Source organism: Candoia aspera, chromosome 1 (genome assembly GCF_035149785.1).
Source record: "Candoia aspera isolate rCanAsp1 chromosome 1, rCanAsp1.hap2, whole genome shotgun sequence".
Lineage (NCBI taxonomy): Eukaryota > Metazoa > Chordata > Lepidosauria > Squamata > Boidae > Candoia > Candoia aspera.
The window spans coordinates 184,378,220-184,522,398 of NC_086153.1; the positions used below are offsets into that span (position 1 = coordinate 184,378,220).

The 144,179-nt window shown below is 39.3% G+C and overlaps 1 protein-coding gene across 1 annotated transcript; it reads left to right on the forward strand.

Annotated features, from left to right (window-relative positions):
- The first annotated feature begins 2,966 nt into the window (after positions 1-2,966).
- On the forward strand, positions 2,967-82,796 carry LOC134507442 (calcitonin gene-related peptide type 1 receptor-like). Its single transcript, XM_063318089.1, has 13 exons — positions 2,967-3,281; positions 46,924-47,021; positions 49,958-50,120; positions 53,004-53,114; positions 56,299-56,411; positions 59,687-59,778; positions 61,670-61,796; positions 64,367-64,520; positions 70,970-71,030; positions 71,143-71,209; positions 75,276-75,494; positions 76,389-76,430; positions 80,004-82,796. The coding sequence occupies exons 2-13, from the start codon at positions 46,971-46,973 to the stop codon at positions 80,226-80,228; spliced, it is 1,425 nt and encodes a 474-aa protein (XP_063174159.1). The 5' UTR covers positions 2,967-3,281; positions 46,924-46,970; the 3' UTR covers positions 80,229-82,796.
- The last annotated feature ends 61,383 nt before the right edge of the window (positions 82,797-144,179 follow it).

A 144,179-nucleotide genomic window follows, 5' to 3' on the forward strand; every position in this document is an offset into this window, starting at 1 on the left:
CCCTTTTGGGGGGGAGATGGGTGGCAATAGAAATGTGAATAATAAATAAAAAAATAAATAAAAAAATACAGAACCACAAATTGATTGTGTAAGGAAAAAAAAACTGGGAAGTTCAACTGAGTCACTTACAGTTTCCTCAGCCTCTGTCCTTCAGATGTTCTGGGATTACATCTTCAAGAAATCCCACCCTATATAGCTCATCTTTAAACCAGTTTATTTCACTAAAAAAATCATCAAAACAATACAACCCTGAAGTAGTCAATCTGTGATCCTTGACATGTTGATGAATGTTAGGTCTCAGCCAGCACGAGTCATGGGGTGTTGTAACTCAGCAATACCCAAAGGGCCAATTGGCTTATTTCTGGTAAAGGTGGAACTTTCCAGTCACTGTTTTATTTGCAAAGACTTTGTTCAGATTCCTTAGACTAACCTTGGAGTTTGCTGACTTTGGGGATATCCCCTAGACTAGAGGACAAAATCAGGAGGAGTCTGGTAGCACCTTTTCAGACTAACATGACTGTGTAGCTCATGAAAGCTTATGCTTAAAAAAAGATGTTCAATAAAAGAAGCTATCAGAGTCCTTGTGATTTTTGGCTGCCTTAGACTGACATGACTCTCCTCCAACAGTGTCTGCTAGAGGACATGGATCAGAAAGAAGAGCAAGGGAGAATTAAGACCTGTATGGCAGATTGCTTCAGTTATTTGCAGGAAGCCTTGAAAAAAACCATTGCCAGCATGATTTGAATTAAAAGGAATTTTGCATATTTTCACAAAGATACTTCAGAACTAAAGCAGAAGCACAAGAATCCCAATCCTAGGGGCTTTCAGTTGCTGTTAGAAATAAGTACACACAATATGGTCTAGAAATTCCCTCAACTGTGAACTGTATCTTCTGTAAATAGGCCAGTGTTCAGCATGGACTAATTGGAATTCAACTTTGCATGCACCAGCTTTCCATACATATACCTCAATTGACCACTATGAGCAACAGATTAGGGACGACTAGATGATTAGATTGTATATTCATCTCTTGTGTTTACTACTTTCCTTGTCTTAATAGAATACACCTCCAGCTGCTTACATTGATATTCTAAGGGGTTCCAGCACTTCCTCTTTTTCTCAAAGTTCTCTTTCTCTTCTGTCTTTGATCTGTACTATTCAGGTTCTTCATTGACTCCCTTTTTGCAACTTTTTACAACTCTATCTAGTTGTAAACAGAATTAAGTAAGTTTCTTATCAACTTGTTGTTGCCTAATAAAGCTTATCTTTCTTTTCTTTCATGGAAGTACCATGTGTGTATGTATAAATATATATATTGTATATCCTCCACATATGTCATGCAAGAACTGCCATTTATATTTAGTGTTGCACAATAAAATATCTGAATCTTCCTTTCTATTTAAATTTGGTAATTTATATTCCCACCACATGATCACTTTGAAAGGTGAAGGGATGACCCAATACCTGGATTCTGATTTAAGCTGGAGTTATGATAGACTGCTAAGTTTGAAAACTGAGCTATAAAGGAGATAGGGAATTATAAAACCCTTTTACACAGAAAAAGAAATAGTCTACTTTAAGAAATGACATTATCATATTTCAGTTCATTACATGTGAGCTCAGTCCTGGGCTGAAAGCTTTATAATATTTCCTTCCTTCCTTCCTTCCTTCCTTCCTTCCATCCATCCATTATATGGCAATGTTAAAAATAATCATGTTTTACTTCAGGAACTTAATTGACTTGGGCTTTCAGCTGTAACTAAGGAAGCTGCTCAGGTGAGTAGGCAGAGCTGATGCCTCTCAGCCCCACTTGTCAAGATAAAAAGTCAACACTCACAGATTCCATCTTCCAACTGCTATGGGGGTGGTGGGGTGAATCCTTGTCATTTCATTTATTCTTTCTTCTCCTCTTTCTCCCAGTTCCTCAGTGTGTAATGTCCCAATGGAGAACTGTTAAAGGTCAAGCCTGGTTTGAAGAACCTTTGTAAACAACCAGAGGTACCAGTGGATTAGCTAGCTGTAATGGGGAGGGAAGGCAGTCTGCACATGATCAGAGGCAAGTGGGTTCAGACTGGATGTTGGATCAGGGGAATACTGCAGCTGAGTTAGAGGAAACCTTGGCAGACTATAGAGCGGGGTGGTTTGCATTGCCTTCCCCAGTCGCCACCTTCCCCAGCAAGCTACGTTTTACGCACCTTTTTGCTTTGTATTTATTAATGGGATTTATGAACTGCAGGCTTCAGCTAACAGGCATCATGTCAACATACAATGCAGGGCTTAAACAGTTGAGATTCAGGGTTCCTGCAGCTTTTTCTTCTTCCTTCTTCCTATACAGTACAGGAGAGTCTGGGATAGTTTTCAAAACTTTACATCTACAGTTTGGCTGGAGTACAAATCGGAATCTGGGTATCTCCAACACTCTAGAACAGGGACAGGGATAGTTTGGACTATGTCAACTTCAGATAGTTTGGATAATAACTCCTGCAGCCCTTTACCTTGTCCATTCAACCATCAAGAGCCAGTTGGGCTTGAGGTCCAGAGCCATGCTTTCCACCCCTCCATGCAGTGCTAACTTCCCTATGGCGCTTCTGCACCCTTGTCAAGGGAAAGGCTCAACATTCAAGTTTCTGGTTTCCAAACAGGAGGGCCTGTCCCAAGGGCCCTGCAACCAGGGGTCTACCAGCTGCTTGGCAGTTCGACTCCCCTCAGCCTCTACCAACAGGGCCACAAGGCAAGGGTTAATGGGAGTTGGACTCCAAAACATGCGTGAGGCGCCAGGAAGCCAACCTCCAAGATGAGAAAAGGGCAGGCAGGCTCCAAGCGCAGGCAGAAAGAGTCGCGTGGCTCGCCTCTGGAAAGGAGCGAAGCTCGCCCGGCCCGAGCGCGCGCGCTATTTGAGAAAGGACGAAATGTAATACCCGACACGGGCGGGGTCTCCCACTGATGTAACAGGAAGCGGGAATGTTTCCCTTCGGCTGCTGATAAGTTACAACCTCACAAGGCGTCTAAGCGCTCCTCGCGGCAGACGCAGCCGTCGTCCTTCTCGGTGGCAGCGCGCGGGCTCCCTTGAAGACGTCTGCTGACTGGATTGTACCTAGACATGTAGGGGCAGCTAGCGGGATCGCTGTTCTTATTTTTAATCATTTCCGCTCCTCCCTCGGTCTCTTCTCTTTTTTTACCTCATTTTTTGGGGTGGTTGTGGTTGGGACTCTTTCTTCCGAAACCGGGAAAAGCCAACTCAATTGATTCCCGATACTAAGCTCAGGAAGAAACAGCTTTCGGTGAGTAAAAAAAAAAAAAAAGGATGGTGAAAGATTATGAGGGGCGGAAGGAGAGAAATACGACCCTTCTAAAGTTGTTTGCGGGGGGTAAGGTTCGAAAAGTTGAGGAAGGAAATTTCGATCCAGGTTCTGTTTGTTGCTGTTCGCTTTTTAAGAAAAAGGTGGAAGGAGCGGTGGGGAGGTGAGGGGAGCGCCCCCTTTCCCAGTGCTGCTCGATAATTGCCTGCAACTATAAACGAGTGCTCCTCTGTGCGTGTTAGAAAGCCGATCCAAAGCGGGCTTCTTCAGCCGGGAGTTGCGTTTGACACATGCGTGTCATGCTTTGGCTGCCTGCGAAATTGTGAAAAGGGGCGAATCGAGTTTTACTCCAGACTCCAGGCATCTGGAACCCTACAGAATTTGGAAGCGTGAGAGGAGAAACGGTCTTCTGCATCAAATTCTGGGTCGGGTGTAGTAGGCATCTCTTTCTGAAAAAGAAAAGTCGACGGAAGAAGGGAGCGAGAATGAGCGAGCTGTGCGGTCTTTGTAGCTCGCCGCCCGCCCCCCAGCCCCGGCGTTTCAGGGGTTTCATCGCGGCGCGAGAGCTTTAGCAGTGAGGCCGGGCCCTTCGCCCCTCCAGTCCCAAAGGAGATGGAAAGTTGCGTGTGTGAAACTGTGAGCGAAATGTAAAACAGCACTAAGGTTACAGCTTCGTCTGAAGTCGGGCAAATCAGAAGTAAATCCCTTGGGGTTTGGGGGCGCTATTTCCAAAGAGCGCGCGGTTGTATTACTCGTCTGAGAAACATCTTTTAGATTCAGGGAGATTTATAGGATATGCAGCGGGAGTCAGGTTGGTGGTTCGCGAATAAAAGCAAAATCCGAGACTGGGTATAGGTCAGTACCTTTATTTGGACCCATCAGAATGACACAAAAATTGTGCACTTTTTTTTTTTTTAAACTATTCTTCAAACAGCAGGGCTTAGTTAATTCTTTTCTATCTATGAAGTACATGACCTAAGTTTTAGCCTTAGAGGCATGTTGTTGTTGTTGTTGTTTATTCCTTCAGTCACTTCCGACTCTTTGTGACTTCATGGACCAGCCCACGCCAGAGCTTCCTGTCGGTCGTCATCACCCCCAGCTCCCCAAGGGACGAGTCCGTCACCTCTAGAATATCATTCATCCACCTTGCCCTTGGTCGGCCCCTCTTCCTTTTGCCCTCCACTCTCCCTAGCATCAGCATCTTCTCCAGGCTGTCCTGTCTTCTCATTATGTGGCCAAAGTATTTCAGTTTTGCCTTTAATATCATTCCCTCAAGTGAGCAGTCTGGCTTTATTTCCTGGAGGATGGACTGGTTTGATCTTCTTGCAGTCCAAGGCACTCTCAGAATTTTCCTCCAACAAGGAAAAGGGGAATGTTACTTACCCCTTTACTGTTGTTAATATCTTCCCTGAGGATGAGCTGAGGAATACAAAAGCTTGCAAACTCTTTGGTGGCCTTTTGGCTGGTTGCGATGAAGGTAATACCATTCTATGGCCTTGATGCTTTTTTCTTGCTTGGAATCAGGCAGGATGCTTAAAGCAGAAACCTGCGGATTAATTTGGTTTTGCCCCATATTGCTGTTTCAAGTCTTTGAAGTAAAACTGTCCCATTGATTCCAGGTGAATATGATGAAGATGATAATTTTAGATGTATATAAGCCATTAGGCTTCTAAGCTATATAGTTTTAATCCTAAATACATTTATTTAAATGTATGCAAATTTCACACTGAATCTGCTTTTGATTAAGTATGATTGATCTTGTGATTAAGTATGATTGATCTTGTGATGTTGGCAGAGGGGGACTCACTATTAGGTCTTCTCTGATTCTGAGGTTGATAAATAGTATTGCTTATCTCTTGTATCTTCTATTTTAAAACGTGGCCATTATGAAAATGTGGATGGATAGAATATAATGGGTTGACCCAGAACAGCATTATCTAATCTAATCTAATCTAATCTAATCTAATCCCACCCCCATGCGTTAGGAAGGAGTGCCTACACGTGAATTGTATTACCATGACACTCAGCTTTGGTGCTTGATTTTCACTGTACAAAGCAGGAAGTGCGAAAGGATGATCATAAGTGATGAACTCTCCATAGCAAACATCCCCAAAAGATGAATACATGATGATAGGAGAATTAAGAAATGCCTACTGATTGCTGAAAGAAAATGCCAATATTGCAATAAATAAGAACGTAGCTCCTTAACTCTGTGAGTGTGGGATTTGCCTTTTATTTTGCCCATCTGAAACTATCCTTAAGTGCTTGGAGCACAGCTCTCCTTTATTTTGGATGTCTGGAAATTAGCGGAAGGCATTTCAAGGAATTCTTTACAAATAGGTGCTGGCTGAGAAACAGAATTATGTGCTTCAAAGAGACTGGCTTTTGCATATAGGAAACGCAAACCCTAAAGATAAAACTGATTATATAAAGCAGTGAAATTAAACAAATATGATTTAAGATTGCCTTCCATATCTGGTGCATTCCAGAGATGTCAGAGAATTGTGGTACTAGTAGTCCCAATATCTCTGGAGGGCATCAGGTTGAAAAAATCTGGTTTAAGGTTTGCACCTTTTAAGTATTTAATAACAATAAATGTTTATTTGAAACAACAGTAATTTAAAAAAATGGCACAAGATTAATTTTCAAGCAAGTACTTTACAGGTACTTTGGGAGTTTGGGGGATATTCTAGCCTAAAAGTTTGCAAGATGCTGAAGTAGACTTGGGTTTCTTGGAATATGAAATTGAAGGAGTATCTACTCCAGTGGTTAGAAATTGTGTTGTTTGTGAAAAGATCCCTTATATTATTTTTCAGTATTTAAATTTGCTTCTCTGATATTTTCATATGTCATTATTTTTGTCTTCTAAACAATTAAGGATTGAATAAAATATTTTGAGATGGATTAAGTAAAATTTGACTTTTCATTGACAAAATTAGATGGATTGTTGTTTATTCGTTTAGTCGCTTCCGACTCTTCATGGACCAGCCCACGCCAGAGCTTCCTGTCGGTTGTCAACACCCCCAGCTCCCCCAGGGACGAGTCCATCACCTCTAGAATATCATCCATCCATCTTGCCCTTGGTCGGCCCCTCTTCCTTTTGCCCTCCACTCTCCCTAGCATCAGCATCTTCTCCAGGGTGTCCTGTCTTCTCATTATGTGGCCAAAGTATTTCAGTTTTGCCTTTAATATCATTCCCTCAAGTGAGCAGTCTGGCTTTATTTCCTGGAGGATGGACTGGTTGGATCTTCTTGCAGTCCAAGGAACTCTCAGAATTTTCCTCCAAATTAGATGGATGCTGACTGGGATTAAGTCAAGAAAGCTGGATAATTGACCGCCCTCTGAATAAAATAATGTTCACAGATTTATAACTTCAAAGAAGAATGCCATTGGTCAATTAAATAACATTTAGTAGTGGTATAGTGTCATGTGGTAAAACTGTTTATTAGTTATAATGACAGTCCTCTTGTAAGGGAAACCAGTATTATTATTTTAACTCAGAAATGATGAGTAAAAGAGAAAGGCTGACAAGATGATGTAATTAGTTAGGCTTAAATCATAAGTCACCTTTTGCTTAAATTCCTCAATGATGTGAATATATAGTTCTGCTGACACTAGGGCACTTGTAACAGTCTGTAAGAGGGAATTGCAGAAAAAATAGATGTCTTCCTCTGAAAGTCTCTCTTCTGCCCAGTCATTTAAAGAGGCAGGAGCCCTGTTCTGTTTTTTATTCCATCCCATCCCATCCTTCATTAACACAAGAAGACAAGCTCTGTTGGATCACACCAAAAGCCTCTCTTACCCAACATCCTGTTTCCCATAGCGAACAACTTTTGAGGTGCCTGCAAAGCAGGGCACAGGAGCAATTCTCACATGCCACAGTAAAGCCTCAGAGATGGTTTTTAGCATCTCGTGGAAAAGACAGCAAATAGGAAAGCCAAAGATCAGAAAGCAAAGAAGAGTTCAAATGTGAGTTGTAGACACTTTTGCAAAAGTATCCGAGAGGAGTGCATCTTCAGCAGATGATTTTTTTTTAAATGCTCCATCTACCAAAATAAGGAAATTCAACAAGATTATTTGAAATTTCTCAGTTTGGTCAGTTTGTTTTGTTTGGAAGAGCTTTCAGTAAAAGTACTTTAGAAGATAGGGTGAAAAAATAAGCTTCTTTGATTTAGTCTATGAAAATAAAATTGTATAGTAGATCTATTGTTGATCATATTTAATAGAACTGGAACGTGTGAATTGACCTTTGGCCTAAATTGGAAGGGACTTGTTGAATCTAATCTGGTTAGAATTTTAAAACCATTCTTTTGGAATAAATAAATACTCAGTTTGTGGTTGTTTCTCTGAGTCCCTCAGCAATTTTGGAAAAATTATGATCCCTGTCTTTGTACAGAGAAGGTTTGGTATTTTTTTGGTTCTGAAGATCTAAAATTATGTCATAATTTGCAGTTGATGCATAATTATTATTACTTACTGTACCATGTGAAGGATTTCAGCAATTGTCAGTGAAATGTACCATCAGTTCTGTAAGCAGTATGCATAGTGTAATCTGCTGATACCTTAAATGCAAATCATCCCTATTCATCCAGAGATAATAAAAACAGCAAGATAACTGTCTAAGCACCTACTGATGTCAGCTGCATCATCATCAGGATTTGCATGGATTGCTACCTACTTTTTTCAGATGATATATGAATGACACATTAAAACCTGGACTGTTGGGCATGGTATGGGAGAGAGAGGTAAGTGTGGGAGCTACCTGGTCTGTTATAAATAACTGTACATCCATATGTCAGAACCTATCTGATCGCCTCAAAAATATCACTGTATAAAAACTTAAAAGCTCTTGCTTTTTGCATTGAACAACATAAATTGATAGCATGTACTTTATAAATGTATGGCCTTAATTAGTTTCATTTTCAATCTGGAAAAAATAGGATTGTCAGAGGGCATATTTTAAAAAATTAAAAAAACAACAGAACAGTTTAAAGAATTAAAAAAAACAAAAACAGATTGGAGTTGATAGCACTTGGCTTCTAAATCAACAGTGCTTGACATTTATACCATACTTTCAAGTCTCCAGACTTTTCACATGCATTGTCTAGCCACAATCTTTGCAGCTAGCTTGTAAATTTAATCAATATTATACTGTGGATGAGGAAGACTAAGAGATAGCAGTGAAATCATAACAGAAGTTGAATTGCTCTCTTAGCCATTGCACCACACCACCTATACTTCTCTCATCTTTGATATTCTCACTTGGTTCTCAACCATTCATTGACATTCATTTTAGACTTAGATCTATTGTATGTAGTTGCATATATTACATACATCTGAGGAAAAAAATCTGGATTTAGCCCACTCCATATCTTATCCCAATTTAGGCAACACTTTGCTTGTTCGTGCGTGTCTGTGTGCATGTGTGTGTGGGGGGGTTTCTATTGATTTTGTACTGTTGAAGGTTCTCCCTTCAGATAATTGATTTTACAGACACAGTTATTTTTCTTTCTGGTTTGAAAACTTGGAAACTACAGAAATGATTTGCTTTTTAAATAAAATGATTTACAATTGGAAATGATCTCTACCCATAGAATGATGCTTCTGTTTTATAAGTTTCTGCCTAAGTGGTATTCTTTTTTGAGTAAAACTTTCCCAGTGTATGTTGACACACACATTTTATTTTATTTTGTCTCTTTCTTTGTGTATGAGAGAGAGATGTAAATGCAGAATAAGTTTTGTGAGTGATTGATAAAAAATATATTCAGAAATTCAAAATAATTGACCACAAGAATGGTAACCAGAACTCTACCCTCATAATAGATTCATGCTCTTGATTTTCCTGATACAAGTTGCCAAATTATGTATTGATTTTAATATAAAATAAGCAACCTTATTGGCATGTATTGTAAGAGGGGAAAGAGAAGTATGTAGGTGAAAATATTTTTACTTGTGGACTAAAGAATCCTGTTTAAGTCTGTTTTTTCATTGGGATGTTTAATACAAAGATTCAGGTATGCACGCCTGTCTTTTACGCATTAAGTAAATCTTTTTTCTTGGCTGGATGTGCTAAAATGGAAATCAGAAAAGCTTGGACTTTTATTTCTATATATTTTTCTACAGAAAACTGGCAGTTTAATTATATAACGCACAAGTAACGTTACGGGGGCATATAGAATGCAAAAGATTCCACGGGATACTGCATTTACTACATTATCTTACTGCTTTCACTTAAATATAGTATGTTTAGTGTTTTGCATTTTAAGATAAATATTTTTCCTCATATTATATATCTCACAGATCAGGCTCAAACTATTAAATTTTAAGGACAAAAGTGAAGTTAGCACGGTTTTGTAAAATTCAGAACACAACAAATTTCATTTTAAAGAAATATAAACGTTAAAGACTTGCAAACAGTTTGAATGAAAAAGATGAGAATACATTCAACGGGAGCACTACTGGTGCTGTTTCTGCTACTACAACCACTAGCACCGCCGAACAGTTTTGAAAATCAAAAAATCTTTGACGTACAAATTAGTTACTGGAAATGTTGTCATGGGACAGTTTTCTTTGGAGCCATCAGATTACTGTTAATGGAAATATCCTGAGTTAAATCCTTTGTTTATCGCAGCCTTGGGAGAAGAAGTTAAGCAAATAGTTAATGCTGTGTTTAGTCCATTGTATAATAACGAGCTAGAGAGAAGGACAGAGTCATTTTCTCACTATCTGTTAAACTGAAGTATATAGATTATGCCTGCTAAATCCCACTGGTTTATGTCAGGGTGAAAGTTACAGGGAGCCTTGTGCGTTTTATGATAAATGACCTAGATCCCAGGAGCTGTGAAGCCAGTTCCATATGCCCAAAAGAGTTGTACTTTTGGTGAACCTTCCCCTTTCCTAAAGTAAACAGCTTTGGAAGCAGAGGAATTGGAAAAGTAGTTTTGTGCCTTTGTACAGGTATAATTTACTTATGCACACACACATATCCAGTTAGTTCTCAACAGCAGCCTAAACGTCCTTTTTAAACTTTTATTTCCATCTATCTTTCATAGAATAATAATGGATTAGATCCAGACTATAACAGCTGAACGTTCATTGAAGGAGTTAATAGGAGAAGACCCCTGGGATTTTCATCCCTTTGATTTCAGTGGGACCTGGATGCAACCATTGGAATCTGTATTCAGTTAACTAAAAATAACTTTTTTAAAAGTTCCAAGGAAAACTTTTCTAATGTAGAAAAAATATTGTTGAGCGGACAGCCTTTTGCTTACATTGAGATCCTATGAATGAAAATTCACATCTCTTAGGCTTTTTATCCATGGAATCCAGCAGGTGTCACTCTGGGGACTGGGTTTTAGCAACTTAAATGGTTTTGAAGATAAAATTTGTTGAAAAAATAAATTTACTTTATAATCCATTCTCTTAGAAACATTTTTAATGCCAGCTTCTCTCTCTTTCTATGCCTCTCTCTCTGTTCCCTCTTGGTATTATCAACTTTGTGATTTCTGGGGTAGTTTCTTGTAGATAGCAGTTGGCTACAGCTTAAATTGAAATAAATTACAATTTGTATTCATCTTCTCAAACTGGGTGGCTTCCAGGTGCCTTGGACTACAGTTACCTTCAGTACATGCTGACTATATTGGGGATGGGCATAACCAATGGCATAAGACTGGTTTAGATCTTTATCTGCGTTATAAAACAATGCTGCCATAGAATGCCCCATTATAAGAATGTGCTGCTGACATGCGTCAGCTACAGAGGAGTGTTCCGATGGTAATGAGAACATCATCAGATTGTCATTAGAAGGAAAATGCCTTGCCGGTAAGAGATTCAGTTGTGCATTAAAGGCATTATAAAAAGGTTTGTCTGAATGTCCAATGATGTCTGTAATCAAGTTTTTTGAAAGAGCATATCTATTTGCTTTCAGTAGATGTGTGTGTATGTGTGTGTGTGTGTGTGTGTTTCTGCATGCATGTGTGTTGAAACTATCTTAGGGGCTCTGTGGTGAACTGATCTATAATTATGCCCATGTGAGTTAACAGAAGTAGGTTTTCTACCTTGAGTTTTAGTTATTTTTATGTGAGTTACTGGTCTTGGTGGCTCTCTAGGATAATATGGCAAAGGAGATCCATCTGTATACTGCATAGACATGGTAGCTGATTTGTGCAGAAAAAGGAAGGGATCATACAACCTGCTGCTTATTAGGAGATAAAAGGTAAGCATATTCTTATAAACAAAATCTAGGCACAGCTTATGTAAATGTGATCATTACAAATTGGAAGTTATCCTTTCTAGTCCAAATAACCTCCATTTAATTTGTAGACAACTTCAAGGACTGGCTACATCACCAACTATGCATGCACTCTGTCTATAAGAACTATTCACATGTCTTTATTTCCTAAGAATGAAATTTGCCGGTCAGTCAGAACTTATGCAGCATATGACCAAAGTTGAATACAACTAAGTGCTGCTGTAAGCTAGCCTAAAAGTAGTGAAATGGCTTGGCAATTTATAGTACCCTGATATGATATTATTATTAGAATTTCTAACCAACCAGTCCCTGAACTGGAAAGAAGCAGTAAATGTAATTAATCAGTGCACACATCCAGAAGTTGCAACCTCAGGCTACATAAAACATCCCTGTTTCCTTTCTTTCCTATGTAAGTCCATCCTGTTCCTCTTTTATTTTGTTCCATTTCCTCTACACCAATGGTACAGAATTAGTCATTTTGGCACATTTAAAAAATGTGGCCAGGCAAACTTTTCAAACTATGTTCTATTTGTGGGGGGGGGGGCATTATGCTCAAACAAAGTACAGTGGTATTTTAGGAGGCAAACTCACTAAACAACTTTATGGTGAATAATACTGCTGAGACATTGTTGCTTAGGTACTGCCAAAGAAAAGTTATAAGTAATTATGCATTCCAAAAATGGTCTCTTTGGTAAGACAAGAAATGTGCAAAAGCTGAACACCTTTCTTCCCAGCTCAGTATGTCATATATTAGACCCAAACATTGTACTTAATCACAACATGGTAGAATTGGTTTAAGCTTCACATGTGGTGTAAACTTAGCTATTGTGATTTATAAACATGATTAGTAGAATGTATTAAGTAGCTTCATAAGCACATTTTCATAACACAGTCATAGTTTCCACTGTGTGAATCCACTGTTTCCCATTTTATGAAAGGTTAGAAACAATTTTTATTGGATTTTAGAACATGGCATGATCTTAAGGTAGGTCTTCAACCACAATTTGCTGTTCCTTTAAATACCGTTTTTTTTTTTTTCCTTTCTTATAGGAAACTATTTGGATAACTATGGTTATCCAAAAGTTTCTTGGTATGGTTGCAATGTACCTTAAAAGGAAGGGCAGACTGAGAGAGAGGCATGGTTGATTAAATCAAGAGTTTTACTGTAAACTGGGTCAGTATTAGGCCCAATGCCATTCTTAAGTTTTTTCTTTCTGAGCTGTATGGTTTTCTCAATTTTATATCCTACTCTTCGTCTCTGGGACAATATCCTTGAGCAACATAATTGCCCTTACGAGAAGTACTTAGGCTAACTTATGGTATCTAAGCATCTCAAGGATACCAAGTGAACAAGACTAAAATCCAGAATTCTCTGGCCCATGCCCAGGTACTAGATCATACCATCTAGCTCTATGACTAAAATTTGATTTGTATAGATTGTGTTTGCAAGACTATTCCCTGGATAATGAATAGGTTCTCCACAAAACTAAACGGCATATATCATATAAATATGGAGGCCTGTGAAAAGAATTATACAGACTCATGTTTAGTTCCTGAGTGAAGGCAAATGCAATAGAAAAGAAAAGGTCTTTACCCCAACTGTCTTCTTGCCTTGTATTGTGCAAATGAAACTGAACAATTATGCAGCGTGGTTAGAAAAAGAATTAAATTACCACAGTCAGCTTCATACATTTATTATATACTTAACTGATCATGAGCTCCATGAACTTGAAGTAGGGTGAATGGATGGTCAGAAAATCCCATTCAAGCCAGGTTTTGCTGCCTATCTGGCAGAACAGGTTTTCTTTTATTCTCACCTGAATATATAGAGGAGAAGAAAAATGGTACAAGGATATTTCAAGGTGACCCTATCACTCTGCAAATGCTGTAGCTGTTTAACTGTTTATCTGATTCTACCTTCTTTCTCTTCCTCAGTGACTCTGATGTAATTAGAGATGAAATACTGAATTGGGTGTACTACTTTTTAGTGTTCCCATCCCTCAGGACAGTTTTATTGTTTTGTTATAGTGGGTTAAATCAAGTTTTGCACTCAGATATTCACTGAATTAAGGGAACAGGTTGGCATTTTTGTTGATTTCCCTTTCCTACTGCAGCTTCCTGTGTCTTCTTAAAAGATACTCTGAGGGGTTGGAGTCTTCTAAAATAATTGTGGTGGGGAATGATGGTGGGGTATAGATGAAAGATCTCAATTTTCTTTTCCTTTCTTCTAATGGTCAGCTTTGGTAAGTCTGAAGGTTAGCTTTGTATGAAATGCATTGGAAAGTGCCATTTCCTTTTCATTCTCTCATGAATATTTATTATCAATGTCTATACAGATTTATAAACACAGAGAAGGTGAAATAAAAGACACAATAAGGAGAAATACCGCTTTGCTTTTATTGCAGTCTTTTCCCTTGGTCACATGGAAATGTTTGTATAAAATACAGAACAAAAATGAAAAGAAGATACTTGACATTCTCTCATGCTTTCTGGAAAGATGGAACCTGATCTACACCTGTAGAACAGTTTTGTTTAAAGACACAAAGATGGACGTGAATCTGCTGACACCCGAAGTTTCTCCTGGAGTCCTGTTACAACACATGGAAGGCTACATCTCAGAACGATTATATGGGTAGCAGCATAACTGTATTTTCAATGTTTGGCAAGCTTCTGCTATGGGTTGATGGGGAGGTCAGGGTTGGGGGAGGATACTTGTCTCTTGTGGAAGTGTAGCTGATGTTCTAAACTGATTCTGTCATTCCATCAGTTTGAAGCTTTCCACTTGAGGCCCCTTTTTCTGTTAAACTCTTTGACCTAAAACTTACCCCAACTCAAAAACATGTTATAACCAACCATGAAATGGGTTCTTCTTCGTGCTTAGGTAAACAGCTCAAAGAACTAGTGATGTTTCTCACTAGTGGTGTTGAAGATAAGAACAGCTGATAAACACAACATGGAAAGAAACAACCTGATCTTAGAACTAAATATCCTTAATTGTAATGCTTAAAAAATAGGACTGTTATTTTTAAGAGGCCTCAGAACCACATGCAGCATTGGGTCTCTGCTGAAGTTAAATAGGTACTGCTATTCAAGGCTGTGACAGCTGATGTGGAGTAGGCAGTGAAGGAAAGAGAGCTAAAGAAGACAACTCTGAGATGTTGAGGTAGAATATGGAGGAGAAGCTCATAGGATGTTAGAAATGTATGAAGCCCTCTCCAGCCAATCAAATTCCTCATCTGGAATTCAATTTGAGCTTCAGAAATCCCATAAGGAACAGGGAAAGCTAGGAAGGTGATCCTCTTAAGAGAAAGAAGAAAAGTTAAGCGGAGAAAGAAGGAGAAGTGCAAAGAAAGTGTTACGGGAACAATGTATAGTTTAGTTTAATTTCAGTTATTTTATTTTATTCTTTAAATGTGTATATTATTTTAGTCTCCATTTCTTAGAAAAGGCCAGCTGTTGCTAGGCTCCCAACTGAATAGAGGAACTACTGATGCTGAGGCATTTTTTTTTAAAGGTGGATTGGGATCAAAGTTAATCAAATACTGTACACTTTAGTCAATTGATTTACAATCTTATGAATCTTTACTTAGAAGAAAAATGAAAAGTAAGGATGTGCTTGGAAAGTAAATTCCACTGAATTTGTGTTTGTCTGTGTCGTCTGTGTAGCAACTTTATGAAAGATTAAAATTACAACAGTAAAAACTAATACAAATTGGGGAAAAAATAGAATAGAAAAAGAAGAGTAGAAGGTGCAGGAAAGAAAGAAAAATAGAAAAGAAAGAAAAAATATAGTAAAGAAAAAGAAAAGAAATATATAAAGAAATGACTTCCCCCTTCATCACAACAAGTATAAACAATTTTAGTAACTTATCACCTTCTCTTAAAATACAACAAATGATCTCTTCTTCCCGTATTCCATCTCTTATCTATAAACAAATCCATAAAGCCTCGTCATTTCAATCCTGATGTCAGCAGAAGTCCATTAAGGGTTACCAGAGATAACAACACATCTCTTTTAAGCTTGATCAAATAAACCAAACTTATATTCCTTTTATTTTTCGCAGTCTTGATCTTTAGTCCCTTCAAATAATGTCCTAGAACTTGATTTCTTTTCATTTTTATTTTGTCCCTTCTCAAAAAATTCTTCAAGGCTTTAGCAAGCCTCTTTTGTAAATCCAATATAGGAAAATTATCCAGGTCACTCTCTTGGTTTGTTATTTGTATATCTCTTTCAAGTATCAAGACATCAGCTGGTTTCTTTTGCATGTCCAGTGTAGCGACTTTTTCCATATCATTCTTGTAGCCCGGCATTTTTAAATCCACTTTCAGATCCGTCTCAGTCTTGTCTGGTAAAACTTGTTCCTCTTCCATAACATCTTTTAAACACAGTCTATCTATAGAGGCAGACACTCTTAAAATTAACTTCTGGGTCCATTGTTCAAAAGTATCCTTCAATATGTCCAGTGTTTAAAATATTTTGCTCCATTCTGTATTAGTAAGTCAAATTTAAGTATTCTTCTTCTTTAATTGTAATCTTTAGTTCCTTTTGGTTCCTTCTAGTGTCCGACTGTCAAAGTCCCATCCTTTCATTTTTTTTAAAAGAATTCAAAACAAAAGCATTTTCCCATGGGAAGGATTCTTATCATTAATTACAAAATCTTACTTCAAATCCATCTGGACCCTTAGTCCATTTGTAACTTTCCAAAATCGAAGTTCTAACCACCCTTTTGCTGCTTATTCACACACACACACACACACACACAAATTTAAGTTCTTAAACTTGTAGTTAAAACTTCCTTTCACTAAGGATTGAAGGAAACTTACCCGGTGCTGTCAAACGTGTTGATCCAAAGGTTCCTAATAGCTGAAAGCAGAAACAGTTTCCAAAAGTGATTTGAAGAAGTATGCAAACCCAGTGTCCTTTCAATGGAACTGACCACGGTTTGAGCAAGTTGGCTCTTCCCTCATCTCCCAGAGCTCTAAACCTGCTGGAGACTGCTGTTTTGCATTCTCCTCACAAGGAGCAACTGTCTCAAGCACTTGTGGGCGATCTCAAGTCCTCTCCTTGTCTGGAGAGGAACTAGAAAGAGTCGGTCTACTTGCCAGCTCTTCATTCTGCTGCAGTCAGCAGCTCCACTTTTTGCCAAGCCATCTTCAGTTTCTTTGCTGGAAGTCCCAGCGTTCTTATTTGTAATATTGTAGTTTTTATTTGAAAAATTGATAAATTCAGATGAGATTAACAGATCTATAGAAAATGTGGCAATCCTGCAAGCTTTGGGTCATTTTACTTTTTAACATTATTGTTTAAATTTAATTTGGGGGTTCCACATGCAGCTTGGGACTTGAAGACACTGTGTTGCTCACTGTAGTGGTCCACAACAGCTTTTAATAGCAATGTAACTTTAAAAGGAAAAGGTTGGGAATAGCTGGACTAAACTCCAAATTATTATATATGAGCTCAGATATTATAATTTGAAGAAAGAAATTTTTGGCTATATGTGTGTACCCAGAGATTTTTGGCCAGATAGTTACAATGGATGAGTTACAGGATTAGTGGCTGAAATCTTGCTATCTTAAAATTAAGCTGCTGTTAGTGTAGCATTCAATACTTCAAACATGGAATATTTTATTTAAAGGTTTGTTCTGAAAGTTGTTGAGTCAGTAAATTGGGTTCTTTCAAATCATTTTGGATGCATCTCATGCTTTGTTTTAATTATTTGGTGGTTCTTACAAGAGTAACAGTGATATCAAAACCTTTTTCTTATTGGGGTAGAAAAACTATGTGCAACCATGGTACTGTGAGTGGGCCTCAACACAGTGGAATTCCCCCATAAGATACATAATCATAGACAGCTAGCAAGCTGGGGAAAACACTAGACTAGATCCTACCTTCTATTATCTGTCTGCAGGCAATTGCTTTTGAAAAGTGAGACATTGAATTCTGTCATCTCCTGCCTTCCAATTGATGCAAATTGATGCAACTAGGAAGGACCATAGTTGTTGTGTTCTACTCCTAGCATATCTAGTTCACAGCAAAAAGGCTCACAATCGCTGAAGAACTGCTAACAGCTAATGTACTTTACTGAACTAGCTAGACCATTGATCTGATTCAGAATATCATGCCGTACAGTATATTCCTAATCTAGACTGTGGCTTACTATCTCAGTGAAAAATATGCTTCGATACTTCAGAAATGGTCTGTTTCACAGTGCTCTGGTATTATTCATAAGCCCTCACAAGTGGCTGGATATGTGAGGTTGTAAATTATGGTCTGGGAATTGAAAATGGCTCATTGGAATGCTAATTTCAACATCCTTCTTTGAAAAGCTACCATTTAGTCATTGAGTGATCTGAGGACATACAATATTGCAACTTTTCCCAGTCTTGGTGCCATCCAGATGTGTAAACCTCTGTTCCCAGAATCCTCAGCAATAAACTATGCTGGCTGAAAATCTATGGGAGTGGAAATCCCAGGCTGCAGCATTGTACAATTGCTGCTTTCTGTAGCCTGTGGCGTGCTGGCAGACCGTTTCATCAGCTGCAAAACTCTCCGTAGCTCCACCAGTTGTTGTTTTTTTTCTGTTATATGGGAGAAAGTACAAGAATTGACATGGTCTAAAAAAGTTCTTAAAATGATTAATATTATCTATTTTTGTTGTTTGAAAAAGCAAAAAAATAATCTGGGGAATGCCTACCATAATACGTGCTCATGCTTTTATTATACGTAGCAGAAGCGGGCAAGATTTTGCATTCCAAATATTGTTGGACAGCAGCTCCCATCATTCCTAGACTGCTGAAAGAATTGGTTTGACTACTTAGTAAATTGAATTATATTGAATTATATAGCACATGTTAAGTAAGCAGCAATCTGGGCTATATTTATTTGGGTAGAAAGATGACTAGCCCAAACCCATATTCTTAGCTCAGACACTGCTGCTTGTCGTTCCTACAGTGTGCAATGTTTCTTTCATACCTGTCATAATTGAACATTTTCCCAATCAATCAATGCATGTAATAGACCCACTGAACTTTTCTGTCCCTATATGATCTCTGTGGAGTCAATCTGATTGTGTTAGCCATTTGAAGAAAGCTTTGTACTTTCTTAGTATTCACTAGTTTCCTGTGTGTTCAGCATTGGATTAATAAAATGTCCTTTATACGGTAAATAATGTTGAGCTTTGTACCAGGATTTAGCAGTAAGTTTACAGAACTCTAAACATTTAACCTTGAAGTCAGCTCTCAGCTAGTTTTGGCAGCAGGGTCCCAGACATAATATGGCTAGATTAGAAACTTCATTGCAGACAAGGATGCAGCTACAACACATCAGTTGAGTGCCCACTGCATTGCAAAGAAATGAAGTACTTCATGCATCTATAATCCAGAAAATATATTCTAGGTTACTTCTTCCTGCCTTTCTGAATTAATGGATATTGGGCAGCTCCCCTGATGGCCTTGAGAGGCAACCAAAATACATAAAAGTTTTCTGTAGTCTGGAAATAAGCCTCAACCCTTACAAAAACCTAGCTGAAATCAAAGCTGCTTCTTACCATCTGTGCCCATAAACAGAGAAATGAAAATATGTTGGTTGCATGTTGCCCTTATTTAATTTTTATTTTTTATATATATATAATCCCTTTTTTTAGACCACAAATGGAAACAGCTACAAAAATGTCCTGGGAAAAGGCAGAAGCTGCACTCTCACTCTTTGTCTTGGTTTATTTATAGCTTGCTGATTATTAAAATGTGTAAAGTATCCAAAAATCTTACCAGAAAGGCCATTCTAATGAGATTCCCATCCTGATCACCCATAGGAAGTTGGAACAGCTTCTTAAACAACACAACAGCTGATTTACCTGAATGGAACAGGGCTACTGAATCATTCTGAATGTCTGTCCTTTGCCTCTTTCCAGCCTATCTATGCCTGACCTCCAATTTCATTTTCCACACAATCTGCACATTTGGAAGGAAACATCTTTGCATTTTCTTCACTCCTGGGCTTTTTACCCATCAACAAAGCATCCAATTTCCTTTTCCTTTCTCAGACCCATTTGATAAGATGACTAATCTTTTCCATATAGTGAAATGCACATTGAAGGACAATTAAGTGGATAGTTTTCATTTGTTTAGAGAGAACCAATGTATTAGGATAAAAGCTGTATGAATAAACACTTTTAAGAGTTGTCTAGTCTCAAAAATGTACATCCTCTTATGGCCTGATGAACACAGTTTTGCTAGAGAACTCCCAATAGTATGAGTGTTTGTCAATTGTTACATCTTCAGCAACTTGGTTGAATAATCAGGCTGGACAATAAAGGCTTCTGCTTTGGCACAGATTGCATTTGATTAACCACATCTTTGTTGTTGTTGTTTTCCAAACACAGCATGCTGTGATTAATCCGAACTAGGGTCAGCTTCACGCATGTTTACTTGAAATGGTGTATTCTGTGGCTGCCCTGTTTAAAGTAGCCATTGTTAAGATCTGGAGTTAAAAAGAGTGCATGAGCTGAGGGAAAGTCTTAACTAGTTCACATATATTTGGGTAGATGTCTGAATGTCTGATTAGTTCATTAATACATTTACAGTGTATTAATTTGCTTGGTCCCCTTGTGATATATCTCATTGCTGCACATGTTTCTGCCTTCTAGAAGCTGCTGTATAAGGCACCCAGGTAGTCCACTGAGTTTGGAATAACATTCTCTGAAATAATCTGCAACAACCGAGCATTTTTTTTAATTTCTTTTTCAGGCAAGTTGCCAAATGCAAATGGGTACAATATGCAGGGCATGTTCTTTACAGATTTTGGGCTTTGGGGTTGGCAGTGATGCAGAAATTATGTTGCTTTGTTTACTTGTTTTTGCTGTTATGTCAAGTGTTGAAGTGAATCCATTGCTATTGTGTCTCTGCTTGCTTCTAAGGCTGGTTGATAGGCAGGTACCTCAGACCCTAAAAAGTGTGCTTCATTGTTTACTTTCATTATTTGCTCTGGAGAGTTTGATTTCAAAAGAAAACTATCCTTGATCTCTCCCCCACCCCCAATACATCGGTATATTCAACATGGACTGCCATCCCACCTACTTTTGTGGCCCTAGGACAAAAAATGAAGGAGGAGGAAGCTTGCCTCAAGTTCCCATTGTTCCCATGTCGCTTGAAATATTTCGAATTTGTTCCATGATATTTAATTAAGATCTTCCCAAAAACTCTCTGCAGCTTCAGTTACTTTCCCCCAAATCTTATGTTTGGTTATTTCAATTTTCCCAGCGATGCTGCAATCTAGTATCAACAGGCATGGCAAGCTGTAGAGATGAACCCAGTCCTACGTCATTGTATTAAAGCAGCAAACAACGTTCATATTGGATTCCCTCCAGGTTAGTCTTGGAGGGGGCTGAGGGTAGCAATGAGTAAGGCCAGAACCAAAAACTGAATGGGAGAATCAGTATTCTCCTTCTCTGACATTCCCACTTCCTCTTTCTAACATGCTCTTCTCTCTTTCCTAGGAACAGATAACTGGCACCAACGTTCAGAATAGACATTTGCTTTTGAAATTATGCCAAGGGTTCCAAAGGTCACAAGTTACCCACCTCCATTCTGAGAGATCAGGAATGAGCTATAGGCTTGCTTATTTACCTTACATTTTTCTTCCTTGGTCTCATAGGCTTTCTCTATTACTGTTTCTAATGGTTACCCTCTACACTGGGCGGGCCATAGTCAGCATTAACTGCCAAGTAAAACAAATTCCTGAATCATGGTTTTGGATTCAGAGCAGCTCAGTTTGGGCAACATAGCAAGCTGTGTTCAAACCCATTTGGAAATCAAGGAAGAACTAGCTGTTTATGTTTATCTGTTAAAAAATGATATTTAATTATATATTTTTATTATCATTAGCCCCATTAAATGCTCTCGGGGTGAAAAGGTGGGATGTAATTTGTATGTAATACAAATAAACAAACATAAATTAAAATTGAAGATACAAATTGTATGTGTGAGAAAGAAGGTAGAAGTGGGGATAAAAAGCCCATGGCAAGTTTTAAATTCGAGTTGAACCATTCAGTATTAGTTCAATTTTGTGCATATTTGTTCCAAAACTGGACCAGTGTAGCTTTCTCTCAGATAAATATGCACAGAATTTTACATTACCAAAATACAATTTCTGTGTTTCTACTTTTTCAAAAGTTTAAAGCAGGTAGAGGATATAGATTGATGCCTTTTTATTGTGAGATACTTTGAAAACTTGTTCTTCCATTTTGCTGTCGATGTTCCTGCTTCTTAGGTTTTCCTTTGGATGGTTTTTAGGTTTTTAATTTAGTCTAGCTCCCTGGAGGTGATTAGCTGTTTTTAATATCCATTGTCCTAATTTCCTCTCTCCTTTCCTATATTGTGGACATTGCTGTCTCTTTTCATTCTTCAATGCAACAACAACAAAAATCAGATAATAAACTTTATTACAAATAATTATGTCAGTACCAACGCCTCAATTTTTTTCCCAATTATTCCACATCTTTAGCAGCACTCTAAATTAGAACCAAAAAGAACAGTGTGTTATGACTTACTCTTGATTTGCAGAAAAAAGCAGATAGGATATGTAGATATGGTTGAGGTTGCTATTATCATTGTGAGTCTTTTTCTTTTAAAACATTTATAATATTTTAAAATTATAATTATTTTTAAATTTTAAATAATATTTATAATATTTCCTGCCTTTCCCCAAGTAATTCAAGAGAATATATTTCAGCCTGTGGGGTAGATTAGCTTGAAAGCTGATCACAATCATAGTCACCCAGTGGGCTTTATGGCTGACTAAAGGTTTGAGCTTTGGTCTCCTGAGTCTTAATCCACAATAAAAAGAGACCAGAGCACTGTACTTACAACAGTTGGTGAAGAGAAGGGATTTCCTGTATCTGCTCCATCTCTTTCCCCACGACTGAGCTGATTATGTGCCATCAAGTTTATGTCAGCTCTTAGCGACCATATGCATAGATTTCCTCCAAGATGATCTGTCCCTAACCTGATCCATCAGGTCTTCCGATGGTGCACCCATCACCACTGCAACTGAGTCCATCCACCTTGCTGCTGGTCATCCTCCTCTTCTCTTTCCTTCCACCTTTCCCAGCTTTAGAGCCTTCTCCAGAGAGCTGGGTCTTCACATAATGTGTCTGAAGTAGGATTATCTGAGCCTGGTCCTTTGTGCCTCGAGTGAGAACTCTGGGTTGAGTTTTGTTGAATGTACAAGAGGCCTCTTTGCAGTTGGATGTGGTTGCCCTGTTTAATTCTTGTTTGACAATGATGCAGTCTATTATATCCTGATCCTAGGGAGAGTATCAGAAGATAGGACTCTTACATCTGAATGGTTCAGGCTTTAAGTCTGTCAACTCTGATTGTAGAAGCCAGTGAAATATGTAGACCATATTGATGATTTGTTATAAAATATCTGTTTTAAAAATGCATTCAATATGGAAATACTTATTTAAGTACCAGGCATATGAGTCTCTTCCTGTCCTGTTAATATGAGAACTGCTGAACTGAACACATGTTTTGGATTGTTTATTCTAGAAGATCTGAGCACAGGCTTGGAAGTGAGATCTTGATGAGAAAATAAAGTGAAACTGGAGGCAAAACTAAGATTCAGCTAAATTAAATCTTCTAAACTTAGCAGGACAATTTTCTTCTAAATATCACTTTTGGAAGATCCACCCTTAGCTAGGAATGGAAAAGAAATCTAGCATTATTTTGTACTAACAAGCTATGATCCACCAAAGCAAACCGCCATACCTCAAGCTGCAGTGTACAGAATCCATTATGTTCTGCTAGAAAAGTTTGTAGAAGTTAACATGCGTTCAGGAAAGCTTTGTAAAAAACAGGCAGAAGTGGCATAAACAGCTTTTGCTTCTGCAGTGATTTCCATTCACTGGCCCTGGAAAGATCTGTGCTAATTTCCTGTATCTTCATCCATATTATTTCCTTAATGGGAATCCAAACAGAGAGATCCGTCCATTTCCGGACATTGTTTGATATGTATTCATTCATAATCCATTTTGTCTCAGTTCCACATTCTGGTTGAATAATATCATATTCCATTTTTTTTAAATTTCAAAAACTGTTTTATCCTAAATTGTGAATTTATGGACATTTCGCATGTTTTTTTTTAAAACTGACTGCAAAATTTGAAAAAAAAAAGTTTTCTGATATTCATTTGAGTCTGGGAAGTACAGATTTCATCTTTTTGTATCAGACTATGGTAGAGATGAATTCCTCAAACATTCCTATTCGTGGGTAAACTAGGCAGAGAGGGAAAGGTATAATATTCCTTTCCCATAATGTGGATCTGCTAATTTAACTCAGCTTGAGCAGTTGCATTGCAATACGTCATTGGATTACAACACTGGATTATGAAGCCTACTGAGATAGAAGGCTCCCTGAATGACTCCAAGCTCATTAGTATCTTTCAGCCTAACCTACTACACGGGATTGTTGTGAAGCTAAAATGAGAGGGAGAGTTCTATTTATTCTGTGCACATCCTTAAGTTCCTAGAGTAAATATAGGATATAAATGAACGAATGAAAAATTACTAAGTAACTCATTAGTAAAATGAGGAAATTCATTGTCCATTTTGATTTTTGTGGTCCTTGTGATAGGGACTAGTCGAGGTTTTCCCTGTGCAGTGATGTGGAGATCATTGGGTTTACACTTCCCCAAATTCTGAACCTGTGTGAGGAGGAGAAGTTGAACTGGCAATCTTCCTTAGCAGGAGATTTCTTTAGGCAGTAGCGGGGAGTGTCATTATCATCTGGTTGAGAGAGAGAAGGGAGGGGGTACCTGGTATCATTATCTCTTTCCTCTAAACAAGTGATGGTAAATCCCCACATATAACTGTGCTAATAATTCCGATTATTCATGCAGGACTTCACCCAAAACTTGTTTCCATCCTCCTGAGGGCTGCTGTAAGACATTTGCTGCCTAAGGCAAAGGAAAGATGGTGCCCTCTTTCTGTTTTGCACATGGAAGCTAACTGAGCTAACAGTTCAAACTGACTTTTTCCACCACTGGTGATAGGCTTACACTCTCCAATATGCTCAAGACTGTGTGGAATAAGCAGCTGTGCACCAGTGGAAAGAAGTGGTATGGGAAGAGGGCCAAGAAAGATTCACAGCTTAAGGTTATGGCTTCACTTCCCGAATGGCAGGGCCTAGTCTTGATCTTGCTCAATTTTCATTCAAGAACATTGATTTGCTGGTTTGTTTATTTATAGGGTTTATAGGCTATTCCAGTCAACCAACTCTGAGGTACAAATACTGTTTAATTTAGAAAAATATTTATAACTCACCTTCTATAATCTTGATATCAATAGATTTTATACTCTAGTGGGTAATATGATTAAAAATCAAAATATATTCAAAATAGAGCTTCATTTTGTTATAGTTTTGTCTTAAGCAACATTTACACTTTTTTTAACTGAATAGATTTGTTGATGGAATTTCAGAGATCTGCATCTCTTCCAAATGCAGTACTATGATCTATTCTAAAAAAATCCCATAAATTTTAGTATCTGCAAAAAATCCCCATCATCATCATCATCATCATCATCATCATCATCATCATCATCATCATCACAGGATATAGCACAATGCTCTTGCCAAAACTCAATATTAGTCAAATTCAAGAGGTTTGTGATTCTTAGGTGTTTAATGAGGCCTAACTTGGTTCTAAATATTTTTTATGTTTTCATAATAGAAATTAACTCATCAGTCTTCATTTCAGCCTTCCTATTCATGAATGATCTGTATCAGAAAATATCCAAACATCTCAGATTTTAATTGGTTCTTATCACGGGTGCCTTGTACATAGCAGAGAAGATTTGGAACAGAACACCACACTACATGCATCATATAATATTTCCATGAAGTCACTCAAAAATGCATAACTTTTACCTGAATCTATCCACTTAGGTTTGTAATTCAGCAAACTGAATACAAATACTGTAGGATGAAAAGCCCACCCAAGCTTTTCACCCAGTGGCAAAACATCCCCCCATCTATTGGAGAGGCCCTGAATCTAAAAATAACCATACAGATGTAAGTAGCAGTAGCAGAAAAAGAGACTGGTACGTATGTAGCAGTTTCGGAATGAAAATAATGGGAGACTTGAACTCTTCCTTCAGAGTGAAATATCACCGTTACTTCTTATAAATTGTTGTCATGTGGGGGTGGGGTGGCAGCTTTTAGTGCTATTGCATAACCTTGCTTTCTGCAGTGAAATACATTGTTCAGGAATGCCAGTGCTTCAACCGTCACTTTTATTTCAGAAGTAAATACTGTTCAGCAAAGATCTCTTGCAATTGGGTTTCCTCTTCACACCGTCTGTCCCTTCTACTGCTTCACCTTTCACAAGGAAGCTTGTTAGTTTTTCTCAGTTGTCTTTCATAGGATACAGGAATTAGATTTCCTGTACTTCCCCCATTAAAAATTTCCAAAATAGTTTTGTTTCTCAGTTAGAGGAAGAAGAGGCAGGTAGGATATAAAGGCTTATCTCCAGTGTTAGGAGGACAATCCTTTCTTCAACTCTAGCAGAATAATTATTTCTATGGTCCTTGCACATTCCATGCCCTTATATTTCATCGGCTAGAAGAAGACAGAAGAAGGAAACTGATGGAGAATTATATGGGATTATCTCATCCTGACAACAGTCCTGTGAATTAAATTTAGAGGAGAAATGGCTTGCACAAACCAAATCAGTGAGCATTATGACTGAGCAAGAACCTAAACTATGTTTTCTAATTACAAATCCAGCCCTATAATTACATTTTAGGAGGGAAGGATTTCAATCAAGGTAATTTAAATCACAAGGGGGTAAATTGCTTCCCAATGGTAGAAAATGCAGACATACATATATGCATATGCACTAATTGTCTAATCTAACCACCAAAACCATGTCGGTTTATTACCAAATAAAACATTTCTGCTATCTGTGAAGGTACAATTTGGATAATTATATATCTTTCTTTTTTTAATTATTCTATTTGAGCACCCACCTCTGAAATTGTGACTTCAAATCAAAAACATAAGCCAACAAGGTAGAAACAACACAAAGGAAAATGTGACATAACCAAGGCCAACCCACAGTCTTCAGTTTCCAACCACCACCAATGGGCTCATCCAGCAACCTGACCCAATGCCTGGGGCAAAAACCAGGTCTTCAAAGCCTTACGGAAAACCAGCAGGGTTAGGGCAATCCAAATCTTGGGAGTATGTTGTTCCAGCGGGCTGGTACTGCAGCAGAGGAGGCACATCTCCTAGATCCTACTAGATGTCCGCTTTCATAGAAGGGGCCTTGATTGGATCTCATGGGATGGGTAGAGTGAAATGGAGATGTATGCTGCTCGATAAATGAGTGCATCTATGTAGCAGGGAATATTTACTATGCGACTTTGTGCCCGTGTTGAAAAACGTAATTTCATACTCTTTGCAAATCCCAATTCACTCTTCTTGTTGATATCCTAGGTGCATAAACTTACATTCCAATAAAGTTCCAGTGAGTTTGTGGATCAGTTATTTGTCCACTGTGACGTTTCATTAACTGGATGTTTCATTCTTACTGACAGGCAGGGTCAGTGTTGCAGTTTAGCAAGTTTGGGCACCTACCAAAGTCAGTACTTTTCTAGGAAAGTCTCACCACCAAGAACCTCCATCCGTGTTGTGTTCCTCTCAAATATGGTTGTTTGGCCAAATAACTGAAGGATGTGAGCAAGCAAAGGAAAGGGCAGCTGCGATCACTTGGTCTTTTACTAGTCCTGCCGTATGGGGGATCAGTGGGAATCGGTGCAAGGAGGGGATGACCCAATCAGGAAATGGTCCCTATTAAGGGCAACTTTGAAAAGGTGGACATAAATTCTGGAATAGGCACTGCTGACTGAGAAACAGGCATTTTCCCCCTCTATTCCACATCCCCCATCCCCACCCCTTGGCTTTACATGACCGTTGTAGCATAGTGCTACAGAAAGACACTAAGTAGATTGGACAATGCTAAGTGCCTTTGGCTGTGTTCCTCTGCCCTAACAATTGCTTTAATAGCCTGCAGCTGCTGGAAACCACTAGTTTAGAGTGCCAGTTCTATGCCAGATATCTTTTTAAATGTTGACATCCCTCCCAGTCATGTTACTTCAGCATTGTTGTTGGTCTTCAGCTGAAGACTTTTATAATAATATTTTTGGCTGATTTCACTGGCTTTACTTTTTTTTCTGTGTGTACAGCAGTGCCTTGGGGGGATCGTTCCATATTCTTCCTACATAAACATTTGGGTTGGGGGCAGGGGCATATGCACAGATAGGTTCTTCTGTATTTCTACGTTTTCAAACTTATTTTTAATGAGTACTATGAGGGCTTCCATTGCAAGACTTCTCATTTAACGAGTTACTTGGGCTGTAAAAGAAGTATGTAAGTAGGCTACCTGATCTGGGCTGTAAAAATCTGGACAACCACCCTACTACAGCAACAGAGGTGTACAGAAAATGCTAACTCTTTGCTACCATCTAGTTATATGAATTTTTGGTGCCAAAAACTGGTAGCCCTTGTAAAACAACAGAGATACTGTCACAGAAAGGAATATATTCTGTATTGTTGGGCACCTAATAAAGCTTTGGTACTGAAGTGCCTCCTTTGATCTGGCTCATTATGTGAATATTGAAACATTCTCAGATACAGTGTGAACACGGTCAGGTAAGCATTTGCAGTAAAGATTTCATAGTTCTTGCTTTCTTGACCACTGTAGCCCTGATGAAGCTGTATCTGTACACAATTAGAGCCCATGTATTTAGATAAAAATGTTCCACTATTGAAATGTTACTGCCTTTTTATACCCCAAGAGACATACAGTATATGAGCATTATAGTGTGGGGGAAAAAGAAAATACCCATTCAGTGGCACATCCATACGGCATTGATTGCTTAGCAGCTATAATGCATGGAACTGGTGAGGTGGGGATGAGAATTGTTATCAGCTGCCCCCCAAATATTAGTTAAGGTCAGAGGGGAAAACCTAGCATTTAAACTCTGGAACACAGACCTGTATAAAAGCCCTGACTTCTTTGCACTGCAGTGGGCTAATCAGCTTTTCTGCTTAAGACTTTATTCTTGACTGCTGTCAAGATTTCCACCTAGCCAAGTCACATCTGAGAGTCCTCAGCCACGTGAAGCCCTAGTACTGAATAAGGGGTTGAATATCTGGAAAGCTGTGATTTACTTTGAAGGTAAGTGTAAAGCCTGACTGCAGTGTCTACATCTGGATCGCCCTTGCTGGATGAGTCTGAGGATTTGCTGCACGGTTTAAAAAAACAAACAAACCTAGACCTAGACCTAGCAAATGCAATCTTAAAAACTGCAAATTTAATTTCTCTATTTTTAGTATTTTTCTTCCTCTCCTAGTGATTCCCTGCAAGGGGGTTGTTGCTGCCTATTTGGGGCATTTTCTTTAATTCACAGTTGAGCCTACATTTCTGCTGCTACCCCATCCAAACACTAACGAGGCCTAACCCTGGTTAGCTTCCAATTTCCCACAAAGTCACTTACATTATAATATGGAGCCTGGGCGGGATAGCCTGTCTGCAGTATTCCCCACCCCTGAACAGTGTGGGAGGGTTCCATGAAGACAATTGCGTGCTCCACATGGTGAGCTGTGGTATAAACGGTAACACAGTCAACTTTGCTACCTTCATAGATGCCTTTTTTCTTCCACATTCTTGTGCACATCTTTGATCAGAAAATAACGGGTGAATTTCATTCTTGCTGCTCTCCAGGCCCCTGCAGAGTCCATTCAGAGGTGTCATACAAATTTATTCCCATAGAAATCTGTAACAGATTTACAGTGCCATTGTAGATATGTATAAAGCAACTGTATTCCAAGGATGTTTTTAAAAGAGCGAATGAGACTATGGTTTTTTGAAACATAAATAATCATAAAATACTTGCATGTGGCTGGTCGTATTTGTAGGTGAAACAGAGAATGGTGAATTGGTCTAGTGGTTAAGGCAACGGGCTAGAAACCAGGAGACCGCAAGTTCTAGTCCTGCCTTAGGCATGAAAGCCGGCTGGGTGACCTTGGGCCAATCACCTTCTCTCAGTCCAACTCACCTCACAGGGTTGTTATTGTGGGGAAAATAGGAGGAAGGAGTGTTAGGTATGTTTGCTGCCTTGAGTTATTTATAAAAATAATAAAGGCGGGATAGAAAAATAAATAAATAAATACTCAGTTATATATCTCCATCCCAGGTGAAGTAAGTGATACAGTAGCTGCCCTCTCCAGGTGCCTGGGGCTGTGGGGGTCTGGATGGGGAACAACAGGCTTCAGCTGAACCCTGGTAAGATGGAGTGGCTGTGGGTTGATGGCTCCTCGGTATCTGGGAAGTTGTCATCTTTAGTTCTGGATGGGGTGGCACTGCCCCATTCAGAACCGGTGCGTAACTTGGGTGTCTTCCTGGACTCACGACTCCTGCTCAAAGAGGAGGCAAGGAGGGTCTTTGCACAACTTTGTGTTGTGCGCCAGTTACGCCCCTTCCTGGATCAAAAGGCCCTCCAAACAGTCACTCATGCCCTGGTCATCTCCCACATAGACTATTGCAATGCGCTGTACATGGGGCTACCCTTGAAGAGTATCCGGAAGCTTCAACTGGTCCAGAATGCGGCCGCGCGAGCAGTTATTGGTGCCCCAAGATCGGCACACATGACACCACTGCTGCGCAAGCTGCACTAGGTACCAGTTTGCTTCTGGGTCCAATTCAAGGTGTTGGTTATCACCTTTAAAGCCCTACATGGCATGGGACCAGGCTACCTGAGGGACGGCCTCATGCCCCTAACATCAACCTGTCCCACCCGGTCATGCAGAGAGGGCATGCTGCGAACCCCGCCGGTAAAGGAATTCCACCTGGTGGGGTCCAGGAGGCGGGCCTTCTCTGCAGTGCCACTCGCCCTCTGGAATATTCTGCCCCTGGAGGTGAGACAGGCCCATTTGCTCCCAGACTTCTGGAAGAACCTAAAAACCTGGTTATGCCACCTCGCTTCGTGTGAGAGGGGCACCAGTTCATCTTGGGGGTGGCTATTATAGATCTCTCCCCAACTAACAAGATCTGTGCTGCTGGGTTTTATATTTTATATTTATTTTATTTTTATAGAGTTATTTATATTGTAATTTATGTGTTTTAATTCTGACTGTAAACCGCCCAGAGTCCCCTTTTCGGGAGAGATGGGCGGTGATAGAAATTTGAAATATACATACATACATACATACATACATAAAAATAAAAATAAAAATAGAATTTATGTGTGTGTTTGGGTTCACCTCAAAGCAAAATAATGTCAAATTGAAGATGCAATATACACTATGATTTTCTTCACTACTTCTTGATGTTGTATTTGGTAACCTGCAGAAGGAATAATGGAAAGTACATACATACACACACACAAATGAATTTCCCTAAAACATTCTTCTTATATCATTGCGTTAGCTCATCAGGCAAAATCTCTTTCTCTAAAGGGTCTGTCTTTACTGACTAATAAGAGCAGATATTTTAAATAAACAGACCAGTCACACCATCCTTGAGTAATACTTGCATAAAAACAGAATTTCCCCTCACCTAACTACTATTGGTCTGACTGTTTGGAATTTTTAAAAAAATTACGTATCTACCTTAGAAATCAACCTTGTGATTTTCACAATGAAACAAGAACCAAACTTTAAGTGATGTTTGTTCACTCAGACAGAAATTATATATTAGGACCCCCATGAATATCATATCAAATATTAAAAATATGCCGAACTTCAGAAAACAAATTATTTGGATCCAGGAGTTACAAGGAAAGAATCAAGCAAATGATTTTGTCCAATCAGATCATCCCTATGGGGACACAACTACCCACATGCTTTCTGAAATTCAACCAACCAGTGGTTCTTAGAATTACAGCCAATTAAGAATGAATTGATTCTGACTTGGTGGCCATTATTGTATCTTGTGGTAATAAATATTATTGGCTGGTGCATGGGCATAATGTTTATTGCTGTGAAATTACTGTACATTTTCTCTAAGATAAAAGCTTCTAAATGTTATATCCACAGTTCTTTTTATCCTATTGCTTAGTCTAAGTGTCTCCCCTTCAGGCCAGAAAATGACAAATGGACCCCTCAATGATTCCTGGACTATAGCATAGGTACTCCGTTTTGAACTGTTTGCTCCTATCTATCTATTTATCCAAGTGCTTTGTTTTATTTTGAGTTTAATTTCCTCCCACAATGCCTCTGTAAGTTTCAAAGATTTCCTGTTCTCTAGACTTTCTAATGGAATATGTAGCAATTGTTCATACTCAGCTTTATCTTACTTCAATATTATTACTTTGCATAGTCAGGTAGAATGACAGGGTGGAGTAACTTTTAGAGGATATGGGAGGAGGTCCTGCCAACCTAGCAGTTCAAAAACATGCAAATGTGAGTAGATTAATAGGTACCGCTTCGGCAGGCAGGTAACAGTGTTCCGTGTAGTCATGCCGGCCACATGACCACGGAAGTGTCTACGGACAAACGCCGGCTCTTCGGCTTTGAAACGGAGATGAGCACCACCCCCTAGAGTCGGACACGACTGGACTTAATGTCAAGGGAAACCTTTACCTAGTCTGCTTATATGTAAGGGGAATGCTAATTGGACTTTACGTGCCAAGTCTTAGATGCATCAGACTTTCCCACAGCCACACCTTAAGTATGTGAGCTTGACCTAAATTCGTCACAGTGTTTTGTCCACTTTCCAAAGAACAAATGAAACTGGCAGTCTTACTTGTGAAGAAAACTCATGTATGCGTGCGTGCAAGTTTCTGCTACGAGTCCCTACATTTATTCATTGGCCAATTGCTCTTTTCCTGAACTGTCAGTTGAAGGAGGCATCTTCAAATTCTCTCCCAAATAAAGGGGGGTGCGGGGAGAGTGAAACAGTAGTACATCAGGAGTTTGAGCCTAGCTGTCTCTATTTATCCTGTTATTCAAATAGGCAACTTTCCACTAGCAACTTAAAGAGGTAGAGTTGGGGGGCAGCGGGGGGTGGTAATTCTAGTTCATAAATAGACACAAATACAGAGAATCAAAATAGAGATTTGTGTCTTCAGTAACTTTCTAGCAGTCTGGTAAATTGTGGGAGCCATCACAGTACATGGAGCCTTGGCAATAGTTTTTAGTTAATTAAGTTAATATACCTGTACAGAAATAGTTAAGAGATATTATTATTTAATGTAAAAAAATACTTCTTGATGTTTTAAGTTAGAATTAGTTACAAGTTTACCACCTTGATTCATTAGCTCTTTTTAAAATGGTATACAAAAATGATATTTGCAATACCAGGCTAGTTGAATATTAGAATTAGGGCTATTCATGATGCCATTTTGAAAGGGTAATTGAAATAGGAAAGTTTATGAGTCTGCAGTGAGATGTGTAAGCTCTATGTGATATTTATTTATTTACTTACTTACTTACTTACTTACTGGTGGGATTTTTTTATTTGCTGGTGATATTTATTTATTTACTGGTGATATTTATTTACCACCTCCAACCTCTGACCACTATTGGGATTGGCAACTCGGCTGTTAAGCATAGTGGTTGCAAAGTGAAACCATAGCTGTGCTTACGATCTTACTTCAGCTTTCCTTTGCTTTACAGACCTGCAAAGGTCATAAATATGAGGACTGGTTGCAAAGTTACGTCATAACTTGAACGGTCGCTAAACGAGGTACTCGCTAAACAAGGAGTACCTGTATGTTTAAACAGTTGCAACTGCAATAACAAAGGAGTCAAGAAAAACAGTTCTTTTCATACTATGCCTTAGTGCACAGGTTTACTCCATTCGATATGGATTGGAATAGATTAATTAAGTTAAAACCTCTGACAACATATGTTTTAAATCATAAACATCTTAAACCTGTATGATACTAGGTAACATCACCAAACAGGAACAGAAGGTGGAAGAGTACCAGTCCACCAAAGGCCTGGGTAAACTGATAGATCTTAAGCTGGCACCAAAAGTTTAAACAATTCAGCGTCATTCACATTGGAACAGGGAAAATGTTCTGCAAATGCAGCCTTCTCTTGGGTCTCCAGATAGTAAATCACTGGTAAATGCAGCCTTCTCAAGAGTACATTGCCAGTAGACTTCAGATGATAGGCAAATAGCTAAGGGTAGACAGGCCCTTGAAGCTACTCTACCATTTGTGAATAAAAGATGAAGATATTCTTGCCTACATTGACCTTTTGATGAAAGCTGATTAAAGTTTGCATTCCCCCATGCCTCCTCCCCCAGATATGGAAAGAGAGAGAGAGATTTAGAGCAGGGTTGCTATTGTTGCTTTTTTATCAGTGACTCTAATCCATGTGGGTAATTTATGAGGACACAGTGTTAATTTCATTACTTGCAAGCCCTGATTATGCTTTTGAGTACAATTAAGATAAATACAATATGATAATATTTAATCATTTCTTTCCACTTAGGCTTATATGAGAATCAGGTTGTTAACCTTGCTAACCAAAGTTAACAGTGTCAATGTTTTTGCCCAAGTTCTTCTGAATTCTTAATCACATTCATCACTTTGCTCTCATACTTCATTTTTACAGTTGCCTTACAATATTACTTTGGTTGTACCAGATCCTTTGCTGTTGCAGATCCTGGCATGTACATGTTCATGCATGCACACATATATATATTTTTTTATATATATATATATATATATATGCTGGTTCACCTCCGGGCCGGTCCCAGTCGGTGGTGATAGATGAGAGAGCCAACCCTCGACCTCCGCTGTGTGGGGTGCTGCAGGGTTCAGTTCTCTCTCCACATGTTTTCAACATCTACAAGAAACCGCCAGGTGAGATCATTTGTCACCATGGGATGAGGTACCATCAATACACTGATGATACTCAATTATGTATCTCCATCCCGGGTGAGGTAAGTGATGCGGTGACTGCCCTTTCTCAGTGCCTGGGAGCTGTAGGGGTCTGGATGGGGAAGAAAAGGCTTCAGCTGAACCCTGGTAAGATGGAGTGGCTGTGGGTTGATGGCTCCTCGGTATCCGGGAAGTCATCTTTAGTTCTGGATGGGGTGGCACTGCCCCATTCAGAACCAGTGCATAACTTGGGTGTCTTCCTGGACTCATGACTCCTGCTCAAAGAGCAGGTGGCAGTCGTGGCAAGGAGGATCTTTGCACAACTTCATGTTGTGTGCCGGTTATGCCATTTCCTGGATTGAGATGCCCTCCGGACAGTCACTCATGCCCTGGTCATCTTCCATATAGATTATTGCAATGCACTCTACATGCGGCTACCCTTCAAGAGTATCCAGAAGCTTCAGCTGGTCCAGAATGCAGCTGCACAGGAAGTGATGAGTGCCCCAAGATCAGCACATGTGATAACACTGCTGCGCGAGCTGCACTGGGTGCCAGTTTGCTTCCGGGTCCAATTCAAGGTGTTGGTTATGACCTTTAAAGCCCTTCATGGCATGGGACCAGTCTCATCCCCATAACATCAACCCTGTCCCGCCTGGTCATGTAGGGAGGGCATGCTATGGATCCCATTGGAAAGGGAGTTTCACTTGGCAGGGTCCAGGAGGCAAGCCTTCTCTGCAGTGGAACCTGCCCTCTGGAACATTCTGCCCCCCAAGGTGAGGCAGGCCCCTTCACTCCCAACCTTCCGGAAGTGTTTGAAGACCTGGTTCTGCCACCTCGCCTGGGATGGGAAGGGAAACAGCTCTTCCTGGGGTGTGGCTGGTGGCGTAGAGTTCTTCCTACCAAATGTAAGTTCTCCCACTTGGATTTTATATTTATTTATTATTTTAGTATTTTGGATGTTGACTTTATATGTTGAGGTTTTAAAGGGATAATTTTATTGTAAACTGCCCAGAGTCCCCCTCTTTGGGGGGAGATGGGTGGTAATAGAAATTTGAATAAATAATTATATATATATATATATATATATATATATCAGTTAATTTAGAATTTCTTGAGATTTCATTGTTTTCCACATTCAAGTGATTTTTCTTAAACAAGAAATCTAATTTCTGGTAATGGGAAAGGCCTTGTAAGCCTTCATAAAAACTTTGAGGCCAGTGATTAACTTCCATTTTGAATGCATGACCCTCTTGCTTTGAAATCTCTACAACAATGAATCAGCTTCTGGTAGTACACTTACCTCTTGTGATTTGATAAAACTAAAGTATCATGGCCATCTTGTTTGCAAAAACATTTGTTGAACTCTCCAGAAAATGAATTGATTCACATTTAGAGTTGGTATATTTAGATAGAAGTTCCTGTAGGAAGATAGATCACTTTTTCTAATTTTGTATTTTTATGTTTCCTCCTGAATTGTATTCTCCACTATGATTGTCTTTGGAATAATCAGTTTTATCTTCAAGTTACGTGTTATATTATTAAGAATGCATGTTACCTGACTTTGTTGCATCCAAATAAATGGAATCCACAGTGAAAGCCACTGTCTTCAAAATGGTAGGCATGATGGGGCAATTAAAACTCTACCCCTTTTTATGTGCATGAGGTATACATTAAAAGGGGGCAGATCTTTACCCAGCTGCACCCACCATTTTGAAGCCAGTGACCATCCCCCTCAAAGGAAACGTATGTTACTAAGTAGCATATTTTATGTATTTTATTTATTTATTTATTTGATATCTATAGCTGCCCATCTCAGCAAGTGACTCTTTATTTTGTGCTGGATCTCCTGGAGCCAGACAGTTTAATAGATTCATGCAAACAAAGTCCAGGTAGAACGAGTTACATGTCCTCTGGAGTTTGCAATTTTAGAGCAAGATTTACTGCATAGCTCAAAACTTATATTTTTTGAAGAAGCAGCAAAAACTGTAAGACCACAGTTTTATAACTAGACTGCTGTAAAACATGCCAAAGTATCAAACCCCCCATGATGTTTGCATATAAATTTTAATTGTGTTTCTGAAAAAGAAGCTATGTTTGAACCACCTACTTTCTTTTCCAGCAAAACCAGAGAATATTTTATTTAGTGGAATTAATGTGTTAGTTATACAGCTAGGCAGTTTTAACAATTCTCCTGAATTCTTTGCATGAGATGTCCTGATGATGGCAACTTTTTTTGCAAATTGACCCCTTTTTCATTCCCACAGTAATTCTGCCTAGTGATTCACATGTGTTGCCATTAGGAAAAGTGAATACTTGGGAAATGTGTTTTTGTACTGTTTGAAATCACTCAGGCATGACATTGCATTTCTTTTTTAACCAGTCTTTGTTTTAAATAGGTTGAAAAAAGTATTTGGCACCAGCTTATGCAGGAAAGAAAGTTATTTTAACTGTCTATTGAGGACATGTTTTTAAAACAGGAAAAAACACAGCCATGAGTTGATAATAGTTCACTGCAAAGGTTAGCACAACTCAAATGATTTTGCCATCTTTTGTAAGTAGAACGCAACATCCTACATGAATTCACAGTTCAGGAGCTGTAATGTGTAACAGGATAGATGTCTTTCTGTGAAATCCTGGTTCTACTTTAAAATACATTTTAACTTATTTCTTCTGTGTGAACTAAGGCTAAGAGGAAAAAAAAAACCAGGAAAACCATATTTAAGCTAAGATGGTCCTGTTTATCCATAACAAAATAAAAAGCATTCAGTGAGGACAACTAGAAGAATCCAAGAACTCTTTAGAAAAGAAGACCATATCCAGCAATTTTTGCCATATCGCTATATGCTTGAATATCTACACCAGAGCAATATTTTTATCAAATTTTATGACACATGCATAGACCTTTTTAATTTCATGGCCTTTCCTATTTCAGAAACTTAAGAGTCTTTGCTGACTCTCTTATAGTTCAGTACAAAGTTGCACAACCTGAAGGCGCAGAGTTGAACAGAACCTCCAATATTGCCACCAAATTGTAGTTCATAGAGTGTTCTTCTTGAGCAATGGTACTGTAGGGTTTTTTTTTTTTCATAAAACTTTATTAAATTTCAGCAAGGGATAAGATATACAAAAAAACAGAAAAAAAGAATTCAGAAGAAAGAATTCAGAAGAGAAGATCAGAAAGAAAGCAAAATTAAGAGTGCAGAAAAGAAAAAGAATAGCTTCTGACTTTCTTTTGTACAGATTCAAATATAAGATACATTAACCTCTTACTCTAAAATTAACTATAGATAGAATATTTCTATCATCATAAACAATTCTAATCATCAAATCCCAAAATTGAAGTTTCATTTCTTTCAGTTTCACACAAAAGGTCCAAAAGTGGTTCCCAAGTAAGAACATAGCTAGACAAAGTGCTTCCTTTAATCAAAGTAGTCAGTTTTGCCATCTCGGCCAATTCCATTAACTTCACCATCCATTCTTCCTCTGTAGGTATTTGTAAGTCTTTCCACCTCTGTGCATATAAAAGTCTTCATATATAAGAACAAAGTCCCATGTTTTCTTTCAGTTTGTTTATCCATCAAACCTAAAAGGAAAACCTCTGGTTTCAATTTTACATTTATTTTGAGAATTCTCTGAATTAAAGTACATATCTGATCCCAATATTTCTTAGCTTTAACTTAGCTTTTTACATGTCCACCAAAGATGATAAAAAGTACCTTCACGTTGATTACATTTCCAACATATATTTGACACTCCCTTATACATCTTTGACAATTTATCAGGTGTTAAATACCCAAGATACATTATCTTATAAAAATTGTCTTTCAGATTATAACTCAATGTAAATTTCAGTCCTTCACTTCACATATTCTCCCATTGATCAAGCATTATATTGTATCCAATTTTTTTTGCCCATTTAAACATACAGCCTTTAACATATTCATCTTCCTTATTCATTTTCAATAAAAGTTTATACATCTTGGCAATAACATGCTTGTCATTAGTATACAAATCCAATTCAAAATCAGTTTTCTCATTTATAAAATCAAAGTTCTTCTTATCCAATTTAAATCTTTCTGTCGACTGAACATAAGCAAACCATTGACAAGTATGACCTTCCATTTCCAGCTCTTCAAGCAATGGTACTGTAGTTTTGTGTGTCTTGCCAGCTGGTGGTTCTATGAACTCGAAGGAAGGTATCAGAGCACAATTATTGTGCAGATGTTTCTGCCTGCAGCAGAAACACAAGTCAGCCTTGTTTACGGGAACTAATGTGAAATTATTCTGGGTTCATTTTTCATGATTATAGCTTTCTTTTCCTTGAACACCTTGAAAGTCAAGGAATGACTATATAATATGATGGATATCAGAGAGCATGCCCATAGTTAAAGAAGGATACTAGTGCAAGAAACATGTTTTTTTTTTTAATAAATGCAAGAGCTTTTCTTGTATTTTGTGTCTGTGTAGGAGAGGTTTGTGGAGAGTTGTGAGAGAGTGTGATGTTTTAATTTGGAGTTTGGATAACTGAGGGTGGAGGTGATTGCTCCATTTGAATTACCTTTGAAATGCAACTTCAGATAAAGGTAGTTTATCTGAAATGTGGCTGAGGTGTAAATAGAATGGAGGATGTTTACCCTCATATGGTGTGTGATTTGACTGAGGGAGCTATGAGTCTTCGCAGTAGTTCGAGTATATGCAGGTTTGGGTTACCCAAAGTATTATAAAATGTGTGGGTTGGATCCAGATGACATTTGTTGCACTGGAAATAAGAGGAGTGAGCCATTACTAAATTTCATTGGGAAATAAATGCAACTAACTTAGTCTGCATCCAGACCTATAGAAATCGCCATGTGTAGTTGTCCTACCATGGTTATCATAAAGCCTTTAAAGGCTTTGACTTAGACGTGGTGCCCCAGCTTGACAGAGTCAGGGAAATGAGACATTAACAGCGGTTAGCCACATCACAACTCTATTTTGGAAAATGGTGCATACATGTCTTTGGAAGAATAACGCACAGGCTCTGCCCCAGCACTTTCTTATTCTGATTAAACTCCGCTGCACATGTTGCATTGAATTTTCCTGTTTAAACCCAGGGGTTTGGGGACCTACATTTTAAAAGAAAAGCGTAGGCTGATGCTACAAATAAATCCTAATTTGGCTGGAGAAAATTGTTGTTTGGTTGTTTCATTTTTAGTATTACATGGTACATCTCTGTCATTCCATAAGATGGCAATTACTCCTTGGAGGAGGAGAAGGGAAAAGAGAGAAAGCAGAAACACCAGTGAGCTCTGCGAGCAGAGAAAAGAGAAATACAAACACATGTTCCTGCTCCAGCTGTTCCAGAAATGTTTTTGTAGTTTACAAGCCCTCCCCCAATGGTTCACCTCTACTGTCCGTGCGGCTGAGATGTGACTTACATGCTGCATGGAAATGCTGAAAGACCTTGGGAGGAGGAGGTGGCTTGGCAAAGCAGAGGAGATGAGAGAGAAATCGCTTTGCACATAAGTTATCTACATAGCCTCTGTAATGGAAGTGAAAAGTTGCAACACTAATTGAAAGACAGTCTTCATTATCACAGTAAATCATGCGGTAAAATTATAGCTTTCGACCCCAGGCAGGCCAAGTGAGGCTGTTCTGAACCAGTGCCTGGAGGCTGTGCAGGCCTGGGTGGGGAAAAGCTGACACTGGCTCAATCCTACCCAAACCAAGCGGCTGTGGCTGTTGAGACTGCCTTAATCCAGGGATTTTCCATCTTTACTCCTGGATGCCCTTCCCCAGTCAGGAGTGGAGTGTAACTTGAAGAGCAGGTGGCAAGGGGGCCTTTGCACAGATCCATCTAGTGCACCAGTTGTGTCCTTTCCTGGATCAGACAGCCCTCCAGCCACTCACACCTCTGTCACTTCATGGCTCAGCTATTAAAATGTGCTCTACATGGGTCTGCCCTTGAAGACCACTTGGTAGCTTCAACTTGTCCAGAATGCAGCAATGTGAGCAGTGATGGGCTTGCCTTGTGTGCTTCCAGATCTGCAAGCTGCCCTGGTTGCCAGTGTGCTTCCAGGGGTGATTCAAAGGACTGGTTTCTAGCTATAAAGCCCTACATGGCCTACGGCCTGGTTATTTGAGGGATCATCTGTCTCTTCAAGTTTCTGCCTGGCTGATATCATCCAGCAGAGTAGGCACGTTTCAGGTAGGCACATTTGATTAAACTGTGTCATCTTTTGGGACCCAGGAAATGTGCCTTCTTTGTAGTGGCACCTGGTCTCTGGAATAAGGTTCCCCCTTGAAATCTGTTTGGCTTTTACCCTGATGGTGTTCCAGAAGGCCTTAAAAATCTGGCTGTTCTCCCAGGGATTAGGGTAGGGTGGATGGGACCCCCCTGTTCATGATACTTTTATATCTTTTGCTGTATTGTCTGGATTGCCGTCTTAGAACTACTTTATAATTATCTTGTAGTTATTTTGTAATTGCTCCAGTTTAATTAATTGTATTTTGTTGTTTTTAAGTAGTTCTTTATTCTGTGAGCTGCCCACTGTAATGAATGCCTGTTCTAAAACACTCTCAGACTCATGAGCAGGAATGCAAAGATATCTGATTTATTAAAGAATAGTATGCAGGATCACAAAGAAAGCTGAGAATGATAAAAGCACGCCAAATGCAAACTAAAAACCTTCGGTGCAAATAAGATCCCTCCCCCCATAGAATCTTCCCAAGCTCACAATCCCAGGTGCTCCTAACGGCTTCTGATGGTCTGCGGGAAAAGTCCTTGAGCAGAGCACATAACCCAAACACATTCCATTGAAATGAATACAGATACAGAGCTTGGTACAAGGTTTCACAGCAGCTCCCTCCCAAACAGAAACGCTCGTCAGCGCCATGGCATGTGAAACGTTACGATGTACAAGTGCACATTGAAACAGTGAACATGACATACTGCCCCCCCAAAAGAAAGAAAACACTAAGCAGCAGGCTTTAAAGGGTACGCCAAGTGGAAACGGCAAATCAAATCAGGCGCATTAACATGGGAGCAGACACCCATTCAGGATGAGGAAAGTGTTTCCATCAGACCAGATACTGGAGGGTGCCACAAAGCTTGCGAGAATCAACAACCTCCTTGACCTCGAAGTGCTGTTGGCTGTCAATCATGATTGGAGCAGGAGGAGGAGGTTGGGGATGCCAGTGGGAAGAGTGGTGGACAGGCTTGAGCAAGCTGCATTGGAAAACAGGGTGCAAGTGTTTCAAATTGTGAGGCAGATCCAACTTAACAGTAACTGGATTGATAAGACCAACAATAGGGAAAGGACCAATGAACTTGGGAGCAAGTTTTTTGGAGGGTTGTGGTGACTTGATGAATTTGGTAGATAGATACACTTGATCCCCAATTTTGAAATCATGTTGCAAAGAACGATGCTTATCAGCTTGAAACTTGTAAGCAGCCTGGGCATCAGCCAAAGCCTGTAGAATCACCGGCCAGGAATCAGCAAGCTTAACAGCCCAGTCAGAGGCAGAACATGTTTGGGGAGGGGGTTGTGGCAGTTCAGGGATGGGAACAAAGTTGTGACCAGAAACCACATGAAAAGGGGTTTGCCCAGTACTCTGATGGACAGCATTGTTGTAAGCCACTTCAGCAAAAGGCAGCAACTCCACCCAATGACAGAGACAGATTTTTAGCATGTACTCCATCGATTCTATTTTGACCTCCATCACTCTTAGCCTTTCAGGGGTTTGAGATTCCTCCCTCCCTCGTGAGTTTGGCTGTCTCTCTGTTGATACCGTGGTAGATTCTATGTCTGGGGTCAGCGGGAACCGATACTTCCAGGATGCCTGGGACGTCCCTGGCTGGGGTTCTCCCACTTCATCCCAGGTGATCAACTCTGCGGGCGATTCGCTGGGTGCCGGTTGCTCTGGTTCTCCCCCATCGTCAGATTCCTCCACCTCAGCACTGGAACTCGATTCATCCCGGAAACCTGCAGGTTCTGGGGTGAGGCTCAGTTCTTCGCTCTTGACCGTCGACTCGGGCATCAAGCTAGCCATCTCCTCAAGTCCCCCAGTTGTGAGCTTGGACTCGGCCATCGTTAACTATTTTCCCTCACATGAAACTAATCTTGGTAGGAGCTAACGGTACAACTTTGGTGATTCTCAGCTTTATGTAATGGTTGCCTATTCTAAAACACTATCAGACTCATGAGCAGGAATTCAAAGATATCTGATTTATTAAATAACAGTAAGCAGGATCACAGAGAAAGCTGAGAATGATAAAAGTGTGCCAAATGCAAACTAAGAACCCTCGGTGCAAATGAGATCCCTCCCCACATAGAATCTTCCCCAGTTCACAATCCCAGGTGCTCCTAATGGTTTCTGATGGTCTGCGGGAAAAGTCCTTGAACAGAGCACATAACCCAAACACATTCCATTGTAATGAACACAGATACAGAGCTTGGTACAAGGTTTCACAGCAGCTCCCTCCCAAACAGAAACGCGCGTCAGTGCCATGGCATGTGAAACATTACGATGTACAGTGCACATTGAAACAGTGAACATGACACCCACATTTGGTTGAAGTTGGGCAGCATCAAAACTGAATGAATGAATGAATGAATATCAAAGCCAAAGTACTTTATTTTAGCGATTGACCAGCCTAAAATATATTAAAAATATATTTATCTTGCATTAATCAAAACTATAACAGGATCAGAATCATTTTATATTACTTTCTTCTCAGCAATATAAATAATGTAGTTATAAAATTATAGTGTACAATTATAAGAACAATACAATACAATTTAAATAATCCAGACATAATAGCAGGTGTTTTAGCTGCTGGGGAAAGCCAATTTTAAAAGATAAGTTTTCCAAGAGAATGTAAAAAAAATTGTTTGTTTGTTTATTTTATATGCCATCCAACTCCCAGAAACTCTGGGCAGTAAAACATACTAGTGTTGGAACCAAATATATTACAGATGTGAGATCATTTGATAGGATAAGTGATATATTACATCATCACCAGTTGATAGGGCATCATACTTTTATATCACACATTTTTTTCTTTTGTTCATATCCTTTCAGTTGATTTATAGAATCGGAACTGAAGATAAAGTAGGTTTTTTTCCACTGTTTTGCTATTTGCATTTTAGCCACTGGTGAGCACATCTAAGAGTGTATTTTCAAATAGTAGCAGTCTAACCATCCAACAAAGGACAAGTGGTTCTTCAGAGAAGTGGAGAAATCTCAACAGGGTTGTTAATAGGACCTGTTTCCACAGCAAATACATTTACTTATTGACAATTCACAAACTTTTAAACAACGTCTGGTTTACTAACACAATTCTGGAAGCCATTTAACAATGTATACATTAATTATGAGTGCTAAGTAGGTATGGATGGAGGACAACTGAGAGAACATTATCTATTTTCTTGAATAATGACAGCTCTGGTGGGTTGGTCATGTACATTCCCCATGTGTGTGCTTCAGTTTATTTTTTGCTTATCAAATAATTGGGTATCCAAGCTCCATTTGGAGTGGAATGCAGTGCAATTTGGGCCACAGATCTTTTCTTCTCTACAAGAAAAAACAAAGCAAAATGGTTTTTCCCAACTTACGCAGTATTTGAATTTGGGAACATACTGAAAGCTGAAACTATTATTGACTTGTAGCCTGATTTGTTCTGAAATATTGTATCTATGATTGCCATAAGGACCAAGGTCATTAATAGCTGATAGTGTAGATAATTACCAGTCCAGCATTCATTTGATTTGTTTGATTTCTATCATCCTAGATGCATGTACAATTTTAATATTCCAAATGGGATTTAAACAGGACGAATTTCTGAGAACTCTCAACTCAGATCAACAAAAAAAAACTATTCAAAAGAAACCCTACTAAATATGTACAAGATTTCAAAGTACATATAGATGGAATGGACTGGAGGTAATGAAGTGTTTTCTGGTGCTTTGAATGGCCATAGCAATTTGCTAACTTTGAAAAAAAAATGAAGCCAATTTGCATCAAAGAAATGCCCAAGTATTTTACAATTAACATTTCCCCCAATAAATATCAATCAGGTTTGTTGTTATGATTATATAATAGGTGTATAATTGGTTTCAGAGTAATCGAAATTCATTTATTAAAATGTCAGAGTTTTGTGATAGTGGGTTAGGCACATTAAGTAGACAATCAGTAAAATTAACATAGTTGTGCATTTATTGAGAAGTAAATCCTATTAAGATTAAGTAAACATGCATAGGATGAGTTACCAAAATTATTTCAACTCTAGTCTGGTATGAATTGTCTTGTCTATTTGAAAAAAATAATTGTTTGTCAGAAAGAGTATCCATGGAGTCAACTGTTTGTTTATTGACATAAGTCTCGTGTAGGTCATGAGATTTATGTCAATGGCTCCTCCATAAATTGGAGGAAAAGAAAAATCTAAAGATTAGAGGCAGTGGAATACAAGAAAAAATGCTACATGAGTCTAAACATAGCTATACATGTAGGTATTTAGCTTTCCACAGTACAGGGGTATTTTTAAATACTGTAATACCAGTTATCAATGTGGCATACCAAAAATATGGGTAATGAGCTAATAAAAGCACAATATTGTTGCTGATAATATTTCTTCCTATTTTGAATGATCAAATGAGGGAAATAAGTGCCCTGCTGAATCTTACTAAGGGTTCCATCCTGTCCAGCATTCTCTCTGTGGTCAGTCAAATAATTCTAGGATGCAAATAAATGGAACACAAGAGAACAGCTCCATCATCACTGTTGTTGTTGTTGTTGTTATAATGTGTTTTTATTTTTATATTTATCTTTGTTGGCCACACAGAGTTCCTTTGGTACATGGACAGCTACAGTATATGAATCTGTTTAATACAAAAATAAATAAATTAGTCTTTCCAATGCCTGATGTTAGCAAGACGAATGTACCATCATGCAATTGCATATTCATTTAAAATTTTAACCATAAAACATAGAATGTACAATGTGCCGGGGCAACAAATTTCAAGTCATTTCATGTCAGATCATAGATAGAAAACACCAAAGCTACAAGAGGAGAGGGGAGGATTCTGTTCAAATGAATGGGGGAAATAAACAACAGTGCTGGAGACTATATTCATTATGAATGGTGGAATATGGGAAATGGTAATAGAATACTGGGAAAGAATAAATAAGAAAAGAGGAGGGGGTAAAAAGTGATTATATGAAGATGCATTATATAGACTGTAAAGGCAGACATGGGGGACTTGAATGGGAAGAAAAGAAATACTGTAGGCAATATATTAAAAGTAGAAGAATGAATGTGGACCACAACAATTTTTATGGTGCTGAGTAACCACTTGTTATCCAATTAACAAGTGGTTTTGCCACTATTGCTTAACTGATTGAGACTGAGTCATCTTTTTTTTCCTTTGTTCATTGTTAATTATAATTAATTGCTTATGTTAATTGTTTTTGAACTATAAGGTTAATGAGCGTGAACAATATTTCTTTATCTTATTAAGAACAAGTGTGAGTTTTCTCATCTGTAACAGAGCTCTGTGTATTAGAGTTGCCTCAGTGGTAAATAGTTAGAAGCAGAACAGAGTAAGGGTAATTGAGCATATTTTCCAAATTCTACTGCTTAAGCAAATTCTACCTAACAAAATATGAATCTAATTGTTATATTGGGTTGGATTACCCTTGTTTCCTAGGCTTTAAGAGAAATTTAAAGGGAACCAGACATCTACCAATAGAATTTCCCTGAACTGCTTTATTTCATGTTGTTTATCATGAGTGAAAAAAATAAGAAACAGTTCTAGTGGATACATTCATGTAGCAGTTTCAAAATTGTTCTCTTCCATCCTTTTTGACCTTTTCTACGCATGACTTCATCTTTTTAATTGGCTATGTTAACTGAAATAAGTTTAATGTGATGACTGGGATACAAACTCCTGTAAGTTTCTGTAGCCCATCAGCCAACAGTGGTGGGCATGTGAGAAATGATGACCAAAACTAGAGATGAGAAGATGAGTTGCCATATTAGAATATTCTGACATTATGCTTTTAGAGGCCATATTAGAAGAGCACTGAGATCTCATCTCTCTTTATTGTCCTATCCTTCTTACTTCCATTTTTTCCCGAGCTTCCTCCTTTGAACAAAAGGAAACAACAGAAAAATTGGCCAGTCTTTTTAAGTTGATTTGTTTTCTCTGAGGTTTAAGACAAAATGATGTGCCTACTGCAGTTTGCTACTGTTATTTTAATTCTATTTAGCAAACATTCAGGATGCAATTCAGCCAGTGCTTTTAAGTTTCACTGGCTGAAGTGGAAAGTTAAGCGCAAACTTCAGTCCTCCCACTGCAAGCTGAGTCATACTGTAATGTTATATATGTCTACTCAGAGGAAAGCCTGATTAAGTTCAGTGTGATTTTTTCCCCTGGTGAATGGGTTTAGGAACATAACCATAAAGTTTAAGACGTTTATGTTTTGTTTTGTTTAATTTCAGCTGCACCTTCTTGCTGAATTGTAAAGCTACATTGCATAGATTTAGCAATGGAAACCAGTTGGACTATACAGTTGCTGCCTCTCTTAGCTATGATGTTGGTGAGTCTGTTCCCTCTACTTGCACATCTGCAGATGTTTATATAATATAATGAATGGAAATTGCTCTTAAATTTTGCTTGTCCTTATTCAGGTAGCTGGAGATATCCAAGGTACCCAGACTTATGATCGGCATATGAAACATAGCACATATTATGCTGTATAGCACATGTCCTTTGTGCAGATAGTCTCAGTCTCTGGCTTCTCCAGATACAGCAGCAAAAGGCTTCTGCTTGAAAGAGGACAATTTTGGGAGATCTACTCCATCAGCCTTCCTCAGCCTGGTGCCTTCCAGATAGTTATTCAAAGGATTCTGGATGAGAATTCTAAGGGTTGTAGCTCAACATATGTGGAGAATTCTAGTTTAGGGAGATCTGGTGTAGACCAACAGTGTCTGGAACAAACTGCATTGACCACAGAATGAGGGCACATGTGCAATAATGTCATCATACAAAAGTCCCAATTATATTACATGACATTTGACACAACAACATTAAGTTGTGGCAAGATATACATGTTGCCATTTGCTTACTCTTGCACCCCAACAGCCCCCATTATATAGACATCATGCTGTTCTATGTTTTAACCATGTTTTATTGAAAAATCCACAATTAACTGGGTTCCCACAACATACTGTGCCATGAATTCTGGATTACAAACTACAATGGCTGGTTTGACATTTCATGCTAAACCAAAACCAAACAAGCTGCACTATGGCTTATGATTTCTAAATTCTGCCAATACAGGTAGTCCTCACTTAATGATGGTAATTGAGACCTGAATTTCTGTCATTAAGAGATGTGGTCATAAAGCATAACATCATGTGACTGCACCACTTAGCGACAGCACTTCCAGCAGTCCCCAGTTACCATCATTAACTATGCAGGTCATTAAGCAAGGACTATGTGGGTCATTAAGCAAGGAGCTCACATGACCACAACTTCCAACTTCCTGCCAGTTTCCCTATTGACTTTGCTTGTGGGAAGCTGTCAGGGAAGGTCGCAAATTGCGATCACATGACTGCAGGATGCTGTGATGGTTGGAAATCCAGACCAGTTGCTAAGCAGCCAGATCATGATCACATGACCACAGGAACGCTGTGACAGCCAGAACTTCAAGGACCGGTCATAACTACCACTTGTTCAGCGCTGTCATAAGTTCGAACAGTTGCTAAATGAGTGGTTGTTAACTGAGGACCACCTGTAGATGCTAGATCAGTAGCAAGCAATTTGTGGCATTTGATCTCCCTGTTTTTACAACTATTAGCAGTACAACTTACAACTATTAGCAGTTTGTTTGGCAGAGGGAAACAAATGCAGTTGAAAGCCAATCAAAGAGAATATCTGTAGCTCATGGTTGAAAACTCCTTAATGAAAAGTCCTTAATCTCACAACTCAACCATACTTTCAACTGGGAAACTGTGAGCATCCTAAACCAAGCCAAATCCAAAAATGCCAGAGAATTCCTGGAAGCCTGGCACTCAAACAAGTCAGCCATCAACAGGCACGTAGAGGTAAACAACATTTACATACCATTCAAAAGAGACAATAAAAAAGCTAAAAAGGAAACAAAAAAACCAGAATACCTCCTTGCCAGCAATCAGCACCCAGATAAGCAAAGATTAACACCAGATTAACACTACACGAACAATCAAGCAGTATACAATAACCTAATCAAGGGACTACCAACTCAGACAATCAAGCAGTAAACAAGAGCCCAATCAAGGAACTCCCAAGGAGAGAACAACACCCCCACCAACACAGGCAGGGCAAGCTACTGTATATAAACAGAGAGCAAACCCCACTCCTTTCTAGCACTGAAGATGTTGCCTAGTCAGGCAATGAAACATCTGCAAGAAAACAACAAGGCTCAGAGAGCACCAAGGACTCTACAGCAATAGAAAGCCTTTGCAGGAGATAACAGTTTTTCCTACTAGCTGCTCCTCAACTGGAGTTCTTAACTGGAGAATGTAACTGCAGGCATCAAAACTAAGATAAGCAGACACCTATAAATAATATAAATCACAATACTTTTAGTAAGGTGATATTGATTAATAATAAGATTTATGCTAAGTTTGTATGTTATGTGCAGAATACATTTCCCTGGTACAGATACTCAAAGTCAAGATATCCAGTATTCATTGAGACACTCCTCCAGTTAGGATATATCTAAGACGTGAACTGGAGTTTTGTATCTTGTGTAATGATATCATAACCTCCTTTCTGAACCTTGTAAGACTTTTGCCGGGATAGCAGAAAATCTCACTGAATGGCAAAATAACAATCTCAGAATATTGGGAGCAGGGGAGATCTTAAAACAGCAGATGTCAGCAGGATAATTTACCAGTCAAGTGGAACACAAGAGAAGTATGTATGTATGTATAAATAAATAAATAAATGTTATTTTATTACAAAAGGGGAGAATTATTAAATACACTAAGAGTAAACATTTCAGCTATATTTAATTAGGAGTAGTTTTAAACATAAATGAAATCCAACTGAACTTTCAGTCTTGGCCCTATCCCTCACAGTTTATAAACATACCAGTGAAAGTTTAGCATTGCCTCAAACCATCCAAAAAAGTAGCTAATTTTAGTCATTTACAAAATTAAGCTGAGGTGCCTGAAACTCCATACATTTTGGACAGTTATACAGGGAGATATTTTTGTTTTGAGATAGAGATACTCTACCTTTGAAGACACATTCAAAAGAAATGTTTTCTTCTCAGGTAACACCACAGTTAATAAATTCACAAATAATGTGTATTAAAAATTGTGGACTTCATTAACATTCTTCTGCCGAATTACATGGGGTGTTCCTTTTTAAATAGCATATAGAATGGTTTGCATTAATTCATCCAATTCAATTAACACTCTGTACAATATGTAGCAATCGTTTTGGCAACTGTGACAATCTAGTTTTTTCCCATTTTCTGTCCAGGTTTTTGTCACAGCAGTTCCAGATGAAAAAAAAGGGAATTGGTCCAGAGAAATGAGAACTCAGACAGACCACCAGGTGATACTAGGTGTAACTGATAATAAAATCATGACAGCACAGTTTGAATGTTATCAGAAAATTACACAAACTACTCAAGAGTTTGAAGGTAAACAATTTATATCAATATGTTTTAGTCTTAATCAAGTTATTTTCCCAAACTAAAGCATCCCATCTGTTAAATCATGCAAATATAATTAAAGAAATGGTTTTTACATACTAACACTGTGCTTATTACACCCCTCTTGAAACTATTGAACACTTGTAAGTATACAAGCTTTCAATTCTGGGTGTTTTACCTATCTAAAGTAGCAGTTTTGATCTTTTAAAGCTCTTTACAGACAGCATTGGGGACTCTTGCAGGTGCCAATAAATCTTCAAGCAAGGCACTCCAAGGTATTCTTAAGTAGCACTGTTTGCTTTGGAGTTTAATTAATTTATTTTGAATGTGATAATAAGTGTAACTAGGTGGTTTGTTTCTTTATCTTTTGCATGTAAATCTGGCTTTGGGTTGTGAAAAGGAGTCAGAATGAATTATAGATAAATTAATGGGTGGAGGTGTTCGTTGAAAAGTATTTTGCTGCTGAGATAGTTAAAGGTACACATTAATTTGGTGGGCAATGATAAATAGTTGTAACTTATGTTTTATGAAATTGAATTAAAATCTTACTAATTGTTGTAATAAATTGTTCATATAAGCCTTTTTGTCCCTTGAAGACCAGCTTTTTTGACATTGCAGAAGCAAAATTATTGATGTACAAAAATCCTTGAATTTTTTTCCACCATTCTCATTCATTTAGAAAAAGAGCTTTTTTAAAAAAAATGGGGAGGTGGGAGGACCTTTCAGTAAAACTCAGGAATTTTGCATTAAGGTTTTTTTGCAAAATGGGCAAGAGATGGATGCAAGTCTGTCAGAGTAAAAGAATCACTTCAGCCTTTTGTAGCTTCCCTTGTCACACTTCCTAAATTCCAAGGAGACATCCCAAAGAAACTCCTTTCACAGCAGCTGTTATTTTATGCAGACAACAAGGGTGGCCTTAAGCAGATCAAGAGCTGTGTAACTGCAACACAGCAACAAGCAGCAGCAGCAGCAACTCTTTCTATCACCTCCAAGAATAAAGTTCAAAAATGCCATCAGTATAAATTCTAGCGCACTAGAAAAATGAAACAAAAATACAGAAGCTCTTTTGCAAAGAAAAAAAATGGCAACATTTAAAATCAGGTTTTGTTATAAGCCAAACACCGGCTTTTTATTTTAACTGAATTTGATCTGGATTATTATGATACATGTGCTCAACAGCCAGCCCTGTCCAGTAGGTTGGCTACGCTGCAGCAACAGAAACAGAACAAATGGAGACTAGGGCAGAGATGCATGCATGCATGCATGCATAATACATACATACATACATATTTTCTATTTGGCTTTTTTTTTTGTTCCCCTGGCTGCTTTGCACCATATATCATGCAGCAATTGAACTGGCTGGTCCTTAAAATGTGAAGAGACATATGGGCAAAGAGAATCCCTCTTATTATTTCAAGGCTAGTGGTCTCTGTCAGAGTTTTGTATACCAAAACTTTAAGCTGAATCCTCTATGCCAGTGGTTCTTAGAGTGTGGTCTGGGGACCCCCTGAGGGTTTGTGAGACCCTTTCAGGGGGTCTGCAGAATCAAATAAATAGTATAACATTTCTCACATTTAATTTCAAATACAATAAATATCAGTAGATATAACCCACATAAACCAAAGCTCTTTGAGGTCCTCAATCATTTTTAAGAATGTAAAGGGGTCCTCAGACCACATGGTTTGAGAAGCACTGCTCTGTTCTGGTTTTTTTATCCCAAACTATAATAACAAAAACAAATAACAACAACAACAACATTAGCAGCAATACTGCTGCTGCTGATGTTGATAATAACAATGTTATTTTATCCCAGTGCCATTACTTTTGAGATAGTTTAATCCATGTCCGTGTAACATAATGGAATGAGCAAAAAAAAAGTGGTAAATAGGTAAAGAATCAGAAGCTGTGGAATACAGCACCCAAGAGCAAAAGCAGGTGTCAAACCACAATCTAATTCTGACTCCAGTTTGGTGATTTGGAAAGCAGACTGATCTGCCTTGCACCAGTTCAGAAGCCCTCCAACCTCAGAGTAAAACTCTGAATCTTCATTTAGAAATGGGAATTGCCATGCAATGGATCACCATCAGAGATCCACAAACGTCTACTACCTTTTTCTCTTTGACAGAAGTGGAAGAAATATATAGGGATGATGGTCCATTCTAACCAGGTGGAATCTGCCAGGCTTTAGACAAAATGTTCAGAAGATTTTTTTTCTCCTCAGGATTAGCTTTTGATGTGAGTTTCAAACAAAACTGATAGATGACGTAGTGACATCCACAGCTAAGGAACCTGCACAAGTTCAGAAGGAGAAACACTGTGGTTTCAGCAGGCAAAGGAAGCATTCAGAGGTTGAGGGGAAAGATATTTGCTTCCCTTCGCCTGCTTCAGTTGGTCTGTTTTGTTTGGGGCAGCTTATTGGAAAACAGGTTTGTCCCCAGGCAAGCTTCTTGCAAAATTTTAGAGTAACAGGTACAGGGTAAGAAAGTATGATGATATCAAAATAGTTTTAAGCCTTTTTGTTGTTTTCTGCTCAAGTTACAATATTTTTAAGAGTAGAGAGTTAGATAATGGATGTAGAACTCAGAATGGCAGAGACAGAAAGACATAAGTCTTCAACAAGGTCCAAGTAACAGCCCAAAGCAAGAATAATGGATGGGTTTTTTCTCCTGGCGGGAGGGGTTATAGAACCCAGGAGTATATGGAAGTCCCCTTGGAAGCACATGCTGTATGTACCCATCGGAAGGAGATGGAATTGGATCCGAAGGTTTGCTTCTTTGCAAGGAAAGGGTTTTGTGCACGTACAGGAAAAAAATGTACCCAGCCCTGGTACATTAGGACAAACGCTTCAAATGTTGCCCCTTCGCTTTGCAGGTCCTCATTGCAACAGAACATGGGATGGTTGGTTGTGCTGGGATGATGCTGCTGTAGGAAAGACCGAAGTACAAAGCTGTCCAGACTATTTTCAGGACTTTGACCCTTCAGGTAAGTATTAAGACTTCAGTAATTTATTTGTCTGCTTGAGAGTCAGCAAATAAATTTTCTGAGCACCGAGAATTTGGGTAGAATTGTGCAAATTCAACATCATGACAAGTCCTTAAATTATTTGACAGCTTCCGTACATAATCTTGATGGCCGTATTTATGATTTCATGGAATTTTTAATTGGTTTTATTGTGAACTGCCCAGGGTCCCCCATCTGGGGGAGATGGGCGGTGATAAAAATTTGATAAATAAAAAAATAAACAATCAAGTAGAAGTAGGAGCTTGATAACCAGCCACATAAATTGCTTATAGATCTAATAAATATTTAGTTGAAAATCTGCATTTTCCAACGGGCTGATATAATAAGGAAAAAAATTAAACACACACATATCTATATATATCTATATCTATATTTATCTATATCATCATCTATATCTATCTATACATACACTCACACACACACAAATTATTGTTACTTTCCTTGTAGCAGCTGCAGGATGAAAACATCTTTATTTGAACAGTATGGTTTTAGCTTTTATTTATAGGAATCGTTGGAACTTTTAAAAATATAGAACCTTTCCCAGGCCTGCAATTCTCAGCTGAATTCCTAATGCATGGATTCTGTACTGTATCGGCCTCCTCTACCCCATACTGCAATTTTAGTGGCCATGATTTTTTCTTGATAAGATATGGGAAGCAAAATGAACTGTGCATGTATACAAATTCGGATAAAATATCTGAGAAGAGGGTGCTAGGAATTAGCACATATATAGAGGGATTTATTGAGGGGTAATAAGATTGTGTGCAAGAATGCCAAGGCAAGAAATCTTCATAAAATATTAAGAAAGGAAATGGGGCTGAAAATTGAGAGAAAGGAATGCTTTAACATAAGCCCTTTCTAGTACAGGATTCTTATTGGTAGCTTGTGTCAGATGCAACCACGTCAGGCCTGCACAAATTATACTCTGGCCCATTAAATGTTTGTTAGTCTCTGTGGTGGTTAGTTCCAAGCAGGAAGCAAGAATAGGAAGTTAATCAGGCTCCAGAATTGTTTTCATGCTTGGCTGATGGACTGTGTTCAGTGTGACAGGTCATATGCTGTGCATGCAGGAACAACATTATGGATTTGAGACCTTGTCTTCTTAGTATTTTGAAGTACCAGATTTATGTCCCAAATGGACATTCGGTCAAAGATGCCTCAACTAATTAGGACAACCAACTGTTCCAAATCTCTTGAAATATATTGGAATTTGCATGTGAGAATGCCCTGCAGGACAGCAAGCATGGGACTGATTTTTTGGAACTTGTTGCTTGTTGTCTCAGTTCATCTCAGTTCACAGCTAGACAAGAAAGCCAGAAGTTCCATCAAAATATTTCAGTCATCATTAACCAGATTTTTTTTTGCTTTGAGGGAGAGCTTCTATTTCATTTAACAAGTTACATTGTGCAATTATGTACATTTAAACCCATTTAAATGCATATTTTATAACTACAGAGTTAAAGAACAGTGCTTAGCAATTTACTGATTTGGGGGGCAGAAGAAGAATGCAGGTCAAAATAGACAAGGAAGTGTTGCAAGAACACCCAGCTGCATTGAATGAATTCAAGTGCTGGGGCTGGATGGATTACATCCCATGGTGCTAAAGGGACTGGTGGATGTGATTTCAGAACTGCTGGCTCACTGGATTATAGAGGGAATGTCTGAACACCGGAGAAGAGTTAACATTCTTCCAATCTTTTTAAAAAGGAAAAAAAGTGGACCCAGGAAATACAGACTAATTAGTTTGACATCAGTACCTGGAAAATCCTAGTTATCAAGTTGTAAGCAAGTGTAAGATAAAATCCTAAAGGAGGGTTAATTTGTTAAGCATTCCTGAGAATGTGTTAGACAGAATTTTGACTGAAAGGATACAGAAAGCGGTAACAAGGAAAATCCGAGAAATTCAGTAAGGCTTTCTTCCAATTTGTGGGTTAGATTCGATTTTTGCTGTTCAGCAGGTCATTGAAACTGCTGAAAAGTGAGAAAAAGTTTGCTGTACTTTTGTTGACTTAGGGAAAGTGTATGATAAAGTGAGTAAGTGTGAAATATGGAATGTATAATATCCTCTTGGTTATTTAATGTATTTATGTATAAATGTATGAGGAATGTTTGGGAAGATATTAGAAAAGTATTGGTTAAGAACATGTACATTTTCATGCAGATGATTTGGGGTGAATGTTAATGGTGTGCAGTAGTTTGTAAGACACAACAGATAATATGGATTTGGAAATTAATGTATCAAAAGCCATTGACAAGGGAAAAGGAGGGAACAGTTCAAGTTATAATGGCCCAAACCTACAGAACAAAGTTGCATTTGTGTACCTTGGTTGAATGTTTACCAAATGTGAGAAAATGAATGGAGACATTTTAAGACCTGCAAATGTTGATAGGAAAGTAGTGAGTATTGCACATGAAAGTTGTTGCTGTTGTTTTGCAAGAAATGGATATTTCTTGAAAGAAGTAAAATGGCAGTATATAAAGGGCTGGTTTTGCTCACTATGCTATATGGAAATAAGAACTCAGTATGTCAACAGAAATATAATAGTAAATTGAGTGCAGTGGGAATGGGGTTCTTAAGAAACATGTATGGTAAAGCAAGAAAAAAATTGGATAAAAATGAATGGATGCTAAATAAACATGGATTGAATACAAAAGTGAGTGACCAGTATGTAAAAGGTACATTGAACTGTTTTGGTCATATACAGAGAACCTTAATATGGATGCAATTACAAAACACTATATGAAGAAGAGTGAATTGATTGAGAAGAAGGGGAAGAGTGAGAACGGTGTGGTTGGTTAGGGTTGATTAAACTCTAAAGAACAAATGATAATGTCTGAAGCATGTCTCAGCATGATGGAAGCAAGGATGGTTTGCAAGCATAGAAAGGTATGGAGGGGTATAGTGAATGATATTGGCTTAAATTAGTTTGAGCAATCTTTTCTTATTTCACCCTTCAGAAGTAATTGCCTTACTATTTATTACTCATTTTCTGTGCTCTGTATAATGTTGCTTACCCCAAAAGGGAATAACGTGATGTGAGCATGTGTACTTATATATGCATTTCGATGCCTTCTGTTGTTGTTGAAATGTTAACTATTTTCAAGCACAGCAATTACTTTTTTCACCTTAATTTTTCTCCAAAAGAAAAAGTTTTTAAGATCTGCGAAGAAAATGGGCACTGGTTTGTACACCCTGAGAGCAACAGAACTTGGACAAACTATAGTCTCTGCAATACAGGAGTAACTTACAAATTGCAGGTAATCGCACTGTCAGAAGAATAAAGGATTTTTATAAAAGCCTAACAGTTGTGAAATGTTCACTATGTTAATTTCCTCCTCCTTGCCATGGCATTATATTTCAGTGAGGTTAATCCATTTAGCTTGCCATCCTACAATAAGTTACCCATTGGATTCAGTGGGGCCTATTTCTCAATAGACATGTGTAGGATGTCTTGTTAGCATTTTAAGTGCCTTGTTTATTTATGAGATTTAATTATTTATCACTATTGCATTTTTCACCACTTCCAGTCAGGAGGAATATCATGTGCTGTAGAATTGGTTTCACAAACAAGCAGGAAGATCATAAATAACTGGAAGGAAAGACAACTACAGATAGGTCTTTTTTAAGCAGTTTTTATCAAAGAACGAACATGAGGAATTATCTTCTCCATGATAAAAAAAATTGTATATTGAGATCTTACATTTGGATCAGGACTGAGCACACATGAATTGTAGGAAATGATAGGAAAGTAGGATATCCAATCACAGGGAGAGGTGAATACTTGTTCATTTGTATAGCTTACTAGCCATTCAGCTGAATGTGTTTCCATCTCTCTTGTCTGAATTTCCCTTCACCCTGGATGCATCATGAGAACAGAGCTCATGTTGCAGGTTTTCTGCAATTTGTGAAAATTGATATAAGAAGGAATAGAAGGCAAAAAAAAAAAATGAACGGAGTGGACAGTGATCAAATGAAGAATCCTGCCAATAAGCATTCCTCCATCCCCGCTGGCAGCCTGCTCATTAAGCTGCCCTTAGTCAAAATTTGTTTGTGAAGCTTGAGAAGCATGCTCAGGTTCATAACAGCTTAAATCCCAGGAAGTTACTATTGAATTACAGCACAGTTGGTTTTACAAATTTATAAGATCTATTAATACAGACCTTGACCGACCCTAGAGACTTCATTCCAGAGAGGGGAAAAACAGCTTTGTTTGTGAAGGGCTAATAATCTGCAAGCAATATGAGAACCTGTTCCATAAAAGCAAGAAATGGAGCAACAGCAGTAGTGGACACAACGCTGTTTCCATTTAGGAGAAGCAATACACCTCCTGTGTGACCCCAGGCACTTTGATACCATCCCATGGACATATTTTGATTCCAACCAATTAACCCTAGAGTGTTTTCAAGTTCTACTCAGCAGCAATACCAGAAGGCAGACTGCAGATGAGTGTAGAGGATCACCAGTTTGAACTCCGATGGTTTGAACTCTGATCCTCAAGCTCTGCTCTGCTTTTTCAGCGTATGCGAATCTGGACAGCCAATTCTACTAGCTCTCAGAAGTGATGTTGAACCTGAAATCCTCTGAAGAGAGATTGGGGAAAGAGCAAGGCCAAGATATCTATCTCCTCTCTCCCTGGGTGGATTATTTAGGGCTGCAATGACCAGATTTGGCTGCCAGCTCCATGGCGTTTGAGGCCTCCAGTGTTTGCGCTGCAGAAATTCAGAGACAAAATGCCAAATGGTGGTGGTGTGGATTTTCTTTCTAAAACCAATAACAACCTAGAGAGCCTGTGTGGTGTAGTGGTGAAGGGGATGGACTAGACATAGGAAAATCCTTGTGCTCATCGAGATCAACCACAGAGGCTTCTTGCGATGCTTTGAGCCAGTCACTCTCAGCATAGCTTACCCCACAGAGTTGTTGTGAGGGTAAAATATGTAGAGGGAGTGCTATGTGCACTGCCTTGAGCACCTTATAATAACAACAGTAACAATAATAATGGTGTGCTAACACATTTATTTTGAGTTGGAACCTCCCCTCTCCCCCCAAAAACTCTCTGCCCAAATTTAACCCTGCCCATCCTGTAAGCTCCCTTACAGCTCCTGGCCACAGAACCGTTAACTGACCGTTGGCGGTGGAGGATTAAACTCCTCACCTGATGGGTCAGCCAGTGAGTGCCACAACGAAATAGAAATATTTGAGAGAGATAAGGGAAGTCAAGCTCGATGTGTGCCTCTTTATTTCAGAAATATTGTCTGTTATTTCCCATGAGTATCAGATCGACTCGTTTGCATCTGCATCAGCATTTGTTTATTTCCCCTCCTCCTGAAAACACTGGTGGAAAATTAACCATTTGCCATGTCAGTTGTAGTGTATAGAGATACCTTCTCTATGCTGTTTTACAGCTGTAGCGCAGTACATGTGGCTTTCATAAAAACATTTTGGATGTGTGCTCACTTGTAGGGAGTATTTAATAGGGATGATACAGAATGAATCAGTATAGTGCCTAAATTGCCTGGAAAAATAAGTAAAATCTTGTTAAGCTACAGCCCGGGAGATCTTGTTGGTGTCACTGTTGTGCTTAAATGAAATAATGCTTGAAATTTTTCAAACATAGATAGTGTCCACTGTCTTCAGAGAGACTACTCTACAAATAAGCAAGGCTGGATAATGGTTAAAAATCAGTTCTCTTTAATATTTTAAAGGAGATTAAGATATGATTGAGTTTATCATTTTATCTTTCAGCTGAATAACATCCTTTTTGGTTATTCTTGCTACCTATCAGGGCAAAACATCCCAAAACATTATGCAATAAAATAGAAGTTACAAGCTTGAAATAAACATGTGTTTCATTTTGAGGCTGGAACAAAATGCTTGGGGTACTCGGATCTGTTCTGACAGATCACAGCCAATTTGATAGAACGTTTTGAGTGAGGATTGTTCCAAGCTCAGATTTTGTTCTCAGGTTCTCACTTTGCGCATGCTCCTACAATAAAATATTTAAAACAATAAACAGAATCATACAGTATATTTTTAAAAAGAGTGGCAAAAGGAAATAGATTTTAAAAATAGTTTTTAAAAAGCCCCAGAGATCAGATAATCAGAGGAAACAAAAGTTCCTGTTTAAAACTCCACATAAATTCTTAGAAGCGGGACTTAAAAATGAGAGGCCCACCCCTTGTCCTGCCAACCTGATCATCCTTAATGAAAAGGTAGGGAGCTGGATTTTGGAAGGCAATCAGACTAGCCTCAAAAGAATATAAAATAACAGCGCCCTTCCAGAAATTGCTGAGTCCTGTCAGCAGCCCCAGCCTGTGTGGTCATTAACAAGGTGTGCTGGGATTTGTAATTCAGCAAAACCAAGTTAGCATAGATGGTCACCTAGTGCACTGAAATGTTGCTCAGGTTTGACTCAGAAATGTTGCTCAGAGTATTTGATACTCTGTTTTCAAGCAATTATTTTGAAAGAATGTTTGGGCTAATGCTTAGTAAGCTGTGCTTGAATGCTCATTCTTCTTTCTACATTTTATTACAGACAGCTCTGAATCTGTACTATATCTCTATCATTGGCCATAGCCTTTCAATTGTTTCACTTCTGATTTCCCTTGCCATATTCTCCTATTTTAAGTAAGTATAATTTTCATTTATAAATTGTTCTCACTCCTGTAGCTTATAGCCAATACCTGTATGCAATTAATAACATGTTACTTCTGCCATTCTGAGTGTTGGTTTATAGCAAGAGTTGTTGAGGCACTATGCATTCATATCATTCTTGTATTAAATTATTGAAGTTACCTCATAGAAAACTGTTGGGATCATATGACTCCAAAGGCTATGCCTGATTCTATGGCAGTCTGGATATAGCAGAGACCTATGAAGCCACTGTTAACTATGATGTGTATATAGAGAACAGACCTGCAAGTACAGTATAATTTATCTATATGTCATAATTTTTCTGGCAAGCTGTAAGTCCAAATATGAATTTGTGTTTGGCCCACATGCATGATTGGATGTCAATGGCAGCTGATTTAAACTGCTGTGATAAGTGATCTTCAAGATTTCAGAAATCATGAGAAGGAATAATTAACCAACAAGAAATAAATGCTGTGTCACAAGTCATTCTGACCTCTGTTTTGCTACAATGCCAAATCTTGAAAAACACTCCAACTGACACACTGTTTTTAAGAACGCTTGCTTATATCTAGAGTATATCTCCTGCCTAAAACTTTTTAAAATGAATGCTGTTTATATAGTTGCCATTGTTTCTTCAATATACATTGACCATATTCAAACATGTACAGTATTTGTCATTTAACATACACACCACCACTTCATTCCTTCTTGTGGGTCAAATAATTAGACCAGGAAACCTCTGTTCCTGTTCTATCCAAACCAGAAAGTTATGGCAATCAGCTTCAAAATAAGCCAGGTTACTAAACCAGGATATGGTTTAATACTTTCTCTTGTTCTGAAACTGATCACTCTACTTTTCTAATATGGACAAAACAGGAAACTCTCCCTCATTAATGGCTTCCTGGGATAATTAAGCACCACAAAAAGGGAGGAGCCAAGGGTCTGTATGGTACCAAAACATTTATTTCATCTCTTTACTGAATTTGGCTGCTGTGGCATTTTTTTCAGCTCACCTATTACTGAAGGGCACTTCGATCTGTAAATGACAGATATTTCACTTTTCATTACATTTGTAGTTACTAGTACAGTATATTTATTACCATGCTGTATGGTATGGTAATAAATATACCATATTTATTACCATACTATACAGCATGGTAATAAATGGCTATTCCAGAGTAAAGATCACTTTGTTTGGTTGCAGATGCTGCAAGCAATTCTGTATTAATTGCCCCATTTGGTCTAGACCAGAGGTGCAAAGACTGAGGCCCAGGGCAGTTACCTTTGCAGAGGCAAAGATTGCTCAGCTATGCTTTGCTCAGGAATAGTCCCGGAGCTTGTATCTAACCAGTGCCAGCAGCAGAGTGAGTCTCAAGCAGCACAGGGCAACCACAATCCACGTCCGTGGAACCTGGAGAAGCAGCTGCAGCTTTTCTGCTATCCCTAGTGAGTTTATCTGAATGATGCTACTTCTACCTGTACCCATTCACTTTGGGAGAGGAGCTGTTACAAAAAAGTTGGCTTTGGTGTTATGATGTGACAGCCCATGTTTTGCCGTTATTTCCTTTGCTACCGTTTCCGGCAGATAACCTCTGCCAGAGAAGTGAGGTGTTATGGCCAGTCGTTCACTCACTAAATGTAGAATATTTTATCCCACAAGACTTGAGAACTCTTGACGGCAAGTTAATGCCTTCAGTTCAAAGGGTCAATTGGGTTACTGTGGGCTCTTCTGTCTCTTTTAGAGGGTCAAATGTTCTTAAACTACAAATCAGCTATGAATGTAGTGATTAAATTGCTAACAAGAAATTGTTCTGGGCAAAAGAAAGAAATAAGAACAACATCTCTGCCTCTCTACCCTAATTTTTTCTTGCTCGTTTTCTTTCAGGAGCCTCAGTTGCCAGAGGATCACATTGCATAAGAATCTCTTTTTTTCTTTTGTTTGCAACTCTGTTGTAACAATTATTATTCTGTCAGGAGCTGCCAACAACCAAGCACTGGTTGCATCTAACCCAGTAAGTGGCTATCACATTAGTATTTTTACTGCTTCCTAAAATACCTGGCAATATGATCTACTGAGCTCAGGGGAACTTCGTTCTTTGTAAATATGCATAGCTTAAGCTAATTAAGCAAGGCATAATAATCAGTGAAATACAGTAATATGAAAGAGGAGCAGTGTTTATAGGAAGCCTCATATAACCCTGATTATTCTGTGTTATATATTTATGAGTACAGTATCTCTTGAAAACTGGTCAGTCACATATACAGTAGCATTCTCTCTCTCTTTCTCTCTCTTTCTCTCTCTTTCTCTCTCTTTTGGGTGCCTTTGAGTGGACAAGTCCATGCTATTTTTCTCAGCAACATTTTTCAGAAGTGGCTTGCCCTTGCTTCCTTCCTAGGGGTGAGAAAGAGCGAGTCTGGCCCAAAGTCACCCAGTTGGCTTAGTCCTTCTAAGGCAGGACTAGAACTCACGGTCTTCTGTTTTCTAGCCTGGTGCCTTTAACCACCAAACTAGTTCTCAATCTCATGATTAAAGTGGTAGAAATTATTGGTAGCCATATCCACGAATATTCATGCCTCATTAATTTCTGGACAGAAGTAGGTGCCAGGTAGCATTTGTAGACATAAGGAAATGAACATTTTATCATAGTGGCTTTAAGGAACCAGTCTTAGAAATGGACCATTTCTATTTGTAATGACAGAGCTGTTTCTGACATTTTTTCAGGTGGCTTTCTGTTTCTAACAGTGATTGACAGTGATAGGTCCACTGTTTATTCTTGCACAGGAGTTTAAATTAATGCTGCAGCAGCAATAATAATAAACCTGTAAGGGTCTAGAATGGGGACTGCAGAAGAATTATATTCCTTGACTCATGGAAAATTAGAGGCTTTTCAAATTCTGTAATAAACTTATTTCAATAATATATTTTTGTTCTTGGTAAGGACTAGCTAAATAATAAACCTTTTTGCAGACATCACTTTCTCATGGATGGCATTGATCTAATTTTATTTCCATCATCATCCACCTTAACATTGGCAATAAATTAAAGCAATTACTTGTTGTGGCTCTTTGCTTTCAAAAAATATTCCAATTCTTCATTTTTTTCAGGCACTTGTAACTAGTTTATTTATGCAGAGACATTTATTTGTAAGAGAAAATTACAGGGTTGTTTTTTTTTTTCCCCTGTTCTGGTTGTGTTAAGTTTTTGATGGTTTTTAAAAAACTTTTAATTAGCTACTTCATCAGAGTGACTGTTTGAACACAATTGTTGCATTTAGTACATATTTCTATTGAGATGTCTTTTGATTCAGTTTACGTGATTGCCTACCTCTTTTTATGACTTTAGACTTAAGGTAAAGAAGAAAGTAAGGTTCTGAGAAATGAAACCGTAATACTCAGTTTTTATTGAATTCTTAAACTTTAAGTATGTTCTATAAAATATTTTTCCTGGTAGAGGAAACAAACTTTTTTTTTATCATCTTAGGCAGTGTGCTTTTTCTGGTAGCAATGGGGTACTTGTAGCCATAGCCTCAGTTTATTATTTGTTTGGGATGCAGCATTCAGTGTTCTCTAATCAGAATGTAGAGTATATTTTCTGATGTTCCCTACTGGTTTGCAGTCATCAACATGGCCAATACGTTTTAATATTTGTCATTCATTCTTGCATATGCCTAGGGTTCTGTGGAGAATAGGCAAGATAGACATACAAATTCAGAAAAATATGTATACATCTGCAGTGAATTAAGTTAACTGATCAAGCCTGGGAGAACTGTAGCAGAGCATAGACTATCCCAGGTTTAAAGCCTGACATCTCCAGGGAGGCCTTAAAATGACTGGAAAGTGCAGACAGCTGCCCCAATATAGAAAGAGATTTGTGGCTTACCAGGTGTTGCCTTACTACCGTTCCCAGGATTTGGCCATGACTCGGGCTGTGGGGAATTGTGGTTCAGCCTGTCCCTGGTAGATAATACTGTACTAGATGAACCAGTGGTCTTTCATGGTAGAAGCTTCCTTTGTTTCCAAGATGAGATTAATGATATAGCAAAGTTTAGTAATAAAAGTGGCACAAAGCAATGGCAGAAAAACAGTGGGGGTCAGGAAGAAAAAAATCTCCTTCAGATTAAGCTTGACTCCTGGGGACATGACCATGCAGGGAGGGTTGGCAATGATACCATGATTAGTCACTGCCTTTTGCCAGAGGATGTTTTGATATCTTGATATTCCCTGGTAAGTCTCCCATCCAAATACAATGAGAACTGACCCTGCTCCCAAACCCAAATAAGATCAGCCAGGTATTGCCACCTGCTGATGCAAATCAAGTTCTAAATGCCCAGGATCCTGGAAATCAAGGCCCACATTCTTATTCCTATGGACGGACAAGAAATGGAATTTTTTCAGATTCTAAGAACTTTCACGTTCTTTCAAAAAAGGTGTGTGATCGCAACATAGCATTTTGAAGCAGAGATAATTATTTTTGTTTTCTCTTTGTGTTTCCATTGTTGCTAGATCAGTTCAAATTAAGTTGCTTTTATATCTGTGTATATTACAAGAATATGTATAATTATATTGGTCTTTTCCCCCATAGGTCGGATGCAAAGTGGCACAATTCTTCCACTTTTACTTAATGGTTTGCAATTACTTCTGGATGCTCTGTGAAGGCATTTACTTGCACACTCTCATTGTGGTGGCTGTATTTGCAGAAAAGCAGCACTTACTTTGGTATTACCTCCTTGGATGGGGTAGGCTATTTTTCTTCTCCCCACCCCCCGCTTCCTAAGTATATTAATATCATTTTGTGGGCACACTCACAGTGTAGTTTTAATTCAAGGGGATTTTTAGTATTGTTGAAAGGAAGCCCAGTCACAATTTGTAGCCTCTGTTGCTTTATTCACACAACCAATAAAATAAGAGAGACAAATATAATTCTTACATTAAATATCACTTCCCACACTGGAAGTATATATCAATCATGGCCTTTAAGTATGTATCACTGACTCACCAATCTTATCTTAGCTAAATGGGACATGTGTTTAGTAGCGTCAGGAAATGACTTCTTTGATTTAGAAAAAGTAGTCTTCTGTTAGGAAAGGGCATGAGGGCGTGATTATTCATTGTTTCCCATCTTAGAGGTGTTTATACAGGCAAGATCATTTGCTTGTAAAAAAAAATTTTTTCACCATTCCTACAGTGGGGGATAAGCCCAGCATTTATTTTTCCAGGAGTTCCTTTTGACCTGCTTTGTTTGCAGAGTAAAAAGAAGCCACATGTCTTGAAAAACCTTGGTTTTTTTTTTCCTTTTAACAGACCAATAGGCCTTAATTTGCTTCACTCTCTCATTAAATTCCAGAGGGGAGGATCCCTTTCTGGCCCTGGAAGTCTTGCATCATGCAATCTCTGATATAAGTGCACCTCCTGCCCCAAAGCCCAAGATTGTGTTGCTATTGTTTATTTGTTGCTAATGTTTCTGTTGTCTATCATGTTGGCCTACTAAAGATGCTATTTCAAGTCCAGTTTTGCATCCTAGGCTCTGCATGTGCTATGTATTCTAACCTATACCATCTCTCACTCCTGTCTCTCACACAGTCACATAGAGCCTTTTTCCAGCTAAAAATACCATTTGAAAAAAGCAGACATAGGGATTGATCAGCAAACATGATGGGCAATTAGGAATAATTTCTAGGTTTACCCAAAATGATAGGCAAGTAATGGGAGTGGAATTATTTTGGGTCCTGCCAGAGGTGATCTCTGCACTTGTGGTATCATGAGTGAACAGAATCTGGACTCCTCCAGCTTCAGTACTTCACAGCCCTGTCCTCCCCTGGTCTCCTGTCAGGGAGAGAAAGACTGTAGAATAATTGTTGGGGTTGGGAGTGGACTCTGGTTTTCTTCCTGATGTTGGAGCCTCCTAATAACCATCTTTGTTACTGACAAAGATATCCTAATAAATGTGGGCCTATTATGTGCAGAGTTATTATGACAATCAGCCTTTATTCTTTTAAAAGGGAGTTATTAAGATTTGAAATTTCTGTTTAAAACAGGGGTGTTGCATGCTATGTAGCTTCTGAGATCTATTTTTATTCTTTCATAATGCATGCTTATTTTAAGAACTATTAACACTATTAAATGTGGGTCTGAGAGCTTTAATTTACAGAAACCCATGTCCAAAGACTTTAGATGAATCAAGGCTTAAACTAAGTTGGATTTATAGCTTGAAGATGCCAGTATTATAAAAGTTCTGTATTAAATCATATTTATTGCTAAAGTTGACTCTAATCCCCTATGGGTACTATCAACTCATTTTACTAATTAGCAGTAAACTGTAGTACAATAAATTCTAAACAAATCCACCATGAGTATGTATGTATGTACAGTATGTTAATCTTACATTTATTTCTGGTACTTTAAAAGTATCAACAGGGAGATTTATATAATCCCAAAGCAGTTCTTAAAATTTCTTGATTATTTTCACCCCATGTTAACGTACAGAAGACAAATATGTAGGATCAGCCTTCAGGGAGGGACATTGTATTTTTAGAAAATTAGCCTTCCCCCAAATTAGGTATCTTCCAGATGTGTGGACATCAACTCCCAGAATTTTCTGCAGTAGCTGTTTGGGCTGGGGAATTCTGGACATTGCATTTGTCAGTTGCTGCTCTAATTCAAATCAGGATTCGACAGCATTTTGAGAACATCTGTGGCTGCCTCCAAGAAACCATACCAGTTGTTTCCACCACCTTGCACTCCTAGCCTCATGATTCTGTTCTATCACAATGTTATCCAAGGGACTTGAACACTCAGTAATAAGCTCCTGTATCCACATCCTGGAATCTACTCTCATCACGAGATTAGATTGATGAAGCCAATCAGGGTTGGAAAATATCAGAAGTTTGAGTTTAAAGCTGTGTACTCCAAAATGTTCTTGTGGACCTTTTAATTATTAATTGGTTGATTTGAGTTGATTCATACCCACCTTTTCATCCAAAAGGGCAATTAACAGATATGGAGCATAATTAAAATACGCATAATTAAAATATGCATAATTAAAATATGAATGATGATAAAACTAAGAAGAGCAGGCACTTCAGCATTAGAAAACACCAGAATGGTTTTGAATCAGTCTTACTGTAATTTCTGCTGACTTGAGTAAGAGTTAACTGGCTGACATCCAAACTGAAGCATGTATGTATGTCTAATACTTCTTCTATTAGAATTTTTCCATTGCCAGTATTGCATTAAGGGTTGAGATACTTTACTGATGCAACATTCAAAATTCCCTCGCCACATCATAGTTGAGTAGCAAAACTTGGTCTCAAGTCATTTGTGCCTTCTTGCTTTCTCTTTTGATGAGGCTGAAATGGAAGCAAGCATGGTGGTAAGGGGAAACATGCTTGTGCTTAACTTTCATAGGCTGGGTTCCAACAAAACACTTAAAATGTTTGCCTGATTGCATGCATTTAGTGGCCTCCCTCTGAAAACTTGGAGAGTTCGTGTGCTTGTGAATAGATTAAAGGTGCAATGGGCTTTAACATCTGGCTAAAATCACATCTTAATTGCAAAGTAATTAAAACAAGCTTATTTAGTCAACTAAGGTTTGTTAAATGTTAGAATAAGTTGCAGAAACATTGGAGCCTTAACAAACAACAGCCTTTCATTTCCTAAACAGCAATGGCTTTTTAGCTTTCTTGACAAAGGCCTTTTCCACACTAGTGATTTCTAGTCAGGCTCATGGAAGGAAGTTAAATTATTACAGTGCTAATGTGGAATTAAATTATATTCCAAAGAAATTGGAACTTGTCTATGTATGAAAAGCTCTAGATAACTATGCCTGAACAGTAGCAAAAAAGGTGATTTTGTGTTCTCGGAAAGATCTGTGCATGCCCATGACACAGTTGGCTAAGGACGCCCAGGAGGGGACATGTGATAGGGGTTGGGGGGTGGTTAATTCCTCCTTGAGGGAGATGGTAGTCCCACCAGCTCTTAAGGAGGTAGTGGGGGCCCCCTTCTCAAGTGGCCATCACCTGACCCAACTAGTCTGGATAATTTTCACCCATTCTCCAATCTTCCCTTTCTACAGAAGGTTGTAGAGAAGGTAGTTTACATTGCAGCTTCAGGGGAATCTGGAAAAAATGGATTACCTGGACCCCTTTCAATCAAGATTCAGACCTCAGGGTGGTACTGAGATGGCATTGATTGCACTTTTGGATGACCTCTGGTGGGAGCAAGATTGGGGTAGTGCATTCATCCTTGTTCTTGATGTTTCAGTGGCCTTCAGTGCCATTGATCATGGTGTCCTTCTGGATCAGTTCCAGCAGTTGGGAGTGGGTGGCTTTGTATTTTGCTGGTTCTCCTCCTCCCTCCGGGGCTGGTTCCAGTCAGTGTTAATGGTGGGGGGAAAGGTCCAGCCCGCAGCCTCTACTATGTAGGGTGCTGCAGGGCTTGGTTCTCTCTCCCTTCCTGTTTAACATCTATATGAAGCCTCTTGATGAGGTCATCCAACAGTTTGAGGCTGATGTATCACCAGTATGCTGATGATACTCAGCTTTATATCTCTACCAACCATCTCAGTGATGCCATGGACATCCTGTTCCAGTGCCTGGAGGCTGTGGGGGCCTGGATGGGGCAGAACCGTCTTTGGTTCAACCCAAGAAAGACTGAGAAGCTTTGGGTATTTGGACTTCCTGGTGCTGAGGATCGTCCATCTTTGGTTCTGGATGGAGTGGCACTACTTCAGACTCAGTGCACAATCTGGGGGTCCTCCAGGACTTGCAGTTCCTGCTTGAAGAGCAGGTGACAGCCATGGCTAGGAGGGCCTTTGCATGCCTCCAGGTTGTATGTCAGTTGTGCCTGTTCCTGGACTGGGGGGCCCTGCTCATGGTCACTCATGCCCTCATGAGTGGCCTCATGGTCACTCATTCCCATCTGGGCCACTGCAATGTGTTCTACATGGGGCTGCCCTTGAAGAACATTCAGAAGCTTCAGTTGGTGCATAATGCAGTCGCATGAATAGTTAATGGCACCAGTTATTGGCACATTTAACACCACTACTTTGTGAGCTGCATTGGTTGCCAGTGTGCTGCCAGGTGCAATTCAAAGTGTTGGTTGTTGCCTTTAAAGCACTTTGTGGCTTGAGGCCAGGTTACTTAAGGGTTAACCCTAACCCAGTTGTTTCTACTTGTCCCATCTGGTCCAGCAGGATGGGCATGCTGTGGGTCCTATTGGCTAATAGGACCCAGAACGCAGGCTCATGGGCCTAGAAGATGTGCCTTTTCTGCCATAGCACCTACCCTCTGGCACATTGTCCCTCTGGAGATTATGTTGGCCCTGACCTTGCTGGTCTTTCATAAGACCCTAACCTAAAGACCTGTGCTCATGGCTGGGGCCCCAAATGTGTGAAGAGACCCATCTCCTGGCTATGTGGATGATTGGTGGTTTTCTTTGCTGCTATATATTTTACTTTTTGTACATGTATTTGTTTTATTTTTATCATTGTCTGCTGTCCAAAGTCATTGAGATGGGCAGCTATATAAATTGATGAAATAAGTGAAGTTTGGTTTAATCATATATACCAGCTTTGAGCCTTCAGGATGGCCTTGTATCAATGAAAAAGCAAGATTAGACAATATGCTTCTGAAAGCTCTGTGGTTAATTCACTGTTTAAAAATTTATACAACGCTGCTCTTATTTTGAAAGTGTAGGAAAGTAGTCTTTCCTTCCCTTCATTTCTATTATACCAGTACAGCAGTAGCTGGATAATGCCAGAAGATGCTATTGTAGAAATCACTGATAAGGAAATGCCCAAAATTCAAAAGGGCAGGTGAAAAACAAAACCCACAAAAAGCCATATAACCCCTTGAAGATTAGCAGATGTATTGTAACATATGTTTTGATAAACTACAGTGTGCCTTGTCAGATGGTTCTTTTTCTAGATCACTTTTGGTATCTGTTGAAATGGGCCTTAGTTTCACAGTAATGACCCTGGTTTGGTACCCATAGCTGCCAATATAGTTCAGAGGAAGCATCTCTAAGAATGGCAGTTTTCATCTTTGCCCCAGCGACAGGAATGTCATCCACCTACGGATTGGCTCTAGTGCTTGTATTGTAAGGATGGGATAGGGATGTAAGCATCTGCAGCCATGTATGAGCGTTGGCTATCTGGGGTCTCAGTCAGAGATATTAAGGACTGAATTTGAAATCTTCTGCTTCCAAAATATATGGTGTCCTGCAAGGGTTTGCCTTGAATGCATCTGAATCCCAGAATGAATACAATGCATGTGATCTATGGTGCTTTGCTGTGATCCCTGGGGCTGCAACAAGAGGGGACAATTTGGGGGGACAGAGCAGTGATATGCTAATATCATCCAGGGACCTTGCTATCCTCAAAGTTTAAGAGAACCTCCCTCCCTCCCTTTCTTCTTGATTCTTTTTAATAAGTGTGAACTAAAGCCTAAACACTTTTTATTTTCCTGCTGAAAAGTGACTCTTTGATTGCTGCTGAAATCTGGCCAGGAGTCTGATGCAGCTTATGGGCTAAGGGTGGCCCAGCCCTGGACTAGTTTATGTAGCAGCATGCCATTCTCTCAGCTTCGTTACAGCCTGTTGCTCTCCATGGGTGTGTCAATAGCTAGGTGTCCAGAACGAAGGAAGATGCATGCTCTTCCATCTAAACATGGGGCTGTTTAGATGGAAGAGCATCTAAAGTAAAGCCAGCATCGTCAGTAGTATTTTTCTGAAGATGCATAATGGTTAGTGATATTTGAAATGGGTGGCTGAATGAATAGAGATGCAACACTGGATTATCTATTTCCTTATAATTTTATATGAGTTTTGCAGTCAAAAGCAGTTAAAAGATTAATTAGGCAAGGGCCCATAAGGAAAGGAGAACTGGGGGTCAAGGCAGTGGGAGATAGAGGAAGAAGATTAGTTTGACACTGAAAAGGCCTTTCTCTCCATTTGGGTCTGGGGGTTCTTCCCTTGCAGCTAGAGAGAGGCTCCTCCATCATGCTGCCCTCTACTGCCGGTCAGTTGAAGCCCCTCTCTCAAAGTATCTGGTCTTCCACCTGCTGGGAGGGAAGGGTGGTGTTTCCTAGTGGTCCTTGTGAGTGTCCTGGCAAAGGCCACAACACCTCTTGCTTCTGCACTCCCACAGTTGAGATGTCTCAGTAAGAAACCCATCATTTGCTGTTTACAGGGTTCCCATTGATACCTTCCTGCATACACGCTGTAGCCAGAAGCATATATTTCAATGACAAGTAAGTCATCTCCTGTCTTTGAAAGAGATTTTTGAAAATATCTCTTATAAGGACAGAATTATTCTTCTTCTCTAACTCTGTTTTGTTTTTGTTTGTTTTAAATATTCTGTAGCTGCTGGATCAGTTCAGAGACTCATCTGCTGTACATCGTCCATGGCCCTATTTGCACTGCTCTTTTGGTATGAACTTGTGAAGACAATCTCTTTTTTAAAGAACTTCCTCGCTTTTATGTTTTCTCAGCCTGTAAGGAGTGTTATCTTTTATTTAAATGGAAGCAAACTAAACAACAACTACATCAGATATGGTCACCTATACCTGAGGGTAGGAATTTCTTGTCGAGTGAAGTGGTATGTGTCAGTGTTTGGTGTCAGTGCTACGATAGTCTGCTTCATTGGCTGAAGTCTAAACAGTTGTGTGTTGGACTATTGGGCCACTGGGACAGGTTGACGTCTGCATGGAGCAGGGTAAGGTGTTCCAGCAGGTCTAATAATATACCTGCAGAGCGGTGTTACTGTCACCAGTCTCTTCGCCTCCTGGCAGGCTGATTTGGTTATCAAACAGCAGTACTGTGATGCTTAAGAGTTACATGGTTACCATTTATATTCATGCTCAACTGACAGCTTGGCCTAGTGGTTAAGGCTCCAGGCAAGAATCCAGGAGGCTGTGAGTTCTAGTCCCACCTTAGGCAGGAAAGCCAGCTGGGTGACCTTGGGCCAGTCCCTCTCTCTCAGCCCAACTCACCCCACAGGGTTGTTGTTGTGGGGAAAATAGGAGGAGGAAGGAGTATTAGGCATGTTCGCCGCCTTGAGTTATTTATAAAAATAATAAAGGCGGGATAGACAATAGGTAGGTAGGTAGGTAGGTAGGTAGGTAGGTAGGTAGATAGATAGATAGATAGATAGATAGATAGATAGATAGATAGATAGATAGATAGAGGCAGGCCTGCAGTGTTTTTTTTCCAGCCCTGCTGGAAAATACATTGCTTGCAAAAACAAAGCTGGTGGGAGCAACGTGCTTGTCTTTAGGATGGCCTGTTTTTCACTGTACATGCCTTACAACTTCCACTGTAAAAGCATCTCTCCAGCACTCTGCAACCTTCCTAGCTTTCCACTTTTACAAACCCATCCCCAAGGAGGGGATCCTGAGGGAACTGCTTCCATGAGGTCTTTTCAGAATAGGAAGCCAAGGCAGCTAGGGGGACTGCAGAATGATGGAGAGGTCTGGAATGGAAATCACCACCACCGTCCTTAGCCATTATAACACCCCAACCTTCTAAATACTTCCCAAAGCAATAGACAAACACCCAGAAAATCAAGTACAAAAAGAAAAGGCCTCCGGTGAAAAAGACAACTTTGGAGTAATGGACAAAGCAATCTTGGCACAGTATTAAGGTATATGCTCAAAGACCAGACACTGCAGATACAACAGCAAAGGTCCTGGCTGGAACTTGTGGAGGAGTGGCATTCGCAAGAAGTGTGCCAAAGTCCCATCAACAGTTTTCTCATCAGCTTGCACAGGAGTTCCCGTTCTCCTTTCTAGCAACAGCTTGTCTTCTGAAAAAGTTTGCCTGAAGTCATGACAGTCCCTCCAGGGCCTTTTGAGACTGCTACCCTTCACATGTTTGGGAAAGAAGCACTTTCCTAATCAGACACTGGGCCTCAGCTGTTGCTTGTGTTCATTAGGAAAGAGGCTGAAACTGAAACAGCATGTTGCATAATGACTGGTTTTAATACTGAATGTTGGGTGCCGTTTTGGCTTCCTGTAGTATAAAAGCATCCAAGAAATCATCATAAATGAATAGCAGTAAGTGGCATATATAAGTTGATTCAGCTATATTCCCGAATACTTCATCTAATTCTGGTCACCCACTGAACAATGATATTACAGAATTGGAAAAGGTGTAGAAAAGGTCAATTAACATGATTAGAGGAGGTCATCAAGCACTGACAGATCTGCTTTCAGATGAGTGATAACACATGCACTATAAGTTCCAGTATATTTAATTGGATTCCCTTCTGGATCGCAGGCTAAGAATAGATGTCAAAAGTTATACGAGGAGTAGACCGATGTTTCTGTTTTGTGTATGTCTTTGGGATTTTCATGTAATGGGGGGTCTTACCAAATAGCTAGCACAGGAGAGGCGTACTTATTCCAAAGATGCCACTAGTGGCTAGTCACAAAGTCCTCATTCACCAGGAAACAAATTGGCCAAGTTGTACCCTGACGTTTCCTCCCCTGGATGTTTTCTACTATCCCAGTTTCCCTCTTTTTTGTTTTGTTTTGTTTTGCTTTGTTTCCTGGCAGGCAGCTGTATTTCTAAAGAAAGCACTGGGTTACAATCATCTATTACTTAACTGATGATTGGTAGGGAACCTGGCAAATATCAGAGGAATTGGGGTTTGTATGATTAATGCACAGGTACACAGTTTGGTGAACAATATTCACAGAAATGAATGATGATCACTTATGAGGATGTTGGCTGCTGCTCAGAGTCTTTTGAGGCCCTACCTCCTGATCCCAGGAGAAAGTATGAATCAGTAGGAAATACAAAATGCAGAGAGACCAGGACCGTGCACTTAGTCCCGCCCCAGATTCTCTTCAGCCTCCACTGAATATGGAAGATGGGAGACTGTATTTGTATTGACTTGAACCAGCCTCCCTATTTTATTCTTACCCAGAGAGCTGTAGCCACATTAATGTCAACACAGATAGAACTGTCCTCCTCCAACTGAATGTGTGGAGGCTGGAGAGAAGAGAGGCCAGGACTCTGTGCACAGTCATGTTCCCAAATGAGGTTAAGCATTTCATGCATTCATGCAAACACCAGAATAAGGCTACTGTCTCCTAAGGGAAAAGAATTCCGAGGATTTCAGACATAATCATCGAGTACCATTCCACAGAAGCCACCTCCTTCAACCCATACTTTGAGAACTGGGATTGCTTTTCCTTGGGAGGGATGGGTTTCTTATTCCATTTTCCTGGACACTGTTCTTAAAATAGCTTCATGCTACTGCAGTGAGTCAAAAGGCTCAAAATCTCATGAAATTCATGCCTCTTAGGATATTCCATATATGGAGGGGACAGAGAAGAATTCTAATTATAAAATGTCAAGAAAGAGCATGCTACTCAAAATGGGTCCTTACATCACTTTATATAGAAGATGAAACTTATACAGATGGTTCACTTTGATGTAGGACCCTGTTCAGCTAAGTGGAGCTGAAGAACTGGCCATCATCACTTGGGGAAGCAAAGGGTTCACTGTGCACATGGCAGCTTCCTTTATATAAATTTCTGATGACCAACACCTTATTTTCTTAGGGATGACATACACAACCAGTCCCTGTCAAAATGGTGTGTGTGTGTGTGTTCCTCTAATTTTCTTGTTTAAATACAAAAAAAGGAAATAACCCTAGCAACTTAATAAAAAAAAATCAAAATCTAAGTGTTAAGTTTGATACATTTACATAATACTAAGCCAATCAGGACAACAACTAACATCATATTAATAGACAGTTTAAAAACAGGTGGAAAAGATAAAAATAGAGGAAATAACACAACATATAAGTAGATCCAGAACATCTCCAAAATATTTGACCAGTTTGTTTGAAAATACTGAGTGTGAAGGGTTGGAGTTTTATCTGTTCGATAGTTATTCTATATATAATGTAGATAACTTTTAATTTGTTGTGCTTTACTTCAAGATAACATTCTTTCATGGAAAGCAGTATAAAATTGATTAACAATAGAAAGAACAATTTTTAAAAATAATCAGAAAGATTGGAGGCTTTTCCTTTTCCCTCTGGATACCCAGGCCAACTCCTTGGCTGATTTGGGGGTTTGACAGGATTGGTCTGGTCTATCTAGGGATGTTCCAGGCCCGTTCTCTGAACTTTCATTGTATACTGGGGTAAAAGGAGCAAACAACTCTTAATTATTGTTATCTTGGAAAATATAATAAAAGTATGCAAACATTTATCCACTTGCTCAATAAAATGGTCTTTAAACATACAGTATGGTTAATATTACCAACTACATTGTAACAAGCTATTTTAAACACTTGCATTTTTTGATTTTTCACAATGAATTTGGGCGCCCTGTTTCTGTTCCTGTTCCTGTCATTTCAGCCACTCTCCCCACCACCACTACACAACTCAGATACTTCGGGGGTTTCGGTCTGGATGTGTGGCATATGATCTGCAAAACAAAATCATAACCATTAACAGAATCCTCTTCTTCCTCTTGTAGGTGAATCTCTTTTTCCTGCTGAACATTGTCCGTGTTCTAATCACTAAGTTAAAAGTCACCCACCAGGCGGAATCCAATCTCTACATGAAGGCAGTCAGAGCCACCCTCATACTGGTGCCCCTGCTTGGCATTGAATTTGTGCTGGTTCCATGGCAGCCAGAAGGTCGTGTCGCTGCAGAGATTTTTAACTATGTGATACATATCCTGATGCACTACCAGGTATCAAGGGTTGGCAATTTATAGTGCTTCGAACCTGAACAAAATGAGTAATTTAATCGATTTCTTATCCAAGAAGCAGTTGGGAGTCTTGAAATACGTATTTTAGTATTTCTCTATAGAGAAATATCCATAGATATTTCTCATAGTAAGAACTGAAGGATAATGCAGGAATGGGCAGAGGGACAATTCATTTAGCGATTTTTGCCTTCATGAAAGGCACTAGTTTGTCAGTTTTTCAAGGGATATGAAAGGGAGCAAATGGTTTTGGTTTTTTGTTTTGTAATTCTCTCTAGCCCTTGAGAGGCTCTTTCCAATACCTGGCATTTTGCAATCATGCACAAGAATGAGTTCCTTGTAGACTTTGTAGTTACTACTTTGGCAGAACTCCTTCTAACACATTGTTTTCTTAGCCAACAACATTTAGCTATGGAATGGCCACACAAGGGCCTCCAATGCAAAGTCAAGTGAAAGCATGATCAGAAAGAGAAGAGCAATATTCAAATTAAAGCAAATGACATCAAAGCTGCAGTCAGCCAGCAGAGAACTCAGACATGGAAGGTATCACTTGAGGGGAGATATTTTAGACTTGAGATAGGACTTGTTTCAGTCCTATTTAAATTGGACTAACTGGGAGGGATTGAAAGGAGAATGACTCAAATGATAGTTACGATGTGTAATGCCACCGCTGACTTCCAGCTGTCTGTCAGTCCTCCTACAAACCATTCTTGAGAGTTGAAGGTCCCTCTGGAATGGCATGAATTGGGGTTCAGGGATCTGTTAAAAAACATAGCCATGGAATTACGTCAGAGGGAATGTCTTATTTGGGTTATATTAATCATTCATCAAATATGAACATATGTAAGGCAAGTAGTAACTTCCTGTTTTACTCTGCAGGGCTTGCTGGTGGCAACAATTTTCTGTTTTTTTAATGGAGAGGTATGGTGATTCATTTATGTATCTCTTTTTATGAATGAGTTGGATTGTTGGTTTGAAACCTAGCTGTGCTGGAGATTCTAAAAGTAGCTAAAGCTGTAGTAATAAAGAAAAAGGTTTTAGGATGATCCCAGATTAGGGTTAAATTACCCTGCATCCTTCATGGAATTTTAAGAGAGATACAGAGGACAGTCTTCCATTACCTTTTAACCATCCTTTTTTCCCTAGTGCTGCTTTGGTCATTTTCACTCGTCAGAAAATGATCAAAGAGAATGCATCATACCTTTTAATGAGTCACACAACTGTCTGGAATCATTTCTTCTCTGTGACTGAAAGGGAAAAAACCATCTTTCTAAAATAAGTACTAAATAAAATAAATGGCTTTCTTAGAAGTAAAAAAAAAAAGGAATTGAAATTTTAAGCCAGAATTATCCATGGAACCTACAGGTGGCCGATTTTGCAGTTATATTGGATGGTCTCAGACTACAAGACCCTTACAACACGTTGTTTAGTTTTCAAAGTATAAATCTTTATGCTTCGTGTCATGAAAGAAAATTGTTGTTTCCCAAATAATTATTGTGAATGGGGAAGGCTTCATTTTTATCACCAAGAATGCAGTAATAGAGGAATATACTGCAATTGAAAAGCAGTTGAAGTGTGTGTGTGTGTGTCTGTGGGCGCAAACCATAAAAGCTTTGTCTTTTCTGGGCTTTGCATGGCAACATGTGATCCCAAGAAAATATGCATTTGTGTTGAGCTGCCAACAGCATGCCCACGCCTGCTCTGAAGCACCTTGTTGCATTCTGACAGTGGCTCCTTAGTTCACACCTGTCCAGAAAAAGATGCAGCTTCTTTAAGAAGATGCTGATAGCTGAGATTTGCAAAGCCACACCACCCTCAAGTACCCTTTTTGGCTTCAAATCTGTATTGCACCACATTCCTATTTATAAGCTTTTTGTCTATTTTTTTCTTTTGGGGGAAATGGATTATCTTAAAATCAGAATGGTTTTATTGGTAAACCGTAATGATGAAACTTTACCTTGTACAGTATCAGTAATTCTTTTTTACAGAAAGCTCTTAATTTTGTTATCTTTCAAAAATGTGATTTGGCTCAATATCCTTGTACAGTATATCTATGTAGATGATAGCCAAACAACAATCTGTCTCTTGTTTCAAAGAAGTGCTAAGGGAAACTGCAAAGCTACAGTTTAGAGACTATGTTCTAGACAATACAACAAATCAATCCATTGCAGCTAAAATGAGACCAGTTAGTAAGTTATGCTTATTCAGAAATATACAATTTTCTACCTTGTCAATTTCAATCCATCAACCCAAATTTAAATTCTGTTTATCTTGAATTCTCCATTTGGACGTAACTTCAATTATACTGGAGGTTTTATATCTAAGAGCCAATGTCTTATATTTTAATGACTTGCAGTTATTTCTAACTTCTGAAGACCTTATTCTTTGAGAAAACAGTGTGCTTTGAAACCACTGAGATTTTGAGTCATACCATGGATCCCGCTAAAACTTTATGAACATTATACCTAAAATGGTTGCCAAATGGACATTTTAAGATGAGCAAAACAAAGATCACTTTACATGGCAATCCATTTGTTTGCTAATTTTACTGTAGTACTTTCATTTAGTTACAGAAAAGCGTTTGTTTTAGCATAATTAAAATCTTACCTTCAGAATGATGAGTTGATACCCACCATGCAAACCATCCTCTGTATAGTACAGCAGGGCAGTGATTGCTCGTTCATAACCAATCGCAGTTTAGTAGCACAAGATAAAATAGTAAATGTCAGCATCAGATGTAAAATCAGTATTCAGGATAGGAAGTATGGTTCCTACTTTCTCATCAGAACTTAACAGAAGAAAAATACTACTTCTTAAGGTCTGTTCCCACTAGATAGATTGATTCCTGGATTTCTATATTTTGGATCCTAAAAATAAGTTGAGGATATACACAGAAAGGAAACTTCTTAACAATGTCTCCCTGTTACAGATTTTCTTTACAATGCTTGTCTCTAGAACTATTTTGCACAAAATGCTATAATTAATGTATATTGATATCGTATTTTAATATTATGATAAAATTCAGCAGGAGCTGATAATTTTTAACCACAAAATTCCCTTCAACATCTTTGAACCTTTAACAGAGCAGATTTGCAGTCTTTCACTCTGGTATCAACTGTTCTTGGAGGCACTGAATTCCATTCACATTTCATCAAGGCCTCTAGTAAATCAAACTTCCTGTTGCACAGGTGGCTTACCACATTGTATGAACGGAAACTATTGTAAAACAGAACATCCTTCCAAAGAAGTGGGTAAACAAATTCAGACCTTATGTACCTTCATTTGTATTATCCAACATATTTTTAACCAAGGTGAACTCTGTTCAGGAAACAGTTTTTCCACCAGCTTGATGGAAATATGAATCAGGTTTTTCAACTGAAAACTTCTGCAGGATTAAGCCAACAAAAATACACTGTCTCACATGTTGCTGAGCATCTAAAAGTAATCAGTACTGTTATAGAATATTTATTACTTACATTTGTAATCTCCCCATCCTTATGGTTGCTCAGAGAGGTATACATTGATTCTCAAGCAACCTTTCACACAGACATTCTTCCTTGCAGGCCAGCAGTTTCAAGGCTAAATATAACAATTATCCCCAAAAGCCATTCTCTGTTTTCCAATGGTTCACTGGAATGATACTATGTTAAGTAATTGTAACTTTTGGACCTCCTGATTTCTAATTCCTTCTGTCTTCACTATTTTTAATCTTCGGTTGCAACAAGAAACACCTGTATTTGATCAAGTGGTCCATATTCCATGAGTTTCTTCTATAATAATAAATAATAATCTTTTGTGCTACCCGAAGATTCATTGCTGTTCTTGCAACAGCTTAATGCAGCTACTATTTTGGAAAATACTTTGTAACATTTTCCTTTTATTTGAAATGGCAATCATTTCATGCAGGTATCTGTGTCTGTAAGCACCTAGATCAAGGGCTCTCTTGGTTAGTACAGAAATAGCTGGGATGAACTAAACTTCAATTTGGGGCCATAAAGTTCTCCAGGAGAGTGACCCATGGCAAGGGCGCAAAGTACCAAAAGCGGGAGTAGCTTAACCTCCTCAAAGACAACTATTACAGACTTCGGCTGTTCAGGTCTCAGTGCTGTGGAAATGGAAAGTGGAAATAGCAATATAGATCAGTGTTTAATAGTTATTAATGCCTGCTTAAGAAAGCTTACTCCACAATTTGTGTGGCGTTAAATTACCCGAATGACCAAATTAACCATCTAGAAATGAAAAGATATTGTATATGTTTTTCTCCTTATAGCTTGACTTTTTGAGAGATCTTTCCATGCCCTTATATACATTAGTTGCTAAGCCATTTTCTTCCTTTGCTCTCACTGGGAAGGGAAAAAATGCTCAATACACTTGAGTCTTGACCAATGATATGCAATTGTTGACCTAGAATATAAAATGAAGAAAACATGTGCTGAACTTCTTTTTTTCCCCCTTTAACTTCTATCATTTTTTTTTTCCTTTTCCATGAAATAGGTCCAGTCTGTCCTACGGAGGCACTGGAATCAGTACAGGATCCAGTTTGAGCATAGCTTTGCTCACTCCGATGGTCTCCGGTCAGCTTCCTATACCGTTTCTTCCTCCTTAACTGATGGCCAGAGCTTCAGTTATAACCATGACTCCACCAGTGAATATTTAAATGGAAAAAGCTTTAATGACATGGAAAATGTTGCTTTTAAACCCGAAAAGCTATATGGGTGATTACAGAAGACTGTTTCAGTTCTCACTGATATATTATTTCAAGATGACTCCATGAGCAGCACTGACTTCCGGGGGGATGGTTGTTCTTGAAGAATGCAATGAATTTCAATTTGTTTCTTGTGTCCACATGCATTAGCATATCTTAGCATGTGAGTACTTATATACTGGAGCTGGTGACACCCAACCATTGAAATGTTAAGCTTCAACCTCTGGATTTAAAACATTCAGAAAGATGCTGGTTGAGATTTTAATGGGATCAATCATGTCCTAGTTAGATCTGTACTTGTATATATTTTTTCTGCATATGAATATATCTGGAGATAGATAAACTTTGCCTCTTCGACTTCTACTGTGTAGACAAATTGGGCAATTATTTTGTACGATGGGAATCAGAGAAAGTTCTGTATTTTTTCAGCAGTTTGTTTCATGACTGGGTTGTCATTTTGCAGCCATTTTGTTGCTTCAAAACATGTATATACGGTATTTATCATATTCTGTTGTCTTAAGTGCAACCAACAAACACAGTCTAACTCTTGGAAAAAAATCACTAATTGAGAAGCATTTTTCATGTTGACTGTGCAGCATCTGACAAAGATGGATACAAACCAATCTGCAATATTCTAAATAAAGTGGGTTCAAATTCACTACAAATGGGAGGGCCAACATTTTCAGGTATAACTCTGCCTCTTCCCTTCAATCCCTGTAAGGAACCTAAAAGAAAATAGTCATCTTATCCCATCATCTTATCCCAGGCATGGGAACTGTGATGATAAGGTGGAGTTCGTTTTACGGCTTTGGTGCAGCCTCGAACTTGATGACATCTGCGCCTCCCAGCATTCTTAATCATGGATTGATCACAGGGAATCCATTCTGCAACCCCCCCAACAAGAAAATGCTGTTCAGAGAACAAAAGGGATGATTTCCTGGATTCTCCTTGCCCAGAGTATTCTTCAAGCTTCAGGGACCCAGCCCGTGCCCAGAAAATGCTGCGCCATTGGCGCTACTTAAAAAAATAGTACTGCTTAGTCTGCCATTCCCCACAGGAAGCCTGATAAGGTGGAGTTTCTGTGCATCTGTGGACTTCACTTTTGTTTTAATTAATGGATCCAGTTTTATATGTGCATGGGTATAACGATATAATTCCAGCAAAGTGAATGTTTATGAAGGAGCAGTGCATGCGTTAGAGTATGCTGTATATGTCTTGCAGGATATGCTTTGAAGGTATTATGCCAGTGTCAGTGGTAGATTTGCATTCAGTAAAGAAACTGGGTGCGTAACTTACCTGACGGGGCTTACCAAATTAGAAAAAGGTGTGGTAATTTGTAGATAGGCTTCCCTGATTGGGCAGCTGCTTTGATCAGAACAAGAGAAGACAGTGCAGCAGCCAAGCCTTCTAGAGAGCAGAGAGGAGTGATGGGGCTTAAACCACATTTATTTATTTTTGCTGAGTGGAAAATATGGGTGGGGGAAATCAGTACTGGAAGGCAGTGTCTAGTAACAGAAGTAGTATACCCACAGGGGCTCCATGATCCAGGCCCCACAACCAGAATCCTGTCACTTATCGTCAACAGTGATCCTATCTTCCTATAACCTTTACAGATGCAGAGACACTCTCACTCAAAGTCCAGGGCTAGAAATGAGTTGCTCCTATTGGGGTGAGCAAAGACTAGATGATGATGATGATCTAATCAGGCTGGGCACCCCAGTTCAGACACCTAAGCCAGGTAGATTTTTGGTTTCAGTTGTATAGATGTTGGCCAAGCACTAGTGGGGTTGTTTAGACCTTGGCTTTATTTTTTTTAAAGTCAATGGGAAAAGTGCAGTTCTTCCACTGGTGGCTGAAGAGGAGGGAAGGAAGGGCAATTATCTTCCCCTTTACAGCCATTCGTGTCATCTCTAAATCTACTCTGGATGGTCGGGGAACTCTCCAGAGCAGGTTCAGGAGGAGCTGAAAAAAGTGAAATTAGTAGAAATTGTTGTGCTGGCAGATTTCCAGTAGGAGTCTTTTGATTTTGTGTGTTTGTTTTGCCTCTCTTCGTTCATTTGAAGCCAATGGACGAGATGGCCAAAGAGGCCATCCTATTATTTGGTCTTGTACAGAATCCTTAAATAGCTACAGTTAGCACTTTATATCAGCAAAGGGTCCTCCACTCTTGTCTGAAAACATGAAAGCTACATGGAAGTCAGTGAGATTTGAGGCCACCTTCATTGTCTGCAAGATTGCATCTATAGCCTTCTGAATGAAGCTTCTCCTGGCTTGCATAGAAGAACTGGTTTAACTTTGTGTTGTCTGAGGTTACTGGGTCTTATTCTTCTGCCTGTATATACAGAAGTGCTTTACCCAATGGATAACACCACTGTTACTGTATGTTTCACTGATCCACAACTGTGCAAAAGATTTAATAGGATAAATGTCTTTCAAGGAAGTTTGGTAAGAACTTTATGCTGTGCCTTTGTGAACATTCTTTAAAAAAAAAAAAGATAAATCCTGTATACTGAATAGCCAAATAAATATGCAAGAGCACATGAAATTAGGTGAAATAAACCTTTCAAAACTCATGAAAGAAATTGTTTTTTTTACTGTAGCTTATTTAATTCGAAAGCACAAGAATTATCGAGTTGCTATTGTTGATCATGCATGCTCATACTGAAGTCCTTCTGATGCATGAAAATAGCGAACAAAGGATCAAATACAGCTTTATCTTCAGCAGAACCTCCCGCCCTTTTTAAGCATTGTGAAGCATGTAGGTTTCCTCCTTTCTCAGAGTTGCATACTAATTGTCATTTTGCAAGCAGTCAGCAGCTAATCAGTTAATATTTGAGATGCTTTAAGAACTAACATCTTTGGTTGGGTTCACACCCAATTAAGGCTATAATGTGGCTGGTTTCCTTTCAGTTGAACATCATTTGTGGACCTAGACATTGTGATTTATCAACCACAGTTCTTGTTTAGCCATATGGGTGAACCGGGCTATTAGCGCTTGTTCAAAAACTGTGATATTTGAGGCCAACTGCTGAAAAAATTGATGACTTTATTGTCAATAATCTTGTGGGCAAGTTTAGGTGAAGTTTATATCTAGGTGAATGCTTACATTTTACTTTTTCATTGCATGGGCTGCTGGACTGTATTGAATTGGGCAGTATAATGGCTGCTGATGGTATAAATTTGAAGACCTTAAATTCTCAGCCCCATCTCTTTGTTTTGAAAAACATGGCTGTGATTAGGATTGAGTCTTGGCTGTGATTATGCAAAAAAAGCTACAAAAGTTATTTTCTTAAGAAAATGTCTTTTTAAAATAAGTGTTAAGCTTTTATCCTTCAAACCTAAAAGAAGTGGATAATACGTGCTGCATCTCAAAAAAGCAACCAGTTTCCACTGAAAGATCTTTGCAGACCTTCACCCCAAGGCTAAGAAGAATGTAAAAAATAATGCAAATGAGACAAATCAGGCAAAACTGCATAACGGAACGCAGGTCAGAAAAATCCTACATTCATATAAAGGGATTTGAATTCTAATATTACTCACTTAAGAGTAAGTTCAGTGTGCTAACATCTGGAGTCACATCTGGACCCAAACTGCACAACAAAATGTTATGTGTTAATTCTACTACGTGCCTTTTCCTTGGAGAACTGCGATACAAACTCCCTTTTCCTTTATCTTTTCCATCATGGAAGGCCAAGTGCTTATTTTCCAGCTTTGTTTTCCCTATGATGGGTTTTTTTTTCCCCCTCACGGGTATGGTAACTTCATCTCTGCCTTTCAAAAGTAGTATGAGAAGAGAACCTCTGAGAAGTTGCAATCTTCTCAGATTTCATCTTTCTTACAGATTTTAATGCGTAGCATCATTTTGGTTGGCACAAATCTGAAGAAAACTCAGAACGGGTTTATTACATCTAAAGCCAACTTGCTGGGACTCATTTTATTTCTTTTTTTAATTAATGAGCAAGGCAATGCTTTGAGAAGATAATTTGGAACACTGATGCATGCATCTGGAATATTTATGTCATAGAAGACAATGGAAACCGATCCACTGGATGTTTCCTGCACCAACCTGAACACTTCAACTTTACTGCTACACTGTCATCAGGCTGAAAGTATTACATTTGAGTAGATACAGGGTGGTAGAAATGTTCTCTCTCAGATGCCAGTGCAGGATGCTGCACAAAGGACAAGTATGTCTGAATAAACTAATCCTTTAATAACTTGAACCCAGCATAGACAGCTGCCGTACACATGATGCACATAATACATGGTATGGATGCTGTATTATCTTGTACACATAATCATAAAGTAAAGATCTGGAAGCAATGGCATTTTGGACTGCAGTTCAACATTGTTTTAAGAACCTGTCGGTTATTCACTGAAAACTTGCAAGAGAATGAGGCAGAAAAGGCACTCACTTTACTTTTGGCATCTAATAAAAATAACTGCGAATTTTAATGTTGCAGCATACTACCTCAAATGAATGAACACTTTTCTGTAGATGAGGTCAGTTTATAAAAAGTCAAAAATCACCATTTCCTTGTGATCCCTAAGACTGCTGGTCTTCCCCCAGTTTTTCCATCATCAATCATCATCATCAATGTGCATACTGTTCCGGTTTCATCTTAAGAGTGTTGGAATTCAAACAATATTCAGGGCTGAAAAAAGTTGAAGAGCTCGGATAAATTATTTTCTGCAGGGCAGAACTTCTTAAATGAGATGATCCCATAAGTGTAAGAAGGGGACAAACAGTAACCTCCCCTGTCCCCCATCCCCCACAAATCTGCCCTTAAGAATGCAGCTGAATCAGCAAGAAGGAATTGTCAATGTTCATCCCAGTCTCCAGAGAGAGAAAAATGCATGATTGACTAACTTCATGCTTGGAAACAAATCTGTGTAGCCAAGCAAGAGCAGAATGATGTATTTTTATAGGATTTGTACTAGAATGCTGTATCAATTGGATCATCTACTCTCAAAACATGAAAGAAATGTTCAGGCAACATTAAACCAAAAATCTGCTTTTTCCTAAGCAGTAGTGTTACTTCCAACTAGGGCTGCTTAAATAGCATGCAAGTGTGCATATAAACATCTGTGTTGAAGATGACAGGGCATTCTATACAGAAATCATATATTTTAGTGCGAGGCTCTCCTGAGATAGAAAATAGCTACTTATATGATTGATTATTTTATTAGTTATCAGCTCTTCCCAAGAATGCAATTCTGCTGCAGCGAATTCCTGGTATTACTAGACATTTCTTTCAAGAATAGTTTCAGCAGCTAAACTGATGGTGTGTTATCTGGGAAAAAGAGTTGCAGACATGTTGTGTTTGTGGTCTCATAGACTCCAAAGTACTTTTTTGGAATTGAAGTGCTGTCCAGCCCTTTGAATTAAAACTAAGTTACAGTTACACACCTATACTTATATCTATGATGCTCAGTCTATTTCTGGATTAGTATAAAGTGTTGTTTTAAAGCCACCCAGAGTCACTTCCATTGTGAGATTTAATAAATTTAATAAATTTAATTTAATAGATAAAATAAAATCCAAATACAAGGATAGCATAAGGTTTCCTGAAGATCACCATCTCTAATATCCACCAATCTAACCCTTAAGATATTTTTCCAAGGTTCTGCTGTAAGGGCTCCCTTTAGATGTGGGAAAGAAGGTGACCATCAGAGTGTCTTTTTGGTGGTGGCATCACAGTTATGGGACACACTTCAAGAGGTTCACCTGGATTCCTTTTAGTATCTTGATGATTGCTTTCTTCATCAAAGCTTTTTAACTTCTCAGGAGGGGAAGGTAAGCCTATCATAGTTTTAGACTGTGTTTAGTTGTAGTAGCTGATCGTTTAAGACTGCATTTCAATATTGTATTTGTTTGGGAGCCCCATTTGCTATGGTGTAACCCTAAAAACATAAAATCCCTTTGAATCAAGCTCAATCCCTGGTGACCAGATGGACACAACCATACAGATTTTTAGCAAAAGTGGTTTGCCATTGCCTTATTCCAGACATTATTCCATTTCCCAGTGTATCCTACAGCCCCAGGATTTTCTAGTGGTTTGTCCAAGTACTAACTGGTCCACAGTTGCTTAGTTGCTTAGCTGCCACAGTTAGTCAAGGTCAGCCAGATAGTGCTACTTGCTAAGACACAGGATAGCTATATCAATATTACAAAAATGTTTATTATACATGGATGGCATTCTGGAAGACATGGTAAAAATAACGGTATTTCCGTCTGAGTGATGAGAAGCAAACTTCTCAACTCTTTGTTAAGCAACACTGTATATATGCACACAATTATACCAGAGATGCAAAAAAGAAGCCATCATTCTTCCCTCTCCTCCATTCTGCCAAGAAGACCTGCCTATATCAACATGATGCTTGCTAGCTTAAAGCAACATTGCAGTTCTCTAACTGCACTGCTATTCCCAGCACCCTTCACCATTGGCCATGGTGGTTAGAACTGTTGTCACTTGTAATTCAGCCATTTCTAAAAGGTCACAACCTGGCTTTAAAAACACAAAGGGGGGAAATCACAGAGTTAATTTGATGGAGCAAATTGCATGCTTTCTAGAAATCCCAAAGCCCATGGAACTGAAGAACAGCACCAAATTAAATTGATTATAGATCCCTTGAACAGATACAGCTTCTGGCAAAGAATCCATGAAAATAAAACTGTGTAACTTCTGTGTTAGAAATTCTGTACTGTTTTCCCAGTAGAACTACAGTTCCTAGGCTTCCCTACAGAAAGGAAATTCCTAAACCAGTTTCAGTCAAAGCTTTAGGTATACCCTTTACTTTCCTAGGCATTGTTCTTTCTGGAAGATGTTAGGCTTCTTTATTCTGAGCCTTATAGGATGACAAATCTGTAGCATCTTTCCCTATTGCAATTATTGTTCTGTGTGTCTGTTGGAAACAATTGTGTGATTTTTGTTCCAGAAACTGGCAAAAGTTCGGGTGGGAAATGTGGGGGGGAAAATTGACACAGAAGAAATATCTTACATTCTCTGTGATAATTAGAACTATTAACTAGACAAAAACTGTTCAGGCTACTCCATAAAATGATTACTTTGATGCTTCTTTATGATTAGATCAATAAAGGTTTGTATTCATGTCTTGATGCCAATCAAATATCAAACATGTTCTGGCTATTCTTTCATAATTAAGCTAATAGCATATTTATATGCCAAAGCCCTTAGATATGCTTTATTTGGTTTTAAGTGGATGCTGTTATTCACTGATAATAAAAAGATCTGTTTATCTTGGGCCTTGTATTTACAACAGAAACAAAAAGAGCTGTTTTTAGCTGTATTGGAGGGCAAGATCATCCTCATAAACTAGGAAGAAACATTCTGACTAGACTGTAATGGGAATTATATAAATCTTGAATCATTGTCTGAAATGGCTAATATATTCATGGTGGTTGAAGGTCATGTTTCTATACTGGAAGAAGAAACCACACTGAAATAAATCAGGATATAATTACTGCTTTAACTGAAATCTAAAGGAGTACCAGCTGTAGCCATCATCAACTTCATAGAAAACCTCAGGGGGCTCAGGCAGAAATGAAACTTTCAGACATCATCAAGCAAACTTCTCATCTCCTTGGCTAGATCAGACAATTCATACAGTAATTTTACTCAGTATCCATAAGAAATACTCTCCCTCTGAGCTTCCCGCCTGTGTTACATATTGTGCCAAAATCTTTGCAGGGCTTTTTTGGTTTTGTGTGTTTTGTGTTTTGTTTCAGTTTTCTTCTCCTATGAAAAATGTTTCAGTTTTTCCAGCTTATTATTCAGTTTATTCTGAATTTCTTTCCATATTCTTCAGGTGATATTTTCTGAGCTTACTTTAGTATCATGAGGAGGCCTAGGCTGCTGTTGTACAAGTTTGTCTCTCACTCAGTAGCCTCTCTCAGTTCCCATGTTTCCTAATTGTTAAAACAAATGCATGGAAGAGTTTCTTCAGGGTACCTTCCTTTGAAGGAAAATTGAGATATGGGAAGCCAGGGGCCTGCAGACCACTGGAGAGCTTATTCTAAAGTGAAAGAGAGGACACACAGAGATGTCTCTTGGCCACTTCATACCTAGGGCAGCTGCATAAACCACCAATCTGTTCTAGGAGAAATTCATTGCTTCCATCATATTTACAAAACAGACAAACAAACAAAAACCTCAAAGCTGTACATTTTGGAGTATTGGAGTATTGCTATAAAACCCAAAACTGAGAGAAAAAAATCATGAAAACTATTTAAACAAGCTGTTTACAATATCAAATAAGGATAAATATACATTTAACTACCTACTTATCTGAGTTACACACAATATCTTTAAAGGAGTTTAATTTTAAGTGGTAGTGACATTTGTTTTCCTGCTACGGAATTACTTTAACCTTTTGTTGTTGAAATGTATTTTCAAGGAGACTCTACTCTTTGACTTGTCATGTCCCCAGGCTAGTGTTTGTACAATGCCAGAAAAAATAAAATTGTGAACTTCAACTGAGATTTTAGTTTTTCCCCTCCCTTTAAAAAACAAAGCAAAACAAGGAGCTGTTACTAGTTTTGGCATTTGCACATAGCCTGACTAATGTGCCTTTGCTAATACTGAGTCACAGTGTTATGAAAAATTGTATGAGATATTAAGACATTAAGATATGTGTTGTACAATTACTTTTTGGAAGCATTCCTGTATTTTTAAACAATAAATGGGACAAGCCAAATTGGAATGAATTTGTTGCAATTAAAGCCATTTCCTTTTTATGAAATCAAATTGGTGTATAATCTCAGTGGTCTGTTGCACAGGAGAAAGCAAATACTGCAAGTCAGTAATTATTTTTTGCAGCACTTTTACAGGACCCAAGTGTACACTATTTCTCAGAAAACTTCACAACAATCTTGTGAGTTATTCTGTTATTATTGTGCAGAACAGAACAGAGATTATTTGTTTGCCAAAGATCTCAAATTCAGTCCTTGACATCTCCAAGTAGGACTGGGAAAATCTTTTTTCTAAAACCTTGTAGTGATGCTACTAGCCAGTATGCTTAATATTACATTAGACAGAGAAGAGTTTTAAGCTTGACTAATGGCCTGACTTAATAAAGCAACTGTTTATATTCCTATCAGTGTTCATGTTGTAGATGGGGAACAGAGGCTGTGATGGAAAACTCCCCCAATTAAGCACCAACATCTGGAGAGGATCCAACAATTGTGTTACTTTCTAAAGCTAGCAGGTACAGGCAGTCGCTGGTCTCTTTGCACCCAGATGAGCCAAGAGCAAGCACCTCAAGCTCACATAGGTCTTAAGTAGAGTGTTGGTCAAAGGTAGTTTGAGCATGCCTCTACCTAGCAGAAGACTTTAAATACAGAAATAATTGCTTTACAACTGATATGGCTACAAGATAACAGAAAGAGAGAGCTGGGTATCATTCAAAATGTGAAGACGCGGCAGACGCATTCTTTGAAATGCAACGTAGCTCAAAGCAGGGGCCGTGTCAAGGCTATAACTGTTATTCTAACAAGCTGACCCTGCACTTTACTGCAGAAGGAGGGAGAGAGAAAAGGAAGCAGCATTACACACCCTTAAATCTGCATCCTCTGCTCAGGGCATAAATGCTGTAGGTATTTAAATAATTGACTGCATATTAGCACAGCTGTAAAATTTCATACTTGAGCATAAGACAGCATAAGAACAAAAAACATATTCTGATACCATATTTAAAAGAACTATCAGGGAAATACAACTAAAGGCATATAAGCAATACTATACAAAACCAACATACAGAAAACCAAATGGTGGTTTTGTGTACAGCTGTATACAAAACCAACATACAGAAAAGTATCACCAATTAAAGCTAAAATCCTTATTTAAATTCTCCACATGGCTGAAAAGTGAGATTTGTCTAAGATTATCAAGGTGGATTTCACCATAGGCTAAATTTAAAGCTGAGAATTCTCTGTTTGCTAATTTAGTCACATAAAACGTGTGGGATGGCTAATACCAAATCTGGAAAGGCTTCCTCAATACACGTTTCAGCGAGGAGGAGCTTACATTTCCATTGCCGCAAATGACATAAAGGACTACTGCACTTCTATAGCCCTATTCAAAAAGGAGCATGCATCACTCATATAAGCATCTCCAATAAGCCCTGCCAACTATCCATGTCACTCACGTGTCACCCGACTCTTCAGGATGTCTGGGGTTTTTCCTCATGCAGAACCCAGTTAAGTTTATTATGATATTTTACAAATGCTTTCTTCATGTCAACATCTGCACCACAAATGTGGACATCCTAGGCAAGAGGATGCATCTTAATGACATCAGTGGAGCTTAATGAGAGTGTTTCCATGATGGGTAGTTTTTATTGTTTAATGACTAGAAGATGTTGCTGAACCACAGACATAGCTTTCCTTGTCCTCAGAATGCTTTACGATATTTTGGTGATCTAAAAAAAAAGTGGAAATTGCCTTTTATTGCATTACAGGCTCTTCTTCCATTTTTTATGAATTACCATACCCCCGTAGCTTATTATCTTTTGAAAAAGATGATCTTGGATAATATTTTCTGACCTCCAGAATCATCTAAAAATTATGGACACTCCCTGTACTGCTTGGAGGGTGTGTCTTGGCTTTGTCTTTGCTTCCTCTGAGACTGTGTCAAGCTGACTGCGGTCCACTGAAGCCTGACCGAAGGCCAACCCAAACATTAGGTAGGATGAAGCAGCTGCTTCAAAAAGTAGTTTTTCAGTAGCTTGTTCAAGTAGCAAATGAATAGTTGTCTTAGTGTAAATATTTTGTGCAAGGTATGGAGAGTGATCTGATGAGAGTTTCAAAGTTGAGCAGTCTTTGGATGGATTTACTTTAGTGGATTTGAGTTGGGCCGAGGGGAGTCATGTCTGGTTCCTCCATCTCAATCAGCAAAATATTTTGGTCTAATTTCAGTTCTCAATTCAAGTTGCTTCTTTGTAGTACATTCTCAGAGACTGACTGGACAAGTCCCTGCAGTTTTCTTGGCAAGGTTTTTTGCCATTGCCTCTTTCCTAGGGCTGAGAGAGAGTGACTGGCCCAAGGTCACCCAGATGGCTTCATGCCTAAGGCAGGACTAGAACTCTCGGTCTCCCAGTTTCTAGCCTGATGCCTTTAACCACTACCCCAAACTGGCGTTAATATCCCCTTTATTGAGATATTATTGCCTCAGAAGCTGGACTGGCTGGTTGTGCAGTGATTTGTCACAGCCAGATTGATGCAGGTCATCTTTTTTTTTTTTGTCTCCACTGTTCTGCTCTACAGTCTAGCAAATTTCCTCAGTGCTAAGTAGAGGCATCCTTTGCATCCAGACTTTAGCAGCCTGTGACACTCTACAAAAATGTGTTAAAGTTCCTTACAACTCCTTAACTAGTTTCTGTTCCAGTCTTATGTCACTGGCAAAGTACATACGGTGCATGTCCCTTGTCTCCTTCCCTGCACTCCCAAGCTGTAATGTATAAGTGTGTCTTTTCATTTCTTAATTATGGCCAGCCCAGAACTAATAGTACTTAAATATTTATCTACACACATGTGCACACCTACAAAATAATATTTTTAAAAAAAACTATTTGGACTAATATTTCCTGATTATTGTATTTTGTTTTTAACAGTCACCGTTCACAAACAGCAGAGCTATCCCATCTGTTCGCATGATGCCTACGACCAATTCCTTTTAGTTTACATACTTGGAGCAGCAAATAAATTCCTTTGGGAATGCAGTAGTATAGCTTTGCAGATAACTGAATCTCTCTAACTCTAGTACAGCACCACATCACAACAAGAGATCTTAGCAGGGTTTAAAAAGCATTGATAAAACGCTGCAGCGCTGTTAGAGCAATAAGCCCCAGAGGAAGGTGTTGTAAACAGTACCATGCTCTGCAAGGTGCTAGATGAATCCAAGAGATTGGCAAATAGTGGTGAACTTAATGTCCATCTAGTGGAAACAAGGAAAGCAGAATGGGTGCAAAGTGGAGGTGTGGCTGGGGGTTTAATCCATCCGAATCTTCTCTACAAAAGGCTTCACCAGCTTGGGCTCCTCCAGATATGTTAGGGCTGCAGCTTCCAGAATTCCCAGCCACATTCCACATTTATTCCTGGGGCATTCCTCAATGTAATGGCTAAGAATAGGAGCAACTGAAGTACAACTGGGCCCACTTCTCACTAAATATGTATAGGCTTTAGCCATATAGGTCTCCCTGCATCAGGCTCTCTGCACTAGCAACTTGAAGCATCATCTCTATGGTGATGCAAAATTGGTCCATATTAGTGATGCATCACTACAGTGAGGGCTGCTGATGTTTTAAATGGCTGTGGTGGAAAGTCTCTGGTTTTATTTATTTATACGTAAGTACATTAAGTTGTATGCTGCCTACACTGATTTTTCTGAATCACCAGAGGAGGAACTATGCAACTGAACCATGTTTGCGCAAGTCCTTGAACTTTCACCAAAGGGAAAGTCCTCCTTGCAGCCCAAATCCCTACACCCTATGAAATGTTCAGGTAGATGTCATTTATATCACTGTTCCCAGAATTCCAAGTTTCTGTATCTCTCAGCAGCCAACAGACCTATCCACTTCTGATTTTTCTCACATGTCATCTTAAGGCAATTCCACATGAAGACTCTCTGAAGTAGTTTGAAAGCACTGTCAGGCATCCAAACATGGACTCAAGAGCTGAGCTAATTTATTTCTGGACTAGCTGAAATGTATCTGCCAGCCTAGTCCCCACTCCCCACACCAGCCCATGGAGAATGTGGACAGTCTGTTTCTCTATTTGCATACATTCCCACCTCACTTGGGCTTCAGGCCTTTAAAGAGGAAAGGTAGCTTGATGCTATCGCAGCTGCTACTCATACAAACCACTGGGTTTTTTTCACATACAGTATAACTATATAAACACACACCACATGAAATAAGGACATAGATAGGAGATAGTGTAGAGAAGTAATGCATTTTATGTCCAGTTTTGCATAGAATGGTGATGAAAGGATTTATTTCTTCCTGCAGGACCTGGGGCAGCTGAAGACAGGGCAGTAATTTTTGCTCCCTGTTCTCAGTGTTTTGAGGTTATTAGGTTGGACAACAATAATAGTTTGAGGTTATCAGGTTGGATGGCAATTAATTTAGTTTTGAGGGATTGAGGAGAAAGAAAATCGTAGCAGTGCAGAAGTGCCCATTGAAACTTCTTCCAATGCCCCAATTTCAACAGTTCAAGCCTGAACTACATATATTCTCTACTACTGAAACCTTTGACTAAGTGGTAGTGTGTTTTCCATGCTGGTGTATCAAAATATTGTTTAGCAACAAACTAGGTCCAGTTTCAATCTGCACTGCTTTCCACAATAAAACTGATTTTCTTTTCTCTACCTGGTTGATGAACACAACTTCCAATTGTGAAATAACTGTGGTCTAGTTGCTTAAACAACCATATTCAGTGTATTTTTATGGAGGACAGCCTGAAACTAATACATGAGTAGGCATTGTTGGTCTAAACCAGCCTCAGCCAACATGCTGGCTGAGGAATTCTGGGAGTTGAAGTCCACACTTCTTAAAGTTGCCAAGGTTGACAAACACTGGTCTAAACAAACACAACAAAGAATTTTGTGGCACTTTAACCAATTTATTTTTAAATGCCCCCCCCTTTTTTTTGCAATTAAATGTCTTTTAGGGAAACTCATTTTGCAGTATGCCTGGGGACCTCCATTTCCAAACTTGAAACAATTTATTTCAGCATTTTGACTTTTCTTCAGTATTTCTGTTACCAAAGTCAGCTGCCTTATATGAAATGTTTGTATCTCATTGAATCAGAGAATTATAGATTATTCTTCCTCATGAAAAAGTAGTGTCTGCTACTGGAATACTAAACAAAGTCTTCCTGAATCTAAATGCCATATTTTGAGGAATTACCTTTTAAAAAAAAAAACCCTGTTTCAACTTGGTTGAAAAAAATAGGCCCATTTCTATCTATTCATTTGAAAAAGAAAGGACAGGTGAGAAAGAATATGAAATATAAACATTTATTAAGATGAAACAGATTGGTATGTTTAGTAATTTTCATCAGCATGCAGAACATGTATGAAGATTTGGTATTAATATTCTCTGATTGCATGTATGAATATGTGCACATTAGAGAGGTACAATTAATTCCATTTACTGCACAATCACAACAAGTGTTAATTGTTCCCTTGTTGAATCTGAGTAAACTTGAAAAGAAGCACTATTCAAGATATAAATCCCACTAGTCTTATTCTGGAAATAGAGGAAGGAAATTCTTCCTCAGAATATTATAAAAGGATAAGTAGCTTTTTTTAAAAAAAAAATCTTATACTGATTTGAACCTACTGGTAAAAAAAAATGAAAATAAAGGGTCCCCCCCCCACCTATATTTAACACACTCAGCTAAAGGCCAAAGTTTATCCCTCTTTTTCTTCCCTTCCTTGGAAAAAAACCAGAACCCAGGTATAGATTTATTTATTTTATTATTTATTTATTATTTAAATTTGTATCACCACCCATCTCCTCCGACGGGGCACTCTTATTATCTAGATAAAATAACTTATCTAGTTCAGTTATTTTCCTTACAAAAGGTCCCTGTTTTAACTCCAGTTTTAAAAGGTTCTGACAGCAGTTTGCAGTGATGTTTTGCTGCCAATCAGAGTAGTAGAGCTAGATGGTCTACTTAACTAAGGCAGCTTTCTATGCCTTTCTATTAAATGCAGATATATGGTAGGGTGCCTGAAGATCCTCCTGTTATTGTATGTCTTCTCCCACTCCCACTCCCTTACTCCCATTCAGCAGTAGACCTCCTTTGGATCATGTTGTCATCTAGGGTGGCTACTCAAAAGAGGTCCTTCTTGGTGGTGGCACCTCATTTGTAGAACATTTTTATATCCACGGGCTTGATAGTTAACTATTTTAACATTGCTATTGAAGATGGTATTGTTCTATTTAGTTCCGCTATCAATAATCCCATGCTTCATGTTTTATTTTGTATTGACACTGTCTTGGGAGAGTGGTTTTATGAAAGCACCCCTCGAAATATTAATAAGTATAAATGGCACAATATGCTTCCTTGGCGCACCCTCCACTTCCTTGGCTGCTGTTTCAGAAGCATGGAGTATGATGACATAAAATGGTATGTTTCGTACTGCTAAATGTTGTGGCAGTGGCTGGGGGTGGGGGCGAGATTAGCAGGAGGAGGAGGAGGCAACAGCTCTACATGTGCTGTTGCGAGTACTTTAAGGTTTCAGCTTTAACAACCCTGTGAGAATTCTTTTTTTAATTCCTGATTGAAATGAAATTACCATCTACAAAAACAGACATACAGAACTGATATTACTGCATATTTAGACAGTGGTGATGCTTGCTTAGTCTAGAAAAGAGTCCTTATATAAGGAAACAGGAACAGGAAAATGCCTAGTGAGTGTGATGAGTTAACAAAAGAAGCCACCGAATGGAGGAGGAAATGAGATATGGAGGACCCTTTGAATGTTGCTGATATTCTCCCAATTCATTGTCCTTTGTTATTTTTACAAATACACAAATATCAAAGAGCTGGAAAAATGGATAAATGGATATGGAGACACTCTGAAGAGAATAAACCTGGATCTCACAGTTATAACTGAAGAAGGCATGGGAAGTTTTGCAGAGTAGGGAATGAGGTGAACAATCAGCAAAACAGAGCAGGAAAACCCCGAGGCTCTGGAAATAAATCGTCAGACACTGACTGGGTTAGTGCATGCCTGAACTTTGCTTGAGGACTCTGTACTTAAGAGAGTTCTTTTGGATATGTGTGTCATTACAGTTGCATGTTGTTTTCAGTAGGGCCATTTAACTTCAGAGAACCCACTAAATGCTATTTTATGAAGAGACGTCTTCTAATTAGCAACATGGTTAAAATGATTTAAATTCTATAATGGCTTTTTAGTATTTGCAAAGAGATAAAGCATAGGAAAAGATACATGTTTAGAACAGTGTCCTTGAGGAGATCTTTCTTCTAAGCTACACACGATTGCCCTTTAATGCTAAAAGAGAAAAAGACCACCAGTGGAGTTTACATTCTCTGAATGAAGAACACAAACAAACAGAGGAACAACCACATCAAGTTAGGAATGATTCATGGATAGCTTCTGGCCTAAGTGAATTCTGGACCCCCAAGGAGAAGTGAATTTTAAATGTTTGTTTTTAAGAATGTACTCTGTCTCTAACTCCTGCCAGACCTTTGCTGACTGGTGTGTGGTTTTCCCGATCCAAAGAAATGTTCACCGCCCAAAAGGAAGACAGGTTGGCACATTAAAATATTTTGTAGATGCATGCGTTGCATCCCCAGACTATTTCATTCCCTAGGGAAATTTATACTGCAATTACAGTTTAAAATGCTATAAACAAAGACATTCAGGGCAAAAAAAAAAGAATTTAATGATACAAGGAGGGGGGAGAGAAAGAGATATGATAGCGATATGAACTCAGTGAAACAGGATGGATTGGGGGGGAGAGGGAGAAAAAAATTTAAAAGTCCTATGAAACAGGTCAGTCTTTACTGCCCACCTATCACTTCCATCTGATATTATTACTGATGGTATTTACTGGAAAGGAAGATAACTCTACAATGAAAGGCAGCCTTTTCACCCCGCACCCCCAAAAGAGTAGATATAAATAGACAGAATAGACAGAATCCACAATCCTGCACAATGCCCAGCTTCTACTCTTGGTCAATTCAGATAGCCACTTGCAGCTGGACAGCCCTATGCCTAATAAGGGTGTGCATGTGCACTTTGGTATAGGTTTGTGCACATATCTAGTGATATTAAGAAATTATGAAAGAACTAGAATTCTGTAAAAAAATCCAATGACTATTACAGAGTGCATACCATCACCTGATCATTTATCTTTTTTAAAATTCTATCTTTATAGAAATGACTGGAAATATGAAATGAAATACTGAAGTGAAAGAAAGGTTTATCACAGCTTGAGGGTGTAATAAACTACTCTGAAGTTGTCAGGGAATAAAAAAGATATTAATGAACTCTAAGCCATAAGGAAACAGATGTGGAAGATAAGAATTCCACCAAGAACCAGAAAATGGAGCAATCTGAAAAGCATGACCACTAACAGTCTGTAATCTATATATCTTCCACTTCCTACAACATGTTTTTCTCCAACAGGGAAAAATATACAAGTATATATTTTTGTGCCATTAAAACAAATGCAAATGACCCAGTCCTTTCCTGATTATATAATGTAACCACTGTTAAATGTTACAATAAAAAACTGAAAAGGTCCCAAATGATTAAACAATGGAGTTGAGGGAAGTAGTAGGGTAGAAGACTCCTTATCCTCTCCCCAATGCACAGCGGTTGTCCAACCTGTGGAAGCAGAGGTAGTTGGAGCAGAACCTGCGTCAACTGGTAGGCCCTGCGTGCTATAGATACCCTTCTTTCCACATAAGGAAGAACCCTGACAAATCCTGAGGCAAGAGAAGACTACCATCTGGAGGGAGAAGAGGATGCCTGGGGTGAGATAGTCTATTCGTGGAATGTTTTATATAGCCCTCTAGATCCCAGCCTTTGTATATTTGCTGATGATGACCAAACCTACAATGACTTAAAATTTTCCTTTAAAGATAATGTGTGACAAAATTGTAGATTAGCAGGTTAGTTTTATGGTAAAAATGGTAAAAATCTGTAGGCTTAAGCCCAGCGTTCCATCAAAATCATGAATATGATGCAGATTTACTATACTTTTCCCCTCACACTACCTGGTGGCCTCCCTTCCAATTCACAGTGGATGGCCCTCAGAAATGGGCTGATTTGTTCCTACAAGTCCCCATATCAGAGGAGGAGGGACCCAGGGATCTGAGCGATAGAATCATATAGATGGCCCCACCACCACCATGCACACACAATCACATCTTCTACTCCAAGCCAGAGATTAAGTGGAAACTCTACTTGGAGTGTTCTGACCTAATCAGGGTGTCTCCTAGGGAAGCAATTCAGCATCTCCCCAACAGCAGCACATCCAGGATGTGTGATCCAGCCCAATCTGTTCCTCTCTGGCACCAAGGTAATTTCCTGTGTCCCTAAAATTAAAGCCTTTCCTCAGGATTGAGTTACAGTGTTCTCTGCCCATCTTTGAGTCAGCTGAAATCTGTACTGGCATGCAATTTGTTGTCCACACTGCTGATCAATGTCCTGCCTCTGTTCCCAGTCAATGTCAGTGACAAAGCCAAGAGATTTTATGAAAGTCCAAGCCTAAAAGATCCAACATGGTTGGAATTATGGGGAAAAAACTCATCTAACAACAGTATACCTAAAAACTACTTGACCTAATGGGCTGGGGGAGAGATGAAGGCATGTCTCCCTCAGCCCATGGGAAGAAGATCCTGGCATGGTACGTTTGTGCCATAGTTAGGGAGAAATCTGAACGCTCAGATGGGGACAACCGCCTAGACTTGCCTAGAGCCACCACCCTAATGGCCACCTACCAGAACATGCTTATCATTGTGTTATACCAGCTAATTTGGCTTATGTCCTTCTGACAAGTATATCTATCTAGCTATCTAGCTACCTTTTATTCATTATTTATTTAGTCATTTATTTATCAATTCAGAATGCTACACTGTTTTTTGCTATGTAATTGTGTCCGTGAGCACATGTGTGTATGTGGAAGGAGACAGATCAGCTCTGTCCTTTCAGTTCTTATTAACTTTTGTCTTTTGAAACGGTATCTTCTATTGTCTGCTGAGATTAAAGAGTAAAAAAACCTGGGCAAGTCAATTCCCTTCGCTGCTAAAGAATTAAACCCTTTTCTACAGCACAAAGATACGTTTAAAAAAGAAAAAAAAATAAACTCATTTTTCAGGAGATGACAACCTCAACAAAGCAAATAGTAGAAGCAGATGGTGCAAGACTGAACAATGGAAATCAATCAAATACTGTGCTAGCACAGAGAGATAAATTTTCACCCTCATTCAGAGGTCTCTTCTCTAAACGTATCAACTAAATAGGAAAAGAATTATCTAAATCACATCTACAGTTCATAAAATGAATTGGAAATTTAATTGTTGAAAAGTACACCAGAAAACAGTATAGCTGTACAACGTTATTATATTATTAATCTCAATTATATCCTTCATTGCTGGGGAAATAGCAGATATGGGTTTTTATAAGGAAGATGGGACTTTGAAGGTTGGACACTAAAAGGAATTAAGATTACAATTAAAGAAGAAGAATACTTAAATTTGACTTACTAATAGAGAATGGAGCAAAAGATTTTAACACTGGACATATTGAAGGATACTTTTGAACAATGGACCCAGAAGTTAATTTTAAGAGTGTCTGCCTCTATAGATAGACTGTGTTTAAAAGATGTTATGGAAGAGGATCAAGTTTTACCAGACAAGACTGAGACGGATCTGAAAGTGGATTTAAAAATGCCAGGCTACAAGAATGATATGGAAAAAGTTGCTACACTGGACATGCAAAAGAAACCAGCTGATATCTTGATAATTAAAAGGAATATACAAATAACAAACCAAGAAAGTGACCTGGATAATTTTCCTATATTGGATTTACAAAAGAGGCTTGTTAAATTGATACTATATATATATATATATAGAGAGAGAGAGAGAGAGAGAGTTTTCAGTGGAATTTACTTTCCAAGCAAGTCCTTACTTTTCATTTTTCTTCCAAGTAAAGATGCATAAGAAAGTAAATCAACTGATTAAAATGTACAGTATTTGTTTGATTAACTTTGATCCCAACCCATCTTGAAAAAAACAACAACACAGTATCAGTGGTTCCTCTATTCTCATTGTCTGATGGAGAGTAATAACTTTTCAGAATGGAGTCTGACCTGTCATAGGTGGCACCATTGAAAAAAGGAAGGACAGATATGCTTCCCCTTTCAGAATAATTGTTTTAGGTAGATTTAACTGCTATCAATTAAAACTCACCATAAGCATTAAGATGAGCTAACTACCATATACTATGCATTAGTCATTTATCTATCATCACATACTTACTTCTAATATTAAAGTAAATAAGAGAGTAGGCATGGCCTATCTTATTATTTGAATTCATGTGAGCTAAATTATTGTTCTTCCTTGCTTTAAGACCCTGAATAGGAACCTTTCTTTAAAAAGATCTTGGTTGCAGAGAACAGTATGATACATCCCAAAAAACAAACTATGCTGAATCAGACCACCCAGTACAAGTTCCAAATTTTCCCAGTAACTAAGCATGCTTCTAAGTAGCCTGAAGACAAAGAGTGCAAGCCAACCACTTTTCCTTGTTTTTCACCAAATGACACTATTAAACTAAAGTCGGTACAAGGCACCCCCAGCCCTAGGCATAATTCCAAAACAGTAGAGAACAGTTGCAAAAGTCCAACCTTCCACTGAAAATGCACAGAAAAACTAAATCTGTTAGAAAGTGATGAAAGAACTAGGGGACTTACCATCATAATATAGGTCAAACTTAGCAGGAGACGGTAAAACTGAAAATGCATGTTAGATGAGAATTCCTGCTTCAAGAAATTGCAATTTCAGTCATTTGTTGCTCCTGATATTTTTGAGGAAGCAACTATTGGGTGTGTCCTATTTTGTTATGACTAAACTGGAGGAGACCATTATCTTCCAGTCAGGTGTTGTTGTTGTCCTCCAAGTCAGGTGGTGGTGTTGTCCTCCAAGGGCTTCAGGAAATACAGTGGTGGTGCAACAGCAGTAGAGCCAGTTTGGTCTAGCAGTTAAGGCTCCAGGCTAGAGACTGGGAGATGGTGAGTTTTAGTCCTGCCTTAGGCAGAAAGCCAGCTGGGTGACCTTGGGCCAGTCACTCTCTCTCAGCCCTTCGAAGGAGGCAATGGCAAACCTGAAATCTTGCCAAGAAAACTGCAGGGACTAGTCCAGGTGGCTAGGAGTCAAAAACTGACTCAAAGGGACACACACACACACACTAGCAGTACCAATACAGTAGTGGAGGAATAGGAGCCAATATGTTCAGCCTGTTTGTTTATTGCTTTAAGAGATATATAAACATTAAGCCTAGCAAAGACTTAATTTCCCCTTTAAAAAAGAAAAATCAGCATTGCTGAAAATTGGCAATTTGCTCCTGAATTTTAGCAGAGTGAACTCAGGAAAGCTCCATGTCTCACAAGATGCTCTCCTTGGGACTAAATTGCAAGATCTATATATTCTAGAGCAGTGATTTCCAGTATAAGGCACACACATCCTATATGTAAAACAAAACATTTCATTGGGAGGAGGGAAGGAAATTTTAGAATGCTTTTTTGTATTTATTTATATCATCTTTTTTTTAATTACTGCTTTTCAGGTTGTGTTTTATAATGCACGTGATATATTAGTAATATGGTACATGTACATATATACCAAAGAAAGGAACTTAACAGAGTATGTAAACTATCATACAATATTCTAATTTTGCATGCTAGCAAAATAATGCATAAGATCGTGAAATGCAGATTTGAGCATTATGTGGAAAAAGATATGTCAGGTGGTCAAGCTGGCTTTAGAAAAGGCTGAGGAACATGAGACATTATTGCTGATGGACCCCAAATAATTGAGAAAGCCAAAGAATACCAAAAAGAAATTAGTTTGTGCTTCATTGTATCAGTCATGTCAAGCTATAGAATGTTCTTAAGAAAATATGAGTCCCAGAACAACTCATAATCCTCATGAGCAACTTATACACAGGATCAGAAGCTACATTCAGGATGGAAGATGGCAAAACAGACTGACTCAAGGTCAGGAAAGAGGTGAGACAAGGCTGTACTCTCCCGTTATTTATTCAACCCATATGCTGAATGAGGGAAGCTGGATTGGAGGAAGATAACTGTGGTTTACAACTGGAGGAAGAAACATCAATAACTTGCATTATGCTGATGACACTCCTTTGATAGCTGAAAATGCAAATGATCTGGAAACTCTAATAGTGAAACAGTGAAATACATAGAGCACAATGAAAAAATGGGACTAAGATTAAATACCAGGAAGACCACACTAATGACTACAGTATAGCAACCAGCTTTATAATTGGCAATGAAGATACTGAATGGTGGATGGCTTCTGCTTTTTAGGATCAGCTATCAACAGTAAGGGAATCAGAAGTCAAGAAATACAACACAGGCTAACACATGGCAGAGTAGCCATTAAAGCCTTGGAAATGATATTTGGATGCCATTTATTTATTTATTTATTTCGGATTTCTTTGTCTATATGTACAATGTTCAGAATCATGCTGGCACTGGTTTTCCTGTAATACTCTATGGAAGCAAAAGTTGGATTTTGAAGAAGCAGGATAGAAAGAATATTGATACTTCTGAAGTTTGGTGTAGGAGAAGACTCCTGAGCGTACCAGGGATAGCCAGGAAAATAAATTAATGGATCCTAGAACAAATCAATTCAGAGTTCTCACTCAAGGTACTAGGCTCAAATTACCACATTTTGCATGCATTGTGCAAAGACCTGGTTCTCTTGAGAAGTTTCTAATACTGGGAAAGGTGGACGAAGAGGACAACCAGCAGCAAAGTAGGTGAATTCAGTTACAGCAGCGATAGGGGCACAGTTGGAATCCTTGAAGAACCAAGTTGGGAACAGATCACCCTGGAGAATATCTACCTATCTGCTTTCTAAGTATCAAGACCAACTAGATGGCACATAGTCAATCAACATGTATATAATTTATAAATAAATAAACATGCATATATCAGGGATGCATGCTTAAAAGCATTTTGCTGAAAGGAGTACATGATTTAAAAAGTTTGGAGACCACTGGCCTAGAAGATTTGGACATCCACTCAGGGGCTTATGCAGGTTGACCAAAAGGCCGAGATGGCAGGCAGGACTACCCAGTCAAAGCCTGCTCCTTTGCATGTGTATCCAGTCATTGGGGGGTCTAAGACTTTTTGATGCCTAAGGCAGGAGCCAGATAATGCTGCTGCACCTGCTAGAACTCCTTAGCCAGTCTTTCCATACTCAGTCATCTCTTGGGCTTCCTGAAACACCTTTCCATTCAGAAGAGCCAGCTTTAGCAGCTCTGTCCAGTTCAACCTCTCTCATCAGTGATTGACATGAACCTTTGGCAGCTAAATAAGAAAAGGGCGTGTATCATATTCAGAGTGGTTTCTATAAGAATGCCAACCCTTCCCTGTTATAAATACCTGATATCCTGTTCCATTATGAAAAAGGGTGTAAGGCTGTAATTATTCAACAAAAGAAATCTGATTGTTTATTTGATCTTTTGCCCTAGCTTAGGCGGCATTGTTTCAGATCAGTCTGTTTGGTTCCTCGTGGAAACTATGTTGTCATTCAAAAATACCATTGCAGTGGTGACCTTAGTATTCTTTGATGCTGCTACATGTATCTAATAGATGGGGCTTACATAATATGGTAAAAGTTGTGCTCAAGGCGCAAGGCCAGGTCCAGCTGTGTGCAGCACAGCAAGAGATCCATGTCATCTTTAAAACTGTGGAAATCATCAATTTTAGAGACAGTATCAAAAGGCAGAACTGTTGAACAGCTGTCAGAGCACTGGGCCCTCAGGCTGGACCAGGGCCAACCTTAACATGTCCCAGACAGACACGCTTACCTCTTTTCCCTGCTGCCAGGAATCAGGCAAATACACCAGAGTTGAAAAACACAAAGGGTGGGGCAGAGGAAAGAAAGGCTAAAAGGTTCTGTTAGTTCCCTTCCCAACTTCTGCCCCTACATCCATCTGGTTTGTCACTGGCAGATTTGGTTTTAATGTTTGTAGCTTAGTTGGCTCCTACAAATAAATGGGCTTTGAAAGTGCTTAACTTCAGCGAGAATTAGCTTGAATGGGCTGTCTCAGATGTAATGCCACAGACTAGGCTGTGCATGCTTTGAAAACCATTTGAAAGCAATGCTTCCCCAGGTGGGCAAATGCCACACCCCTCTGCTACTTCTTAAAGGAGCCACGTCTCTGTTCTTCAGAGTCAACTCCTCAAAACAGCTGCATTTTTAATGGGCCTTCTTAAACTACCCATGTGGCTGAGTGGCAGAGAGCAACTGCCCTCCTGCTTGTCTGAGCACTACTTTTGAATCATTTTCAAAGCTCACACAGCCCTACTCCATAGCTGCTTGGCTTTGTTTGTTTGCTTGTTTGTTTGTTTATAGTCAAACATCAAAACTTACATACATCAGACACAGACATAATAGAAATAAAAGATGGTGAATGATTAATCAAAAGTTAAAATAAATGACCTTAACGTGGTTTTATACATATTTGTATCCATATGTGTCTGTATAAAATTCCAAGCAAAGTGCCTAATGAATTAATCCCCAAGCCCCAAAAACTATCAAACAAAATTTAGTAAACCTAGTAGAGTTATTGGAGATTTCTCTTCTAACAAAAGGATATTTTTCTTCTACTCCAGCCTACTAAAGATGGCATTATTAGATCTGTGTTCCATGCTGAGTAAAATGAGCTATCTAGTAGCACCTGCATTATGCCCTGATTTCTCCTGTCAGGCAAGGCCATTGATGCTCTTGTAATGGAAAGTTGGGAAATCTCATCTCTATTAACATAAAAGGGGTAGCATTAAGCCTGGCCAAGGAAAAAGGTTCTCCTGTATGGCTGGAACAGAATATTAGCTAAGAACTTATTGGGAATAAAAGTGCTTCCAAGGAAATCAGCACTAGAAAAGGTAGGTGCCATATTCCAATATTTCTGGAGAGCAATGTCAAAAACCTGCCGTGTCAGCTTCATTGCAGTTCTCTGAGAATTGGGTGAGACTAGAAATTATGCCAAGACACTACAAAATTGGAAGCCCAAACTGATACCTTTCTTCCAGAATGAATGGGAATTACCCTGAGGAACCTGAGGAAATGGCCCATTAACAAAATCCAAATTTAGCCAGAATTTCACTTGGCAAAGCCAGATGCACATCTCTAAAGAACGAGTCCAGATTCTGGGCGTAAGAAAGGGTTAGACAGAGATTACTCTGTTTAAAAATTACTATGGTATCAGGTACATGGTTACCACTTGTGTGGTTGGCAAGCAACATTAAATAATCTATAGCATTATTTTTGAGGTGGCCCAAGCAGGCAAATTATCAGATGAAGTTACATATTTTGAACGGCTCTGGCAGCTGAATATATACACCACCAAATGTGAATATCCGTACACAGCATGTTCCATGAAAATCCAGTGGAGTACAAAAACTTTAAAATCTCAGTCTGAAATTAATGTTGTTCCAAGGGAAAGTGTACATGTTTACCTGGCACGGCCAATCACAAGTGTCACAATGGGTGTAACAAAGCACTCTCCTGAGTGTTAACTTTACTGCATCTCCCAAGAAATCTTAATCAAGATGCAAGCTGCTGGATGTGAGACAGGAATACAAGAGTTCTGCCAGAAACTGCTGGACTCCTTTTTTGTTCCCTTTGACCTAAGTCAGTTTGGATGGAGCAGTCTGTCTTTTGCACTCCAAAGCGACATTTGATTAATAAGAAATATTCTGAAAGTTCTTGTTGGCCCTTAGCTTGGGCCACTGGTTGTGATCTTTATTTTCCTGTTGTCAACAGAACAAAAAAAAATCAAAACTCAATTACAATAATATATGCATGGCTTGCAGTTTTACCACTTGTTGTGTAAGAAGCTTCAGAACACATTGCCTATTGAAGAAGGCATTACTATATATAGCCAATATAAACTTTGCATATTGAGTCTGGCTTGTTTCCCTTGTCTTAGGTTTCTCCGTTTAATAAATAATAATTCTTAAATATTGAGTTGCACACAAATTATCTGATCTACCTTGGGCAACTGTGGACTGAGCACATTCATACTCTCTACTACATAGGAATAAGCATGTGCTGGTTTCCCAAACCCATGTGCCAGTCAGGACAGACACGTAACCCTTTAGTAAAACATTTGTAATTCAATTTATCAGCTATTGGCACACGGAAAGGGAACAACTGAATCCAGCCTCACTCTGCTTTTCCTTTCCCTTCTGTTTAGTTGACGTGTGTGATGACAGTGTTCTAAAAGCCTGGAGCTACAGAAATGTTGGAATATTATTTTGTCCGCAGTCCAAATCTACATTACCTTTCCTACTCTGGGGGAAAATAATGAAGTTTACAAGACAAAGATTATATTCTGCAAGTGCAGCTGGACAAAACTTCTGACCCTCTCATGACACAGGCTGCAAAACAGCAACAATAGCCTTCGATCCTTCCCTTGCTTGCTATCCTTTAGAAATCAAGTTTCACTGCAAATAAAATAGATGCTTCTCTGGAGCATGAACAGATGCACCCCCCTCCACCCCAAGTCCTCCAACAAGGGTGACTTTTTCTTAGAAATCAGGCAATTATGGTTTGGGATGTGATTCTGGCATCATGATAAGCATGTCTGGAAGTCTCCCTCAGTTAGAACAAACATGGTTGGTTTTGCAATATCTTGGAAGTGCTTTGCGGAGCTCAATATGTGGCACCAAACTTGTCATTTCAATAATATATTTTAATTGAAGAATGGATTTCTATTTAAGAACACGCATGAAGCAGGCAGAAAGAAAATCCTAATGAAAATCCTAGGCATGGAAGTTGCTCTTTGCTCTCATTTTGGGGATATTGGGGTAATTGCAAAGAACTAAATATACACATTTTAGCTCAGCCTTATGAGGTCCTCAGAAGTTTTTCAGCTACAATTCCAGTCTTCCTAGCCAGAATGATTAATGGTCAGGGAAGAAAGGGGTGTAGATGCTCAACAAATGGGGACCCAAACTAAGACTTCCAGTGGGAACATGGACTGAACAGCTGTGTCTGCAGGCTCTGTGGGCAGAACTGACAATGTGGCAGTCTTTTTTGGGCTCAGGCAGGTTCTCCCTGGAGCCCTAGAGCATTTCCGTGGAGAGAAAACACTTGGAATCATCCCATTTGCCCTCCAGAACAGCTACTTGCAGCCAGAGGATCGTAAACAGAGTTTGCACTAATCTGGTAAGAGCCGCCGGGAGGCTGGGACATCATCATTTCCAAGCCACACTGTAGCCTTAAAGGGACACTAAGACCAGCCACCCCATTTCTAAATCATCCAATTTATTTCTTTTTTAAGTTTATATACCCTAAGAGAGGCTTTTTACGGCAAGGAGAAGCAAGCTCTCTTGGTGCTTATCGTTATTTTTGGGATTAATTTTTTTTTAAATTCTTTTTAAGTTTTGGATTTTGCTTTCCATCCAAATATTAAGGCCGGCTGAAAATATGTAATCGTCTCCCTGTTATTATTTTTGCATTAAATTTGAAGATTTTACTATTTTCCTGCATGTTGAATCTGCTGTTTGGAACTTTTAGCTTTCTGCTGCTATTTTCTCTGGGAAACTGCCTGTTAGGGTACTTTCACTTGTGTAAACATCTTTCGGAAATTTTCCATTAACTCCTACTTTCGCTAGTTAAGTACTTAGGAGGCGCCATAATCTACTGCCTGAGAAATGGAGGACTTCAAGCAGACTCTTGGATTTCCATTGTGAGCTTAAACATATTATTTTCAATTCCTGTCAAGTTATTATGCAAGATATTTGGGACATTGTAGAGAACATCAGTTCTAAAATGTGTCATCTGGCTGGGGATGTTGTGGAAGAGATTGAAGAGCTTAACAACGATAGAAACGTTTCTACTATCAGCAAGATGGAGGCTTCTGTTAAAATGCCAGATGACAATCAGGCAGTCAACTTGAAGAATTTAAAGGAACAGAATGAATTGCAAGCCTTGAGTGAGATTGACTTTTTGATAGAACTTTAGGGAAAAGAAGGGGTTGTTATCTATGGGAGGTTTTCTGCTGAGAAGTCAGAGCTTTTAAGGGTGCAGTTGGACTGTCTGAATTTTTTTTATGAAAAATGCTTTATGTTTATTGTGGAGATATGTAAATGCTCTGGTTTATTATGAAGTGTGGTAAGGATTTAAGAATAATTATCTGGATTGCTTTTAGGGCTTGTCTGACTTCACTTTTCTTTAATGATTTGGATTAAGTTTTAAAAGTTATAATAATAAATGCTTGGTTTTAGGCTTAATATGATTAAGATTATTATAATTGCTGTATTATTGACTATAATGGCAGACAATTTATATGGTTTTTAGTTGGATCTTTATTATAGCAGACAGAAAGGTATAGAATAATAGTAGGAAGGAAATAAATAGATGTTATCTTTGTGGGGGGAGTTGATTAGGAGGTTTGTATTCTTTCTTTTCTTTTATTATAAGGGGAAGGAGCAAATATATTTAGTGGTTTTTATAATGTGCTAATAGATTGATTTATAGAAATAATGCGATTTAGGTTTAATATAGAGTAAGGGATTGATTATGGAAAAATGTTGTATATTCTTGCTGTTAAAAGTCGGAAGTCACCTCTTTATATAATCTTTGAAAAATTCTTTCTCTTTTTGTGTTTTCATACTTTTTTAGTTTTTTTTCTTTTCGTAGTATTTATCTTTGTCCTCAATCTAATAAAACTCTTATTTAAAAAACCAAAAACAAATGAGGACCCAAACTGCTAAAACTTACACTATACCATTTATATGTAATTTAAAGGTTATAAACTTCAATGCAGCCATTGCATCACTTGGATCTGTGCATGCATGAAAAGAGTGACTTAGCTGGGCCTAGGGTAACAGTAGGCTGGATTGGCAGGATCTTGGCTAGTCAGTCTAGGGAGAACAGGCATCTTCGTTTGGTCTGGGGAGGCTGCACTTTTAAAACTATTCTTATTTTGCCTTTCAAGGACCACAAGGAATGGATTTGGTGAAGTGCTCTGATGGGAGATTTAGCAGTTTTACCAGACAAAATGAATTTGTAAGGTCATGATTAGTTTGAAGGACTTGCAAGATTCCATTATTATAGCCAATCTCAATGAGAGTAGTTTTAGCCTTCCTGTGGAGTTGATTTCCCAGTCTGGTCTACCTAGTGGGGCTAACATCAATCTTGCAGGTCTCCCCTTTCTTATACTCCAGTGAATCAGGGTGGTGTCTGCCTGAGCCGCTTCCAAATGTTATCTCATTCTGGACTTAAAAATGCTTCAGCCTCTTTTGTCTGAGTAATAGTTCCTACATATTTCTATCAAGGTCATCTTTCAGACTCTCTACATATTGCCTCTTAAATTTCATTTATGTGAGTTCCTAGGAGAATCTTGCTGAGGGAAGAGTACCATGTTTGGAGTCCAAGTTCACATTACTAGGGCTTGTATCAAAGATAGTTCAACATTTGCATGATTTGCACACTGAACCTCCTAACAGAATTGAATTTCTCTACTGTTTCTCAGGGCACTATCTGCTCCTTCCCATCATCATTATAAAAGGAATATAATATAATATAATATAATATAATATAATATAATATAATATAATATAATATAATATAATATAATATAATATAATATAATATAATATAATATAATAGCTTAAGGCAGGGGAAAACAAGGGACATTCATTCATACATATCTATCATGCTATTCCGTTATAGGGTGAGCAATGTCATGCAAAGCACAAAGAATAAGAAGTATTGAGCAAAAGAAATTAAGGTCTGGAGATAAAAGAAATATGTTTAGAATTTCTTCCCTCTCTCTCAGCTCCATCCAAATGTGACCTTCTTGGTTTTTCTCTACTTCTCAACCTTTTCACTCTTGTTGCTTCCATTTGTTTTCCAATTCAGTCCTCATACATTCCCTTTATATGATCAAATCATCCCAATGTACTTGTTTGTTACTGTTCACTCACTTTTGTATCCAATCCACACTTATTCAGCACCCATTCATTCTTAAACCAGTCTGTTCCTCTTTTATCACATAGACTTCTAAAGTAACCTATTCCCACTGCATTCAGTTTTTATACTTTTTTCTGACATATAAAACTTCCATAGAACAAAGTGGGCAGAAGCAAGTTCTGATAGCCATTTTTCCTTTTTTCAACAAGCATATGTTCCTTGTAGGGAGCCGCAAAGTATCCACTACTTTCTACCAGCATTTGCACATTTTAAAATTTCTCCATCCATTTATTATTATTATTATTATTTATTTAATTTTTATCCCGCCTTTATTATTTTTATAAATAACTCAAGGTGGCAAACATACCTTCCTCCTCCTACTTTCCCCACAACAACAACCCTGTGAGGTGAGTTGGGCTGAGAGACAGTGACTGTCACCCAGCGGCTTTCATGTCTAAGGCAGGACTAGAATTCACAGACTCCTGGTCTCTAGCCCAGCACCTTAACTACTAGACCAAACTGGCTCTCTTCCCCATATTTAGTAAACATTCCTTCAGTGTACACAAATTCATCTGTTTGCCCTAGTTTTTCATATAACTTGCAATTATTCATTTCATTTTCCATATCATACATGATCCCCTTGACCTTCGATATATTAATTTTTAGATATTCTTCACCATTTCCAGAACAATGCTTTATTTCCTTCAAAACCACTCTGCCTTTTCTCTGCCTCTTAACCATTCCTTGGTCTTTCTGATTACATTCTTGGCAGCTTTTTCTCTGTATACCTATTTTTATATCTTTCATCTTTATTTTTTTGCAGCAATTGTTGTCTTATACAGTATGTATCATTTCTCTTCCATACCCTCTTTTACTTCTCATTCCACTAAGCATTCTTTTTCACATTTCCCATTAGTTTATAGCCAAGCACTTCTGTGGCATTTTGTAATGTAGTTCTTTTTGCCCTGTCCCAAGCATCTTCTACAACCTCCTTCCTTACATCCACTTTTTATTCATTCCGTTCGGAAATTAAACTTTCTTCTAATATTTTTTTATATACGACATATTCTTTCTTTTCCTTTAGTCATTCTACTTACACTTTTGTTTCTTTCATTTCTTTCCATTTCTTCTATGTCCATTTTTTCCCAAGATCCATTCTTGACACTCAAGTATGGTCTTCCTTAGTATGGTCTTCCTCATTCAGTACCTCTCATCACCTTTCACTAATTCTCTCAGCCTTTTATCATAAACTGTAAAATTAATCAGGCTTTAAGATTTAAGTTAATTCCTTCCCCATAGAGTTCCAGTTTGGCCTAGTGGTTAAGGCAATGGGCTGGAAACCAGAAGTCTGTGAGTTCTAGTCCCGCCTTAGGCATGAAAGCCGGCTGGGTCACCTTGGGCCAGTCACTCGCTCTCAGCCCAACTCACCTCACAGGATTGTTGCTGTGGGGGAAAGAGGAGGAGGAAGGAGTATTAGGTATGTTAGCTGCCTTGAGGTATTTATAAAAATAATAAAGGCGGGAAAGAAAATAGACAGACAGGAATAGGTTTATGCCTTAACTATGTATGCAAAATGAACTGCTCTTTTCTAAGCTGATACACACTAAAAAAAAAATGCTACACTAATTTCTAGACTTCTGTTTCTTACTTATCCCCAAATACACTATCCATTCAAATGCATTTACTCCTGAGTTGTTGTTGTTGTTGTTATTATTCAGTTACTATATTTAAATTAATACGTTTACGAGATGTATCTGTCAGCCTTCCCAGGTAGACCAGACAGGAAACACGACCAGATGAGCTAATTCTACTTTATTGTAAGGCTACATTAACAGAATCTTGCAAGTCTGAAAGTACAAATCTCCCGCAGTCTCTTTTACAGCCTGATAAGTTTCTTTCTGAGTTTCTTTCTCTTCCCGTTATGCAGCTGGGGGCTATGCCCTCTCTTACCTGATTGTTCCCCAGGCAGCATCTCCCCCACCTGTCTCCCAAGGTCATTCCCACAAACCATTACAGTATGTCATAAGTAGTATTAAGCATAAGTGATATAGCAGAAACTGACACAATCATATCTAAGCTAATGTAGATCCATTGACCCAGCTGGATCTTTGGCCTCCTTCACAGGTAATACACTGATGGGACATCACTGTTCTCCTTACATATCCCCACAAGCCAAACTGAGGGGCTTCAGCAATCTCGGAAACCTCAGCCAATTAATTGCACAAATTAATCATCTTGGCTCCTGCTCCTGAGAAAATGCCAAAATGATTGCAGCAAGGGGTGGGAGCCAGTGGCTGTGTGGCAGAGCTTTTGTTGATCAAGATAGTTTCTCTCCTTTGACTAGTATTGGGGAACTCCCAGCTTGGCAGCACCATCTCCTTGAACTTCAGTTCTGTGGCTGTGTGAATATCTTTGTAAAAGAAAATAAAAGAAAAAAAAGAAAAAAGAAATTCTACCTCCCCAAAGCCCAATACGAAGTCACCGCATCCCTGACTCATTATCTTTGATGAGTCAGGGATGCAGTGGCGCTGCAGGTTAAACCGCTGAGCTGCTGAGCTTGCCGATCGGAAGGTCGGCAGTTCGAATCTGCGTGACGGGGTGAGCTCCCGTTGCTAGTCCCAGCTCCTGCCAACCTAGCAGTTCGAAAACATGCAAATGTGAGTAGATTAATAGGTACCGCTTTGGCGGGCAGGTAACGGTGTTCCGTTTAGTCATGCCAGCCACATGACCGCAGAAGTCTACGGACAAACGCCGGCTCTTCGGCTTTGAAACGGAGATGAGCACCACCCCCTAGAGTCGGACACGACTGGACTTAATGTCAAAGGAAACCTTTACCTTTACCTTTACTTGATGAGTCAGAAAACATTGTGTTCCATACATCTGATCTTCTTTTTCTCTTCCACAACACTGAGCTTCTGAGAAATGTTGACAATAGAAAGAATCAATTTAAAAAAAATTACAGCATAATAGTAAGTCAAAACAAGCAAAGGGAAGACTCAATTTCCAGGAATAAAAACTTATTTTCTTTTCGTGTAGTATTTCAGAGAATAGCAGTGTTGTGGAATTTTTAGGCATGATTGCAAGCAAATGGTGGCTGAAACCTCAGAGATATAGCTTGCATTACATTGTAAAAGAAGCTGAATAAAATCTGAAAGGATACGGCAATTTCAAAAATAGTCCTCCTTTTGAACAATCTGTTAAATAAAGTCCTATCATCAGTCCATCCCAATATACTTTATTGCTGTCACATCTTTTCCCCGCATTATTCTCTCCATATGTTCCTCCCAAACACCTTTATTTTTCTATCACCAGAGGACACCAAGAACACCATGGCCAATCACAGCTCAGACTGAGCCAGCCAATAGCCAAACACAAACAACAGCAGCCCAACCTACCTGGGAAATCGGCCAATGAGTGCTTATTTTCCCTGCTCAAATGGGCCGCTCCCTGAGTTTAGAACACCACATCCCCTATGGCTTGCAGAGCTCCACAAATTCATAAACAGAGAAGAGAGAAACAAAATCTTAAAGTGAGGCAAAAACTGTGAAACACTCACAAGAATACAGAGTGTGTGAATATACCCCCCTGTATCTGGTTTCATGTTTTGGTTGGTTTGCATACATATGCTGAGATGATATGTGGGCAGGTACAAATACGATTCTTCAGCAAAGGATCGTTACCTTGTCGTGGTGCTGGAGCTTGAGCACCTCAATGATGCCATGAGCTAAACCGTGAAGGGCCACCCAAGACGGGAAGGTCATGACAGAGAGGTCAGACTAAATGCGATCCCTGCGGAAGGTAATGGCAACCCACCCCAGTATTCTTGCCGTGAAAACTAAATGGATCAGTACAACCAGAGATATGTCGATATACCATCGGAAGATGAGACCCCCAGGTCGGAAGATGGTCAAAATGCTACTGGGGAGGAACAGAGGATGAGTTCAACTAGCCCCAGACGTGATGACGCAGCTAGCTCAAAGCCGAAAGGACAGCTAGCGGCCGACGGTGCTGGTGGTGAACGGCGAATCCGATGTTCTAAGGATCAACACACCATCGGAACCTGGAATGTAAGATCTATGAGCCAGGGCAAATTGGATGTGGTTATTGGTGAGATGTCAAGATTAAAGATAGACATTTTGGGCGTCAGTGAACTGAAATGGACTGGAATGGGCCACTTCACATCAAATGACCACCAGATCTACTACTGTGGACAAGAGGACCACAGAAGAAATGGAGTAGCCTTCATAATTAATAGTAAAGTGGCTAAAGCAGTGCTTGGATACAATCCAAAAAACGAGAGAATGATCTCAATTCAAATTCAGGGCAAGCCATCTAACATCACAGTGATCCAAATATACGCCCCAACCACAAATGCTGAAGAAGCTGAAGTAGAGCAGTTCTATGAGGATCTGCAGCACCTACTGGAAAAAACGCCTAAAAGAGATGTTATTTTCATCATGGGAGACTGGAATGCTAAGGTGGGCAGTCAGATGACACCTGGAATTACAGGTAAGTATGGCCTGGGAGAACAAAACGAAGCAGGACATAGGCTGATAGAATTTTGCCAAGACAACTCACTCTGCATAACGAACACTCTCTTCCAACAACCTAAGAGACGGCTTTATACATGGACTTCACCAGATGGACAACACCGAAATCAGATTGACTACATCCTCTGCAGCCAAAGGTGGAGGACATCTATACAGTCGGTAAAAACAAGTCCTGGAGCTGACAGAGGTTCAGATCACGAACTTCTTATTGCACAATTTAGGATCAAACTAAAGAGATTAGGGAAGAACCATAGATCAGCTAGATATGAGCTCACTAATATTCCTAAGGAATATGCAGTGGAGGTGAAGAATCGATTTAAGGGACTGGACTTAGTAGATAGGGTCCCGGAAGAACTATGGACAGAAGTTCGCAACATTGTTCAGGAGGCGGCAACAAAATACATCCCAAAGAAAGAGAAAACCAAGAAGGCAAAATGGCTGTCTGCTGAGACACTAGAAGTAGCTCAAGAAAGAAGGAAAGCAAAAGGCAACAGTGATAGGGGGAGATATGCCCAGTTAAATGCAAAATTCCAGAGGTTAGCCAGAAGAGATAAGGAATTATTTTTAAACAAGCAATGCGTGGAAGTGGAAGAAGACAATAGAATAGGAAGGACAAGAGACCTCTTCCAGAAAATTAGAAACATTGGAGGTAAATTCCAGGCCAAAATGGGTATGATCAAAAACAAAGATGGCAAGGACCTAACAGAAGAAGAAGAGATCAAGAAAAGGTGGCAAGAATATACAGAAGACCTGTATAGGAAGGATAACAATATCGGGGATAGCTTTGACGGTGTGGTCAGTGAGCTAGAGCCAGACATCCTGAAGAGTGAGGTTGAGTGGGCCTTAAGAAGCATTGCTAATAACAAGGCAGCAGGAGACGACGGCATCCCAGCTGAACTGTTCAAAATCTTGCAAGATGATGCTGTCAAGGTAATGCATGCTATATGCCAGCAAATTTGGAAAACACAAGAATGGCCATCAGATTGGAAAAAATCAACTTATATCCCCATACCAAAAAAGGGAAACACTAAAGAATGTTCAAACTATTGAACAGTGGCACTCATTTCACATGCCAGTAAGGTAATGCTCAAGATCCTGCAAGGTAGACTTCAGCAGTTCATGGAGCGAGAATTGCCAGATGTACAAGCTGGGTTTAGAAAAGGCAGAGGAACTAGAGACCAAATTGCCAATATCCGCTGGATAATGGAAAAAGCCAGGGAGTTTCAGAAGAACATCTATTTCTGTTTTATTGACTATTCTAAAGCCTTTGACTGTGTGGACCATAACAAATTGTAGCAAGTTCTTAGTGGTATGGGAATACCAAGTCATCTTGTCTGCCTCCTGAAGAATCTGTATAACGACCAAGTAGCAACAGTAAGAACAGACCACGGAACAACGGACTGGTTTAAGATTGGGAAAGGAGTACGGCAGGGCTGTATACTCTCACCCTACCTATTCAACTTGTATGCAGAACACATCATGCGGCAAGCTGGGCTTGAGGAATCCAAGGCTGGAGTTAAAATCTCTGGAAGAAATATTAACAATCTCAGATATGCAGATGATACCACTTTGATGGCTGAAAGTGAAGAGGAACTGAGGAGCCTTATGATGAAAGTGAAAGAAGAAAGTGCAAAAGCTGGCTTGCAGCTAAACCTCAAAACAACCAAGATTATGGCAACCAGCTTGATTGATAACTGGCAAATAGAGGGAGAAAATGTAGAAGCAGTGAAAGACTTTGTATTCCTAGGTGCAAAGATTACTGCAGATGCTGACTGCAGTCAGGAAATCAGAAGACGCTTAATCCTTGGGAGAAGAGCAATGACAAATCTCGATAAAATAGTTAAGAGCAGAGACATCACACTGACGACAAAGGCCTGCATAGTTAAAGCAATGGTGTTCCCCGTAGTAAAATATGGCTGTGAGAGCTGGACCATAAGGAAGGCTGAGCGAAGGAAGATCGATGCTTTTGAACTGTGGTGTTGGAGGAAAATTCTGAGAGTGCCTTGGACTGCAAGAAGATCAAACCAGTCCATCCTCCAGGAAATAAAGCCAGACTGCTCACTTGAGAGAATGATATTCAAGGCAAAACTGAAATACTTTGGCCACATAATGAGAAGACAGGACACCCTGGAGAAGATGCTGATGCTAGGGAGAGTGGAAGGCAAAAGGAAGAGGGGCCGACCAAGGGTAAGATGGATGGATGATATTCTAGAGGTGACGGACTTGTCCCTGGGGGAGCTGGGGGTATTGACGACCGACAGGAAGCTCTGGCGTGGGCTGGTCCATGAAGTCACGAAGAGTCGGAAGCGACTAAACGAATAAACAACAACAAATACGATTTCTTCTCGTTATGGTTGCAGTTCAGTGTTGTTGTTGTGTTTTGTTCTACAAATCTTGTGACAGTGCCTTTCATGCTAGTATAATGCCATTCAAGAGTTTAAATCAGGGCTAGGAGATGGGAGGTGTGTCAGGCAGTCTGTTAAATCAGAAAACAGGTACACACAGAGACTGGAAGGACAAATGTTCACCTAAAGCAGAAATAAGGAGCCCATTTTTGAATAGTGCCAAGGAATAGTTGAAAAGTTTAAGATCTAATAGGGATGGGGAGTTTATGCTGCAGAAGTGGGGTATTCCCCCTGTGTGGTAGATTCTTCAGGAATTGGGTTTAGCCAGAGAAACTTCAATACAAGGTGCATGTGTAACACAATTACATGAAGGGAAAGCCAGTGACAATGGCCTCTACCAACTGTCTCCAGGAAGGGCACTCCAAAACAGCACTCAGTGACATATTTGAAAGAAATTCAAAGGCACCCTGAGGATGAGGTAGGAAAAATAGAAGCTTCACTGACAGGGAAACAAAACATTTGGGAAATCGAATGATGGATTTCAGCATTAAAAGACTTTTCTATAAAGCACCTAAGGCTGCCCAGAGGTTCAGTGCTGGCCTGCTTTTAGTTACTGTAAAATGGGATTGCTGTAAAAAGGGGATTGTGTGGAAGGATCATATAATACTAGCCTGAACTTTAGGCTGAATAGCATTAAGGTATTAAAAACACACCGGATGGGAAGGCGCCAAGCAGCAGGCTTTCCTATCTAATCAGCTGGGTTTGTGATAAAGGAGGAAACAAGCTGAAGGGTGGAACTCTTGGTCACTTATAACAATCCCCAGGACTCCAGTTTCAGAGTTTTGTTGTGTCTTTAAGATTCAGGTCAAGCTCAGGATTAGGAAGGAAATTGGAGCAATCTGCAGGCATTTTGCTGGATCAGGCAAAGCAGCAAATGCCACCCCTTACCACCAACTCAAAATGTACAGCATGCCAGTTAATGGGACATCTGAGGGAGGAAAAAATCAACAACAATAGCACACACACAGGCACTTCTATCTATTCCTGGGAATACAATAGACCAGTGTTTCTCAATCACAGCAGCTTCAAGATGTGTGGACTTCAACTCCCAGAATTCCCCAGCCAGCATGCAATAGACTGAAATAGACACATATTAAATAACTAATAACGTGCTGCCCTTTCACAGCAACCAAAATCTGCCTTCTGAGGCAGTTCTTTATTTGATTCATGTGAAGTGGTATGGCTGGGTAATATTAGATCCTGGGACTTAATGTTCTTATTGTGGGAGGGAGACTCCTTTTGGATGGCTGTGTGAATTATTTGAGAATAAGCCCCTTTTTGTCAGGAAAAGGATTTTGTTGTTTATTCGTTTAGTTGCTTCCGACTCTTCGTGACTTCATGGACCAGCCCATGCCACAGCTTCCTGTCGGTCATCAACACCCCCAGCTCCCCCAGGGACGAGTCCGTCACCTCTAGAATATCATCCATCCACCTTGCCCTTGGTCGGCCCCTCTTCCTTTTGCCTTCCACTCTCCCTAGCATCAGCATCTTCTCCAGGGTATCCTGTCTTCTCATTATGTGGCCAAAGTATTTCAGTTTTGCCTTTAATATCATTCCCTCAAGTGTGCAGTCTGGCTTTATTTCCTGGAGGATGGACTGGTTGGATCTTCTTGCAGTCCAAGGCACTCTCAGAACTTTCCTCCAACACCACAGTTCAAAAGCATCGATCTTCCTTCGCTCAGCCTTCCTTATGGTCCAGCTCTCACAGCCATATGTTACTATGGGGAACACCATTGCTTTAACTATGCAGACCTTTGTTGTCAGTGTGATGTCTCTGCTCTTCACTATTTTATCGAGATTTGTCATTGCTCTTCTCCCAAGGATTAAGCGTCTTCTGATTTCCTGACTGCAGTCAGCATCTGCAGTAATCTTTGCACCTAGAAATACAAAGTCTTTCACTGCTTCTACATTTTCTCCCTCTATTTGCCAGTTATCAATCAAGCTGGTTGCCTTAATCTTGATTTTTTTGAGGTTTAGCTGCAAGCCAGCTTTTGCACTTTCTTCTTTCACCTTCATCATAAGGCTCCTCAGTTCCTCTTCGCTTTCAGCAATCAAAGTGGTATCATCTGCATATCTGAGATTGTTAATGTTTCTTCCAGAGATTTTAACTCCAGCTTTGGATTCCTCAAGCCCAGCATGTCGCATGATGTGTTCTGCATACAAGTTGAATAGGTGGGGTGAGAGTATACAGCCCTGCCGTACTCCTTTCCCAATCTTAAACCAGTCCGTTGTTCCGTGGTCTGTTCTTACTGTTGCTACTTGGTCGTTATACAGATTCTTCAGGAGGCAGACAAGATGACTTGGTATCCCCATACCGCTAAGAACTTGCCACAATTTGTTATGGTCCACACAGTCAAAGGCTTTAGAATAGTCATAAAACAGAAATAGATGTTTTTCTGAAACTTCCTGGCTTTTTCCATTATCCAGCGGATATTGGCAATTTGCTCCCTAGTTCCTCTGCCTTCTCTAAACCCAGCTTGCGCATCTGGCAATTCTCGCTCCATGAATTGCTGAAGTCTACCTTGCAGGATCTTGAGCATTACCTTACTGGCATGTGAAATGAGTGCCACTGTTCGATAGTTTGAACATTCTTTAGTGTTCCCCTTTTTTGGTATGGGGATATAAGTTGATTTTTTCCGATCTGATGGCCATTCTTGTGTTTTCCAAATTTGCTGGCATATAGCATGCATTACCTTGACAGCATCATCTTGCAAGATTTTGAACAGTTCAGCTGGGATGCCGTCGTCTCCTGCTGCCTTGTTATTAGCAATGCTTCTTAAGGCCCATTCAACCTCACTCTTCAGGATGTCTGGCTCTAGCTCACTGACCACACCGTCAAAGCTATCCCCGATATTGTTATCCTTCCTATACAGGTCTTCCATATATTCTTGACACCTTTTCTTGATCCCTTCTTCTTCTGTTAGGTCCTTGCCATCTTTGTTTTTGATCATACCCATTTTGGCCTGGAATTTACCTCCAATGTTTCTAATTTTCTGGAAGAGGTCTCTTGTCCTTCCTATTCTATTGTCTTCTTCCACTTCCACGCATTGCTTGTTTAAAAATAATTCCTTATCTCTTCTGGCTAACCTCTGGAATTTTGCATTTAATCGGGCGTATATCCCCCTATCACTGTTGCCTTTTGCTTTCCTTCTTTCTTGGGCTACTTCTAGTGTCTCAGCAGACAGCCATTTTGCCTTCTTGGTTTTCTCTTTCTTTGGGATGTATTTTGTTGCCGCCTCCTGAACAATGTTGCGAACTTCTGTCCATAGTTCTTCTGGGACCCTATCTACTAAGTCCAGTCCCTTAAATCTATTCTTCACCTCCACTGCATATTCCTTAGGAATATTAGTGAGCTCATATCTAGCTGATCTATGGTTCTTCCCTAATCTCTTTAGTCTGATCCTAAATTGTGCAAGAAGAAGTTCGTGATCTGAACCTCCGTCAGCTCCAGGACTTGTTTTTACCCACTGTATAGATGTAGTCAATCTGATTTCGGTGTTGTCCATCTGGTGAAGTCCATGTATAAAGCCGTCTCTTAGGTTGTTGGAAGAGAGTGTTTGTTATGCACATTTAGTTGTCTTGGCAAAATTCTATCAGCCTATGTCCTGCTTCATTTTGTTCTCCCAGGCCATACTTACCTGTAATTCCAGGTGTCATTTGACTGCCCACCTTAGCATTCCAGTCTCCTGTGATGAAAATAACATCTCTTTTAGGTGTGTTTTCCAGTAGGTGCTGCAGATCCTCATACAACTGCTCTACTTCAGCTTCTTCAGCATCTGTGGTTGGGGTGTATATTTGGATCACTGTGGTGTTAGATGGCTTGCCCTGAATTCGAATTGAGATCATTCTGTCATTTTTTTGATTGTATCCAAGCACTGCTTTAGCCACTTTACTATTAATTATGAAGGCTACTCCATTTCTTCTGTGGTCCTCTTGTCCACAGTAGTAGATCTGGTGGTCATTTGATGTGAAGTGGCCCATTCCAGTCCATTTCAGTTCACTGATGCCCAAAATGTCTATCTTTAATCTTGACATCTCACCAATAACCACATCCAATTTGCCCTGACTCATAGATCTTACATTCCAGGTTCCAATGGTGTGTTGATCCTTAGAACATTCGATTCGCCGTTCACCACCAGCACCGTCAGCCGCTAGCCGTCCTTTCGGCTTTGAGCTAGCTGCGTCATCACGTCTGGGGCTAGTTGAACTCATCCTCTGTTCCTCCCCAGTAGCATTTTGACCATCTTTCGACCTGGGAGTCTCATCTTCCAATGGTATACCGACATATCTCTGGTTATACTGATCCATTTAGTTTTCACGGCAAGAATACTGGGGTAGGTTGCCATTACCTTCCCCAGGGACTGCATTTAGTCTGACCTCTCTGTCATGACCTTCCCATCTTGGGTGGCCCTTCATGGTTTAGCTCATGGCATCATTGAGGTGCTCAAGCTCCAGCACCACGACAAGGTAACGATCCTTTGCTGAAGCAGGAAAAGGATAGAATACTTCAAAAGGTAGAACAATCAATGAGTAAGTGTTTCTTAAAATGAGAAGTAAATGACATCAGAGTGAACACAAATCCAGAGCCATTCTTACCACTGCTATCCTTTTGATGGTCATTGGAAGTCCCTGGACTGTTATTTGGACCCCCACTTTCCAGACTGCTGGGCCTTGGGCTTTGACCCTGAGTGTTTGAGGTAAGGAATCTCCAAAAGGGTGCTACAAAGTGCTTCAGAGCAGGTGAGGTCATGTGGTTGACATTTCCTTAACTCAGGCACGTGCTTTTCTGGGATTGTGCAATACTGTGTGGCTTCATAAAAAATGCAGTTTCTTTAGGGAGGTGCTTACAGGTGCCGTGTGAACACCTACACCTCCTCCAAAGCACCTTTCTTCTTCAGATCTGGAGTGCTGCCTGTCCGTACAGCGTTATTTCAGCAGAACCTTTCTGTACATTTTCTGCTTGACTGTTTAGAAGTTGCTGGGCTGTCCTCTCTTCTTCCTGCTACCTTCACCATAAGAGGAATATTTCAGACTTTTTTTTTTCCTGGAGAGACCCTTGAAACTCTCTAGCTGAATTAATATCAGGATCAGGTCCTCTAGCACACCACCCTGCCATTTCCATTCCATTTGGCCAAAAAAGAAGCATTTTGATGTTTCCTTATTATATGGTCAAATCTTTTATCATATCAAATCTCAAACTGAATTTTGTTGCCTCTAAATCTCAAAGCAAATTTGAATCAAACCTTGTTGCCTACAAATATCACATTGAAAATGAAACTTGACTGATTCACACACCCTTTGTTCACTACGGTGTACAAAGCTGCAGTTTGGGGGGGTTCACACAAAACCCTAGGACAAAATTCAGTCGGCTACCTTATGGTTAGGATGCTGTGTTAATCCAGTCAATTAAATGGTTGAATCCCCCTTCCGTACCTACTATGATTCCTATGACTATAATTTCTCCTCTGCCTCTGATTTTTATATATATATATATAAACTTGCAGTTCAGGCAAACCTGCAGGACAAGTTGTCTGTTTGAGTGTGGTTTGAGCCCATGCTGTTCTGATGTCACAGAAGCCCAGTGTTCAGAGACGTTCCAGCATTTGTTCATTACACTTAGGTGATGTTTTTGTAATATCAGAGAATTGACATTCTTAGGAGCATTCTAAATGCTTGGGAGAAAACTGCCATACTGTACAAAATCTCAGAGACCAAAGGAGCTGTATGGGTGGGAAGAGTTACAGAAAACCCAGAAGGTCTCAATTTAGAATAAACTAATTAGAAAATGTTACGAACTTTCATAGCCTTAGACTAAAAATAAATTTATATCCATAGTTCTCTGTCCCTATCAGTAAAGACACATCCAGTGAAGGCATATTAAAAATCATTCATGATGGCTTTAATTGAGTAATTATTTTTTCATTAAAGACAAAGTATATCATTTATATTGTTTAAACAAAGCAAGCTGATTCACTGTGAACAAAATTCATCAGTCACCCTTGGAACTAATGTTCAGTGAATAGTGTATCTGTTTAGCACAGCCTATACAATTTTAACATGTCTAAAAGAAGGTCCCTTCATTTATGTAGAATAAAATATTTCAAATACATAAGGGAAGCTAATTAGAGTTGATTGAGAGTAGGATTCTATATACAAGCCCACATTTTCACAACAGTGGCACATTTGAGTACAAAAGCCAGTTTGCTGTAGTGGTTAAAGGCATCAGGCTAGAAACCAAGAGATGGTGAAGTCTAGTCCTGCCTTAGGCACAAAGCCTGTGTGACCTTGGGCCAGTCCCTCTCTCAGCCCTGGGAAGGAGGCAAGGACCAGCCACTTCTAAGAAAACTGTAGGGACTTGTCCAGACAGTTGCCAGGATTCAAAACTGACTCAAAGGCGCACGCACACACACAAAGCACATTTGATTAATGCAATAGCCAAGTATTATTTACATTTATTAGCCCTGTGCATGTTTTGATAATTATCTGAAAGAAATGCTTCAGACTTTGCATAAGCCCAGCACCTTTCTGCTGTTCACTAAAACATCTCACCATTATCCAGGCTTCTTTCCACATGAGCCTAAAAGGAAAGGCGCTGCTGTTTTAACAGTCATCTTAACTTTAATGAGTGGATTTCTTCCAATTCATTTTTAAATATGCACAGCCCTAATGTTTATATTCAAAAGATTAATGAAAGCCTGCAGGCATTTATTCTGTGGCTACACCATAAATTCACAAAAGCTTTTACTGTTCTCTTCAGCATACACAAAGTAGGACTTGGTCTTTCTGTTTTAGAATAAACCTAGACTGATCTGCATATATAATTCTACTTATAAGTGATTTGAGACAATTAACAGATAATTTTGAGAATATACAATCTGTGCTGAATAATGAGATGGGCTTATATAAAGTAACCTCCTGTTAGTTTTTTTCTGGTCTTTATCAATATTGCAGACACTGGTCTGTCACCTGCAGGATTTCAGCTAGCAAAAAGATTTCTTTTTCTTGAGCTATCAGGGGACATTGGGTTCCAAATCCATAGTATTTTGTATTCAAGAAACTTTTACAGTGGTCTATGGAGCAGTCAGTGTCCATGAAAATACTGGTTCTGACCTAGAAATGCCAAAATTCATTTCTTAAAATCTGGAAAAGTGCAAGCCTAGCATGATTAGTAAAAGTCAGTTTCACTGAGTTAACTGAACTTCCTTCCTTGTAAGTATGTGTAGAGTTGCAACCTGATATAAAGCTAAAGCAGGGATAACAAGAAATTAAATATCGAAGCAGAATAAATCCATTTGCTATCATGGGACTAATTTTGAGTAAACACTCACTAGAATATGGTGGTAAATAATTAAGCTAATCTGTTCAGTAGTTAAATTTATTAGGTATGCTTGTTAAAATACATGTCAGACTAGACTTTATGGCTTGTTGTTCAGTGGTTTGGTAATCTTTTTCTTTTTTCCAAAAGATTTTAAGAAAAATGTTTAGAGATCTAGTTTGTTGATTTATTAAGCATATGTATGACACTTTATTTATTTTATTAAACATATTATATCCTTGAATTAGAGGTTTACTAGCTGTGCTTTTCTTTTATAATTAAAACTCTATACCCCAGCTTTCTATAATCAGATACAAAGTTCAGCATCAATTAGATACATATGGGCACAGACCTCTTTGTATGTATGCATGTACATGTGTGTAAGCATTTATTCATATGGATAATCCCAAAGGGAGTGGCCTTTGATTATTCCAGCCTTAATGCTTTTATGTACATAAAAGTGGCAGAATTGAGATGGAAAGTAGCACGACAGGTGATCCCTACACTATTCTACACCATGGCAAATGGGGATCGTGAATCCAACAAGGAGGTGGGCGGAGGAGACCACTTAACTTTTTTTCTTGTCCCCATGATCCCTGTTAAAATTGCAGCTATGTAAGCCAGTGACAGCAGGCCACAGCAGCTTTAAAACAACTTTTGTTTCTAAGTCCTATTCAAACTGTGCTTACTTTTAAAGGACTGAGCACCATGTAAGATAGTAACCCTGAAAGAGCACTTTTTTTTTTAATCAAGCCCCTCCTTTCAGGCAACAGGAAAGAGGGGGGAAGGTCTTACTCAATAGTGGCCCTGCCATTACAATGTCCTTCCCAGGAAAGCTTGGTGGACAGCTCTTATTTTCTTGCACCTGCTGAAGATCATTTAAGTCTACTAGTTGGCCAATTTTAAATTTTAGTCTGCTGACTTAATATTTTCTGCCCTGCTGCAGCTATCTTTTCTCCTGTGAGTCTGCTTTCAGTGGATGTTTTTGGGCTGTCAAAAGCAAAAGGAACCAAAATGAGATTTGTGGCAGCTTTGAAATTAACCAGTTTTATTATAAGCTTTCATGGATCAAGCCCACTTCACCAGATAAGGGAAGAGGGAGAGAAAGATTTGATGAATCCAGTTGCAGTGGAGCAGGAGGGAAAGAAAGGGAGAATAAAGGGGAAGTTGAGAACTGTCATAGTGGTCTGGTGACACAGAAATAAAATAGTTTAGGCAGTGGTTGTAAATCAAGTGGCAGCAACTTATTTTCCTTGGGAAAGCAACTTTTGGTGGGCAAGACATAGATCTAATAAATAAATAAATCCATGGCTAACTTCTGTTTAGACCCTAAAGAGCTATAGAAAGAAATTGCAAATGCCACAGCAATAAATGTTATTTTATTGAAAAGCATTATTGATACCAAGGGTTTGGAAGATTAATCTGCCCTTATGAAAGGGGTATTTTTTGAAAATTGTTCACAGATACTGAGTTTGTATTTACTTGATTTTTTTAAAGTGATAGCATCTTCCTTGTTTTTTACTTTCAGTTGCAATTCAGTTCAGAACCCAATGTCTGTCTTCTTAGTTATAACAATGCATCTGCTCCTGTGTTTAGGCTTCCATGATTTTCTATTTTTTGGGTTCTTTCCCTTTGCTCTAACTGTCTGCATGCTGGATTCTGAGAGGCCTTTGCTATTTCCTATACCTTTTCCCATAGTGCCGTTGTGCCAGGAAGAAAACAATTTTGTTTCTGTTTTGTTGCGGGCCAACAAGAAAGATCAATAATGTGTGGATTCTCAATGCTAAACTTTATCACTAAACTTGATGGATGCCTTTGTATGGTTGAACACATGCTTTGATCTGAGGTCCAATTCCTGACATCTAGATGTAGAGGGTAGAAAGCCACTTTTTAAAAGTAATATTGTGATTAACCATAAAGTAATTTCATATGTATCTGGGGAGAGGAGGATAAAGTGTAACTAATTGATTTCTGAGAGCCAGCTTGAGATAGTGGTTAAGGCATCAGGCTAGAAACCAGGAGACTGCGAGTTCTAGTCCTGTCTGAGGCATGAAAGCCAGCTGGATGACCTTGGGCCAGTCACTCTCTCTCAGCCCTAGGAAGGAGGCAAGGGCAAACCACTTCCAAAAACCCTTGCCAAGAAAACTGCAGGGACTAGTTCAGGTAATCACCAGGAGTCAACAATGACTCAAATGCGCGCACACACACACACACACGCAAACACACAAAATTAAGGCCTCTGTTTAGATAAGAGTCTTCTACTAATGACTTAGCTGTAGAATTGAATGGTTCAACATTTGATTGTTGTTTTTGCTGTAATACAGGGCATAAGTATCCACCAAAGTGCTGCCATAATAAAGCAATTTAGACTTCTTATTGTTCGAAGTTTTGGCAAATCCAGCATGCCTCATTAACATGTAAGTTGCCCCACAATGCAACTCAGAGGAAGCAGTTTGTTGCTACTCCCTCTTCCTCTTCCTCTTTCTCTTTCCCTCCTCTCCAGCCAGGGAGAGGCAGTGTGGATGCTGCTCTCTTCATCAGGGCTATGTGGTTGGGCCTTGATGAGGGATTCTGCCCCTTTCTTTCACACACCTCTTGGCAGCTGTACGGCTGAGAGTTTAGGGCAAACTATGTAATTAGAAAGAAAAGAAGAACAAAGGAACTTCATCTTTTCCACCAAGATGGATGTAGGAGAAGCAACAATGAATAAAGTCAGTAAACTTCTTTTTACTTCTTAACCTAATGTGTCTAAGCGTTGTGATTCTTCATGCTTGGGAGGGCTGAATGTGTAAGAACCATAACCTGTGTTTCTCTGGCATGCTCACTGAAGCTATCTAAGATAATTTCCTTTTTCTGTGCCAGCTTCTCAGCTGCGTTATAAGCTCTGCTCCATTTCAGTGGTTCTAGCAGGCCACTGAATTGGCTTCACTTATTACAGGTATTTCCACTGAGGATATCGTGCAGAGTTCACAGTTCAGTCATGGTTTCTTTATTTCTCAGGAGTCTTGAAAGCTAGAGATGTGCTTCTAGGAAAAGAAATCTGACATTTGATTACAGATGCTGAGAGAAACGCTTTTGGTTTTAACTGAAAGAAAGCAGTATCGTTGCCAGTTATAAAGACAATGCCAGAGGTCATACTAAGCACTCATCCATACAGGCACCAGCTTTGCCCCCAAACTGTTGGCAGCATTTTCACACTGCCATGTGATGCTCCACAAGACTCCCCTTGTTTCCTCCCTTGAGCCAGGCAGTGCCCCTTCCAACCAGTCAATGGGAGAGGGCTGAAAATGGGAGCTAGCCAGCAACCTGCCCCCTTCCTTCTTCTCTCTTCACCGTATTTGCCTTTTTCAGTCAAGCACAAATTGAATAGTTAAGCAACAAAACCATGGACCCTTGACTGATTGATTGATATGATATATGATATGGCCACCCAACTCCAGAAAGACCCTGGGTGCTTACAATATGTACAGTGCATAAGTTACAAACACAGCCAAAACAATGACTTCCTGGACTAAAACAGCATTCCTAACACTAAAATAATAGCTACAGCTACAGCTACAACTCAACAAGTGTTCCACAGACACCCTAACCCCAGGCCTGGGAACAGAACCAGGTCTTAAGAGACTTCCAGAACATGCAATAGTCCAGTCATGAGGTACATGTACAACATGTAAGTACAGCATTGATAAATAGCTGCAAAATGCACTGAATTGTTCTACAATATGAGAAAGGTTTTGATCTTTGATCGTAATGCTTAATACTAAAGTCTCCACTGTACTGTTATTAATAAATGTGAAAAAAGAGAAAAAAGAAGAAAAGCCGCTGCTTGGAAAAAGTAGACAGGTATTTCATTTCTAACCTCCCCCTTCTTTATGCTCCAACCAACTTACAGTGTTAATAAACATTTAGACCCCCTTAAAAACCACATTACGCACTAGTCCTGAATGGAGAATAGAAACCCCATCCAAGTCTAAAGGTGAAAAAGCCAAATGCCACAGCCACTCAGCCTTGTCAGGATTGAGCCAAAGTCTGTTCTTCCCCATCCAGACACAAACAGCCTCCATGTACAGGATCACTTGAGAAGATATGCATCAAAGCTGCCCTTCAGATGAGCTGGAAAGCAATGTTGGAACAATGGCACAGTCCCATAATATCTTGGCTCAAGGAGAGGTGGGAAAATCCCAAATGGGGCAAGAAAAGAATCCTCCCCATCCCACAGCTACAACAATATGCAGCAAATCTATCCTCATTGCCCTTCCTTTGCAGCAGCTGCTAAGCTAATTATTTTCTGAATACCATGTGACTCACTAAGGACTACTGGAAGCTCATGGCATCATTGTGAGCCACAAGGATGGTATCCATCTTATACTGGCACAGACCTTATGTGTGGAAGGGCCCTAAGATGTCAAAAGCAGATGATGTTCTAAAAGCAGGTTTATGTAGCCATTCAGTGAGTAACTCTGAAAAGAAAAGATTAAATTAAAGTCTGCAAGCAAATCCAGAGACAAGTGGAAAAGCAGAAAAATTCTAGCCATCCTAGAAGAGATAAATGTTATACTTTCAGGAGGAGAAAGCATGCTAGCTGCTTCCACCAGGATCTCTGTTTTGGCAAATTGTACCAAGAGCGGAAGCAGATGTTGATGCTGTTGTTAACTGCCCTTCAGTCTTACATACAGGCTGTGATCTGGAATGGGAAAGCACCTTGACATGGCTTACTCTTCCTGTTCAGATGTTTTCCCTTATGGGAAGCAACTTCCTTAAATACCTTCGACTGTACTAGCTGTTCAAGGAGCTGCTTCCTTTTTATCTTTGACTCATGGCAACAAAAAGGTCAATGGCATATGCCTAACATGACCAGGATACAACCATATCACATCATATCACAGATGTAAGGCCTTTCCAGATGTCTTACCAGAGCTAAGGCAGCAATCCTGTAGAAGATTGCTAGGGAACAAGATCCAGTGAATTTCTGACTAAACACTTATAGCATTGTGGTGCACATATTACAGCTAGTCTTGAAGCAGATTTGAAGTGAGAAACAAATATTTCTTGACATCATTCACTGTCTTTGTGTCTATGGGTAGATAAATATTTCTGTGGAACAACAGGAATTTTCTCTTGCAAGGACAGACAATATGGAAGGGTAGGAAAGGGAAAAGGAACTGCTGCAGGTCCACTATTCAGTGGAAATTAATTTAAGGAGGTATAGGCCTGCCATTTAAGGAGAGCTGGACATTTAGGGGCCATTCCCATTTCTTTCTGGTGTTCAGAACTCATCTAATTATCCCACAGATTTGCCTCGATTCAGAATCCTGGCTGTACGTATTATATACTTCTAAACAGCAGATAACAGTTCTAACCTTAGCCTTGTTCAGGTGTTATGATTACAACTTATAATGCTTAATGTTCCTCTTAAAAATGACAGATCTAGGCTGCAAAAATCCAGACAACCAACAGATGGTAGATACAAAAACCACCAACCCTTTGCTGCCATCTAGTGATCATCTGGATTCTTTCAGGGCAGATCTGGCATTAAATCGTAAGAGCATAAAGATCAGTGCCGGGTTATTTGAGGGATTGCCTCTGCCCGATTACATCAGGTCCAGCAGAAGAGGTATGCTGTAGGTCCCATCTGCGAAGGAATTACATTTGGTGGGACCCAGGAGACGGGCACTTTCTGCTATGTCACTGTCCCTGTGGAACATCATTCCGCTGAGGTGAGACTGGCCCCATCCTTGATGTCCTTCCAGAAGTCCTTCAAAACTTGGTAGTGTTCAGGCTTGGAATGCTCAAGGAAATGGTGAACTGGTGAAATGGCTGCATTGCCTATGTTGAATCCTCTCTCCCAGTCTGTTCATAGTAACATTGATGTTTTTTTTAATTGTAGAATGTTTTCAATATTGTTTATTTTATGGTTTGTTTTTGATTGTATGCTGCCCAGAGTCATGTTTTGTGAGATGGGCGGCTATACAAATATGATGAAATAAATTAAGAAAATTAAAAAATACTGTATACATTGGCTTTTGATAATAATGATCTAGATTTTTTTCGCTTTGTTTAAATTAAGTTATGAGATCCATACAAATGTCCTAGAATCACTTCAGTTAGGTATTATTTAAAGACACATTCAGAAAAAAAAATTCCCATTATGTATTGTTTCACAGTGCAATCCTATGCATGTCTACTTAGAAATAGGTTCTACTGAATTCAGCCTGTACGCATACAGTTGCAACCTGACCTACAGCTTTATAAGCCGTTTCCTGGAACTGAGCTTTATTGGGCTCTGACCGTGACCTTGACCTGCATGTAAGGCTGCAATCCTACAGATACTGATCAAGGACTAAGTTCCACCAAGCCTGCATGAACACCCCTAGGACTGCACTGCATATCATTTTGCTTTGTTTTTAAATCTCTGTAGACAGACAAAAGGCAGTGTTATTTTTAATTCCCATCTAGTGTAGAATGGCTGTGAAGAAAAAGTATTTTAGGCCAGCTTTGTCGGATAAAACTGATCTACCTTATATCTAACTATCATCTATCATCTATCTATCAATCATCTATCTTACCTATATAAATATCTTTTTAATAACTGATTAAATTTTTCAGCTCCTCAGGAAAGAAGCGTACTTGCTTTGCCTTGGTAGTTGGGAAGCACAAGCTACTTTACGATTCATGAAGGTAATTTCACAAGCCCAGCCCACATGGGAAAAACATAAAATTGGAACTAGAATGTTGTCCTAAAGGAGTATGCAAATCCGCAAAGATCCAATTCAAATTTAAGAACTGAAGATGGCAAGATATTTATAATGTTTGAAATTCAATAACTGAAGGCAACACGATTCTTTTTGAATCAATTTCAAATCAGATTTATTACAAGTGTTTATATTTTTTGATGTAATGAAATGAAAGTACCAGGGTTGATAGATCCTTTAGGGCACATTAACCATACAATCTCTTAATAGGCAGCTTCAATATTTTTTAAAATGAACTACAGTAGATAAGACAGGGGGGCAGGGAGAGACAGAGAGATGAAAACACTCTTCAAATATGGACAAGGATGCTGCACAGAAGGTCAAAACCTGTTAGATTCATTGTAGCAGCATACATACAGAGAAGGGAGAAGAGGCAGCCATCTTGAGACCCACAGAGACAGCAGACTTACCCTTGCTGCCCACCCTTTCTCCTCACCTTCAACAGGCCTGATCATGTGGGCTGCAAATATGGCACCAGAGTTACAGTTTTCTATGTCTCTTTGTCACCATATTTGGTAGTTATCTGGATTCTGCAGCCTAGACATTGTAGACCAAGTGCAGGCCCCAATAGAAGTCTTAAAGGAAAAGCAGTGCAGGAAGTATGAAGGAGCAAGTGAGAGAAGAGCTGCCATTTGCTGCTGCTACCACCTCTGTTACTGTTCCCAAGTCAACCATTGCTATCACAATAACTATCAAGTCTACTGGTTGAGCAGGAGGGAAGAAGGGGCACTTTGTGTGACTGAAGAGATAATGGAAGACCCTCGCAGGACTCAGGCCCACAGCTACTATGGAGGAAAAGTGGCCATGTGACCGTCCTGTTCCCTTTCTGCCATCTACCTGGAAGGTCTCAGCACCTGAGTTCTGTTGCTATGGGAGGCAGGGGCTGAGAGTTTTGCCTTAGGGCATAGAGAGCTCTAGTGGCCTACATGGCCCTGTCAAAGTCTACAATTCTATGAATCTAAGAAAAATTCTGATTGCACTTCTTTTAAAACAAAAAAGCAAGGACGAGGAATGGACAACCCAGCAGCCTCCAAGGGTCTGTCAAAACAACCAAGTTTTTAGCACTTCTACAGGATCACCTCCATCCAATTGTTTCTGTCTGTCCTATAAGATCTGACAGTTTGCATGCTTCAAAGACCTCAGAGACATGTTGTCAGTCCTGACCTCTGAAACAACATTTCCGCACATTACCCCGACCCTACTGTGTTTTAGGAAAGTGCTTTTATTGGTTCCTTGTTGGATACAGATATAGAGAGACAGCAAAAGAGAGACAGAAAGATAGAGATTCAAATCAAAACAAAACAAAACATATAATCAGATCAAATATTTCTTATGGTCATAGACCAGCACAATATATAATGTATTTATTTATTTATTTATTTTCTATAGCCACCCATCTCAGACAAGTGACTCTGGATGGCGAACAATCATAAATATTTTAAATTTTCTGTATTTCATCCTGAGTCCTATGATTAGGCAGCTCATTAAACGAACAGTCTAGCAAAGAACAGAAGTTTAAAGAAGTTGTGCTGACACAATGCAGAAAATGTCCTAAATGTAAAAAAAATGTTCTCAAAATGAAAGAAAGAACGAGGATGAAGAACTGCAGACAGACTGGATACAAAGAATAACCAGTCAGAAAATAAATTAAGGAAGAATAAAATAATGGATTTCAGAAAAAAGCAGGGGATCCCACAAGAAGGATGAACCCAGATCAAAAAGGAGCAGCAGAATCACTCTGATTCTGCCTTAGCGTCCCTCCTTCCAAGTTTAAACAGATTCTAGCAGAAGAATGACTGAGATATAAATAGCAGAACAGCAGTTCCCCCAGCACTCTGATAGGCAAGGTTTGTGGGAATGATAAAAGTAATTGGTTTTAACACTGGCTCAAGTTCATATCAGAGGGTTCACCGTGCCACTCATTCCCCATCCCCAAATATGGAAGGGAAGCTGCCACAAAGACTCTACACAACCAGCCTCCTTGAATCAATGTGAAGATTTGATTCAAAGGGGTGGTTTGAAACATTGGCCCACCCTATACAGTATATGCAATATATATGCAATTCAAGAAAGATCCATGCTTCAGTGCTGCAAAGGCAACATGCAGATAAATTTTCTGCAAGTGAACAGAGAAAGAGGACATGATATAGACCCTTTCATGCGGTCAATCATGCTTACGGGAAAGATGAAAAGGGAGGAATTAGATTGCAATTGTTGGCTCTACCCCCAATTTCTGTGAGTTCAGACAAAGGCCTGACAGGAGACTGCACCCTTCTCCATCCACAGAGAGATACTATAAGGTTTGGAGGAAGAGAGGACTCCACCCACTGATGTCATCCAGACTCAAGATGTGTCCTGTGAGGCCATCTGGTCCTCAGGCCAAGATAGATACTCCACCCTTCTATGTACAGAGAAGAACATTGGCACTCTCCTTTCTGTTGGAATAGCAGACTTATGTCAAATATATTTTGAGTCAGCTAACTTCTTATGCATTTTTCCCCTCAGCTTCTTCAAAATATTACTGGCAGTTTTCAGACCAGGAAGATACATTCTAGTTGGGATGAATATATGTGGTACTTCAAGGGCTATTATCTCCCTTCTCACTGATTTATGCTCTTGCAAATCACATATTAGATCTTAATTAAATATTTGATTACATATAATAACAACACTGTAATTAACCATAGGTATGCTATTGTCAGTCATAATACTGACATAATTAATTTTACTTACAAACAATATAATTGTTAATAAAAGTGCTAATTCAGGATTTTTAGTACATGTGAAACTGAAATGAGCAATTCCCCAGAGAGACTTGATAAGAAAAAAGATAACATTAAATAACAATTTATTTTATTTCTTTACTTCCTGAATTTATGAATGGCTTAAAAGTACAGAAGGATTTTTTTTTTACAGGATACTTCAAAAATAAATCTAGGGAAATCTGTTTCCTTTTATATATCTACTTTTAGCACTTGGCTTGACATGGCCTTCAATTTCCCATGATAAATCTCTTATACATACTTAGTACTCATGAAGAAAACAGAAGTTTTATTACATTTTCTGCCATTTTTCTTAATGCATACCAGCCCTACATTTGCCTTCTGCTGCTGCCTTATAAAAATTAAATGCAACTCAAATTTAGCAAACTGATAAGGAAAAAGCAAGTAACATTATGTCTCCTACTGTGGTTTTTGTGGTAAAAACCATACTTGGTGATATTGCAGTTGTCCATCCTCCCGTCAAGCTTGGTGTTAATCCATATCTGCCAATTTAGCAAGATAAGAAATAGGAACATTTCTGCTCCTATTCAGTTCATATAACTGGGCACACATTTGTTTGCTTGCTTGCTTGCTTGCCTATGCTCCTGCTCCTCAGCATGCATGCTGTCTCTTATGGCCTACAGGCACAGATCCAAAGGGAAAGCACATTAATATAAGTGGCCACTGTGAAAACCAGAAGGTACATCTGAACCGTGAGTGAGAACCAACTGCCTACCAGCTTACAGATCATGTCATTCACAGTAAATGGCAAACTGTGCCACTTTAAATACATACAGTATGTATAATTGTCTGTTCAGTGGTCTCTTTGTTAGTAGATTACATGGAGCTCATTCGTGTTCAGGAGAATTGTAAACTCTTGACTCCTCATTTCTCGTATCCTAACTAGTACACACTTATTAGTACACATACTAGGCAAAAGAAATATGTTTTCCTGCCACCTGCAGAATATGAAGAATTGAATGTTGTTTCACTTTTTTTTTTTTGGCTTGGACTTCTGTTTGGACATAGCAATATTGGGCAGCAATAAGATTAGGAAATTAAAATGGCTGTGTATAAGGAAAGCCCTGGGATGGAGCCTTCAGCAGATTTGGAAAATAAAACTCTGTGACAAAAATGGAAGATAGAAGTGGAACTGCCAAGCCTTAAAGTATTAGTGGTTGGAGTATATGCCCCGAATGATAATCAGAAATTTTTTTATCAAAATTTACTTAATGTACTTTCTGAACTACCCTATAATAATTGGATTATGATGGGAGATTGGAATGGGGTTACTTTACCTATCATTGATAGAAAGTCTGAACAACAAATTTTAAAAAATCAAGGAAAATTACCTCAGTCTTTTTTTTGATATGACCGAAAATTTGGCTATTGTAGATGCCCGGAGACATAAAAATGGCTTGGCCAGAGTTTATACCTTCTACTCAGATAGATTCAAATCGTTCTCCAGGATTGATATGATATGGCTATCTAAACATCTGGCAAATAAAATCTCTGATGTAACAACCCTCCCCAGATCCTTCTCAGACCATAACCCGATTCAATTGAGCATAAAACTCCACCCAAAAAATTATAGGTGGAGATTAAATGAAACTTTGCTGAGAAATAAAGAATTTGTAGAAGATTGCAAAAAGAAACTAAAGGAATTCTTTGAATGGAATCTAAATAAAGAAGTAAGTATTGGTACTGTGTGGGATACTAGTAAGGCCTATATGAGAGGGTTCTTTATGTATCAAAATAGGTGTTTGAAAAGGAAAGCACAACAAAAAACTCAAATAATTTTAGATCAAATTAAGTTAAAAGAAAAAGAGCTCCAATTAAAGCCATCTGATGAGGAAATAAATCGCCAAATAAAAATTTTGCAACAACAATTAAAAATACTTACAACAGATGAAATTGAAAGGAAACTGAGTTATATCAAACAAAGAAACTTCGAACATGCTAATAAAGCGGGTAAATGGTTGGCATATAAATTAAGAAAAGATAAGGGAAAAAAAAACATTACCAAAATTCGAGAAAATGGGGAAGAATTAGTTGACAATGAAAAAATTAAGAAGGCATTTTATAACTTTTTTACAAATTTATATAAGAAACAAGAAATGTCAATTGACAAAATTGAAAACTATTTGCTAAAACACACTTTAAAGAAACTAACTTAAGATCAAAAAGCAACAATGAACAACCCCATTACAACACAGGAAATTATAGATGCCATTAGAAAACTGAAAACAGGCAAAGCCCCAGGACCAGATGTTTTTTCTGCAGGATACTATAAATATTTCCAAGATCAAATACTACTACCATTTAAGGATTTATTGAATATGATTGTATCAGGAAATCCAATACCTCAGTCTTGGTCTGAGGCGAATATTAATTCCGAAAGAGAAACAGGATCCGACACTATGTAGAAATTATAGACCTATTTCGCTACTGAATAATGACTACAAAATATTTACATTAATTCTAACTGAAAGATTAAAAATTATATTACAAGAAATAATTGATCATAACCAAAGTGGATTCCTACCCCAAAGACACATAAAAGATAACATAAGGACTATCATAAATATAATAGAGTATGCCCAAATTCATAATGAAAAACAGATTGTTGTTGTTTATTCGTTTAGTCGCTTCCGACTCTTCGTGACTTCATGGACCAGCCCACGCCAGAGCTTCCTGTCAGTCATCAACACCCCCAGCTCCCCCAGGGACGAGTCCGTCACCTCTAGAATATCATCCATCCATCTTGCCCTTGGTCGGCCCCTCTTCCTTTTGCCTTCCACTCTCCCTAGCATCAGCATCTTCTCCAGGATGTCCTGTCTTCTCATTATGTGGCCAAAGTATTTCAGTTTGGCTTTTAATATCATTCCCTCAAGTGAGCAGTCTGGCTTGATTTCCTGGAGGATGGACTGGTTTGATCTTCTTGCAGTCCAAGGCAATCTCAGAATTTTCCTCCAACACCACAGTTCAAAAGCATCGATCTTCCTTCGCTCAGCCTTCCTTATGGTCCAGCTCTCGCAGCCATATTTTACTACGGGGAACACCATTGCTTTAACTATGCGGGCCTTTGTTGTCAGCGTGATGTCTCTGCTCTTAAATATTTTATCGAGATTTGTCATTGCTCTTCTCCCAAGTATTAAGCGTCTTCTGATTTCCTGACTGCAGTCAGCATCTGCAGTAATCTTTGCACCTTGAAATACAAAGTCTTTCACTGCTTCTACATTTTCTCCCTCTATTTGCCAGTTATCAATCAAGCTGGTTGCCATAATCTTGGTTTTTTTGAGGTTTAGCTGCAAGCCAGCTTTTGCACTTTCTTCTTTCACTTTCATCATAAGGCTCCTCAGTTCCTCTTCACTTTCAGCCATCAAAGTGGTATCATCTGCATATCTGAGATTGTTAATGTTTCTTCCAGAGATTTTAACTCCAGCCTTGGATTCCTCAAGCCCAGCTTGTCGCATGATGTGTTCTGCGTACAAGTTGAATAGGTAGGGTGAGAGGATACAGCCCTGCCGTACTCCTTTCCCAATCTTAAACCAGTCCGTTGTTCCGTGGTCTGTTCTTACTGTTGCTACTTGGTTGTTATACAGATTCTTCAGGAGGCATACAAGATGACTTGGTATCCCCATACCACTAAGAACTTGCCACAATTTGTTATGGTCCACAGTCAAAGGCTTTAGAATAGTCAATAAAACAGAAATAGATGTTCTTCTGAAACTCCCTGGCTTTTTCCATTATCCAGCGGATATTGGCAATTTGGTCTCTAGTTCCTCTGCCTTTTCTAAACCCATCTTGTACATCTGGCAATTCTCACTCCATGAACTGCTGAAGTCTACCTTGCAGGATCTTGAGCATTACCTTACTGGCATGTGAAATGAGTGCCACTGTTCAATAGTTTGAACATTCTTTAGTGTTCCCCTTTTTTGGTATGGGGATATAAGTTGATTTTTTCCAATCTGATGGCCATTCTTGTGTTTTCCAAATTTGCTGGCATATAGCATGCATTACCTTGACAGCATCATCTTGCAAGATTTTGAACAGTTCAGCTGGGATGCCGTCGTCTCCTGCTTCCTTGTTATTAGCAATGCTTCTTAAGGCCCACTCAACCTCACTCTTCAGGATGTCTGGCTCTAGCTCACTGACCACACCGTCAAAGCTATCCCCGATATTGTTATCCTTCCTATACAGGTCTTCCGTATATTCTTGCCACCTTTTCTTGATCTCTTCTTCTTCTGTTAGGTCCTTGCCATCTTTGTTTTTGATCATACCCATTTTTGCCTGGAATTTACCTCCAATGTTTCTAATTTTCTGGAAGAGGTCTCTTGTCCTTCCTATTCTATTGTCTTCTTCCGCTTCCGCGCATTGCTTGTTTAAAAATAATTCCTTAGCTCTTCTGGCTAACCTCTGGAATTTTGCATTTAATTGGGCATATCCCCCCCTATCACTGTTGCCTTTTGCTTTCCTTCTTTCTTGGGCTACTTCTAGTGTCTCAGCAGACAGCCATTTTGCCTTCTTGGTTTTCTCTTTCTTTGGGATGTATTTTGTTGCCGCCTCCTGAACAATGTTGCGAACTTCTGTCCAGAGTTCTTCTGGGACCCTATCTATGAAGTCCAGTCCCTTAAATCGATTCTTCACCTCCACTGCATATTCCTTAGGAATATTAGTGAGCTCATATCTAGCTGATCTGTGGGTCTTCCCTAATCTCTTTAGTCTGATCCTAAATTGTGCAAGAAGTAGTTCGTGATCTGAACTACAGTCAGCTCCGGGCCTTGTTTTTACCCACTGTACAGATGTCCGCCACCTTTGGCTGCAAAGGATGTAGTCAATCTGATTTCGGTGTTGTCCATCTGGTGAAGTCCATGTATAAAGCCGTCTCTTAGGTTGTTGGAAGAGAGTGTTTGTTATGCAGAGTGAATTGTCTTGGCAAAATTCTATCAGCCTATGTCCTGCTTCGTTTTGTTCTCCCAGGCCATGCTTACCTGTAATTCCAGGTGTCATTTGACTGCCCACCTTAGCATTTCAGTCTCCTGTGATGAAAATAACATCTCTTTTAGGCGTGTTGTCCAGTAGGTGCTGCAGATCCTCATACAACTGCTCTACTTCAGCTTCTTCAGCATCTGTGGTTGGGGTGTATATTTGGATCACTGTGATGTTAGATGGCTTGCCCTGAATTCGAATTGAGATCATTCTGTCATTTTTTGGATTGTATCCAAGCACTGCTTTAGCCACTTTACTATTAATTATGAAGGCTACTCCATTTCTTCTGTGGTCCTCTTGTCCACAGTAGTAGATCTGGTGGTCATTTGATGTGAAGTGGCCCATTCCAGTCCATTTCAATTCACTGATGCCCAAAATGTCTATCTTTAATCTTGACATCTCACCAATAACCACATCCAATTTGCCCTGGCTCATAGATCTTACATTCCAGGTTCCAATGGTGTGTTGATCCTTAGAACATCGGATTCGCCGTTCACCACCAGCATCGTCGGCTGCTAGCCGTCCTTTCGGCTTTGAGCTAGCTGCGTCATCATGTCTGGGGCTAGTTGAACTCATCCTCTGTTCCTCCCCAGTAGCATTTTGACCATCTTCTGACCTGGGGGTCTCATCTTCCAATGGTATACCAACATATCTCTGGTTGTACTGATCCATTTAGTTTTCACGGCAAGAATACTGGGATGGGTTGCCATTACCTTCCCCAGGGATCTCATTTAGTCTGACCTCTCTGTCATGACCTTCCCATCTTGGGTGGCCCTTCATGGTTTAGCTCATGGCATCATTGAGGTGCTCAAGCTCCAGCACCACGACAAGGTAACAATCCTTTGCTGAAGGAAAAACATATTATGCTACTCTTTTTAGATGCAGAAAAAGGCTTTGACAATTTAAACTGGAATTTTATGCTTAAAACCTTGGAATTTATGGATTTTGGCAACGCATTTATAAAGGCAGTCAAAGCAATCTATACATTCCAAAAAGCCAAAATTGTGATAAACAAAGATACAACACAAGAATGCGTAATAGAAAAAGGTACCAGGCAGGGTTGTCCACTCACCCCCTTACTATTCATATTGGTTTTGGAAGTCTTAACAGAGAATATTAGAAAGGAAAATCAGACTGAGGGAATAAAGGTAAAACAAGAAATATATAAATTAAGAGCATTCACAGATGATTTAGTTATTACCCTACAAAATCCACTAACATCTCTTGACTACTATTAAAAATGCTACAAGAATATGGAGAATTAGCTGGTTTCAAAATAAATAAACAAAAAACAAGAATGATAAACTTAAATATGTCACAAAATATTCAGAATATATTAGAAAATAATCAGGATTCTCTAGTGTTAAAAAAGTCAGATATTTAGGGATAGAGATTACAGCTAAAACTAATGATCTATACTATGCAAAAATATGGAAGGAAATTCAACAAGACTTAGGGAAGTGAGAAAAACTAAATTTATCACTTATGGGGCGAATCTCTCTAATCAAAATGAATATCTTGCCAAGGATGTTATTTTTATTTCAAAATATTCCAATATTATTAACTGACAAAACTTTTAAATTATGGCAAAAAGACGTATCAAAGTTCATTTGGCAAAGGAAAAGACCAAGTATTAGACTTAAATTAATGCAGGATGCTAAAGAACGAGGAGGCTGGGGTCTTCCAGATTTTAAATTATATTATGAAGCATGTGGATTATTATGGGTAAAAGAGTGGAATACTTTACAAAATTATAGATTATTAAATCTAGAAGGCCACAACCTGAAATTTGGTTGGCATGGATTCCTATGGTATAACAGATTGAAAGTAAATAAAGTATTTAATAATCATTGTATTAGAAAGTCCCTTCTTAGAATTTGGGAAAAATATAAATCTACTCTAACACCCACTCTACCATTATGGATTTCCCCACAAGAAGCATATAGTAGGAGAGAAAAAACAGGAATTTGCAAATGGCTAAGATATTTGGACCTAAGAAAATTTGAAGGGGCTATATATAAAATGAAAAGTAGAGATGAATTGGAAAATGAAGGACATCCATGCCAATGGTTTTTGTATTTTCAATTAAAGGAACAATTTAAAATTGATGCCCAAAGTTACAAATTCACAAGAGATTTAACCTGGTGGGATAATTTAGTTTATGCCAACAATGACCACATGATTTCCAAAATATATAAAATGTTATTGCAAATAAGAATGGCAAATGTACAAATTAAACAATGTATGATTAAATGGGAGAGAAATCTTGGACATCACATTGACTATGATGTTTGGGAAAGAATGTGGACCAAAGGGCTGAAATTTACTTTAAATTATAATTTAAAAACCCCCCATTGTCCCACAAGCTGGATCCAGATGAGCAATCTGAAGCGGTATGGGTCTGTCAATGGGCGATTCGGGTGATCTTCACTGGTCTCCTTTGTCTTCTCATTCTTGTCCAGTGCAGGTGCGTCCCCCGGGGTAATGTGTGGAAGTTCCCCCGATCTGTTAATGGTTCTTAGGTCCGGGCAGAGGTGTGCCTCTATTGTCCTGGTGATTGTTTTAGGCGTTTGTGTGCTTAAAGGCTAATGGTTATCCCTTCCTCCTTCCTGATAGGCATGTTCCCCGTTGTGATGCACATATGCCTTGCAACGGGGAACATGACATACTGCCCCCCCAAGAAAACTCTAAGGTGCCGGTTTGTCAGGGTATGCTTCGTGGAAGCGTTTGACAAGCCGTTTTGCTAACACCTCTTGCGCTTGTACCCACTCAGGGTGGGGAAAATGTTTCCATCTGACGAGGTACTGTAAGGTGCCCCTTAGCCTCCTGGAGTCTAGTACCTCCTTAATTTCAAAATGTTGTTGTCCATCTATCATGATGGGCGGGGGCGGGGGGGTTTCGTTGTGCCATTTTGAAGGGGTGACTGGTTTCAGTAGGGCACAATGGAACACTGGGTGTATGCGCCTCAAGTTGTGTGGTAGCTCCAACTTGAAAGTCACTGGGTTGATAATTTCCATGATTGGGAACGGACCAATGAATTTGGGTGCCAGTTTCTTCGAAGGCTGTGGGGACTTGATGAACTTAGTGGAGAGGTAGACCCTATCTCCCACTTTGAAGTTCGGCTGCACCGCCCTGTGATTGTCTGCGAACTTTTTGTATGTTGCTTGAGCGTCTGAGAGACCCAGCTGGATGACGGGCCAAACCGTGGCCAGTTGCGCCGCCCAGTCATCTGGGGAACAGGGCGGGGTGTCTGGCTGGGGCAGTTCCGGGATCGGAACAAAGTCTCTTACCGTATACCACTTTGAATGGGGTGTGACCTGTGCTCTGGTGCACTGCATTGTTGTAGGCCACCTCGGCAAAGGGTAGCAGGTCTACCCAGTCGTCCTGTTGATAATTTATAAATGATCTTAGGAATTGCTCCAGGGTGGAGTTAAGAATCTCCGTAGAGCCATCTGTGTGGGGGTGCCAAGCCGTGGACAGTGCTTGCTTGGTACCAATTAATTTTAAAAATGCCTTCCAAAATTTGGAGGTAAATTGTGTACCCCTATCTGTCACCAAACGAGAGGGGGCGCCGTGTAATTTATAGATGTGATTTAAAAAGAGGCGTGCCAGCTGTTGCGCGGAGGGGATGGAAGCGCAGGGTATAAAGTGTGCCTGCTTGGAGAAATAGTCTTTTACCACCCAGATGACCGTTTTTCTTTGGCTGGGTGGTAGATCTACAATAAAGTCCATCGAGATTTCCTCCCAGGGGCGGGAGGGGCTTGCTATTGGCTGCAACAGTCCTTGGGGCTTCCCCACTTTTCGTTTTGACATGGCACATGTGGGGCAAGCAGCGACATATTCTTTAACGTCCTTCCTAAGAGTAGGCCACCAGAATTGTCGCCTGACTAAATGCAGAGTTTTGACAAACCCAAATTGCCCAGCCATCTTGTCATCGTGTGACCTGCTCAGAACTTCCGCTCTCAACTGTTCTGGCACATACAAGTTATTCTGTTTCCAAGCTAGGCTGTTTGTAAAAGATACATTGTGTAGGTTATTTTGCAACCATGTGTCTGTTTTGGTGGCTTGAACGAACTGTTGTTGCAAGTTCAGTGAAATTGACCTGCGTCTCCCTCCGTCTGTGGGTATTTGTGCTGGGGTATGTTGGGTTCTTGTTTGGCTGCGCGTGATGGCAGGGCAGCCCAGCTGTGTGTCGGTCCACACAGTACCCACAATGTCCGATGCCTGACTGGCATCCTGAGGCCACCTGGAAAGAGCATCTGCTAGGAAGTTCTTCCTCCCCGGTATGAACTTTAATTTAAAGTCAAATTGGCTGAAAAACTGCGCCCAGCGTACTTGCTTGAGGCTGAGGTGTTTTGGAGTGCTGAGAGCCTCTAGGTTTTTGTGGTCTGTCCAGACCTCAAAGGGGCAGGTGGTCCCTTCCAGGAGGTGCCTCCATGTCTCTAGGGCGGCTTTGACTGCGAACGCCTCCTTTTCCCACATCTCCATTCCATTTCGGAGAACTTGCGGGAAAGGTACGCGCAAGGATTCAGCTGATTGTCAGAATCCCGCTGAAGCAGGAGTGCCCCAATGGAGAAGTCGGATGCGTCGACTTGTACGACAAAAGGCTTGGTGGGGTCGGGGTGTTGCAGCACTGGCTCTGCTGTAAAGAGGCTTTTGAGGTGATCAAAAGCCCTTTGACAGTCAGCAGTCCAGTTCAGGAGCGCTCCAGGGTTCCGTGACTTTTGTGTGTCTCCCAAGCCTTTTGTACGGAGTAGGTTAGTTAGAGGCAGCACAATTTCCGCCAGCCCCTGGATAAAACCCCTGTAAAAATTCGTAAAACCGAGGAAACTTTGTAGTTGTAATGGTTGCCTTATTCTGACATACTCAGCCTCACAAGTGGGTTCTTAATGAAAACTGATTTATTGAAAGAATAGTGTGCAAATACAAAGAAAGCTGAGAATGAGCAAAAGCGTGCCAAATACAAACTAAAAACCCTCGCTTCAAACCCGGTTCCACCCTCGGTCCCGCTTAGCAACCACCCCCTCCCAGGTGTTAGCAACCGTTGCCCACATCGGCCTGAGAAAGTAACCTTGAACACATTCCATAACCCAAACATACATTCCACAGTTACAGTAAGGAGATTACAGCCTGGCACGGCTGGAAATCTCCACTCAGCAAACACGGATCAGGAAAGTGACATGCGAAACGTTACGATGTAATCAGAACATTGGAACGATGAACAGGACAGTAGTTGCCTCCTCCTGCATGGGCGCTCCCATGCCAGGATGGCTTGGACCTTACTTGGGTCCATCTCGATGCCCCTCGCTGAGATTCTGTAACCCAGGTAGTCAATTTGTGATTTATGAAACTCGCACTTAGAGAGCTTGGCGAATAACTCTGCCTTGCGGAGTTTCCTGAGCACTTGCTTCACTAAGCGTTTGTGCTCTTCTTCCGTCTCTGAATATATTAA

What these genes read in the sequence shown, in the direction of transcription:
- LOC134507442 (XM_063318089.1), top strand. Translation starts at nt 46,971, where the DNA reads ATGGAAACCAGTTGGACTATACAGTTGCTGCCTCTCTTAGCTATGATG. An exon ending in GTATTACCTCCTTGGATGGG is followed by an intron (nt 64,521 to 70,969) that starts GTAGGCTATTTT and finishes TGCTGTTTACAG; the next exon opens with GGTTCCCATTGATACCTTCC. An exon ending in TCTGTTTTTTTAATGGAGAG is followed by an intron (nt 76,431 to 80,003) that starts GTATGGTGATTC and finishes TCCATGAAATAG; the next exon opens with GTCCAGTCTGTCCTACGGAG.